Source organism: Manis pentadactyla, chromosome 15 (assembly GCF_030020395.1).
Source record: "Manis pentadactyla isolate mManPen7 chromosome 15, mManPen7.hap1, whole genome shotgun sequence".
NCBI lineage: Eukaryota > Metazoa > Chordata > Mammalia > Pholidota > Manidae > Manis > Manis pentadactyla.
The window spans coordinates 7,506,209-7,650,387 of record NC_080033.1 but is presented as its reverse complement, the minus strand read 5'-3'; the positions used below and the strand labels follow the sequence as shown (position 1 = coordinate 7,650,387).

The 144,179-nt window shown below is 44.9% G+C and overlaps 1 protein-coding gene, 1 long non-coding RNA gene and 1 other non-coding gene across 4 annotated transcripts; 1 reads left to right on the top strand and 2 right to left on the bottom strand.

Annotated features, from left to right (window-relative positions):
• The first annotated feature begins 38,440 nt into the window (after positions 1-38,440).
• Positions 38,441-94,880, top strand: LOC130681009 (uncharacterized). 2 transcript variants are annotated; one of them, XR_008994046.1, is made up of 4 exons: positions 38,441-38,497; positions 42,105-42,297; positions 48,165-48,299; positions 78,925-79,082. It is a non-coding gene; the product is annotated as an uncharacterized LOC130681009 (long non-coding RNA). The 2 variants fall into 2 exon arrangements; XR_008994045.1 differs by lacking the exons at positions 48,165-48,299; positions 78,925-79,082 and adding an exon at positions 94,592-94,880.
• LOC130681008 (zinc finger protein 541-like) lies at positions 92,455-114,774 on the bottom strand. Its single transcript, XM_057492964.1, has 13 exons — positions 114,322-114,774; positions 110,866-112,693; positions 109,146-109,204; positions 108,707-108,866; positions 107,072-107,396; positions 98,471-98,534; positions 97,739-97,881; positions 97,258-97,361; positions 95,984-96,059; positions 95,345-95,433; positions 93,128-93,271; positions 92,783-92,964; positions 92,455-92,672 (listed from the first exon to the last, which is right to left on the bottom strand). Exons 1-13 carry the CDS (start codon positions 114,549-114,551, stop codon positions 92,501-92,503), a joined length of 3,576 nt encoding a protein of 1,191 aa, XP_057348947.1. The 5' UTR covers positions 114,552-114,774; the 3' UTR covers positions 92,455-92,500.
• Positions 114,775-143,116: 28,342 nt separating this feature from the next.
• LOC130681181 (small nucleolar RNA SNORA15) lies at positions 143,117-143,254 on the bottom strand. The gene has a single exon (XR_008994236.1). It is a non-coding gene; the product is annotated as a small nucleolar RNA SNORA15 (small nucleolar RNA).
• Positions 143,255-144,179: the final 925 nt, after the last annotated feature.

Genomic DNA, 144,179 nt, shown 5'->3' with positions numbered 1-144,179 from the left:
CAGAAGGAACAGCCCTGCTAACTAACACTTAGATTTTATCCTGGAGAAACCCATTTTGGACTTCTGAGCATGAGAACTGTGATGTAAGAAATCTGCACAGGGTTTTGTTGTTTTTAGCCAGTAGCTCTGTGGTAACTTGTTGCAACAGCAACAGGAAGTAAGCGCGCCACTTTCCCTAGGCTGCCCCCTCTCCCTGCGCCGAGAACCCGCAGAGGCCCGAAGGAAACGCAGCTCGCAAGTAGCAGAACTAGGACTCATACCCTCATCTGGCTGATGCCAAAACCTGTTCTCTTTCCACTTGACCACCCAGGGTGTTGAACCCCAATCATTCATTCATTGAACAAATATTTGCTCAACCTCTACCCTGTGCAAACTATAGACATTTTCGAGTCAAAAGACTGGGCCACATACATGTTCCCTGAGTCGATATTGATGAGACGACAAGATTAAACCTAATTCACACAGAACCCAAGAATGGACTAACAGTTACCAAAGGGAAAGGGACTGGGGAAGATGGGTGGGAAGGGAGGGATAAGGGCGGGGACAAAGAAAAGGGGCCTTACGATTAGCATGTGTAATGTGGGGGGGCACGGGGAGGGCTGTGCAACACAGAGAGGACAAGTAGTGACTCTACAGCATCTTACTACGCAGATGGACAGTGACTGTGAAGGGTTATGTGGGGGGGACTTGGTGAAGGGGGGAGCCTAGTAAACATAATGTTCTTCATGTAATTGTAGATTAATGATACCAAAATAAAAAAAATAAAAAAGATTAAACCTAATTCAGATAAAATTTCCTAAACTGATTTAATATAAATGTGCAGTTCTGATGGCACCAAGACCTCTGTCTGGTTTTCATCAAAGGCCAGGATGGGCAATTTTCAGACAGAATATGAACAACCAAACCAGTAATTTTGAAGGAAACTTTAACACAGAACAGAAGACCCCCTTATCCTCAGGGAAAACATTCCAAGCCCCCCAGTGGATACCTGAAACCATGAATAGTAGTGAACCCTATATACACTATGTTCTTTTTCCTATCCACACATATCTGTGATAAAGCTTAATTCATAGAACAGGTGCAGTAGGAGATCGGCAACAACAACTAATAGTAAAATAGAGCAACTGTTACAATAAACTATGATAAAAGTTCTGCGACTGTGCTGTCTCTCGCTCTCTCTCTAAATACCTTGTTGTCCTCTAGGCACCCCTCCTCTTCCTGTGATGATAGGAGGTGATAAAATGCCTGTGTGATGAGGGCAATGCTGTGGGCGCAGCAACACAGTTAGGCTTCTGATGATATGGGGGGAGGATCGTCTGCTTCTGCACCTCAGTTGACTGTGGGTAACTACAGCTCCCCGGATGAGGGGGCACCACTAAATAGGGAAATAATTCGGTCCAGAGCAGGCTGCTTACTCAGTGTGCTTGCCCAAGGGTCTACACTGCTCTGTCGCCTCTGAGGACACTGTTTCCCTTTGACAATAGCACAGCCAGATGGTCTCAGAAGGTCATGCCTCTAGCAAGTCTTTAGGACCAGGCTGGAAATGGGCTGACACTCTCTTAAAGGAGAAGCCACAACATAAGTAACCAAGCGGGGCTCATGCCAGGAGCTTCATGAGGAGGGTCTTGCTGCCAGTCGCACTTAACAAGCTACTCTGAGCATCTGGATTGGGGATGCGCTCAATTTCTGACGAGTGACGTTCCTGACTGTATGTGGTTACTTGGATCTGTGCCTGACACAGGACGCTTTCCGTTTTTCAGAGTCCTTGCATGTTTTTCGTCATCTCTTCTGAACAGTGAGGGGAGCAGCCTGAGATGGGCCACGGATCTCGGGAAGGAAAGCAGAAATTAACCTTCAGAGAGGGTTCAAAGGCTGCTACTCAGTCACTGGATTCTGTTCACGGTGGGTGGGGCACTTCCCTGGGTCACTCAGATCACTCTGAAGGCAAAGCCACAGGAGGGAAGGCCAGAAGCAACAGAGGGGGCAGCCTGAGGCTGCCCTCCTCATCTGTGGGCCCGCGGTCCCCCCCGAACGGCTAAGCACACATCATTTTGACAGGAAGCTCAGAGCCTCGGGTGAGCAGGAACCCTCAGCATGCTGGAGGACTTGGCATAAGTCATTCAAGTTCAGCAGAAAAGAGACAACTGTCTGCAAATCACTATGGGAGAATATTTTGCTAAGAATCAAACTATGGTTGATCATGAAAGTCACCAACATCTACCCAGCTGTTCAAGAAGCCTGGTTAGCCCTTTTCCAACATGCTACACGTTTCCATATCCAGTGACCCGTTCCTTTATTCATTCACCAACACATATGTAGTGAGGGCCTACTTGGTTCAAGGTACTGAATCAGGCACTAGTGATGCAACAGAGAAAAAGACAGATTTTCTTCATTCAGTGAGAAGCCCTGTAAGTCAAAGGTGGTCATATGAATCGAATAATCACGTGGATCACTTTGCCAAGTGCTGTGAAAGGGAGACACAAGCCAACGTGTGTGCATATGATAGGGAACTGACCTGAGATAGAGGTGGGGACAAAATCAGGGAAGGCTTCACTGTGGAAGTGGCATTTGCACTCCCATCTCAGGATGAACAGTAGGCAAACTGCACAAGAGTGGAAGTGGAGGCGCTGGTGGGCATTCATATGAAGTAGAGGTGGGGAGCGGGGTAGGCAGGCCTGCATATAAAGAATTCCAGCCAGTAGACACCTCTTATATGCTGGTCTCGCTCTATCACTGCTCTCATATTTCTCTCCCTGTCTCCTCTACTGCTGCTTTTCTTATGGCCCTGGGGTCTCTCACTCAGATTACAGCAGCCAATTAACTGGCATCCTGTGCGGCATCCTGTCTCTTCAGTCCGCTCTTATTTGCAGCCAGACTGATTTCCCTACATACCAATCTGCTCTGTTTCTCCCTTGCTTATAATCGACAGACTCCCTTGTTGTTGTCAGGATAGAGTTCAGTCTCCCTAACTCCTTGGTATGAATGACCCTCATCTCTCTCTCTCTCTCTCTGTCTCTCTCTCTCTCTCTGTCTCTCTCTGTGGCCACTTCTCTCTGTTCCTCTTATGTCAGCGATACAGAAGGACTTGCAGCTTCCATAGGTGTGCGGCCAACATGGCTGCCCATCGGGCTCTGTATAATCCTTCTGTAGACAGAGTTGTTGCTAGTGAGCAGCTATGTTTTTAAGCCCCTGAACCTAGCTGGGGCCCACACACCCGAGCTTGAGCCTGTGGGGTGGGTCAGAGGCTGTGTGAAGCACGTTGCTTCCAAGGCAGCCCCTCCTTGTGAGGTCCCCCACGCTCTCTCTCTCCCCAGTTTCCTGGCAGATGCAGGCTTGACCTGGGAGCACACGTTAGAGAAGGCAGAGCTCCCACCCACCCAGGACCTTCAAAAATGCATTTTTCATGCTCCGGCCTGCACCTGCCCCACTGCCATTTAGACTTTTATGAGAGCAAGGGGGAAAAAAGGCCCTTCTACTAGTAAGATCCCAGGGACTGCCTGGTACAGCAGCCGGCGGGCCCTTTACTCCACCCGCAGGGCATCTGGCTTTCTGCGCCTGCAGGCTGTACCCACCTTCTCCCTCTGCTCTCCTAGGGCAACGCCGAATGCACAGGCCCTGGAGTCAGACAGTCTATGTTCAAAGTGCACCTCCTCAGGCAAGCTACTCAACTTCTCAGTTTCCTCACTCAAACAACGAGAATGGTACCAACACATTTATTCGTCAGAGGGTTTCTATGCAATGTTAAGTGAGCTATTTCTTCGGAGGCACTAACCATAGGACCAGACCTAAAGGAAGCATTCACTGTATCATTCTTGATTTTAATGGTTGATGTGCCCTCCCTGCCCTCCCCGCCACACACGAGCCCCTCCATCGGAGCAGCTGGTCTTACTCTTTCTGTGCCTTTTCTTTGCTACATAATAAATGCAGTAAACAAAGCTGAATCAAAAAGCTGTTGCAAGCCATTTTTCCATGTTTTAGAAAGTTATTTGCTGAGCTAAGGAGCAACTGTCATTGAGTTAATCCCAGAAAAGAAAGGTCATTCCTAGTGGTCTTATAAATGTCAGTGTATCGAGCGGTCCTCCGCGCTCTCGCTCACGCCAGCCAGCACTCTGAGTGATTGTCCCAGAGTTTCTGTCTGCGTCCGGTGAGGGTTGTTAGATGCGGCCCCCCTACCACGGGCCACCCACCGCCCCCTGCATCATTCCGAGGTTCAGCTACGCTCAGTCTGTATCTCGGAAAGCATTATTCCTTTGGCTCTCCGTACAGCCCCCCTCTCCGCACTGGAGAGCGTATGACAGCAAAGGGCTCAGTCGTGAACTCCCAAGACAGACTCTCTGGGCTGAACCCCAGCCCCACCTTCCCAGCCACTCTAAGACTCAGTTTCCTCACCTGTAAAGTGGGGTGGTAGCAGGGCTGGCTTAGGTGGCATTTGTGAACTCGAAGCAGTGTCTGGCACACGGTGAACCCAGTGAAGTTTGGCTACTGCGATTTCCCAGGTTAAGAGGGTCAGTGTTGTTTCCCAGGCTGCAGTATGAATTAACAGGAGGGATCAAATTTGAACCCACATATCCACAGCCAGGAACTCCCAGTCCAGTGCTCTTGGCACCACAACACAGCAGTGCCCCCAGAAACATCTGCGTCTCCCCCCATTTCTTCTGCCTGCCCCTCTCCTGGACTCACAGATAAGGGAGATTTCACTGCAGCAAGACCTCCCGGTCCCCAGGGGCCTGCAATGATATGAAGCAGAACCTCTGAAAATGTATAGAGAGTGAAGTGGCTCTGTCCTACCTTCATGAATAATTGAAGGTATGTGGACCCACTGCGTGTCAGCATCAGCAGGAAGGGCCGTGGCCTGGGGCTCATGGACAGCTGAGCACCTTCATTCTCCATGGGATGACCCTGAGAAACAGGCCCTCACCTTCCTAAATGTCAAAGATGCTTCAGAGGCAGGGAGCAAGGCCCACCCCCCTGCTTCTGACAACCTTTGGCGCTGGCCGCCAGTGCCCGGACTCCTCACGAGTGGGCCAGATGGCTTAGGGGAGGAAAAAATACATCGGGAAACACTTCTTCCAAACTATGTCTATGTAAAAGCTTCATTTGATCTTTCTTCTAGTTGCTTTTTACTTCTTTACAGTAAATCATGACTGGGTCAGAGCAACTCTATCATAAAATCATAAAGGTTAACTCTAGACCCTGAAACAGGATTTGTTTATTCAGTATTAGATTAATAAATATGTCAGTTCATGAGGAAATATGAGGATGGAGTCCAGTAGTTCCCGTATACTGTCTAAGAAGTAAATACTATCACATCCCCATTTTAATAGAGGAAACTGAGATACAGAGATGTTAAGTAACTTGCTCCAGGTCACACAGCGATAAAGAGGAAGATCTTGGTGTGGGAATCGGGTCTCTGAGTGCAGAGCCCCTGCTTTTTAAGTGTGGGATGTGCTGACAAGTGGGCAGTGCAGAAACGGGGCCCTGCTTCTGCTTAGAGTGAGCCGGGCTGGATCCCACTGTGGACTGACCCGGGATGGATCCCACTGTGGACTGACCTGGGATGGATCCCACTGCGGATTGAGCCGGGATGGATCCCACTGCGGACGGAGCCGGGATGGATCCCACCCCATGGTTTTGTTGGTGAGCTTTCTTCCCCAGGAACTGAGGACAACCTGGGGTTGCCCAGGAGCTAAGGGGTCCTCGGGAGGAGGGGAGGGTCTTCCTCTGACACAGCCAGCTCCTCAAGGCGTCAGGCAGTTCAGCGCAGAAGCTGCCCCTGGTGTTGCCTGGCTGGCTGAAATTCAGTCCCAGGCTACCACGAAGGCAGGATGGGGTGATCTCCTCGTCCCTGGGTCCTGCGCATGAGCCCAGTTCCCGGCACATCGCCATTACTTGAAATATATTTGTAGAGGGAAGAAAGGAAGAAAGGGAAAGGAGAAGGAAATGGGCCAGAGAGGCAGCATTTGAGTTACGGAGACAGTGTAGAACCTAAGGGCCCAGGTTAGAGTGGAGCTGGCTTTCATCCCAGTGTCTCTGGTTTCCCAGCGAGACCTCAGACAGGTACTGTGACTTCCTTGGACCTTGTTTCTTCATCTATAAAGTGGGTATAATACTTACTTCACAGGTTTTTATGGTGTTTTAAAGGAGGATTATGTAATACGCTTAGCCTGCTTTCTGGCACATGAAAAATTCAAACGTCAGCTGCCACTATTACTGTTGTTGTTACCATCACATTATTACGGTTGTCTGATTGGGAAATATTACTCATTTAGAGCCAGAAGCAAGAGAGCAGCAAATAGGACAGTGAACCGACAGCGGGTGGTTGAACCTGGAGCAAGGGGCTCTCTCCCCGACAGCGGCTGCTCAGTGTTCTCGGGTCCTCGCTGTCATACACGCCCCTTCCCAAACAGCATTTTCCCTAAATACATAAGATGTAATTAGACTTTAAGGAAAATTTAGCTCCATTGTTCCAGCCCTTGGACACATGCCAAGAACTCCACACACAGGGACCAGTCCTTACTGAGTTTATATGACCCTGGGGACCCATCCACTTCCCCAGGGACGCACCTGAAAGACCACAGTTGCTTTTCAGAATATTATTGCCCTTATTAACATGAAAAATCAGTTCAGCCGGAGAAGAGTGAGATGCATAGGAAGAGGCAGCCACGTCTGTTGTCACGTACACCAAGCTGTGAGCCACGGCCCTGGGACCCCGGCTCCCAGGCTGGCCACTGGCACTCATTGTGTCCAGCCTGCAGCTAGCTCCAGGATGAGTGATGGCCATCATTCACCCCAGTTCCCAATGTGCTTGGGCTCCTCAGCTGTGTGACAGCACATGAGATGAGCCACGAACCCCACCATTCCCTCAAACAGCCGGGGTCTTCTCCCACCCTGCCCCCGTCCTTCCTTGCCCCACCCCAACAGTCGAAACACCCCCCCGTCTCTGTCTCCCATCTCTCTGCCTAGCTCTCCTGTCTCTCTGTTTCTCTCTTCTCTTCTTTTTTCTCCCTCCTTCTCTTTCTTTTCTCTTTTTTTCCTTTCTTTCTCATCTTCCTTTCTTTCCTACATTTCTTTTTCTCATTTTCTCCTTCCTTCTCTCTCTCTTTCCCCTCCCTCCCCATCTGTCTGTTTTTCTTCCTTTCAGCATCTGCAGTAGTTCCCCATGCATGGGGGATGCATTCCAAGACCCACAGCGGATGCCTGAAACCACACTATATACTATGTACTGAACCCCATATACACTATGTTTTTTCCTATGTATACACATATCTATGACAATGTTTAATTTATAAATCAGGTACAGTAAGAGAATGAACAACAATAAGTAGAAATAAAACAGTGATTATAAAAACATACTGTAGTAAAAGTTATGTGAATGTGGTTTCTGTCCCTGTTTCGCAAGATAACTTATGGTACTGTACTTACCCTTCTTGTGATGACGTGAGATGAAAAAATGCCTACATGATGAGATGAAGTGACGGAATGATGGAGGCGTTGTGTCACAGAGTTTTAGGCTACTCTTGACCTTCTGATGTCACATCAGAAAGAGGACCATTGGCTCTCGGACCATGGTTGTCCACAGGGAACTGAAACTGCAGAAAGAGAAACCACAGCTCAGGGGGAACTGTGGTATCTAGTACGAGCCCTGGGCATCCCCGTGTGAGTCTGGGTTTTCCGCAGTGGCACACGCAGGCCTGATCCCACCCTGCTGAACGAAGCCTGCAGCCGCGTGGGAATGATCCCCGTTTCCAGAGGTGCAGGAATCACCAGCAGCATCGGTGGCAGGTGCTCCACGGAGGAAGGGAGGGTGCTGGGCCCGTAGAACATGGGACCTGAGTACCTGTCTAGTGGGTCAGAGAGGACTGTACTTAGGAACGAAACTTAGAAGTGGTATCTAAGGATGAGGATTGGATGGGGAGTTGAAAAGAGAAAGTTCCAAGAACGGGCAACAATGTGGAATCTGGACACATTGAAGGAACTGCCCAAAGTACAGCAAGAGAGAAGAACAGAGAAACAAGGAACAGTGAGTGACCGGCAGGTCAGTGACACAGAGCAGCTCCGGGGACAGTTTTATCCTTCTCTGTATCCCAAGAGCCATGTGGAGCCATCAGAAGGGTTTGAGCAGAGGTTTAACTCATGGCTGACCTGTTTATAAGGTCCCGCATTGCTGGAGGAGGAAGAGACTGGAGTGGCCCGTGAAGAAGCAGGGAGACTTAGAGGCGGCTGGGTTCCAGAGCATCTCCTCTCATCAGAGCAGGTTAGAGGAAGGGCTGTATGCAGAGCCACAGGCACCTGGACTCCATCCTTTGTTCTGATAGCCTCACGGAATAACCCTAGACAAGCCCCTCTCCATCCTCGTGCCTCAGGCAGATGCAGTATTTCTTCTATAAGACAAGGTAGACCAGATGTTTCTTCTGTAAAATGGAATAGACCCAATACTTCTTCAGGAGAATGAGGTAGCCCCATGTTGACGGTCCTGGGCTTCCTTTGATGCTCCCAGTCTTTCCCTCCTACTTGAAGACTTCCTTACTTAACACTCCCCTCACCAGCACTGCTCTCAAACCTCTGCCTCCACCATGATCTCCCTGTTTAAATTTGTAGAGTCAGATAAAGAGTTAACAACAGCTGATCAGGATTCAGGCTTTGGAGTAGACTTCCCGAAATCGAATCCTGGTTTCTGTGACTGAGGACTTAGCTGTGCTTTCGTTTCTGCATGTATAATACAGTTACTATGTACACCTCACAGTAATGGGAGGCTTGGATGAATCTATGTGGGTAAAACATTTAAATAATGCCTGAATAAAAACTGTTCCCTGGTGAACCTGTGATGGATGCTGTGGTGTGCCATCCAGAAGACCCTTCAGGACGGAGGTGCTCTTTCCCTAGCTGGCAGGTGTATTGGCTTCTGAAGACTCAGGATTGGAGCCCTTTCCAGTGAGCCCTCAGGCCAAGGTTTCTGCCCCTTGCTGGGCAGCCCATGTCTAATCCCCAATGGATGCAGAGCTACAGAAGCCTAGTGCCCATGCTTCAGCAGGGACAGCTCTGGAGGGTAGCGCAGGTTTGCAGCTCCTCGTGGCGCTGGCTAGAGCATCTGTTGCAACTGCACCACAGCTCAACTTTTCTCTCGGGGCAATCCTGTTCCCTTCACTCCTTTGCAGCCGCTGTTCCCAAGTGTATCCTCCACTGCACGTCTGGCACACAGATCTCCAGGGTCCTCTCCCAGGCACCTTGGCCTGCGGCAATCATTGTGATGACCTTCGTGGTTATCGGGCATCCTATCTGTAGCCCATGCAAAACTGCTGCCTACCTGGTGCATTGGTCAAAGCTCCCCAATGATGACCTTCATTTAGACCTCGCTTCCCATCCCTAGGCTCACTTAGTTCAGGAAGCTTATCTTCTCCTTTCTGAGAATCCCCCCTGCTGTCTCGAGCTCTGCTGAGGGCCCAGAACAGCTAATTAAATGCTGATGGGTTGAGTAAGTCGGTGGGCAGGGGGCTGGTGAATACTTGTTTCCTCCTGAATTCTTTGGGCTCCTCTCAGTGTTAAGAAACCGAGGATCTAGGCCAGCCAAAACATCAGAGTAACTTTGCAACATGGCCCTGAGCTGGGCAAACTGGACCTGGGCTTTAGCCCCTTTGGTGGGAGTTGCTGGCAGCGTCAAGGAGAGAGAAGTGAAGTTATCCTGGGCTCAGCTTAAAGAAGAGAAGCTCAAGTAAAAGATTCAAGGTGTGTTTCTCTCTATTTGGGCAACTTACCTAACCTCTCAGGCCTATGGTGTCCTCATCTCCACACTGAGGATTGAAGTACTGAGGTGAAGTTTCAGTGAGTTAATTCAAACAGAGCAGTTTCCTCTTTGGGGTCCCCGGACCCTCAGCACCACCTGGGAACCCGTTAGAAGTTCTTGGGCCCTTACTCAGACCTACTATAGAATCAGAAACTGGTGGAGAGCCAACAATCTGTATTTAACAAGCCCACTGGACCTCATTTAAGTCACTGATAAGCCCATAAGTTGTTAATGACCCAGATGAGGAAACTTGAGACTTGAAGGTATTAATAAATATACCCCCAAAACATCTAGTTAGTAAAAGAAAACAAACAAGCCCCCTGCGCGACTCCAGTGCACGCTTGAGTTTGAGAACCAGTGATACAGAGAACTTAGGACAGATGCTGACGAGGAATTAGACATCACTGTCATTGTGTGACAGTGTTTTGTGATGGGTAATGCATGCTAAATATACAGGTAAGGAATAAATTAATGTTCGTTTCCTCATTATTCATTATGACCCTGCATTAGTACAGGCTGATTCTTGGTTAGTATGGCATCGAAGTTTAGAGTCTTTGACGTCAGATCAACCCATACTGGCCTCCCAGATTCAACAGCTTATTGGATCTTAACCAAACTGCTCAATCTCTCCAAGCCCCAGGGTCCTTGTGTGTGAGACTGACATAGCAGTGCCGCCCCTTACAGCTGTTGTGCGGTTAAGGAGATGACAGACAGAACCCTTAGCACAATGCTTGCGCCAAGTGAGCACGCAGTAAATGGCGCCTGTGACTGCTCGAGTCATGCCCTACCTCGGAGATAACAGTAATGGAAAAATGACCTTGTTCACGTCTTAGTGTTTGCTAATAAAAGCTGATGTGTAACCCAGCTTATTGGGTGGGGAGGAGGGTGAGCAGGGAAGCCTTGTGAAATGGCACCCATTGTGTCCCACTGGAATGAATGGCTATTTCAAAATCTCTCAGTGCCAAACCTGTGAATTCTTCCACTTCTGAGCTTTTCCGATGCCTGGCCTCTCGGGCTGCTTGCCCAGCAGGCTGAAGGGCTGACTGCTCGCTGGAGCATGGACGTATTAGTTAGAGAGTGCCAGGAACACATTTTTGTGTAAAATGACAAGAAAAACAACCCACAGGAGTAGCTGGACACTAAGGACATTATTTATCCTCCTCGGTTTCATTTATTATTTCGGGTGCATAAAATCTGCCTGGCATTCATGTCTGTGTTCCTCGGCCGGGGCGGGCTTTCCACTTGGCACGCTAGGAGCACATATACACCCAGGTTGCTTCCTCCCTTGTAGAGGGCAGTGGTTGGGGCTCTGGCCAGGCAGACAAAGGCTCAAATTCTGGCCCTGCTATTTACTGATCATATAACCTGAAGCACATTTCTTATCATTCTCGAGTCTCTTTTGTAAAATGAGGAAACTATTTTAACGTGTATCAAGTAGTCAGTACAGGGTGTAGCATGCAAATCCTACTTAGCTGTTTTTAATTGTACTATTGGAAATGACGTTTTAGACTATCCCTCATGGATTTAAGGGAGCGGACACTCAGATTAAATTTTTACGTTTGCAGCTGCACTGTTTTGATTTCCCCTCCATTTTCAGGTTCAACTGGAGTTACAGTAACTCCATTCTCAAACCTGAGGCCAACTACACAGATGAAAAAGTTAGCCCTTAAACCAAATGCCCTGTATACAACCGTACATTTTTTGAGAGCATTTCTAAGTGATCGTATGTAACTGGTGTCAGGCAGGAGCACCCATTTCTACTCCCTCCTCGCTGACCTGTTACACATGACAGATCGTCACAGCCACAGACGGTGTGGTCTTGGAGGAGCGGAGGGGTAAACTGCTTCCTGTTCGCTCCCATGTCCAGGGAGCGTGCCAGGGGTTGATGTCCAGGCCTGTGCCAGGGGTTCAGACTGTGTCAGGGGCAGAGGAATGCTGGTGCATCAGAGAGCCGGCAGGAAGTGGCATCAAGCTGCCGCTCTGTCTCCTGGATGACCTTTGCAAGCAGGGACACCATGGTTCTGGCAGGGAGAGGAAGGCAGAGGGCTTCCTGGGATCGGAAGAGGCCAGAGGCTGCTTCCTCTGGAAATCACAGTCCTGAGCTCAGTGTGGGGTTGTGATGTGATGTCAAAGAGTTTCAACTTCCGTAAGGACAGGTTCAGACTCCGTTTTCCCTGAAGGGCATAGTGACATCCAAGATGGTATGAAGTCGGGGAAGCTACCAACAGCTCCAAGAGCAGGCTTGTTGCTCTTTCCCAAGAGGAAACTGAAGCTTCCTGGGATCAAATGCACCTGCGGTCCAGCTGAAATCGAGCCGTATGTGGGTGCCCACTCGGCTTGGCCCTGAGGAGACAAAGATGGCCAAGGACACAGTCCGTGCGATGGGAGGATGCCTAGTTCTCGGTAGGAGTCAGATAAGTAACTGACTTATAACTGAGAATATGTGAAGCAGAGTGTGAAGTCCACACTATTAGAAGCAATGAAAATAATTTGGGGGAAAGAATGATGAATTCTTTATGGGGAGCGATAGTCTGTCAGCAGAATTCTTATGGATAAGCAAGAGTTTTCTAGGTTGCCAAGAAAAACGTGCAGCAGCCCAAGGAGAGCATGGGGCTGCGGGGACGGGTTAGGTGATGGCAGGGCGAGAGGTGGGCGCGGGTAAGGCACGCGGACCCCGGCCCACCTGGGAGGCCGGCTGAACCACCCTCCCCTCTCCCTCCTCCAGCTCCGCTCACTGAATTTTAATCATAACTCTTTGAAAGGATAAGCTGATGGATGAATGAGACCCAAGGTAATACCTAGTAGCAATTAAGTTGTTTTCATTGTCAAATGACAATTTTTCAAATTTTGTGGATTTTATGAATATTATATATGTGTAAAATGAAGCATGGGAATTGGTTTTTGCTTAATTTTTCTACAAGTGTGATGCCAAGTGCCTTGCACTCATTCTTTCTATACGCTCACAACAACCCTGTGAGGTATATACTGTTATCATCACCCCATGGTGAGACTGAGGAAACTGAGGCTTGCTGAGGGGAAGGCCGTTATCCACAGCTGCATAGTTGGCCAAGACGGAGGGCTTCCACCCCCAGAGGGGTCTTCCTCAAAGCCTGTCTTAAACCGCTAAGGCAGGTCAGGAAGCGTGGAGGGAGACAGCAGGGAGAGGCCCAACCCATCCGCTCATCGCTTCTGCCTGCTCTCCTGTTTTTGGAGCGTCAGAGTGGCCTTGGTGCAAGCTGCCTTTTTTGATGGCCTGTAGTGTCATCTTGGCTTCTGAGAAGCTGGCTGAGCAGCAGGAGGGCAGGGGGAAAGCCGTAGGGTGGGCAAGGTGGTGGGTATGCCCCACGCTGGCTGAGAGGGGTGGGCATGTTACCCCTCTACTTCCTGCCTCTAACAGAAGGTCAGGCCCAGGACGGCTGCCAGATAAGCAGACGTGGATTTTATCTGTCAATTCTTACTTCCCAGGGACTCCCAAGATCTCCCACAAAAAGGTGTAACCCTTCTGGGGGATCACTTACATTAGTGGGGCTGAAATCCTGGATTGAAGGTGATTAGGAGATGCATCCCATCAGGCATGCATTAAGGACGGCAAGTACCTTAAGCCTCAAGGAAAGTGAGGCCCTGCTCTCTAGAATCCCTGTGATGAGAAACAGGCTACAAGTTCAACACCAAGACCAGGACTACCATTGCCAGGGCCAGGCGCCTGCTGCTCAGGGTTATTTCTCAGCCATAGCATGGAGAGATGACAGGAGCTTGAAGTCTGGTGCTATGGAGGGGGACAGTGGAAGACGGCCTTCCTCTGCCATAAAGTAGATGAGGCTGGTGATGGGCCCTATTCATTCACCCAGCAGGCACTTACTATGTGCCAGGCAGCATGCTAGGTGTCTATAATGCAGTGGCAAATAAAGGAGATAGGCATATAGCCAAATAATCAGTATAGGTTCATATGTCCATATATTTGTATATGTATAAATAATATATGTACACACATGCATATGTATATGTGTATATATTATATATGCATATGGAAAGGATCAACATGCTATCATAGAGAATAAACAGGGAGAAAGATGCACTGGGTGGGTGACATTTAAGCGGAGACAAGGAGGCAGTTCTGTGAAAAGCAAGAAAGCCCATTGCAGGCTGTGAAAGAGCAAACACCCCGAGCAGGGACTGCCGATGGCATGGAGGCACTGGAAGAGGACTGTCCTCCTTGTCTCATCACAGAGCGGGCTTGCTGAGATCTAGCCTGTTACTGAGATAGCCAGGCTTTGGGGCTGACACCCTGGATGCCCACCCCTACCCTCACCCCGAGGCCAGTGCACAGGCCCAGTCCCTGCCTGCAGATTCCTTCAGCTCTCTGCCCAAGGTCGTTTCTGGTTTGCAGCTTGGCCCTTGCTTGGGGCAGGCTGGAAACGTGCAGGAGTTAGAACGCCCAGGAGCACCTGTCAACAGGTGAGGGATGGGAGTCGGGGGAAGCCACCGGCTGCGGGGGAAGAACTGGGAAGTGTGGTCTGCGTGATCTCTCAGGGGGTCCCCACCAGAGCTGAGCTCCGCTGGGCACAGGGTAACACATTTTATAGGCTCTCCTCCCTTGCCTGTCTCACTACCACTGCTTTGCCTTACTTGCAGGATCAAGTCCCACATAAACCACCTGCACACAAATCTTCATCTTAGGGTCTGCTTTTGGGGAAACCAAAACCCTTTGAACAAGTCATTCGTGATCAGCCAAAGGTGAACTCAATCACCTTTCCCCACCATCTCCTCTCTGCCAACCCTTTCAGCTCCAGCCATGCCTGTCTGTCATCTCCCCTTGCGGCCACATACTTTGCAACCTGACAGCCTTTGCTAGATTCCCTTATTTTTCTGCCTGGCAACTCCTATTCATCATTTCAATGCTACTTTCCCTTGGTAGCCTTCCCTGCTTTCTCATCTCTACATGTTTGACATTGTTTTACTGATAAACAATGACTTCACCAGACTTCATCCACCCACCCACCCATCCACCCACCCACCCATCCATCCATCCATCCACCCATCCATCTAACAGATACGTGTTAACTACCTTCTCCATATGCCAGGCCCTAGCAAGCTACAGTCACCCACATCCAGGTCTTCTCATCCAGACGGATCTTCTCAAGGTCACAGTGGGTCTTAGACGTGTCTGTGCTTCCAGCACACAGAGCAGAGTCCCGGAAGGAGTTGGTGTTTGCCAATCGTTTGGTCAGTTTAAATTGATGAACTTCACCTGTTCCAGGCAGACAGCATCTGTGTAATGATAATGAGGTTCTTAATTACATACAGGAGAGTACATTTATTACGTATGTGGAATTAATAAATGAGTATGTTATCATCAAAATGTGAACTACAGGTAGACACAATTCCATTACTTAAAGTAGTTTGCAAGCCATTAAGTTAGTGGCCGTGTTTGATTTCCCAAATCCAAAAAGTATTCTTCAAAGCAGAAACAGACGGTCCTCCGCAGGCTCTACTTTATCACTCTTGGACGAGTCCGGAATTCCTGCTTTGCTCCCCACATCTTCTCTTTACAACCGTAGTAAGCCATCTGACCTCACACTGGTGGGGGGGCCATATAAAATATAGGATACAATCCTATCTACTGGTAAGACTGTAAAGAAATAATCAGGGAGTTAGTCAAGCAGGGAGCCAATCTGTGTTCAAACACTGAGCATCTGCAGTTTGTTCAACAATGTGCCAGACACAAAGTACCCAGTAGGAGATAAAATGGATTTAGGCACTGCCTTCTGAAGCTTACAAAGATACAAAAGTACAAAGATGTTCACTGAAATATGGCTTATGATAGTACAGCAGTATGATTTTCTAGAAGGAATTGGTTAAAAGGAATTATAGTATATCCACACAATAGAATATTCCCCAGCCATTCTAAATGATGATGTTTAAGAATTTTTCATGATCCGCACAAATGCTCACGATATAAGCTTAGAAAGAAAAAAAAATCAAGGATATACTCAGTGTGATTCCAATTCTCTGAACAACGAAATATTGATATATTCATGTTGGAAAACTGCTGGGAGAAAATAAGCCAAGTTACAGAGGGTCCTTGTCTATGAGATGTGGCATTACTTTTTGACAGTTTTCTGTATTTTCCAACTTCACTCTTTACAGTGGGCATGAACATGTGTTGCTTTCATAATAATACTTTTTAAAAGAGCTCAGTAGAGATCAGAATAGATCCTTCCCCTGCAAAATGTGGCATTTCATTCTCTCATGTATCAGGAGAGTTTGCTAATATGCTCAGTTTGCGCCGTGCTTGGGGGAATAATAGCTTCCGTCCTGACAGGAGCCCTTTGGGAATGAGGAAGCGGCAGGACACTCTGGAACTGTGAGCGGCTCACCTTTAGCTCTTGTGTTAATTATGACCTATAAATACGTAGGGGCCAAAAGCAGTGGGCATGGGGGAGGAGGAAGGCAGACAAAAGCCAAGCCACCCACCCCTCCCTCTGCCCCCCACGCTCCTGACACATAAACCTATGGTCCCCCAGCTGGGTGGCCTTAATACTGTTCCAGCGTGTTCCTCAAAAGCTTGGCAATAACTGACCCGTGGGTACCCTTGACTTTTGCTATAACTGAGGAGACACATCCTGCCTGCCCGTGGGGACATGAGAGAGCTCTAGAATGCATGGTAGCAGGCAACACACCTTGCTGTGAGTAACGGGAGAAGCTTGTTGTCTAAGGAAGGTCACCTATTTACTGGGCCATGCAAGAAATTTATCTTGTGCATACGTGAGAAGAGAGCCCGGTCAGGCCACTAAGGAGTTCCAAAATCAACTGGCAAAGCCAAGGGATGACTGTGGTTGTGTGTAGCAGTGTAATCCTCCCTGCTTTTTTAGTGTTATTCCGGTCCTTTTGATCTATTCAGCCGCTACTCCAAAGCTCTGTCATATGAAAGCAGGCTGCAAACACAGGAACAACTAGTGCCACTCATGCTTGGGTAGCGGGAGGTGCTCTCACCCTGCCACATTTAAGAGGATTTTCCCTCGACCTGCCATTGCCCACTGGACATAGGTCCATTTGCCAGAAAGAGGAGTTGAAGGGGTTCAACATGGTCAGGCTGGGAAAAAGATTTGGGATGCAGAGCAACTATAAGGGGTACGGGACCCATGAGCCTATTGTTTTGTGTGCTATGCCTCCTAGGAGCAAACTCTACAGGGAGGCCGTACATAGCACAATACAAATAAGACCTTCGACACAATTAGAGTTTCCCCACAAAACAGAATGAGCCGACTTGGGAGGCAATTAGTTGGCCATCTCCGTCTCATCAGCTTTTGTCCTGGAACTATGCCGGGGGGAGCCGAGTCAGGCCTCCTCCCCCAGGCAGGAGGTTGGAGGGTGTGACCCATGGAATGCTTTTAGGTGTCGCGTCTCCGCATTGATGCTTCCCAAGCTCCTCCTGTGTCTCCCTTCTCGTCCCAACAGGTGTGGCTGCCTGGTTGGGGATCTTGTGGGAGACACAGAAGAGAACTTGAAGTCCTTCATCATTAGTATTTGCTGGTACCAGGCAGGGTGCTCAGCCCTTTTAGCGTCACGTGCTTTCCTCCCACCTTGAGGAGGGCACCATGACCACGTGTGTGTGACAGCTGACATTCTGAATGCTCACCTGACTTGCCCAATCCAGATGCCAGTCAGTGCGGTCGGGGTACACCTCAGGTAACCCATGTTCAGAACCTGCCGCTTAGTATTCCTAGAGCCTAGCACCATGTGTGGCTCCAAGTGAATGTGCACAGGGCACACTGGTTAATGTGTGTGGCACGTAAGGTTTCTCTGAATGGAACAATGAACATGCAATTTATGGGACAGTGAAAAGGATACCATGAAAGGAATGGGGTGTTGACTCCTGAGATGTGTCATTGAAGAAAGAAATGCAAAGAGATTTTCATCCATTCTATCCCACATTTCATGAACAACTTCTCTATGCCTGGTGGTACGCAGCAGCAGGGGGCGGGGGTACTCAGATAAAGAGGTGATTAAAGACAGCATTAGCCCTGGTGCTGTCACTGTTTAAGTAGAGGAGGTGACTTGATAAATGGTATTAACAGTGAAATAATTGTACACTTGTTACATTTACAAGGCAATTCTGTTTACTTTAAAGTTAGTTGTTCCTATGAAATGTCAGGACGAAGCTTTGGGCGGTGAGCTGCTCTTTAAAGACAGCAGGTCTGAGGAGGGAGCCGTAGACAAGGTCGGGGGACAGGACTAAGGATCGCATGGGAAGCCCCAGCTGGAGGCCTGGCCGCTGCCCTTCCCTCCCCTCCAGGGCCGAATAGCAGCGTGCTCCCACCTGGGAGCACTGGATGCCACCTTCCGGCTGTGAGGGGCTCGGCCCCGCCCGGTTTGGAACATCCTTGGAGGATTTGCAGTCACAGAGTCCGGGCGTCTGGTCTCTGAGGGCTGGCAGGGGACAGCAGCGCTTTGAGAGCTCCACCGTTCCATGCCCAGGGCGGGTGCTTGCCGGTGAAGGTGTTGATCATACGGGGGACACCAACACCAAGGTCAGGCTCGTGGTCCTGTCGAGAGGCCTGGCTGATAAAGCGCCTTCAACTAACAGGGACACTCAGAAAAAGGCAAAAAGGTTTGAAACCTGGAACCAGGGCCCGTCCTTCCTGCCGGGAACTGTCACATGTTGGTTTCACAAACCCCTGTGCTTAGGGAGCAGGCAGTGTCCAGACGGGGAGAGGCAGGAGCAGGGAAGCCTGCACATACTCCCTACGTCCCCACTGTGTGCTCATCCTGTGCAGAGCTTTCTCCATATGGGTCAACTTCACACTCATGACAATCCTGTCGGGCAGGTGGTATTATCCCAAAGTTAGAGGTGAGGCTGTCAGTTCAGAATAAATGGACCACAGCCCCTGAAGGGATGCATGAACCAAGATCCAGGGACCCAAATCCTAGCCTAATGGACGCCTATGCCTTTGCTCTCATCTCTGGCCACCCTGTGAATTCCTTTCCTTGCTTATTATTAGGATGGCTACACCTTCACAGGTAGGGTGACCCGGTGTGCTGCGGTCACTTCCAGGTTCTGCCTGTTGAGTGGGCAAAGTTACTAAAGGCATCCCCCTCTACTCACACAGTTTCCCAATGTAGACAATAGATTGTATGATTTACCTAACAAGTATTTGGTGGAAATGATGTTCTAAACTGTGGGCACAAATTGTAGTGTGGCTGGAAATGTGGATCTGGCGTCCCACTGTGCAAATGTAATCATCCAGGAAATGTATCCAGATGCACCGCATGGAAGGCAGCCAGCCTGGAAGTGGCTCTTCCCCACCAGGATCGAGAGCCCTGTGAAGGAGTCTTTGCCCTCCGGTGGGCTGGACTGGCTCCCTCTCTGGGATTCCAGCCGCACGGTTGATGGGTGGAAGTCTGTGGGCTATGGGTTGTCCTGTGGCCACCCACGGTCTCCAACAGCTGGGAAGTGGTACTGATGAGAGACCCGTGACTCGTTATGACCCCAAGAGGGTTGGTTAGTGGAGCTGCCCTGTGCATTGGGGTAAGCTGTACGTTGCACAAAACTGCCCAAGCCCTGGGGCAAGAGACGGATGCACTTCCATATTCTTTTAGGAGCAGGTCAGTCAGATGCAGCCGCAAGGGGACAGCAGGAAAGGCTCAGGAAAACCAAGCGTGTGATGCTCACAGCTCCTGGAGACAGGAGGCCCAACATGCGCAGGGCCCTGGGGGAAAGTCAGTAGGGCGGTCAGGCGGCTGAAGACAGGTACTGGAGAGGCACTTAGGCCATGGCCTTTCCTGGGGTTTCTGCAGAAGGCAGCAGGGCAGGGCAGAGCAGGGTGGGGAGCTTAGGACTGGCCAGCATGAGTATTTCAGAAGGGTTTGGGCTATAGGGGTGGTCTCTGCTTGCCTGGTGTCTGGCCCTGGGTTAATGAAGGCAGAGGAATACCGCTTCCTGCCCGGTATGGACTAGATAGAGGAGGTCTGGCTCTGGATTCGGTTTGTTAGCATATCAAAGACATGATCCTAGTGGAGCCCTTTGTTATTTCTAGGAATTGGCTTGCCCAGGGAGAGACAGCCTCTCCCCAGACAGAAAGGATTTTTAAGATGGCAAAACACCATATAATACAAAGAAAAATTTAAAAATTTATAATAGAGATGGCTACACTCCAGTTGCCAGGGCTCACAGCTGTGCCAGCCAGGAGGTAGGTGGCTGGGGAGGGTGGCCATAAATCAAACCCTTCCACCCAGCTCCCTGTCCTGTAGTTGGCAATCCTAAATCTCAGAGGGCCTGAGAAAATAAGCTGCTTAGCCTGGAACCCCAGTAGGCTGAAGATCTTAGCATCGCATGTGCACTGTCTAGTGTAAGAGCGGAAGGGCCCTGACCGTTACTGAGCATCTTCTCTGTGCCTGGCATGTACTCTCGTCCATACTAACCAGCACTTGGCACAGTCAGCCCATTTGCCATTGTATAGATGAGACCACTGAGGCTCAGAGAGAGATGACCTATCTTCCCAAAGTCACACAGCCTGTCAGTGGTATAGCAAGGTGTCAAATTCTGGTTTGCCTGATTCAGAAGGTGCTCAACGTCACTAATCATCCAGGAAATGCAAATCAAAATCACCTTACGCCTATTAGGATGGCCATGATTTAAAAAGAAAGTGTTGGTGAGGATGTGGAGAAAAGAGAACCCTTATGTACTATTGTTGAGAATGTACAACCATTATGGAAAACAGTAGGAGGTGCCTCGCCTCCAAGAACTAAATGCCGTATGATCCAGCACCCTACTTCTGGGTATCCATCCAGAAGAGTTCAAATAAGAACACGGAGGAGATGCGGATGCTCCTAAGTTCACTGCAGCACTGTTTACAATAGCAAAGACATAGGAACCACTTAAATGTCCATCAGCAGATGAATGGATGAACAGAACAAAACTGGTACAGAAATACAGTGGGCTGTCATTCAGCCTGAAAAAAGAAGGAAGTTCTGCCCTGCCCTTTGCTGCCACATGGGTGAACCTGGAGGGCATTATATGAACTGAAATAAGCCAGACACAGAAAACACATCTTACATGATCCTACTTACACCAGGAATCTAAAATGTTCAAACTCATACAGGGAAAGTAGGATGATGGTCACCAGGGGCTGCGAGGAGATGGAATCGGCCACGTGCTGGTCAAGGGCACATGGTTTCCATTGTAGGAGATGAGTAAGTCCTACAGACTCTGCACCCCAGGCTTTAGTTAGCACTGCTGCACTGACTGCTGAAACATTTGTGAAGTGGGTCGATTGTATGTTAAATGCTATCACAAAACGGGGGGAAGGAGGACATTTAGAGGTGATGGTGGTTCAGTTGATAGTACTGTTTGCAGTGATGGGAGTATACTTATCTTTAGATTCATGAAGATGTACATATTACATATATACAGCTTTTTCCTCTATTAATCACACTCAGTTTCCTTGGGGCCCCTCTTCTCTTCCCACGTGCTGAGCTGCCGCGTGTCTGGCTCTGAGAGATGCGGTGCTCCAGCTCTTCCCGTTCGGATGAGCAACTCAAGGTGCGATGGGCTGAAATGGCAGCAGTCCGACCTCCCTCCTGAGCCATCCCTTCTCTACCCAGCACACATCCCTGGTCCCAGCCCTCGATCACCCTCTGACCTCAGGGGTCCTCTTTGACCACTTTGCTCTTTGTTCCCCAAGCTTTTGTCTTTTCTGCTGTTTCCTCCACTCAACACAGTAACTGAGGTCTTTGCAGTGGGCCCAATACTTTGGATACAGAAGGGAATAAGATGTGGTTCCCCCTTAAGGAACTGAATGCCTAGGGGGAGATACAAAAGGAAGAGGTTTTTAAACAGAGGAGTGGGAGAGGAAGAGAAAGAAGAGGGGAAGAGAAAAGGGGGGAGACGAGAGTCACAGCACAGAGATGAAGGTGGCTGAGAAATGCTGCGTGTGAGTTTGGGGGCAAAGCTGGAGATAGTAAGTCTTCTGAGGATCTCCAGGAAGGCTTCCCGGAAGAGGTGGCATTGGGGAGCAACGGGGAAGAAAGCCCTGGTGACTCACACTACGTGTTGCCTCCTTTGTCCCACACCTGCCCTTGTGAAGTAGACATCATCCCCGATTAAAGAAGAGGAATCTGAAGCTCAGCCGGGTTGGGTGGCAGCTCCAGGACTCGGTCAAGGATGGGAACCAGGAGCGTCAGCTGGCTCTGCAACCTCTGATGGGCCGCATCCCCATTGGCCAGTTTTGGGGGTCAAGAACAAAGAACTTAGCTTACTGACAAGGAGGCTTGGGTTTAAATCCCATCACTTTGGGTTGCTAAGTACTTAACCTTTCTGAGTCTGTTCCAGTTACTGGGAATTAGCAGGATGACCTTGAGTAAGTTCATCTCATCTTTCTGGGTCTACACTTCTGATGGGAATACTTCCTGGGTCTACATCTTCTTGATGGGAATACAATGGCGGGAGTGCTTGACAAAGAGTAACTAGGCAGTAAGAGATGGCTCCCCTTCCTTCTCTCCTGTTAGCCTCCAGACCCCTTCTGGTCCCGCATTATGGGGCAGTGGCTAAGGTGCTGAACTTGAAGCATCTAGAGCTTCAGACCTGACCATAGGGAGAGTGGGGGTGGGTGTTTCCTCTTCCTGCATCTCTGACTCCCAGAAGACTGTGTTAGTCATGCCCTGATCTGCAGGATCCCACATACTTAACCACGGGCTATGATGTCGACCTCAACTAGGACAACAGGATTGTCACAATGCCATTATCAACCAAATTAGAGGAAGGAAAACTGTACAGAGTGCTGGATCTCAGCATGAGCCACACATTAAAATTACTCAGGGAACTTGCAAAATACATACTAATAATCAGGCCCTACCGTGGTTTTAAATAAAACACCTGATGTTAAGGTATTCTGAGCATCATGGGGCTTTAGCGCCTAAATCACGTGGAGTAGAGTGGTGCCATTAAGGGTGATCTATATCAGTGGTTCTCACTCTGAGCTGCATGAGAATCTTCTGGAAGGCTTGTTAAAACTTGGCTTTCTAAGCCCCACCTGCAGAGTTGCTGACTCTGTAGGTCTGGGCTGGGGCCTGAGAATCTGCCTTTCTAACACTTCTCCAGATTGGATGCTGCTGGTTCTGGCTCTGCATACTGAGAAGCACTGATCTGTATAGTAAATAAAAGAAAAAAATATAGAACGTAGTATCTACTAAGACTTACGCAAAAATGCATCTACACCCCTCAAGCTTCTTGCTGTTGAAATTCTTAGTACATGTATGTTATAGGGAGTGTCCTCTGTAGTGACAATCAAGATAAAGAAAAGCTGACTGATTCTTAGTGTACTAGGTGAGAACATAGAATATTCTCTCTGCCTTTGATGGGGGGATCACATAGATCAGCCCACACAGTGGGATTTGAATTCCCTCTCCTTATAACAATTGAGTCAACTGAATTGTTGAGCAGGTAGATGACAGCATCGATCTAAAAATATATAACTTGTCCCAGAGTATTTCTAAACCTGCGTCTAAATCTCAACGTGGAAATGTGGATTGTCATACAAAAAGCAAAGGGCTCAAGTACCCAATGCACTAGATTTTGTAATAACATTCAGGGATCTTTCCTAGTCCCTGTGCCTCTATGCGGGGAAGCAGATGAAAAAGCATACAGAAAATTCTTTAGGAGAAAATAAAAAGTCTTACCTCATCATGCCCACCAGTTCATACATTTATACATTCACAAGTTCATTTTGCTAATTCTTTTCCATTCTTTCACTCTGGGAATGGTCTGTGGTTTCCGTGAGCTGTTTAAAAGTGAAGATAACTTTTGGAAGACAGGAACATAATTCTATTTTAAAAGTCATCTCGGAAATGGTCAAGTTAGCAATAGAAAGTTCCATTTTTCCCTAAACTTAGGGTAATGAGTCAACTTTCACTCTCTGGGAGGCTTCTTCAAGCAGCTTTGGCCTCGCCTGGCTGAAGAACCCGCCATTGTGACCGAGAAATCAGAGAGCTGGAGAGAGCACAGAGATCAAGTCCAAGTTCCCATCATCCAGCCTCCCCCTACATATCCACACACTTGAGTGCATGCCTCTCATTTTCTGCACATTTCAAAAACTGTACTGCACCCGTGTGGTCTTATCCTGGTCATTCAGTGTCGGGATTGGTGTCCTCACCCCTCTGGTTTGTATATATCACTGTGCCCTGAATTGTATACTTGCTTTATTAGTATCTGTTGCCTCTGTTAGAATGCAAGCTCCTATATGACAGGGACAATATATAACTTGTCTACATTTATCTTTCCTGCACCTCTTGTAATGTCTAATCTACTAGAGGCACTCATTAAATAGCCCTATATTGATGGAATGAATGACTCAATGAAGTAACAGAGATTCCAAGGATGACTGGGAATTAGCCAGGAGACATGATAGGGAAAAGGATTCCAGGCAGGGGAAACTGCATGTGGAAGGGTCCTGTGGTAGGAGAGGAAAGTGTGTTTCCCTATGGTCAAAGCTAGAGTTGCTGTAGAGAAAGAGAAACAAGGCTGAGCCTTTTAAGCCATCCATTCTTTGTCTGTCAGTTGAGCTTCTGATACTGAATCCTGAATGCATTGACAGGATCAGCTATTCTGAATTCTTATTTAGGAGGTAACTAGAATTCCAATCAGGCTCAGCCTTAATTCCAGGGCAGTTACAGCTTAAAAGCTACCATTTATTGAGTACGTAGTATGTACCAGGCAGTGCACTAGGCCTTTTGTATAGCTGCATTTTTTTCCTCTAATTATCTGTCTCCTGTGCTTAGCTTTTCTGGAATAGCATCTTGCTTTGAACTGCCAGTCTGTCGATAAGAGTCAGATTTCAGGGACCCAAAACAGCTGTCCTGTAACTACTGTCCCTGTTTCTCACTGTCTGTGTGCTGCTTGAGAGGCCCCAACAGCCCTGGAACTTGGACTGAGCTGGCTGAAATCTCTTCACTTGGATGAACCTGAGACAAAGCTGTCTTGTCTCAGATCAGTGAAGCCTTCCAGACTGATACCAAGGACCCATGGTTTTCTCAGAGACTTCAGTTCAAAGTCAGCAACTTGAATGCTTAGCTGGATGGGTAAGACAGCTACTAGCAGAGTGGCCTTGGGACCGGGGAAACCTGAGTTGGATGCCCAGCTTTATTACTTCCAAGCCCCAGAGCCTTGGACAAGTTGCTTCCCTCCTCTGAGTTCGCATTTTCAGGTGTAAAAGGAACAAATCGTATTTACTCTAAGAGTGTTTTAAGGATTTAATGAAGCAATTTAGCACAGTACCTGGCCCGTGGTGAGACAAAAGGACCACAGCCTCTCTTCTTGCCGTGCTGGTAGCCACAGGGAAGCGAAGCCCAGGCCTGCTGCAGAATGCTCACATTCTACAGAGGGAGAGGAAAATCAGTTGCAAGTACGTGCAGATCTCCATTTGCTGGGCTTGCTGGAGGATGGGTCACCTTGTTCATTTCATGTTTTAGGTCCGCAGGTAAATTGCAAATCCTTTTTATTGAAAATTCATTCTGTCTTCCACAAATGTTTATTGAGTCTGCACAATTTGCTAGGCATGGGGGAGAAGCAGGGATATATTAGATGGTGATCCTGTACTCACCTTGGGAGTTGGAATAGGGAGAGTAAAGATTTTCTACAAATGGTGAGGGAAAGCACTTTTTTGCTTAAATACAGAACGTTAAGCATTATTTACTTACAAAAATCATTAAGGATCTTGCAAGGGCCTCTCATTGCCTGAGTGAATTAATAGAGAACTAAAAGGGGAGCAGCTGCTGCAAACAGATATGTACCGAACTTGTGTTTTCCTCCTGTTTTTATATAGCAATATAAATTATATATTATATGCATAACACTTGTCTATGCTAATTACAAGAATTACATATTATATATGCATATATAACAATTTTATTGGTATACCAATATATAAGTGAAATATAATATGCTATTCTGAATTGTATATGCATTTGTTTATATACACTAATTATACTAAATATGCATTTGTTTATATACACTAATTATACATTTACATATAATTATACATTGTTCTAATGATATATGATTTATATGATATATAGTATGTGCATATATTTTATAATAATATAGATATAAAAATAACCCAGTTATTTATATCATGTTATTTCACTACCACATGTATCTTTCTCTTTAAAATGGAAATGGTAAAGTTCTGCTTAGGTCAGATACTACGTATGTTACATAAATCCATGCTTTATTCCCACTCTGTAATACGAATGAACATGCAAATCTGCAAAATGATAAGGGGGATTGCCCCATTATATTCCACTCTCCGAGTTTCTCAAGCATCCATTCAGCAAGTTTCACCAAACTCCTGTTATGTGCCGGGCTCTGCCCTGGGCACTGGGGTGTGGAGCCAGATGAGGCCTTGGCCGTGACCTCGTGGGGCTCACAGATGGGGGCAGTTGGCCACCTCAGAAGGCTGTGGGGCTGCTGTCCTGGAGGAAGGAGCCACAGACCCACAGATCCACAAAAGCAGCCAAGTGACTTTGCCTGGGACACTGGGAAGGATTTCTAAAACAGGAGATGTCTACAGGGAAGTGGGAAGGACGTGAAGAAGAGAGTGGAATACGGGCCTGCTGTGGAGGGGAAAGGCACGGAGAAAACCAGCGCTGATGCTCACGCAGTGGGACACATTCAGGAGGGGGGACTGCAGATGTGCTCCTGCTGATAGGATAAAACACCAAGAAAAGTAGCAGCTGTATTCATAGCGGTCCTGATGGCAAATACTGAGCATCTACTGCCGTCAGCCCCTGGATGCATTAGATCCACGATCCCGCCACGATCTTAGAATACATTTGGAATTACACGCCGCATAGTGAGACAAGTGCCCAGAGGATCTGCTCTGTCACTCGAGGCCACTTGGCTGTGAGCACAGAGCTCAGCTGACCAAGGTCTGCTCTATCTTACCCTGGTGGCCTTGGGCCAGGTGCCTGACTCTGCAAACCTCAGCTCCTTCCTCAGGAAACTAGAGCTAACGGCTTGTTCTGCGGGTGCCACGGAAAGAGGGCCGCACAGGGCTAGGGTCATGGCGTATCAGTCAGCAGTGGCTCAAGTTCTGTGATACCGGCAAAGTGAACTCAGGGTAAAGAGGCCCACAGGGCTAGATCTGGAGGGCTAGTCTGGGAACAAATGAAGGGTGTGCACTTCATTCTGAGAGCCATGACAGGGATCCTTTGAAACAAGCAGTGAAACGCTCAGTGTTGTATTAAGGAGCCTCACTGTGCCCGCAGTGTGAAGTGCACAGGGACATAGCCAGGCCCGTTTGAAGGGCACTGTCCTGAGCCAGGGGAGGAAGTTTGACCTTCAGATTGAGAGGTGACAGAGATGCCGAGAGGGAACAACACACTAGCTAGCTGGATGTGGGAGGACAAAGACAGAGGGGTCAGGGTGACCGCCAGGTTCCCGGCTTTAGGGTGACCAGTGTGGTTCCACCCACTGAAGCAGGAAATACAGTAAGAGTCCCCTCAGTTCACTGTTGAAGTCCTAACCCCCAGTACCTCGGAATGCCACCTTATTTGGAGGTAGGGCCTTCACAGAGGTAATCGAGTTAAAATGAGGTCATTAGGGGGGCCCTGATTCAGTAGCCTGGTGTCCTCATAGGAAAGGAAATTTGGACACAGGCTGGTGTAGAGGGAAGACCACGGGAAGAGCCCCAGGGAGAAAATGGTCTGTGAAGCCAAGAAGCCGCATCGGCCCCCACCTTCACAGCCACCGGAAGGAAACAGCACTGCTGACATCTTGGCTTTACACTCCCAGCCTCCAGAACCATGGACAGTACCTTTCTGTTGTTTAAACCACCCAGTCTGTGAAGTAATGTGCCGATAGCCATGAGTTTCATTTTGGATGAGTGTTGTTTTTGGATAGGCTTGCCGACAGATACCCAAATGGTAGTTCAATACACAACTACCTGGCCTCCATGTGGGGGGCTTGGCACTGGAGATGGACTAAGGTGTGTCATCATTTCTGACACTCCAGCATCTACAGCAGTGTGACTGTACACAATAGGAGTTTGAAAACTAGTCCGGTGGATAAAGGTTATATTTCCTTAAAACAGAGGGCAGGACGGACTACACAGATACTGGCACTGGTTCTAATCTCCCATCCCAGTACTAACAAGGTTAGCTCAAGCCCTGTTGAATTTCAGAGGATTGCTGCGTTGATGCTGGTATTTATACCCACTAGGAAGGATAGTCCCTTCTTTATTCTCCATAATCAGGGGATAGAAATATTAAGCAAATATCAAAGCTATTCTTAGAACAGAGAACTATAGCCTCTCTGGAGTCTTAGGTTCATGCCATGTTCTGAAATGTTGACCTCCAAGTGAGCCTGTCAGTAACATGTCTATTTTAGGCAGCAACTTAAAAGTCTGCTTATCTTAAAATGTCAAAGTATGCAGACAGTACAGCCTAACAGAAAATGGCAACAACCAGAAGTCAGGGGACCTTGTTTGAATCTCAGATCTGCCTCTGAAGACCTGGGTCACCTTAACCTTTCTGAGTCCCCTTTTCCTCAGCTATAAAACAGTGATGGGAAGGGGGCAACTGGATAATCTTCCAGCTCTGAGATTCTGTGACTCTTTCAGCATTGCCTTTAATTGCTGATTTAATTGTGACTGTGGGGAAGAGACGTTTCCAGAAATTGACCTGCCAACCTGATTTAGTCCACCAACGTGAAGACATGTACATAAGGTGATAGGCAGAAGTTAATGCCCCAGCTGACTTTGGCAGAATAATTTCCCTCCTTAATAATTTCTGCCTCCTTAAGATAGTAAATGGAACACTGGAAAGACATAGTACATGCTTTGGGAATGCAGCTTAATTATCAGCAAATTGGGTCTAACAAGGTTTCTGAATGCACATGATCACAGGATTTTGTCCAATGATGTAAATTTGTGACCATGTTGAAAAAGGATATGGAAAAACCACCCATTCCTAACTGCATCTGTGATGTCTCTTAGACCATTTAACATTTAAACCTCATCCATTGGCATTTCCTTTGTATCTGGACATGTAAATGGGCATCTCAGCCCTGGCTATGATAACCCACCAGAGGGTACAGATGATTAAGATTTATAGAGTACCTATGAAATGCCACGTTTTGTGTCAAGTGCTTGACCTGTGTTACATATGCCTCCTGTAACCCCTGTAGCAGAGGCTGTCAGCCATACCGTATCTTCTCTTTACTTAGCCCAGCCTGCTGAAGGTTGCTTACTTAGGGCTTCTGTCCAGCTGCGGAAGCTTTCTTGGCCCATGAGGATGAGCCAGATGTGCACAAGAATGACTGCCACAGAAGCAACGCTCAACCTATATCGGATGGACATCTGGTGGATAAATACTCCAGCTTCCTCACCACTTGGTTGGGATAACAGGTGTATTCTGCCCTTGCTCATGGAGTTCCCCAGAGGGATTGAGTTGTAGGAACCCCTGGTGGATATGGACTTGATAAAAAGCCTATAATGGCTGCCTTCTATTTCTATCTTGGTATCCTGGCATTTCCTGCAATCATATTCCAAATAAAGCACTCTCAGATCCTTGCCTCAGGGTCTGTTTCTCAGGGACCCAAACTAAGATATTCCCTTAGGCCCCCCTAAGGAGGAGGTACCTTTATTGCTAATTTATAGATGAGGAACCAAGGCTCAGTGTGGTTACATGAGTTGTTATCTTGGTGCTCGGTTTCGCTGGCTCACACTCACTTTCCTCTACACTAGTGTTTGCAACTGAGGGAGATTTTTGTCTCCCAGGGGATGTTTTGAAATGTCTGGAGACATTTTTGCTTGTCACAAACTGCGGGTTGTTACTGGCTCCTGGTAGGTGGAGGCTAGGATGCTGCTAGACATCAATGCACAGTTCAGCTCCTACAACAAAGACTAATTGAGCTACAAAAGGTGAAGAGTGGCAAAGGTTGAGAAATCCCGCTCTCCACCCAGCAAGTCTGGTGGTCGGGTGGTAGCACTCCTGTGTGACTTCCCTATTGTGTTTCACTTCCAGGGCCAGGCTGTGGCTCAGCTGTGCTCCACTATCCCCAACGTGACTATCTTTGGAACGGCTTCCACTTTCAGGCATGAAGCCATCAAAGACTCTGTGACCCACCTCTGTGACAGAAATGCAGACTATGTGCAAGAAGTGAAAAGGCAAGGGTTTGCTCCCGGGTGGTCCTTGCTCTTTCCTCTCCTACAGAGCAGTAGCACCCATTTAGAGGGGGGACAACAACAATAATAATAGTAATAACAGGAAACATATATGTTGGGGGCCTGGCATTCCTAGCTCTGTGATGAACACTTCGCATGTATTAGCTCATGTACTTCTCTCAAAAGATAGACCTTTGCCTGCCTGAAAAACCCTGTTATCCCTGTTTTGGAGAGGATAAAACCAAGGGACAGAGCAGTCCAATAACTCACGAAGCTAGATTATGACCGCTGCTATAACACTACCTTAGCACAGACAGGCTTATTTCTAGTCATTCACATAACAACCCAGGGAAATGTAGATTCCAACCTGGCTGTGACTGAGAGCCACCAAGGGACCAAACTAGTGACCCAACCAGCTTTGGGTTTTGAACAGTCACTGGTGGTGTGTAGAGAAGGAATGGGAGGTGGGAAGGGCTGCAGGCCGGGAGAACAGGCGGCTGGCTGCTGTCGGGGGCTAGCAGAGGGGGACCCTGGTTTAAACCCAATCCCTATTCCACCTGGGATCCCAAAGCCATCGATCACGGCCACGTGTATGTCAACACAGGGAATCAGATGGAAAACCCAGCTACCGCCCCGCTTTCGGGTGATCTGTGTCTGCCACCCGGCTGCTGCTCAGAGCATGAGGCTGACTCTCGGGTTCTGCTTCACTCGGGGCCCCTGAGGGAATTCGGAGATGTCCCAGAGCCACTGTTTGCTTATTTTCATTTTCCAGCCCTGAGCTGTAAGGTGTGAGGGAATTAAGTTGTCCACCGAGCATCATAATAAAGAAACGACTCTCTCCAAATCACACAATAAGATGAAAACTTAAAGGACTAGAGGATGTGGTTGTTTGAGGTGATAGATTCAGAGCAGATTAGGGGACGCTTGGGACATTTCTTGGAGAATTTTCTGATGGTCTATATTTTCAGATCTGCCTTTAAATTTGAAGGTAGATATTTGCAAAAAATTTAAGGTTGCCCCAGTACTGACTGTGGGATGTGAAAAGAGAGCTTTGAAGCTAGATATTACAAGTTCACCAGCCGTGTCTCAGATGTCTGGAGATTGCAGGCATATTTTCAGGTCTTCCAGGGTAGACCTTTGCCTGCCTTCCGAGCCCTCGGGCAGCCTGCATCTCGTAGCTGCAGTGTGGAGGATCCAGAAGGAGCCCAGTGCCGCTGGAGGTGGGAGCATGTGCGAAGCAGTGAGAGGGGACAGTGAGAGGCGGCTGCTCTTCTGAAAAAGTGACCATTCATAAGCAGGACACTCCTGTCCTCCCATTGTCCATGCAGCGCCTCCATCCCCTGTTCCTCCTGTCCTTGGTCTGCTGCCTCTAGCCTTTCAATCCATGATGAATGCTGATGTCAGAAAAGCAAAGGGTAACAGCATCTGAGACCCACCTCACCACCACCTTCTTTCAAATGTGGCTTCCAAAAGCTCCTGTGCGTCTAAGCAGAGACCCTGGGATTGGACCAAAAATGACTGGGAAGCTGCAAATATGTTTATGCCCTCTGTCGCACTAATCCTTCCCTCAGGAAAGAATCCAAAAGGAGATCAAAGCAACAGGCACACGTTGCCCATTGCAGAGCTCAGCACGGCTTCTGCATCCCTGTAGTGCTGAGCAGAAGCTGACAGGGTGAATTGTAGCACTGTCTGTAATAGCAAAAATTCAGAACCAGCCCCCATTATCAACAAAAGGGAAACAGTTCAGTAGATTATGCTACACCCACACAGTTGAGTTTTATGATTGATAAATGATAATTATGAAGACTCTGTCAGAAAATGAAAAAAATGCCCCTGGTAGCATATTGAGTGAAAAGGCAGAGTGCCAAATTCTAGCTACACTGTGATCACAGCTTTGTATAAATTCTTGGTACATAAGGACATAAAATGAAAGGAGAGGGGGAAAGATCCAGCCACTAGTATGCAGTGGGAGTGGAATACAGAGTGAGTCTTCTTTATTTTTTGATCACAGATATTGTTACACTATCTTGGGTGTGATAAACTAGAAAAAAACAATTACCATACCATTTCTTGAGAGGAAAATTCTTTTATAAGCCAGTCAGTTGGTAAGGTTCTTCTGAACATGTTCTCGGCCTTGACTCAGGCACAGTAAAGGGGAAATGTTTATAATATGGACCCAACCTTGACATCACGTGGCCCTTCTCTGGGAAGGAGGGGTGACTGTGCTTGAAACCAAGCAGAAGAGTTCGAAGCCTTGAATCATGTGCATCTTCACACTGTAAGGTCTTTAAACATAAAGAGGAGAGCCACACCAGAGAGAGTGCCAAGGCATTTTCCGATGGGACTGTTTGCAGAAGGTAGAGGGAGAAGGGGGCAAACCCCAGGCCAGGTAGGTGGGCAGGGGCCAGGTGGGTGGCAGTGCCAGGCCTTGCTAGCCTGGCCTCTCATTCTGCTGAGCACCATGTGTAGGGCATTGCATGTGCACCTCAGACAGTCCTACAAGGTGCACATTCCTCACTGTACCTACAAAGAAACTGAGAATCAGTGGAAATTAATGAATGCCTGATCACCTGGAGAGAACAAAGAGAAGGTGAACCAGAAAGGATTTTCAAGAGGGGGGCAGGGCCAGGTACGTGTGGGGCCGTCAACAGTCAACAAATACTAAGGAGAGCCAGGCACCATGCTCAGCACCCTTTGAAAAGCCTGTTGTATGGGGGGTGCTATGTTCAGTCATCTGTGAGAAGCCTACTGTGTGCCGGGAACTGTGCTGGATGCTCTGAAATCGCCTCACTCCCTGTTGCGAGCTTGGAAGTGATGGTTAAAGCTATGGCACAGATGAGTTCTCAGAGAAAAGGGAATCGAAATAGAGGAATGGAGTGGAGTGGAGTGGACACTCCCAAATATTGGTGGGGGGTGCTGAGAAATGAGGATGACCCCGTGCTTCTGATGAGCTACCTAGCTCTGCTTGTGGTTTTCATGACTATCCCATTCAAAGAACTGCTAAGGTGTCCCTCAGTGTGAGTGTGGTTGAGGGAGGCCCCACCCCAAGGCTCCTTACGGGGCCTGGAGCATTTCAAATGGACCAGCCAGTCCCATTCAGTGTGAGCATTGATTGGCCTTGTGCTGACTGAGTGGGGGTGGACCACTTCAATTTCCCACCTCCTACCTGAGACCTGAGGGGCATTTCTAACCTCCAAGGAAGCTAAGAGATCAAGCATCCTCATCCTTCAAAAGGATGCAATGACAGGAGGCAGGCAAGGAGCAAATTGGTGGCTTATTTCACAAGCCCTGTTCATGTTCAAAGGGTATCTTACCTGATTCAGCTCTAAAAGTGCTGGCAAAGCATATCTCTTGGCATCTCTATTTGAAATAATATGGACTAGCTCAGGATAAATATTTTATTTATTTATTTATTTATTTATTTATTTTTTAGGATAAATATTTTAAAAGATGAAATTTAAGTCAGAATTCTTCAAAGACTGAATTAAACAGACTGCTGTTTGCTAGAGCAATGCTTCCATAATTACACTGGCTTGAACATTCCTGAAGTGGTAAGTTCAGAATAGTGGAAGGGCCACCCACTTTGGAGTTAACCTAGACCGAGGTTTGAATTTCAGGCGTACCAGTTACACAGGCCTGGGCAACGCGCTGCATCTGAGAACCTCCATTTCTTCTTCAAAAAATTGTTAAAACGCCTGCCTCACAGACTTGTTGTGAGGACTAATTATGAAATGCCTGGGGTGCAGCAGAACTCAGAAAATGTGTTTCCTTTGAAGGAAACATACATATAGAGACCGAACACCAGTCTTCAAATGCTTTCTTCATTCCCTTGCATCCATTCACTTTTCATTCATTTACTCCTTCATTCATCCAATCAGTTACTATGCCAGCAAGATAAAGGCTGAAGATACTACAGTAAGCAGCATAAACATGGCCCCTAGGTCATGGGACTTACATTTTGGTGGAAGAGACAGTCCATAAATAAGTAAACAAGTAAGTAGAGTGATTACAGCCATGATAGATAATAACTACAACTCATGATAGATATGAGTATAGATGCTGAAGCATAAAGGAAGCTAAAAGAGATACTTTGGAGGTGGGGGCTGCCACTTCAGGTGGGGTTGTTAGTTACAACTTGTCTGGGGAAGTCACACATGAGTGAGACCTGAAAGGGGAAAAAAAATCAGCTCTTAAGGAAAACTGGGGAAAAGCTGTTCAGGCAGAGACTATAGCACATGCGAAGGCCCTGAGGTAGAAAGGTTTTAGGGCTAACTAGAAAGTCAAAATGCCTTGAGCAGTTAGTGGGAAGTGAGGATGGGGAAGTGGACAGGAGCTTACAAGTTACCCTGGCTGTGGCCTGCCCTGCATTGCTACAGAACCAGAGTCCACAGGATAGCTACCAAGACCAGGTAAGCAGCTAATGGAGGTGGTATGATGGGCAGTTTGTGCAAGAAAATGTGGACTCACAAGTAGAATGTAGATATGAGGAGCACCAGGCGAGGAGTGGGCAGGTAGGATGGGCAGGTCCTTTGGGGGTGCCCTGGAAAGTGTGCACAGCCTAGAATTTGGGAGGCTTCTCCTGAGCACAGGTGGGCATCCTGCAGGCTAGGAGAGAAGTCTTAGGGAAATGGAGTTCAGAGAGAAGACTTGATGGTCTAGGAGGGCTGCTTAGTAGAAGCAGAGCAAGGTCCTATTTCCATAGGAGTAAACAGACTTGGCATAAAAATGGCCTGGTAGAAATTAGGAGAACAGGAGTATAGTTACTCAGCCCATGATTAAAGGTGGAGACCCAGTCACTGGTTGTGAAGTACCAGACTATAACCCACCACCAAAGGCTGTGTACTGCACCTCCCACCTCTTTGGCCTAACCTGGCAGCAAGCTCCCTCTCATTTTCTTTACTCCAGCCAAACTGACTGCTTCCCAGTCTTCCTGCTCATCAGCATCCTCCCACCAAAGGGCCTTTACACATATGTTCCTCCTTCCTGGAACACTATTCCTGCCATCCTACCTGGACAAATCCTCTACTTTCCACTTCCCCAGGGATCCCTTCTATGGCAGGCCTTATAAGGCAAATTCTAGATTTACACAGTCTCATAGTGTATTTATGGCACTAGACGCCTTTCAATTTCAATGTGTAATTATTGGTTAATGTCTGCCAAACGTAAGTTCCAAAAGGGGAGAAATCAAGTCTGTGTGGGCTCACCACTATATCCTCCAGTGCCTAGTGAAGTGCCAGTGGTAAATATTTAGTGAAAAAATTAAATATTAATTTTAAAAAAGCTAGTTTGCATGCTAGTTTGGCTCCTGAGTAACTGGCTTAGACCAGTTGTTGTCAAGTGTGGAGCCAGAATCAACAGCATCAGCTTCTCTTGGAAACGTACTAGAAATGCAAATCCTTTGGCCTCGCACAGGATCAACTCAATCAGAAGCTAGGGAGAGCGGGGAAGGGAGAGCAAATTGCAGTCAGTGTTTTAGTGATCCCCCCATGAGATTCCAGTGCACACTTATGTTTGAGATCCACTGGCCCAATTCCCTAGTTCTGAATTTACAGGTGGGACTTGAAAGGACGCACAGGCAGATAAGAGCTCTAGTAGGTAGAAGCTAAGCTGATCATTTCTGATGGGCCTTTGTACCGGGCTGGATTTCAGACTTGACTTGAGGACTTCTATTTATTTTGCTGAATAGAAGTTTGCAAGTTAAATTAACATGCCTTTTAGCTTCACTGAGGAGGGAGATGGAGAGCAATGAAAAGTTGGGCCCTACTAAATCAGGAGCCCCATGAAGACAGGGAACTTGTTGGTTATGTTTGCTGCTCTCTCTTCAGCACCTTGGACAGAGCCTGGCTCTGGTTCCCCGAACATGCCTGTGGAGTTGACTTATGGTGTGATGGTTATGTGGCTGGCAGTAGGCCAAGCATTTCATTTGTCACCTCATTTCATTCTTGACAAAGCAACTTGCTCGTTCCACTTCACAAAGGCGGAAACGAAGGCTCTGAAGTTGAGTGAAATGGCTAGACAGCAATTCAAACTGACTGACGCCCAAGCTTGTTCTCTCAACCGGAGGCTGATTCCTAATTATCAGCCACCAGCCAGATTCTGAGCCATCTCCAACCCTGAGAAATTATTATAGTTGTACCCGGGAGGGTAAATCTACTTCTTGGACTCTGGCCCTCTTTATTGCAATTCTGAGAGCTCTCACTGTGATTCTGGGAGTGAACGACAGGACACAAGGAGGGAAAGGGAATGACAGTTTGGACCCTGACAGGTAACAGAATTTTTCTTTGTGTTCACACCATCTAGAATTTCTGCTGAAGGAGTGGACGTTGTTTTGGATTGCCTCTGTGGGGACAACACTGGGAAAGGTCTCAGCCTTCTCAAACCACTGGGAACCTACATTCTATATGGCAAGTGCTCAAGAGAAGCAGGGGACATGGCCAGTGACAGGGGACACTGCACGTGTGCTTACAGATGAAGGCTCTGGAAAATGAAATATGTTGATATGTTGTGATAATGAGATTGGGGGATTTAATTTTTACATGTTTTCTATAATATGACTATTGCTGTTATTTTCAATTATTAGAGTAACATATGTGCCTACTGCCCTATTACCCCCATGAATACTCCTCATTCTAAACAGGATAGAGCAAGGCCAAGCCAGTATAGTTACTGAGCTGGGACTTGACTACAGAAGGTGCTGATGGGAAATATTAGTGGCTTCAAAGGAGGTTCAAAATGAAGGAATGAAGGACTCACAGTTGGATGGGGAGGAGCGGCTGAGATACGAGGATTTTCAGGGAGGTTCTTTAGTCCTGGAGATGAAGGTGCAAAGTGCAGACCCTCCTCCCTTTGACCTACTCCTGTATGTCTCAGTCAAGAAAGAAGCCCTGGATGGTGGGCGTGCACATCTGCTTTTGCAGCCACTTACATGCTCTTGGATTTAGGGGGCTTATGAAAGGTTTTCTCTGGCAGAATGAGGTTCCAGAGCTTCCTCTCCCTCTTCTCTTCTGTCACACGCATGCACACATTAGTCGTCATCATGTAAAAAAAAGCATATCTGAAGCAAGATGTCACATTCTAAAGCTGAATGATACTAAGATTATATGATGTTTCAGATTTTTGGCACCTCTGTCCCCTGCAGGTACAATAGAAAATTAAGCCTTAGCTCTGTACAACTCAGGAAAAAAATACTCATTTCCTTGCTATAAGCTGAGAAGCTTACAAAAGGTATTTGAGAAGTACAGATGGTCCAGCATCTTTTTGTCATCATCTTTATGGCAGGTAGAAGGAATAAGCTTCCCACTGCTGAAATGTTCTGGGATTCTCAATAGTGGCCACACATTTCATAGTCTTTGCAGGTGGATACATAATTTTAAAATCACTGCTATTGCTAAAAGAATCTATAAATGTCAAGGCACAATGTAGGGATGGATACCGGATGTGGCTAACATGTGAGTCAAATGCAGATGGATAATTGATTCATCCTTACTTATTTACCAGTTATCATATCGGCAGAATACAACTAGATCATCTCATAAGTACCTAATAGATTACAATCATTCTTGATTGCTAAGTAATCAAAGTCTGGTACCGTAATGTTTGGTGGCAGTTACCCCATAAAAGCAGGAGGAGCAATTAACTAACTTTTTAACACAGGCCAAATAATTAAGTTTAAGACATTGTATTTTCACTAAATAACAGTTCTCTGAGAAGGACTTGCTCCCAATCTTTAGGGAAAGGCAGGAAACTCCTTGAAAGGGCACCAATATGGTATCTGATGTGTTAAAAGCTCTCTCATCCCTCTCACCTCCAGGAATCCCACGAAGGGGTCTTTTCTCTTTGTAAAAGCACCTTAGGGATCTTTCCCAACTCTACCTTTCATCTGCCTTCTGAACACTGTTGTTTCCATTAGCAAATCTGTTTCTCACACATTTGCTTCAAGTGGTTTTCACCTTTATGCCTAGACCTCTTTGGAACTAGTATGTTGGTTACACCATTTCCTTGGCTTCTGAACCTGTTTCACCCTCACCTACTCTTCTGTACCCTATTTTTTCCATCCATCTAAATTCTAGCTCAGCCCTACCTCTCATATCACGCAAGTACCCAGTTCCAGTCAGAGTCCAACCTCCTCACTTCTCAAGGAATCAAATTCAAATCATAAAGGAGAATCACGCAGGGATTCACTTCTTAGTCTTGAAGAACAGAACCAACCATTTCAGCAACTCATCATTTTATTATGACCTACATCACCTACAGTTTTGCAACATACCTGTTTCCAAAGTAATGACATGATCACCTTGAGAAATATCACCTCCCCTTTGAGCCAGTGACACTTGGCTAAAATTAAGTCAACTGGATGCCGCCCATCCATTTCCCTTTTTCTTCCAAGGCTGGATTACATTTATTTTCAAGTTCTTGACCAAAGAACTGCCATTCTTCCATGTGTAGCAAAAGATACTGATTTTCATTAGCAATAGCTTGACTTGGGAATCTTTCATTTGCAGGTTCATCCAATTTGGTGACTGGAGAGACCAAGAGCTTCTTTAGCTTTGCAAAATCAGTAAGTATCTGCGCACGTCGACCGTGCTCTGGTCATGCAGTGATTTGCATGTTGTGAGCTCTCCCATCCAAGGATTTGACCCGATGAACTAAATCATGTTTGTCCCTCATCTACACCATCCATTTTCAGTAAAACCCGCATTCCTTCCCTTCTCACTACACATGGGCAAGACTGTATATACACTTGGGTTGCTTTTGTCTAAATGAAGCACAGAGATTGTCAGATAAACTCAAGAAAGCTTCCTTTTCATTTTAACAGAGATGACTTAAGTGTTGGTGTTTTTAATCATTGGTCAAAAATAAACTTAGTATTGGTGCATTTTATGTGCTCCCTGGAAAGACTGACCATTTGGTTTGGCTACTTTCTGCCCAGGTTTCTGGGGATACTTGAAATTTCTCTTTATCTCCATACTTCTGAAGTGGAGATACAAATGGGATCTTACAATTTTAGCTACCTCTTGGGGTGATTTTTGGGCAAAAGCAAGTTTGTGAATCCCTAGTGTAAATAATCATGCTTTGAACACAGTGGTTATGTTGTCTGCAATGAGAGGTAACATCTCTGGGCATTCACCCCACTAGGAACCTACTCAGATCTACATTCCCACCGAGAGCAACACTTGCTAGAATTAAACCAGTTGGGGCTTGAACTTCAGTTCTTACCCCCACCCCCACAACAGGGGATCGCTGCTTCTCATAAGAGCTTGCTTTTGTCTTGTCTCCTCTCAGCCTCCTAAAGCAGCCAGCGCGACACTGATTGATTCACTTGCTTCACAAGCATCTTCTGAGCACCTACTGTTTGTGGCATGTGCCAGACACCAGGGTATGACAGTCAATGAAATGGGTACATTTTAGACCCCCTGTAACTTATATCTAATGAGGGAAACAAACGGAAATAAGTAGAACATATTAATAAGACGAATATAAATAGTCATAAAACCTCTGCAAGGGATAGAAATGGGCTCTGAAATAGTGAACAACAGGATGGAGGCATTGTGAATAGGGTGGCCAGGGAAGGCCATAGGAATGGGTATGGAATTTATTCTTAGGGTGTCCATATGCCCCCTCATTGCCAACACTGACTGCCAAAAGCATCACCCCCCAGGCATTCCCTGATTCTGGAATGATTAGTGCTCCCTACCCTGTGACAAGAATTAGAGGACCTGCCTTTGCATTTGAACTTTGAAGTTCAGGTCAAGGATCAGCCCAAGTACAGAATCTGCAAGGGAGCAAGAACAGAATCTAAGGAAGGATGCCGTCAGGAGCGTGTTCCCTGCCATCAGGAGCGTGTTCCCTGGAGACGGGCTTTGCGCCGCTCACAGCTGTTTCATTGCTGTGGCTGTGATTAACGTGATGCTGACAGCCTGCTGTGGGTAACCAGATTGGTCCCTATTTAAATACAGTTGTAAGAAGTGTTTTCCCTTCCTCCCCTAAATGCACAGTCACAACACACAGTGTTAATGAAGTAATTGCAGCGTGCCCAGGTTCCATGAGGGCGCTCACGGAACAGCCAGGAAGGAGGCTGAGGTTCTCCGGGCTGAAGAGGGAGTCCCGGTTTCCAGGATGCTTTATGTATACTTGGAGGTCAAGAGTGAACAGTGTTGCCTTTCAGAGGCCTGGTCCGTTTATTGGCTGGTCAGTTAGAAGCCAACTGAAGATAGGGCATGCCAAGGAGTGGAATGGTGACTTTGCTCTGGAAGGTTCTAGAAAGGTACTTCCTTTTATCCATTGGAAAAAGGCTTAGAGATTAAAGACATATTTGGCATCACACAGGAATGTCTCCCTTAACCATGTTCCACCTTAAAACTTGTAGAGCTTGTTAAACTCTTTGTCAAACATGCCACTTGCTTTTAGACCATAGTGATGGTGATAATAACAGGTGAAGTTAATGTTTAGAGAGATTCTGACTCCAAATTCAGAGCTCTTACTCACAAAATCAAAACATTTCTTCCAACTTAAGATGATAATATAACAATTTTATTTTGAGAGAGAACCTACTCTATGTCAGACACTGTTCTAAATACTCTGCATGTATTAACACATTTATTCCTCATGACAACCCCATGAGGTACAGAAGGGAAACTGTGCACAGAAAGGATACCTTATTTGCCTAAAGTTGCACAGCTAGTAAGTAGCAGAACTGGGATTTCAAAACCAGGCATTCAGCTCTTGAACTCACTTAACCACAACTGGGCAGCAATCATGGGTTCAGCAAGCATTCCTTTCACGAGCATTGATTGCAGACACCCTGTGAATCAAGTTATTAACCATTTCCCTACCTTTGCTTTTGCATAAGCCATTCATGGCCAAATCCATGTCTCCCCAGCCTCCAGGCTGTGGGGAAATGTACACTGGTAAAGAATTTGTGCATGAAACTTACTCCTGTTTTCAACCTTTCTCACACATATTTTGCTAACGATACAATTTTCCCACTTAAAAATATGTCAAGATCTTTTACTTTTGTGAGCCTCCCAATCCTGGGAAATAGCAAGATACAAATAAAGTAAAAATGTAAATATTATAAATATTCACAAATGACCATCACATTCCTCTTTGCCTTCTACATTAAGCTGATACTAACCATTTCACCTCTTAGAACCCTCTAGAAACTGGAACTTTGAATTCCTAAATTCTAACCTGCACCCAAGGAAATGCATTAAATCAGAACAAAGCAGTTAAATAACCATTTCTGTAGTTTGTTAATGGATTACCTACTTACTTTCTTGTGGGAGATGAGAGACTAGAAAGAGCAGCCATCTTTGCTACTTAAGTGTGTCCCACCTAGCACTTTGGGGCTAGTGACATTTGGGGCTGGATAATTCTTTGTGTGAGGGGCTTTCCTGTGCCTGTAGGATGTTTAGGAGCATCTCTGGCTTCTACCCACTAGATGCCATTGATTTTCCCTCCGGGCATCTCAGCAAAAGAAGGCCCCCAACATTACCATATGTCCCATGGGGGGTCCAAAGTCCCCCAGGTGAGAAGCACTGATACGAGGGCCTGGTGGCCCTGCCGTGCTGCTCCCTCTTCCCTTACCCTGCCTCACTCTGCTTCATCTGACGGACTCCTACCCACCTTTGCAGGCTTGCCACCACTCCCTGCTAGAAAACCCGCTCCTGTAGTCAGAAGCGTCACTCCCACCGAGTCGCCGCCACACTCTGGAACTTCTCTGCCACTCTACTCCCTTCACCGACCCTGTCACCACCACCACCACCATTCACTAAGCCTAACGCTTTACACTCAATCCTCCCAGGACACCTCGGAGGCAATATCCTGCCACCGTATGCAGCTGAGAAAAATGAATCACAGCCAGTAAAACGGAGCGTGCTGTCGAGCCAGCATTCAGCCCTACAGCTGATGGTGACACTCATCATATGCCTTCATGTTCCAGTGACATAAGGCCTCGTAGTTGTTCCCACCTAGATTCTTCTCATAAGCATCACCGTGCGCTCACAATAGTGCCTGGCCAAATGGATGCTTAGGAAGATGCATCAGCAGTTAGAGCTGCCACGTGGCCAGCGGGAACCTGGTCCCTGCAGCCCTGTTCACCCTGCAGTGCAACAAACCCGGCCTGGCCTCGAGTCCTTGTAACGTGGCACCCTCTCTCCTTCCAGGGGTGGCAGGTTGAGAAAGTGAACCCCATCAAGCGGTACGAAGAGAACAGTCATCGCGGGGTTTTCCCTTGTAAATGTGCTCTTCAAACAGGGCCGTGCAGGCCTCATTCGAGGAGTGGTGGACAAGCTCATCGGGCTCTACAACCAGAAGAAGACCAAGCCCGTGGTGGATTCCATGTGGGCCCTGGAGGAGGTGAGCGTGGCATTTTTCCCCAGCAAATAATCTCTTCTTTTCCATCTAGGCAGACCTGGGCAGCCAGATACAGTCTTTTAGCAAATGACTATTCTCCAGGTTTGTCTGTTTTAAATGAGAGTCCTAAGAGTCCCTGTCCTATAGGAGAGTGGATGTAAGGAACACCTTAAGGTCTGTGATGGTTCTCCAGCCATGCGCCTCAATATACCATTTTTGCCTTGAACCCTTCCCAAGCGGGCCAGCAAATTCTAGTGGGTGTGTCCAATACAATTCACTTCGGCTACACGGGAGTGTGAACATTGCTACAGAGCCGTTTCGGTCACCTTGTGGGTATATGAGATCCAGGTCAGGGCCGACAGTGGCTCATGGCTGGAACCGGTCTAAACCCAGATGCTCGGCGCCTCTGTGCGGCCTCGCTGGCCAGCTGCCCCACGGGCACTGTAATTATGAATGAATCGCCGGATCTAGTATTGCACTGAGTCTTTTTGTATCTGCCAGGAGTTCTTGTATTTGAAAGCATTTCTCGATCACAAAAAAATCAAGAACCCCTAATGGAACCTTGAAGGACAGCGAAGCGGGAACTGGATGTATTACTGGTTTCCGGCACCACAGGAGCAGCCAGGGTCTAGAAAGCCCTTCAGGACAAAGGACACTTTGAGCTCTTGGGAAGCCAGTCACGGCAGCCCTGCGAGGAGGAAATGAAGGGCTGGGGCGTAGGTTTCAAGAGGCGTTTCCTTAAGAAATCTTCTTGTGTCAGGATTTCATGATGTCAGCTTCAGGGAGCCAGGATGCCCCTGGGAAGTACTTTAAAATACGTGGAATATCCTTTTTGTTTGCTTGGCTGGTTTCTGCATTCTGTGCGGTGAGCACCTTACAGTACAAGTGCTTTTTTGTACTTCTGGGAGGCAGGGACACCTTTGAAAAAGCTGAGGAACTTCTGTGCAGCGGATGGTCGGTATTGTCCTGTCAAGAAAGCTGGGGCTGTTTGCCTAAACAGCAGGATTGCCAAAGTCCAAAAGCTTCAATACATACAGAAATCACCCCCAAATGTTGTGGGGTCACCCTGTAACCTATTAGGACTGGTCCTGCATCTATGGGCCCAGAGTACGCCTGTATCTATGCCTGAGACTGCGGTGTCATGGTCTTTAAAAAACCCAACCATCGAAAACCTTTGTTTATTATGATAAAAGAAACACACGCTCCTTGTAGGGAAGTCCTAAATTAACCAAGAACACAGGGAGAAAATGAACTGCAAGCCCACATTCCAGAGATGGTCAACATTGTGAACATTTTGGTTTGCTTTCTTAGGGTCTCTTTTTCTATTGCAGATGCTCACCGGGATCAGGTCATTGCTAAACTGAATCACATAATCACGCATTCCCTCTGCTGAGTAATTTCCAAGATGGGTAGCCTATTGTAATGCTCTTCTTGAAAATGCTGATTTAATGAGTCAGATATCCATATCGTATTCACTGTGGTACCTCAGTGGTGTAGAGACAGGCTGGACTGCATGGTTACCGGGTTCTAAGTGGTCAGGGAAAAGGGAACACGGAATAGTCAAGACCAAGGCTGAGAGATTAATGCGGCTCTGGGGCAGATGGGGAGGCTTATCCTTAAACCCTGTGTTAAAAAGGACCCAACAGACCTGGTAATATTTAAGTGAGGGGTTGAAATCCAAGAGGGGTCCAGTTGGGCTAGTGGGTCCTTCTTCTAGTATTTGAAATCATTCCCTGGTCATGGAGGTAATTGAGTATCAGCAAATACGTGTTGACTAACTTCTGTGTGCCTAGACTGCGCAGGTGCTGGGGTACAGCGGTGAACAGAGGGTCACCTGGCCTGGGTTCGTGGGGCTTACATTCAGAAGGCTGCAAGGGGCAGCAAATACTGATGAGAACAAAAATAAGCAGGGTATTTGCCAATTGTAGTAAGTTCCTGGAAGGAATTAAATAAGGGAATATGTTGGCAAGTAAGGGGAGGGGCAGGCAGTTTGCAATCTCCTTTTCATTATTACCCCCCAGGGAGACAGACTTCCCCCCCTAATCAAACCCCTCTATGAAACAGAAGTATGCCATCTGTGTATATCTATCACTCTACCTACATATCATCCATCTATGTCTTGTATATATATCTTTATATATCTGCTTGCAGATTTATTTATAAGATTTTTTCCATCCTCCAAGAACCAGTCTTTACCCGTTTGAGGGGGTGTCATTCCCACTGAGAATGCATGCGGTACAGTGACTTTAGACTTTACAGAACAGCAGGTGTCACTGAGCTGGGACATGAAAGAGGCAAAACACTGGAAAAAGAGCGTCGAGGCAGAGAGACGCTCAAGAGCAAAGGGACGAGGAGAGAGAGATCTTGGTGGAGGCGAGGGACAGTGACGTGGCCCCTTCCCAGGGATTACTGTGAGCAAAGGAAGGAGTGGTGCGCAGAGCCTCCGGGTCAGCAGAGGCCAGACAGACGTCTAAGTTCCCATGAGAGGCTGCTGCAGGGTCAGCGGTGCCACATGGTGGTCCCAAGGGTGTCACCCTCCAGGGAAGCAGCAGAAATTGTCAGGCATGGTTCCAGGCTCCAGCTGCAGAAGTCCAATGTCCAGATTTCAATCCAGATGGGAGGGGGCACTAAACTAAGCTCAGCTCTGAGTAGAGGGGGACCTGGCCAGCTGCAGCTGAGACACGTAAGGCAGCCAAGGGCACGTCAGTGTGGCTCAGCTGAGGACGCAGACCAGAGGTTCTCAGGACCCACAGAGACCAGGGATGGGGCAGCTACAGCCGGCAGCCGTGGCTGACTGAGTAAGGGGTCAGATGCAAGCGAGTCCGGGGACTTCATTGCAAACACTTCCCCAGTTCACCCACTTCCTTTCATCTCTGCTCATGGCAGTGTAGCCGGAGCTGGACGCCCCCCTCCTGCCTGACCCCACAGGGCACTCTCTGCCCAGCTGCCCTAGTGGGCTCATCACCGCCTCGCCCAGGTCGCCTCCACCCTGATTAAATCCTCCCACAGCCTAACACTGCCCTGAAACGGCGTCTACATGCCTTTCCCTGCCTGGTGCAGCCCTGCCCAGTCTTAACTCCCGCCCTCTCACCGGCCTCACTCCCCCCACCTCACCTCCACTATCCCAGCTTCTGTGGCACGCGTCTCTGTTCCTGGCACCCACCCAAGGCTTTCCTGTCTTGGGCTTTTGAACCTGTTGCTTCCTCTAGTTTACACACTCCTCTAGAGTGTCACAGAGCTGCTTGCTTCTCATGCATGTCTCAGCTTCCATGCCACCAATAGAGAGAGGCCCCCCCAAGGCCCCTCCTGAAGGTAGCATCCCCTACAGCCACGTCTGCCCGGGTCATTTGCTCTCCCTTTACCCTGCCGGATATTCTTCATTGCATTATCACTGGTTGAAATGATCTCGTTCATCTGTTGGTTGACTTGGTTAGATTCTGTCTCCCTTCCAGGGGAATGTAAGACCTAAATGAAGAAAGCCCTTGAATGTGCTGCTCGAGATCCCAGTACTTGGTACAGAATAGCTGCTCATTAAACAGGCATACTTGATTAAGTAGGTGAATACAGGAAGATATGACCACTTTAATATTTTCTGCTTGACAGTCAAGTGTTTGTTGAATGAATGAACCAGCTATACTAAAACAAGGTATTACTACTTTAGACAACTTGGGCACAACTCACATTGTGGCTGACTAATCCTTTCTCTGCATGGTAGTATGTTTAGTGGCATCTCTGTACTTTACCTGTGAGAAGCCTAGAGCATCTCCACCATCAGCTGTGACAATATAAGGTATGTCTAGACATTATCAAATGCCACCCTACTTGGAATGGGGGTGGCGGTGAGGGGGAAAACCTCCCCTAGTTGAGAACTAGTGGTTTAAAAGAAGCCATATGGGTTAAGACAGTCACCAGGAAAACAAAGGAATCCTAGGTCCCACAGCAGGCGAGTCAATCCACAGGGCAGAGACAGACAACTGTTGCCTGTTTGCCAACACGAACGTCCACAGCCACTCTTCGGTAACACCCACCAACTTCCTGAGGGTTCTTTTCTGAAATATTTACAGGCCTCTGTTCAGAACTGCAGTTGGGCCAAACTCAGCTATCTGCCAGGCCCACACAGCTCTTCTGGGCTTGGAGAGCTTGAGCATGTTTATAACTTGTGACCCTCAGAAGGAGGAGTATAATGTTCCCTCCCCCTACCCTTTGGTGAACGATTTCACCAACTGCTTTTCAGGCCAGTTCTATAATTTCATCTACAGAATATAAAGCCTATAGAGATTAAAAGAAAACTTTCCTGGGCTCTCTGAGCCCTCCAACTAGAAGATTTAATAATATCAGAGATATAAAAAGATATATATCTTTTTAGCCATCTGTCCTGACTTTATTGTAAATTTAATACATGAAGCAGAGCGGATATGCCCCAGACCCAGATTTGCTACCAGATATTAAATGTGCAACTGTACTTTAAGATGGAAAAAAGTTAATCTCTCCAAACAGTTCAGAAGTGAGAAAGGGACAAAAAAATACTTATATTTGTCAACCAAGCAGCAGTGACATTATTGAGCACCTGCTGTTTGCTGTACTATTTTAGGATGTCAAGTCTACAGAAGGAATAGGCTTTGTTTCCTGACCCTGGAGTTTATGATCTAGTTTCGGAGCAGCACTAAGACCTATGAAACAATGAGAAGCTTAGCGTTCAGTCATGGGGTGTTTTCAGGTGCCACCGGATTTGAAAATGACAAAGAATGATATTAAGTGAGAGTGAATGTCCAGAGGCGGTTTCAAGCATAAGGTGGGACTTTGTTGAGATTGGAAGGATACAGAGTCAGAGTGAAAAAAATAAAACGAGGTATTACAAGCAGGAGGGACACTGCGAACCAAATCCCCGAAGTCGGAGCGAGTCTGGGGTGGGTTAGGGCTGACAGGAGTGACCTAACAAAGCAGAGGCGACTGGCTGAGCGGGAGAGGAAATAGGCTGGTTCTGGTCAATGGAGTCGTTTCTTGGAGGGCTTTGCTGCCAAGCACAGGAGTCTGAGTTGATATTGTGGGTGAGGGAGGGGGGCTGAGCATTCACCATGTGATCTTTCCATTCCCAGAAGCCCATCCTGGTCCCAAGCATGATACTGGGAAGGCCCACAGCTGGGCTGTGTGGCCATGGCCTCCGATTCAGTGTCTTTTCCCACCGGCCATTGAATAGTATGCAGAGGGCCCTGTTCTGAGTGGAAATGGGCTTCCTAAGTTCATTTGTTGAGGCCCCAACCCTCAGGACCTCAGAATGTGATTGTGTTTAGAGAGAAGGCCTTTAAAGAAGTTAAAATGAGGCCTGTGGGTGCCCCTGATTTAATCTGAGTGGTGTCCCTCTAAAAAAGAGGAGAATTAGGATGTACAGACACTACTGATGCACAGGGGAAAATCCATGTGAGGACTCATGAAAAAATGGCCACCTGCAGGCACAGGAGATGCCCCGGAATGGAACCAGCCCTGCTGACCCTTGGCCTTGGCCTTCTGGCCTGGAGACTGTGAGGAAGTTGACTTCTGCTGTTTGAGCCTCCTGGTCTGGGAGCTTTCATTATGGTAGCCTCAGCAAACTGCTACAGGGTTGCATGGAGAGCTTGGTGATCTAATAAAATAATGAACAATGATCATATATTAATAAAACAATTATAATTAATAATACAATAATTGATATAATTTATTATAAAACAATATCTTCTATTAAAGGCATTATCTACAGTGTTCTATAACATTATTTACATAAACATCTATGATTGAGCTCTGTGATATGCATGGCACTAGCCACATGTGGCTATTTAAATTTTAGTGAATTAAGATTAAGTCAAATTAAAAATCCAATTCCCTAATTCTATCAGGCATGTTTCAAAGGCCAGTAGCCACACGTGGCCAGAGGTTCCCCTGTGGGACCACGCAGACATGCAAGACGCTCTCATCTGGGCAGGAGTCTCCTGAAGCTGGTCGGTGAGACGATGTCATCCTTCTGTTTGAAGGTAAGAAAAAGTTCGCCTCCCAGCAACCTGGCACGATTCGCCTTTTACTAAACTATGTTACCCACGCCCTTCCCTGTGGATCTCTCCTTACCTGGACCGTTGTGAACACCACTATCCAAATGCACTCACTTATTTGATGTAAGTGCCCCTAATTCCTCATTATGTGACCCCTGCATTTTTATCTTCATGTTAATAGTCATGGTTTAATTATATGGGTATCTTTCATCGTATGCCATCGCAAAACTTATACACAGAGATAGGTCTGCTTAAAAGAATAAATGAAGGAAAAATCATGTGATGCTGAGCTTGCCAGGCACCCTTATCTGTGTCAGAGCAAAAGGTTGACTTGATAAAAGGAAAATTAATGTTGAACACCAGCAGCAGAGAAGGTGGAATGACCCAAGAGGCGAGGCTGAGTGGGGGTGTGATTGTCAGTTTCAAAAAGGCTGCAGGCTTCAACTCCAGCGCCAGCCTGGGAAGTCTGGAGAGGATGAAGCCAAGCATCTGAAACCGATGCCCAAACTCGAACTCAGAGAAAGACTTAAGAAGAAACCGTGGACATTCCACTTAACTATGGCAGGTGGCAACTGGCTGGCATACACCTCCTTTAAAGGTTTAGACACTCCTTGGAGGCACACCTGGGTGTGGGGAGAGTAATTTAAAAGCATCGCTTCAAAGCAGGCAATGTGTGGTGCCCCTGTGCACATCAGTTTGGAGCACGGACTTGGGGCAGCGGGTCTGGCCAGGGGGCCACGGGACACATTTAGGCACGGGAGGTAAGCCCCAGACAGAAGTGGGGGCAGTGGAATAAGAGAGAAGAGGGGTATCTGAGTCACTAGAAACAAAAGCCAAAGGAGAAGCAAGAGTCAGAGATGACGGTGGTCTTTTAACCCGGGAGGCCGGGAGAGGGGGTGCCGGCACTACCAGTTTAGTCAGCAGCGGCAAGGGCGGAAGCTGCTGTGCAAAAACTGATACGCTTAGACGTGAGTTTGACTTGAAGTGATGGTAGAACGTGCAGGTAGGGCTGTCCACAGGCGATTCGAGCCCACGGTCACGTGGAGATGAGAGGAGAGGGCTGGGTGCTTGTTCCTACCGCCACTGCTAGAGGATTTACTATGGCCCCTCAAGATGGCCACATCCTAATCCTTGAGGTCTTTCAGTGTGTTGCCTTATATGGCAAAAGGGACCTTGCACATGTGGTCGAAGGTTTCATGATAAGATTGCCCTAGATATTTTGGGTGGGCCTGATACAATCCCAAGAGTCTTCATCAGCAGGAGGCAGGCGAGCCAGAGGCAGAGAAGGGGATGCAGCACAGGAGACAGAGCAACGGCGATGGGACGCGGGGCCACTAGCCAGAGAACGCAGGCGGCTGACGGAAGCGGGAATGGGCTTCTCCTCTAAAGTCTCCATAAGGAACCTGTCCTGCCGACACCTGACTTGAACGCAGAGACCCATTTCAGGCTTCTGACCTGCAGAACTGTAAGACAGTCCGTTTGTGTTGTGTTAAGCCACCGAGTTTGTGGTCCTATGTTACAGCAACAATTGGAAATTAATATGTCATCCAACCAGCACATTCTTGCAAAGGCTGGGCTTTAAAATCCACTTCACAAGTGAGAACACCAGGGCTTGCACTCCAGGAGCAGCCAGGGTGGTGAAGGTGAAGAGCCAGACAATTCCAGTCGCAGAGAGACAGGGGAGAGAGCTGAGTGCATGTGACCTCGGCGTGCACCAAGCCCGGGCAAGGGCCTGGAGGCTGGGGGGAGAGGGGTTGGCATATCCAAGCACAGAAGAAGCTGCATCCAGCCAAGCATAAAGGGGAGGGGAGGGCAGCAAGGCTGGGCCTTGAGGGCAGGGGGGAGGAAACTGGGCAGGCAGATGCTCCCACTAGCTGCCCGACTGCACCGTCATCCCCCCAGCCATGCCGGGCCGTTGCGGTTCTTCCAACACCGGAGTCTCTGCTGCCTCCTGGCCTTTATTCATGCACTTCTCTCAACCTCTCACGCCCTGCCCCGTCCCTGTCCTCCTGCAAAATTCCCGCTTACCGTTCAGGACTCAGCAATGGTGCTGGCTCTTCTGCAGAAACATCCCCGATATCCCCCAAACTTGCTAAGGCCCCAACCCGGGTCAGAAATTCCAGCTTTTGGGTCCCACGGGCTTGCTCCCCTCGTGGACAGTTACCTATGGCAGATGGAGAGAATAATGGTATCTCCCAGCAGTTCCTAAGCGAAGGAATCTGATGACTTTAGGCACAAAAGGTGTCTGACCTAATGCTCGACAGACAGTGCGTGCTTGCCGGCTCTTCTGCTTACAGCACATTGCAAGTGTGTGCCCCAGAGTTGAGATATTTGGGGCGAGGGACTCTTAGGCAAGACCCCAAGCAAGGAGAACACAGAAGGGCTGTGCAGAAGCTTTCCGGGGCCTCGGGGCCGGCGTTTCTGTCAGCCTGGTGCAGCTTCTGCCCTGCAGGCCCTCACCAGACCCTCTCGCCTTCACCGGAGACCCCTGCGTGTTGCAGAACTGGGTGCCTTCCAGCGCAGCGCTCCTTGCTGGAGGTCTGGAGCTCATCTCCAAATACATTTCTGTTAAGAAAAAACTGGTCGCTCTTGCCTTCAAGCCTGTCATTTGGCTGAAAATACATGGCAGAACTGGATTTCCTTGTGAGCCAAGGACAAAGTCGATGGAGGCTGTTCTTGGCTGTGTTTCTAAAAGACCCAGGCAAGATTCTGCTGCTTCCTTAGGTTGGAAATGCCTGCTCGCTTCTGTTTGCCGCCCAAAGTGATGGAGGAACCGCATCCCATGTCTTAGTTGCTAGGTGGCACCTGGACTGTTTTCAGGTATTTTCTGAGGCACCTGTGAATGTGTTCATCTTGGATTCTGACTGTTTTATATTCGCTAGACCAGACAAGAGGGATACTGTGCTGCAGACCAAGGTCATTTGACTGCTAGAACATAAGGGATGCAGGAACAAAGGTCACGTCCAGGCAGGCGAACGTGCGGTGGATGCTGCCTAAACTTCCACCTTCGGGAACCCACCCTCCTCCCTCTTTACTTGCCCTCCCCCCGAGGATGTGGCTCCTGCCACGTCCCCTGCCATTACCAAAGATTGCATGGTTATTGTGCGATTGAGTCCATGTGTACTGAACTCCTGTAAACTGTCAAGCACTCTGCAAAATGGGGCATATCATAAAAAGCAGGAGCAACTCGAATCAAATGCGACAATCATTTGAACAGGAGAACAACACAGAGGGCTTCTTAACCTCTCACCTGCTGGCTGCTTGGCCTCTAACCCCTCACTTCTCTGAGCCTTCCTTTCCCCGCCTATAGATAGAACTGACCCTCTCTCCCAGAGCAGCTGTGTATTAGTTTCCGAGGGCTGCCATAGAAAGTGCCGCCAAGGCTCCATCTGAGGGTTGAGGGAGAATCTTCCAGGCCTCTCCCTGAGTTTCTGGTGGCTTGCTGGCAAGCATTGGTGTCCCTCTGCTTATAGAAGTGTCACCCCCTTCTCTGCCTTCCGTTTCGCAGGGGTTCCCTCTGCGTGTCTGCCTCCGCATTTCCCCTGATACGTCGTACTGGATTAAGGTCCACCCTACTCCAGTGGACCTCATCTTAACTAATTACATCGTCAACAATGCTGTTTCCAAATAAGCTCACATTGTGAGGTTTGGGGGTTAGGACCTCAGGGCAGGGTGGGTGGCTGGGTGAGGCACACTTCAAACCAGAGGATCAACAAGAGAACAGTATGCTGTGAACTGTAAAGGGCTGAAGACTCAAAGTCTGGCACAGGGTTGAAAGGGCAGCCTCCAGAATGGGTTCAAATCCTCCTTCCTCCACCTCCTTTCCTCCTGTACAGCTGTGAGTTCTTGGGTCACTCCACTTCTTTTCTAGGCTTTGCTTTCTTCTTCTGTTGAAGGGGGTTAATGGCAGTGCCTACTCTACGGAGTTGTGCAAATGTCATGAGAAGATGCCGGCGAGGTCTCGGGCGCGCCCTGTATGCCGTAAAAGTCAGCCTGTGTGACCGTCTCAGGAGGGTTGGGATGGTGGGCCCTGCCTTTCTCTCTTGCAGTTGAGCCTCCCAGGGCTGCTTTCCTCCCTGATCTGCCACTGTCATGATGCCAGCAGGCTTACTGGTGCTCTCGCCTTATGCTTTTGTTAATTCCCAAAGGCATTTGTGGGAGTTGCGTTACGGAACAGAAGCTCTGAGCAGCACAAATGATAACCACATGCTGGTGTGTGGATCCTCGGGTCCTCCAACCACCTCGTGTCTGATTCTTAAACTGGTAGCTTGTTTCGGGATGCGCTGCCAGGGAAGTGCCAGGCTCTGGTTAGTCATTTAGTCGGTTCTGAGCAGCTGCCTGTGGAGCCCTGGAGAAGTGCCAAAGTAACAATAGTGGCTACAGTTTGATGTTCTGTACCAGGCACTGTCCTTAGCATTTTATAGACATTGTTTCATCAGACTCACAGCAGTCCTGCATCCTGCAGGGTTTATTTCCCCATTTTACAGATGAGGAGATTGAGGCTTGGAGAGAGAGTGAAGCGGCCTGGATGAGGTCACACAGCCAAGAAGCGATGGAGTCAAAACTTGACCCTCAGTCTGGCTCCTTCCCAGAGACATGCTCATCACCAGGGCCTCACACCCCTGGGACAGGGCTGACTCTGCCGCGGTCCCAGCACCCTGCCGGCCCCCTCTCCCCAGTTGGAGGCGCCCTGGTTGAGGGAAAGAGACTGGTTTCCAAGAGCCTGGCTCATCAGTGCCCACCTGCAGGGTGACTTTGATTGCACGTAACTTTGAATTGCAAACCTTAGTTTTCTGCATCTGTGAAATGGGGCTGATAACCCTTGTTCTCCCTGCCAGTTTTAAAGCCTGTTGCAAAGCCATGTGTAAGCTGCAAACTCCATGCTGTCTAGAAATGCCACCAAGTGGGCGCCTAATACAACTTCCTATGTTTCTTCCCTTCCGCTTCTCTTCCTAAACAGGCGTCATTTGCAGTTTCTCTAGCACACTCACACACAGTATCACTCAGTGAGTTTGCTCACCCAGTATCAGCTGGGTGAGGATGGGAATACGGTGATTAAGCCATGTGATGCTCACCTCAGCCCTCCGGGACTAGTGTAGTTACATCCAAGTTTCAGATGGAAAGACTGAGGCCAGGAGAGCTGATAAGACTCCACGTGGCAGCACAGATTCCCCGACTCCAAGGTCAGTCCTTGAGCCATTCCGCCTCCCTCTCTGTCTTGCCCCACTGGCTATAAAGTAGGCAGTAGCTGGGCTAATTTCACTACACTTTTATTTGTTGGCATGTGGGCATACTCCACATGACCACTTTCACTATCCCAGCCACTGAATGCGAGGATGTGCTGGGAAGTCTAAAGGTGACAATTCAAAGAGGCTACCCATCCATATACCTTCTGTTTGCACAGCATTCTACTTACCTCATGGGCATTGAGCCCCACAGTAAACCCACAGAGGCAGGCCAGGACAGGTGGCACTATACCCATTGTACAGATCTTTAAAAAGAAGGACTGAGGTGATTTGTACGAGGTAGTAGGACCAGGAACCCAAGCCAGGCTGCCTTTCCCGGGGCTCACGCGGCATCTGGTGAGTACGTGTGCAGCACGTCTATGTGCTCCTGGCCTATGTGTTTACCTCATGTCTTTCTTGCAGTCAAGAGAATAAATTATATAAACATCATGTAGCCACAATATCTGACATTTGGAAAATAGAAACAAAGAAAAGAGATCACCTATAATTGTGCCAACCTAAACAGTTAATATTTTAATGTACCCCATTCCTAGCTTTATTCTTACACATTTTACACACACACACACACACACACACACACACACTTGTAATTGTGAGTACCCCAGGCCTGCTCATGAGCTTACGTGAGCAAATTAGGAGTATGTTACGATCCTTGAGTGAGGAGGGACATGATGTCATGACAAAATGGAGCAAGTATTTGCTTTGGATCATTGTGGGGTGGGGCTGCAACCCAGAGGCGTTTTGGAGCGGAGGCACTCAGTCCATAACACTTCTTAAATTCCCTAGAGACTTAGAGCAGTTCTTGACTTTTTAACTAGTATACAAATTTTGGGTAAAGAAGTGTGCTTTCAATATTGTTTGGGCTGCACAGGAATTCCATCCTTGACCCATTTTTTATTTAAGAAAATACTCTTTTCCATTTCCATGTGGTTGGATGCAATCCTTTTTCCTTCACTTGGAAACCAACTTGCACTGATTGGGCACCTCCTATTTACCAAGCCCAGAAGTAGGCCCTGGAGAGGCAGAAGGCGGTGCACTATGAAGGAGGGCCAGCGAGGGGTGCCGCAGACTTGGAAGTGGGTGATCGGCACTAGTGCTGCTGGCTCACTAGCGGGAGAGGCTCCTGGGAAATGCTGGTGGCAGACAGGAGGAACCCAGCTCTGCTGGAATAGTTACGTGGCTGCAGACCCCCATAAATCACCCTCTGTCTGTTGGGGGGCTGGGCTTTATGTTTACAAGTTGCTGACGACTTGTAAAGAGAGTCGAATGCTTAGGGGCTCTGAATCTTGAAATAACTTACATGTGACTGAAAAGGGGAACGTGACATTAAGTGTGTTGGCATGGAGAAAGGAAGAAAATAATCTTGAAGAAAGAAAATAATTTGAGGCAGAGTCAAGACAGCACAAGAACAGCTGAGAGGCGATGCCTGACGTTGCCCTCACTGTCCTTCTCTCCTTGCCAAGGCTCTAACTGTATTTCTTAATCAAGCTGTATTTCTTCAGGTCTTCCCTGGAGGAAGCTTCTAAGAGCACACATGGGCTGGTCCCTGCTACCCCAGCCGAGATCATTTCTCTGTTCAGATCAATTTTATGTTGTTTTCCTGCTACGATTTTGTAGAATCCTCTGTTGCTCTATTATTTAAAACTTGATTTTGTTTGCCCTGTTTTCTATGTTGGCAGGCTTCCCCGCATCATCATTCTCTGTTTATATCATTAGATGCAGTTTAGGTTTGTTGTGTTACTGGATCTTCCCTCAGTGTTTTGTGAGTATGACTTAGCCCCTCTCCTAGGTCTGTGCTTCCCCGAACGTGGTCATAAGCTTATGAGAGGCCTGCGGTGCTGAGAAGCATGCCTTTGAAAACCCATTCATTAATAATAGCCTGCTTTGCTCACTGCCATTGCAAGCATGTTCTTGGAGCCAGGAGGCAGGGCCCGACACGGCCAGGTTGCACCTGCACGAAGTTGGTCCTAGCAGCAGTAGCTAGAGTGTGAAGAGGACCCAGAAGATTTAAAGTGCTGTACAAGAGGTGTCTGAAGTAATGGAGAAAAGTTTCTTTAGTGGCATAAGACACAAAGACTGGTGAGGTGGTACATCCTGCCGATGGTGTGCTGATAAATGTCTCAACAACTGGCCCTGGAAAAGAAAGCCCTGGTATGTTGCATTTTCCAATTGCTGTGGTGTAAATACCCCCCACTGTGGCCAATATCCAGTCACCAGTGTGACATCAGTCGATGCACGGCTGGGAAGAGATGCGGTCAGCTGTGGAAGCTAGCTCCCCTCTCTGCATTCCCTGGCCCCAAGTTCCACAGGCTTGCTGATGATATGATCACTTGGAGGGTGGATTCTGCCAGGCATAAAGCTCAGCTTTGCTAGTCTCCTGTGTGGAAAAACTACTCTCTGGTGTGGCTGTATGTTGCCCACCTGGTACAATATAACTGCAAGAAACAATCTCAGAACATTCCAGAATTTTAATATGAGACTGTATTTTTTAAAATCAATAGCCAGGCTTCAGGCCTGCCTTGGGTCTCTTTCTGCACAATGCTCTAAGCTTCCTTTAAGCTCTCATTCCCTGGACCCTCATCCCCCAGCTCATGTCCCTCCCATGCGCTTCCCAGCACCCTGTACTTGCAACACTGAGATCTATTGTCGTGTCATTGTCCATATTCCCCAGCAAATGGTAAGCTTCCTAAGGGCAAGGACAGACATTGTGTTTAGTTTTATATTCCAGGCATTTAATTTACTAGCGCAGTGCCCAAAACCTCATGAATAATGATTCTCTTCTCGACCTCAAGGAGTAGTGCCAAGAGGTGTTTGCCCCGAGCTGAGCAGTTTGGGTCTATCACGAGCAGAAGCAGCAAGTAGCTGCCTTTCCTTCTCACTATCACTGATGAGAGAGAAGGCCTTTAGTCACTGCTTAGTGCCTGATGAGACATAATGGTAATAAAAGCAGAGAGGAGCAAGGGAAGATTGGAATAACTGCTCCGACACCAGTAGAAAACCCATCACAGGGTTCTCTGTGATGAACTGTCAGTCACCCAGATCATAGGCGCTCCTGGAGTTCAGAAAAAGCCAGAGGACGTGCAGAAACTGCAGAAGGGCAGGTGCTCATCATCTGCTAGTGATGATCCTTCAGTGGCTCAAAACAAGAAAAGGAGATTAGGATTGAGAGAGAAGAAAGGGAAACAGGAAGATGTGGGCGAAGGATGCTAACAATAATACAAAACATGCATGGAGCACGTACTGTGAGCCGAGCTCATCCCTAAATATTTTATATGCTCCACATTTAATTCTCACGATAACCAAAGGAAATAGTTTATATTTTTTATCCTCATTCCACATGAAAGACCATGAGGCACAGAGGAGCAAAGGAACTTGCTCAAGGTCACACAGTAAGGCATGTAAAATAAGATGCTTATTTTTAAAGGTTTTTTTTTTTTCTGAGAGGGCATCTCTTATATTTATTGATCAGATGGTTGTTAACAAAAATAAAATTCTGTATAGGGGACTCAATGCTCAATGCACAATCATTAATCCACCCCAAGCCTAATTCTCATCAGTCTCCAATCTTCTGAAGCATAACAAACAAGTTCTTACATGGTGAACAAATTCTTACATAGTGAATAAGTTCTTTACATGGTGAACAGTACAAGGGCAGTCATCACAGAAACTTTCGGTTTTGATCACGCATTATGAACTATAAACAGGTCAAAAATGAATATTCGTTTGATTTTTATACTTGATTTATATGTGAATCCCACATTTCTCCCTTATTATTATTATTATTATTAATAAAATGCTGAAGTGGTAGGTAGATGCAAGATAAAGGTAGAAAACATAGTTTAGTGCTGTAAGAGAGCAAATGTAGATGATCAGGTGTGTGCCTGTAGACTAAGTGTTAATCCAAGCTAGACAAGGGCAACAAAACATCCACGGATGCAGAAGATTTCTCTCAAAACATCGGGGGAGAGGTTCTAAGCCTCACCTCTGTTGATCCCCAATTTCTCACCTGATGGCCCCCCTGCGACTGTGCCTGTCTTAGGTTGTTCCTCCCTTGAGGAATCTTACCCGTCTCTGGCTAACCAGTCATCTTCCGGGGCCATACAGGGAAATGTAAAGTTGGTAAGTGAGAGAGAAGCCATATTGTTTGAAAAGGTTAGCTTTTTACTTCTTTGCAGATTTATGCCCTGTGGCTTCTATGCCCAGCATTTCTCTTGAGGTGTCTTTATCACTTGGAAGAATTATGATACTCATTAAGTTCGATTTGAGGCACGATTTCTATTTAAGGGTTGTAGTTAGGAAGGAAGAAGAAAAGCTATAGAGGTAGCAGATGGAAGAAAACATGGGAAGATTGATTATTTCTTTGACATATCTTCTTGTAGAGTAACTTCAGCATGTATAGGTTTTAAGCTACTACTTAAATTGCGTGCACACATTAACATAATAGGAATACAGTTACATAACCAAAGCAGATCTATAGTTACCAGCCATCTCCAGTGAAACCAAGAAAACCAGTTAGGCACCTTAGGCATTTGTGAAAATTTATCTATGATATGATGGATATTGTCCAACTGAACTTGAACAGTCTGAGAGAAATCAGTCAAATTAAAACAACCCATTCCTGGGGACTCTTCACATCCCATATGTTCTTTTAACAGTTGATAGTCTGTAGTTGTAAGATTTTGGAGCGCTGCAACTTGCACTTCTCCTAATTCTTGGTTGAGTTCCAACAGTATAGATCCAGTCAAATTTGTTATTTTACTGTATGCACAGGCCAGCTTAGATATCTCCTTCTTCATTCCAATGGCAAGTCCAGGAACCGGTGGGATGAATGCAGCTACAACTGCAGCATCGCCTGGATCTTTGTTGAGGTTTTTTGATGATCATCTTCTGGTATGACTCTTCCAGAGAGTGCTGATGTTGAAAGTTCTTCTTCATATCGTATCTTAGTTCATTTTCTGGGTAGCCAAATTAGGCTTTGATCCTCTGTATAAACACAAACAGACGCTTTGCCCACACTTTGATATGTCCTTTATACCATTGTGTAGAACTCATTGGAGGTCACCACACAGGAAATGCTTTTTTTTTTTCTTTTAAGATAAAGGAATATTATCAGAAAAGTGTACCTCCATAGCCAATCATCTGACACCCTTTAAGTGATCAAAATTAAGGATATTTAAAGCATGCATTAATCTTGATTTACAGTTAGATTTATCCTATCAGGGAGTAATCCCCCTTTTCTTTCTTTCTTTCTTTTTTTTGTTATCTTTAATCTACACTTACATGAAGAATATTATGTTTACTAGGCCCTCCCCTATACCAGGTCCCCCCTATAAACCCCTTTACAGTCACTATCCATCAGCATAGCAAAATGTTGTAGAATCACTACTTGTCTTCTCTGTGTTGTACAGCCCTCCCCTTTCTCCCACCCCCCATGCATGCTAATCTTAATACCCCCCTTCTTTTTACCCCCCCTTATCCCTCCCTACCCACCCATCCTTCCCAGTCCCTTTCCCTTTGGTACCTCTTATTCCATTCTTGGGTTCTGTGATTACGCTGCTGTTTTGTTCCTTCAGTTTTTCCTTTGTTCTTATATTCCACAGATGAGTGAAATCATTTGGCACTAGTCTTTCTCTGCCTGGCTTATTTCACTGAGCATAATACCTTCTAGCCCCATCCATGTTATTGCAAATAGTAAGATTTGCCCTCTTCTTATGGCTGAGTAGTATTCCATTGTGTATATGTACCACATCTTCTTTAACCATTCATCTACTGACGGACATTTAGATTGCTTCAAATTCTTGGTTATTGTAAATAGTGCTGTGATAAACATAGGGGTGCATCTGTCTTTCTCAAACTTCATTGCTTCGTTCTTAGGGTAAATTCCTAGGAGTGGAATTCCTGGGTCAAATGGTAAGTCTGTTTTAAGCATTTTGATGAACCTCCATACTGCTTTCCACAATGGTTGAACTAATTTCCATTCCCACCAGCAGTGTAGGAGGGTTCCCCTTTTTCCACACCCTCACCAACATTTGTTGTTGTTTGTCTTTTGGATGGCAGCCATCCTTACTGGTATGAGATGATACCTCATTGTAGTTTTAATTTGCATTTCTCTGATAATTAGTAATGTGGAGCATCTTTTCATGTGTCTGTTGGCCATCTGTATTTCTTTTTTGGAGAACCATCTGTTCAGTTCCTCTGCCCATTTTTTAATTGGATTATTTGTTTTTGTTTGTTGAGGCGTGTGAGCTCTTTATATATTTTGGACGTCAAGTCTTTATTGGATCTGTCATTCACAAATATGTTCTCCCATACTGTAGGGTTCCTTTTTGTTCTATTGATGGTGTCTTTTGCTGTACAGAAGCTTTTCCGCTTAATATAGTCCCACTTGTTCATTTTTGCTGTTCTTTCCCTTGCCCGGGGAGATATGTTCAAGAAGAGGTCACTCATGTTTATGTCTAAGAGGTTCTTGCCTGTGTTTTTTTCTAAGAGTTTAATGGTTCCATGACTTACATTCAGGTTTTTGATCCATTGTGAATTTAATTTTGTATATTGGGTTAGACAATGGTCCAGTTTCATTCTCCTACATGTAGCTGTCCAGTTTTGCCAGCACCATCTGTTGAAGAGACTGTCATTTCACCACTGTATGTCCATGTCTCCTTTATCAAATATTAATGGACCATATATGTTTGGGTTAATGTCTGGAGTCTCTAGTCTGTTCCACTGGTCTGTGGCTCTGTTCTTGTGCCAGTACCAAAGTGTCTTGATTACTATGGCTTTGTAGTAGAGCTTGAAGTTGGGGAGTGAGATCCCCCCTACTTTATTCTTCTTTCTCAGGATTGCTTTGGCTATTTGGGGTCTTTGGTGTTTCCATATGAATTTTTGAATTATTTGTTCCAGTTCATTGAAGAATGTTGCTGGTAATTTGATAGGGATTGCATCAAATCTGTATATTGCTTTGGGCAGGATGGCCATTTTGACGATATTAATTTTTCCTAGCCACGAGCATGGGATGAGTTTCCATTTGTTAGTGTCCCCTTTAATTTCTCTTCAGAGTGACTTGTAGTTTTCAGAGTATAGGTCATTAACTTCTTTGGTTAGATTTATTCCTAGGTATTTTATTCTTTTTGATGCAATTGTGAATGGAATTGTTTTCCTGATTTCTCTTTCTATTGGTTCATTGTTAGTGTATAGGAAAGCTACAGATTTCTGTGTGTTAATTTTGTATCCTGCAACTGCTGTATTCCAATATCAGTTCTAGTAGTTTTGGGGTGGAGTCTTTAGGGTTTTTTATGTACAATATCATGTCATCTGCAAATAGTGACAGTTTAAGTTCTTCTTTACCAATCTGGATTCCTTGTATTTCTTTGTTTTGTCTGATTGCCGTGGCTAGGACCTCCAGTACTATGTTAAATAGCAGTGGAGAGAGTGGGCATCCCTGTCTAGTTCCCGATCTCAGAGGAAAAGCTTTCAGCTTCTCACTGTTCAGTATAATGTTGGCTGTGGGTTTATGATATATGGCCTTTATTATGTTGAGGTACTTGCCCTCTATTCCCATTTTGCTGAGAGTTTTTATCATGAATGGATGTTGAATTTTGTCTGATGCTTTTTCAGCATCTATGGAGATGATCATGTGGTGTTTGTCTTTCTTTTTGTTGATGTGGTGGATGATGTTGATGGATTTTCAAATGTTGTACCATCCTTGCATCCCTGGGATGAATCCCACTTGGTCATGGTGTATGATTCTTTTGATATACTTTTGAATTTGGTTTGCTAATATTTTATTAAGTATTTTTGCATCTACATTCATCAGGGATATTGGTCTGTAATTTTCTTTTTTGGTGGGGTCTTTGCCTGGTTTTGGTATTAGGGTGATGTTGGCTTCATAGAATGAGTTTGGGAGTATTACCTCCTCTTCTATTTTTTGGAAAACTTTAAGGAGAATGGGTATTATGTCTTCTCTGTGTGTCTGATAAAATTCTGAGGTAAATCTGTCCAGCCCGGGGGTTTTGTTCTTGGGTAGTTTTTTTATTACTGTTTCAATTTCTTTGCTTGTAATTGGTTTGTTTAACTTTTGTGTTTCTTTTTGGGTCAGTCTTGGAAGGTTGTATTTTTCTAGGAAGTTGTCCATTTCTTCTAGGTTTTCCAGCTTGTGGGCATATAGGTTTTCATAGTAGTCTCTAATAATTCTTTGTATTTCTGTGGAGTCTGTCGTGATTTTTCCGTTCTCATTTGTGATTCTGTTGATTTGTGTTGATTCTCTTTTTCTCTAAAAGTTTGGCTAGGGGCTTATCTATTTTGTTTATTTTCTCAAAGAACAAGCTCTTGGTTTCATTTATTTTTGCTATTGTTTTATTCTTCTCAACTTTGTTTATTTCTTCTCTGATTTTTATTATGTCCCTCCTTCTGCTGACATTAGGCCTCATTTGTTCTTCTTTTTCCAATTTCGATAATTGTGATGTTAGACTATTAATTTGTGATTGTTCTTGTTTCTTCAAGTGCGCCTGGATCGCTATATACTTTCCTCTTAAGACTGCTTTCGCTGCATCCCACAGAAGTTGGGGCTTTGTGTTATTGTTGTCATTTGTTTCTGTATATTCCTTGATCTCTACTTTAATTTGTTCGTTGATCCATTGATTATTTAGGAGCATGTTGTTAAGCCTACATGTGTTTGTGAGCCTTTTTGTTTTCTTTGTAGAATTTATTTCTAGTTTTATACCTTTGTGGTCTGAAAAGTTGGTTGGTAGAATTTTAATATTTTGGATTTTGCTGAGGCTCTTTTTGTGGGCTAGTATGTGGTCTATTCTGGAGAATGTTCCATGTGCACTTGAGGAGAATGTACATCCTGTTGCTTTTGGTTGTAGAGTTCTATAGATGTCTATTAGGTCCATCTGCTCTAGTGTGTTGTTCAGTGCTTCTGTGTCCTTACTTATTTTCTCCCCGGTGGATCTATCCTTAGGGGTTAGTGGTGTGTTGAAGTCTCCTAAAATGAATGCATTGCAGTCTATTTCCCCATTTGGTTCTGTTAGTATTTGTTTCACAAATGCTGTTGCTCCTGTGTTGGGTGCATATATATTTAGAATGGTTATATCCTCTTGTTGGACTGAGCCCTTTATCATTATGTAGTGTCCTTCTTTATCTCTTGTTACTTTCTTTGTTTTGAAGTCTATTTTGTTTGATATTAGTAGTGCAACCCCTGCTTTCTTCTCGCTGTTGTTTGTTTGAAATATGTTTTTCCACCCCTTGACTTTTAGTCTGTACATGTCTTTGGGTTTGAGGTGAGTTTCTTGTAAGCAGCATATAGATGGGTCTTGCTTTTTTATCCATTCTATTACTCTGTGTCTTTTGATTGGTGCATTCAGTCCATTTACATTTAGGGTGACTATTGAAAGATATGTACTTACTGCCATTGCAGGCTTTAAATTCGTGGTTACCAAAGGTTCAAGGTTAGCCTCTTTAGTATCTTACTGCCTAACTTAGCTCACTTATTGAGCTGTTATATACACTGTCTGGAGATTCTTTTCTACTCTCCCTTCTTATTCCTCCTCCTCGATTCTTCATATGTTGGATGTTTTGTGTTGTGCTCTTTCTAGGAGTGCTCCCTTCTAGAGCAGTCCCTGTAAGATGTCCTGTAGAGGTGGATTGTGGGAAGCAAATTCCCTCAGCTTTTGTTTGTCTGGGAATTGTTTAATCCCACCGTCATATTTGAATGATAGTCATGCTGGATACAGTATCCTTGGTTCAAGGCCCTTCTGTTTCATTGCATTAAATATATCATGCCATTCTCTTCTGGCCTGTAGGGTTTCTGTCGAGAAGTCTGACATTAGCCTGATGGGTTTTCCTTTATAGGTGACCTTTTTCTCTCTAGCTGCCTTTAAAACTCTTTCCTTGTCCTTGATCTTTGCCATTTTAATTATTATGTGTCTTGGTGTTGTCCTCCTTGGATCCTTTCTGTTGGGGGTTCTGTGTATTTCCGTGGTCTGTTTGATTATTTCCTCCCCCAGTTTGGGGAAGTTTTCAGCAATTATTTCTTCCAAGATACTTTCCATCCCTTTTCCTCTCTCTTCTTCTTCTGGGACCCCTATAATATGGATATTGTTCCTTTTGGATTGGTCACACATTTCTCTTAATATTGTTTCATTCCTGGAGATCCTTTTATCTCTCTCTATGTCAGCTTCTATGCGTTCCTGTTCTCTGGTTTCAATTCCATCAATGGCCTCTTGCATTCTATCCATTCTGCTTATAAACCCTTCCAGAGTTTGTTTCATTTCTGCGATCTCCTTTCTGGCATCTGTGATCTCCCTCCGGACTTCATCCCATTTCTCTTGCATATTTCTCTGCATCTCTGTCAGCATGTTTATGATTCTTATTTTGAATTCTTTTTCAGGAAGACTGGTTGGGTCTGTCTCCTTCTCTGGTGTTGTCTCTGTGATCTTTGTCTGCCTGTAGCTTTGCCTTTTCATGGTGATAGGAATAGTCTGCAGAACTGGGACGAGTGACGGCTGGAAGGACTTCCTTTCTTGTTGGTTTGTGGCCCTCCTCTCCTGGGAGAACAGCGGCCTCTAGTGGCTTGTGCTGGGCAGCTGCGCACAGCCAGGGCTTCTGCTTCCTGCCCGGCTGCTATGGAGTTAATCTCCGCTGTTGCTGTGGGCGTGGCCTGGCTCGGGCCGCTGCTCCAAAGTGGTGGAGTTGCGTTGGAGGGGGAGTGGCTGGGAGGGTATTTATCTCCATAAGGGGCCTCCCTGCTCCCTGCAGACCAGGGGATTAGGGTGCCCAGAGATCGCCGGATTCCCTACCTCTGGATTAAGTGTCCCACCCTGCCCCTTTAAAACTTCCAAAAAGCACCCGCCAAAACAAAACGAGTACAAAAAAATAAAAAATTTAAAATTTAAAAAATATTAAAAAAGAATAAAAATAAATAAATAAGTAATGGCTGCTCATTTTTCTTTATTCTCTGGCGCCAGCCTCAGGCATCTGCTCACCGGTCTTGCTGCCCTGTTTCCCTAGTATTGGGGTCCCTATCCCTTTAAGACTTCCAAAAAGCGCTCACCGAAACAAAACAGAAAAAAAAAAAGAATGGCCACTCGCTTTTCTTTTGTCCTCTAGCGCCAGGCCTCCAGTACCCGCTCACTGTTCTTGCTGCCCTGTTTTCCTAGTATCCAGGGCCCCGCGCACGCACTGTGTTTGCGCTCTGGTCCGGGTGGCTGGGGCTGTGTGTTCAGCAGTCCTGGGCTCCCTCCCGCTCTGCCTATTCTTCTCCTGCTGGGAGCTTGGGGGAGGGGCACTCAGGTCCCACGGGACCAGAGCTTGTATCTTACCCTCTTCACAAGGCTCTGGGTTCTCGCAGGTGTGGATGTGGTCTGGATGTTGTCCTGTGTCCTCTGGTCTTTATTCTAGGAAGAGTTGTTTTTGTTATATGTTCATAGCTTTATGTGGTTTTGGGAGATTTCCGCTGCTCTACTCACACCGCCATCTTGGCTCCACCAGGAAATTTTTTTTACTACTGATTCATTTTTATTACTAGTAATGAGTCCATTCAGATATTCTATTTTTTCCTGGTTCAGTCCTGAAATATTGTATGTTTCTGGGTATTTATCCATTTCTACTAGGTTTTCTAGTTTGTTGGCATATAATTTTTCAGAATAATCTGTTACAGATGTTGTGGTGTCAATTGTAACTTCTATTTCATTTCTGATATCATTTATGAGTCCCCTTTCTTTTTTTCTTGATAAGTCTAGCTAAAGGTTTAATCATTTTGTTTATCTTTTCAAAGAAATAACCCTTAGTTTCATTGACCTGCTGTATATATATATTTATAGTCTCTATTTCATTTATTTCCAGTCTGATATTTCTTATTTTCTTCTTCCTCTTAACTTGGGGCATTTTGTTCTTTTTTTCTACCTCTTTTAGGTGTAGGGTTACATTGTTCACTTGAGATAGGCCTGTAATGGTATAAACTTCTTTCTTAGAACTGGTTTTGCTTTATCCCAAAGATTTTGAATTGTTGTCTTTCTATGTTCATTATTTTCCAAGTATTTCTTTTTATTCCCTCTTTTGATTTCTTCATTGATCCATTGGTTGTTTAGTAGCATCTTTTTAGTTCCCATGTGTGTGTGATTTTCCCAGTTCTTTTCTTTGTAATTGATTTCCAGTTTTATACCATTGTGGTCAGAAAAGTTGTTTGGTATGGTTTCAGTCTTAAATTTTGAAACTTTTTTGTGGCTTAGCGTGATCTATCCTGGAAAATGTTCCATGTGCACTTCAAAAGGATATGTACTCTGCAGTTTATGGGATATAATGTTTTGTATACATCTATTAAGCTCATTTGTTCTAATGTGTCATTTTAAGCCACCCTTTACTTATTGATTTTCTTCTAAATGATCTTGCCATTACTGTAAATGGGTGTAAAGCTCTCCTACTGTTATTGTTACTATCAATTTCTCTTTTTACACATGTGAATATTTGCCTCATATATTTAGGTGCTCCTCTGCTGGGTGTGTAGATATTTACAATTGTTATGTCTTCTTTCTAGATTGAGCCCTTAGTCATTATATAATGTCCTTTTTGTCTCATTATAGTCCTGTTTTAAAGTCTGTTTTGTTCTATGTAAGTACTGTTACTCCAGCTTTATTTTAATTTCTATTTGCATAGAATATCTTTTTGCATCCCTTTAATGTCAGTCTGTGTGTTTTTAGGTATGAAGTGTGTATTTTGTAGACAGCAAGTTGAGGGTCCTGTTCTTCTATCCATTCAATCACCCTGTGTCTTTTGATTGGAGCATTTAGTCCATTTACATTGAAAGTGATTTTTGATAGACTTTTACTATTTTGTTAAATGTTTTATGGTTGTTTTGCCAATCTTCTCTAATCCATTCTTCTTCTTCTCTTTTCCTTTGTGTGTGATAACTTTCTTTAGTGTTATCGGTAGATTCCTTTTCTTTCTTTTTTTATTTATCTATTGTAGGCTTCTGGTTTGACACAGGGCTTATCTATGACATCTTATGTATATAATAGTCTGTTAAGTTGATGGTAACTTAGATTGGAACACATTCTAACATCAGTCCCCTTTTACTTTGCCTCCTCCACATTTTACGTATATGACATCTTCTTTTGTTCCTTTTTATTTAGTGATTCCGTTGACTAATTTTTAGAAGTGACTGATTTACTACTATTGTCTTTTATCTGCACACTAGCTTTTAAGTGATTGATCTACAGCCTTTGCTATGTGTTTGCTTTTGCCAGTGACATATTTTTATTAATATGCATGGGAAACATAAATGATGTTCTCACCCTGCTCCTTCTGCACTGTCAGTATGGGTGTGGAACATACACAAGATCACTCAGTCTGCTGCAGTCTACACCAGCTACATGAGGGGCAATGTAAACAGTGGTACTCACCCTGCTCCCACCTGCACTGTCAATATGGGTTTAGGACAGAAACAGTATCACTCGTGCTGCTTCAGTCTGCACCAGCAATATGGGGAGGAAATGTAAACACTGGTACTCACCCTGCCCCTTCTGCAGTAACAATGTGTGGAGGAACATAAATGAGGGTGTGCACTAGCACCTGTAGTCCCAGAGCAAGTTCTAGCAGGTCCCCCGGTGTTTGGTGGGTGCTTTAGTTCTAAAAACGGTTTCTTACATTGATGGTATGGTTGTTCTTTGACCCACAAACTGTGGCTTTTATTCCATTCCCCAGAGAAGGTTATTCTGTGCTCCAGTCCCTCAGCGATATCCTTTCCTAACACAGAGCTGGGCTGGAGGTGGGGCTTCCTCTGCTACGATGTCTCCATCTCACCTGGATTTTTTATGTGGTCTTTTTTTATTCTCTTATTGTGCACTAGGTGTTCATTCAGGCCTCTTTCCTTCCTTAGGATAAATTACTCTGTGTATAAGTGTGAAATGGTGTGTATGTGGGATGAGGTGGGTTCAGACTTTTTCTACACCACTGGGTAGGATCAGTCCCCAAGTGTTTTCATTTGTATGCATTTTTATTTTGAAATTTGGGGGCAAGTATGATTTTACTATAATTTTTCAAGTTCATTAGAATCATAAGTTTTATTACCTTAATTATGTTAGAAGAATCATGACCTATTTCTGATGAAAATCTTGATTTCTTTTTCATGTCAGAAAAGCTTTGTATACTTCAATTTATTCTGTGTTCTTTTTCAATGACCATATTTTTTAAGCTTTTATTGTATTTCTAATTTTCCTGTAATCTAGATTATTGTTTATTGAGGCACTCAAAAAGGTTGTGTTTCCCCACATATTAGGAGTTAATCTTGCATAACCCCTGGCCAATAGCCAGTTTCCTTGGCAACCATAGACCTAAAATAGGGGTCAGCATACTATGGTCTGCAGGTAAAATCAAATGTACCACTTACTTTTGTAAATAAAGTTTTATTTAAATACAGCCATGCTCGTTTGATGTTTCGCTTAAGCTAGGCCTGATCTAACATTATTTCTAAATGTGACCATGTCTATCTAGATCCTATTTGACATTAGAAATTACCCAAATTCTTGAAAGAAAAGTTATTAAAAGTTATTGATAACCAAAAAGAATATCTAGCACATTTTGTCACATAAGTCTATAAAGATAGGACCAAATATAAGTTCAGAAGACACTAAAGGCTTTTCTCTGTGACTTATTTCACTACACTTTGGAAAAGAATTTGGAATGGTCAATAATAGTGTAGTTGTGAAACCCATTTACTTAATATTGGATTGAAAGACTCATTTGTTGCTGAGTAGCTCAGAAAAACTTCAAGTATAGACTATTGAGGAAAATCTGGCAAAACAAATTATCTGTATTTTGCTTAAACAAATTATGCTTAAACAACTCAGATAGACCAGAGTTCAGCAAACTTTTTTTCTGTAAAGGGACAGATAATAAATATTTTCACCTTTGCAGCCCATATAGTCTGTATGTTACTCAACTCAGCTGTTGCAGCACAAAAGCAGCCATAGATAATATGGAAATGAACAAGCATGGCTGTGTTCCAATAAACTTTATTTACAAAAACAGGCACTTTTCCATAGTTTACTGACCCCCTTGTATGAACTGAAGTATGAACATCTACAGGCTTCTGTACCCAAGGTATCAACGGTATGTATGATTTAAATATGATTACAGCTCTTTGATTGATTGATCGATCAAACATCTGTTTTTGAGGTTCTGCGTCAGGAAATGTGTCCAAACTCAAACCTTCCTATAAGTAGTTCTAGAGGCAAAAGCTTGCGTCCTGAAGCATTATCCAAATTAAAGTACATCCTCAGAGGAGGCATTGGAGATACGGCTTTTAGATCCCAAATGTATAACAGATGACGTGATGACTATAAAACCTGTGTTCTGATTTTTCTTCTGGAAGTTTGAATGTACGTGTCCCAGAATCTGTGCTCAGATCCATTCTAATAAATAAGCTCACTGCCTCCTTCTCCTTTACTCTTATCTGATGTTTACTTAGCTTGGGTTGTGGTTAGCTTGTTAGCTTTTATGTCTTAACAGAAATATGAACACGTACTCATATTCAGATGTAACAAAATTTCTGTGTGTTATCTTGAAATGCACCATTGCTAATAACTCTGTCAAGTTCACATAGTTGATAGTCCTTACTGAGTCAAGAAAAAAGCTAGCAATTGAGCTTTGAGAATTCACTAAACCTTTGGATTTAGCTGATATGCTTTGAGAAACTTCTCCCATTGTAGTTGTTTTTGCGCTTTAATCTCTCTGTTCTAATTGTGAATGTAAGCAGTCTGAGAGAAAGCTCTATTAGGGGTCAAAATGAGAGGATGAATCGCTTTCATGTTCATTCAATACCCCTTATCAATAACAATAGTAAACAAAGAGGTTCCCATATTTAGGTAGTCAAAAACAAAATTTTCTACTTGGGAATGTGGATAAAATTTTCTCTTTTTTGAAGATAACTCTGTGGTTGTGTTTATTTGAGTATGTATTCTTTGTGCTTTCCATGGTCATCATTATCTTCCTGACAAAAAGAGCCCCATCCCTGTTTATTCCTGTGTTGCACCTTATTGATTTGCTGTCCTTAGACAGTATTTGTATGTATAGATTACAAACTCTCAATTCATCATAGTGTCTTGGGCTTATAGCTTTAATATTTTAAAGATAATCCTTGTTTGCAGCAGTGGGTGAGACGAGGAGTTATAAAGATGAGCTACTGGGTTGAAGCCAGCCATCTAAATGTTTATCTGTCTTGCTCATTGTGCACAGAGGTCAGGGTCAATGTTAAAAGAAAAAAAAATGATGTCTTCTCTGGTGAAAAAGGAGCTTAGTGCCTTCCAGAATTTCCTGTCAGGTATACATAAAAACAGAATCAACTCAAGAAACGTGGGGAAAAAAAATCACAGTAATGTCTGTCCTTTTACAAATGACCTGTTTATGCTTTGGTGTTCTCTTGTTTATATTCTTTGTATTTCATCTTATTTCTGAATCCTTGATATAAAAACAGCCACCATTAAAATAAAATATTGCCCGGCCCACAGAGGGAGGTGGGCTTTAGTCTCCACTTGGGAAACGAGGTATGTGAAGGCAGATATTCGGTTTTCCCTTCTCAGGCGCACCCAGTAGGCGCATAAAATACAAACTTTGGAGGGGGCGGAAGATGGCGGCGTGAGTAGAGCAGCGGAAATCTCCTCCCAAAACAACATATATCTATGAAAATATAACAAAGACAACCCTTCCTAGAATAAAGACCAGAGGACACAGGACAATATCCAGACCACATCCGCACCTGAGAGAACCCAGCGCCTCACGAAGTGGGTGAGATACAAGCCCCGGCCCCGCGGGAGCCGAGCGCCCCTCCCCCCAGCTCCCGGCGGGAGAAGAGCAGGCAGAGCGGGAGGGAGACGGAGCCCAGGGCTGCCGAACACCCAGCCCCAGCCATCCGGGCCAGAGTGCAGGGCCCTCGATACTGGGAAAACAGGGCAGCAAGAACAGTGAGCAGGCACTGGAGGCTGGGCGACAGAGGACATAAGAAAAGCGATCGACCATTTTTTTTTTTTTTGCTTTTTTTCTGCTTTGTTTTGGCGAGCGCTTTTTGGAAGTCTTAAAGGGACAGGGACCCCAATATTAGGGAAACAGGGCAGAAAGACCGGTGAGCAGAGGCCTGAGGCTGGCACCGGAGAATAAAGAAAAACGAACGACCACCTTTTTTTTAATTAAAAATTTTTTTTCTTGTTTTTTTTTGTGGTCGTTGTTTTGTTTTGGCGGGTGCTTTTTGGAAGTCTTAAAGGGGCAGGGCGGGTCACTTAATCCAGAGGTAGGGAACCCGGGATCTCAGGGCACCCTAACCCCTGGGCTGCAGGGAGCAGGGAGGCCCCTTACGGAGATAAATAGCCTCCCAGCAACTCCTGCTCCAACGCGACTCCACCATTTTGGAGTAGTTGCCCGAGCCAGGCCACGCCCAGAGCAACAGCGGAGATTAACTCCATAACAGCCGGGCAGGAAGCAGAAACCCTGTCTGCGCGCAGCTGCGCAGCACAAGCCACTAGAGGCCGCTGTTCTCCCAGGAGAGGAGGGCCACAAACCACCAAGAAAGGAAGTCCTTCCAGCCGTCACTCGTCCCAGTTCTGCAGACTATTCCTATCACCATGAAAAGGCAAAGCTACAGGCAGACAAAGATCACAGAGACAACACCAGAGAAGGAGACAGACCTAACCAGTCTTCCTGACAAAGAATTCAAAATAAGAATCATAAACATGCTGACAGAGATGCAGAGAAATACGCAAGAAAAATGGGATGAAGTCCGGAAAGAGATCACAGATGCCAGAAAGGAGATCGCAGAAATGAAACAAACTCTGGAAGGGTTTATAAGCAGAATGGATAGAATGCAAGAGGCCATTGATGGAATTGAAATCAGAGAACAGGAACGCATAGAAGCTGACATAGAGAGAGACAAAAGGATCTCCAGGAATGAAACAATATTAAGAGAACTGTGTGACCAATCTAAAAGGAGCAATATCCGTATTATAGGGGTCCCAGAAGAAGAAGAGAGAGGCAAAGAGATGGAAAGTATCTTAGAAGAAATAATTGCTGAAAACTTCCCCACACTGGGGGAGGAAGTAATCAAACAGACCACGGAAATACACAGAACCCCCAACAGAAAGGATCCAAGAAGGGCAACACCAAGACACATAATAATTAAAATGGCAAAGATCAAGGACAAGGAAAGAGTGTTAAAGGCAGCTAGAGAGAAAAAGGTCACCTATAAAGGGAAACCCATCAGGCTAACTTCAGATTTCTCAACAGAAACCCTACAGGCCAGAAGAGAATGGCATGATATATTTAATACAATGAAACAGAAGGGCCTTGAACCAAGGATACTGTATCCAGCACGACTATCATTCAAATATGACGGTGGGATTAAACAATTCCCAGACAAACAAAAGCTGAGGGAATTTGCTTTCCACAAACCACCTCTACAGAACATCTTACAGGGACTGCTCTAGATGGGAGCACTCCTAGAAAGAGCACAGCACAAAACACCCAACATATGAAGAATCGAGGAGGAGGAACAAGAAGGGAGAGAAGAAAAGAATCTCCAGACAGTGTATATAACAGCTCAATAAGCGAGCTAAGTTAGGCAGTAAGATACTAAAGAGGCTAACCTTGAACCTTTGGTAACCACGAATTTAAAGCCTGCAATGGCAATAAGTACATATCTTTCAATAGTCACCCTAAATGTTAATGGGTTGAATGCACCAATCAAAAGACACAGAGTAACAGAATGGATAAAAAAGCAAAACCCATCTATATGCTGCTTACAAGAAACTCACCTCAAACCCAAAGACATGTACAGACTAAAAGTCAAGGGATGGAAAAACATATTTCAAGCAAACAACAGTGAGAAGAAAGCAGGGGTTGCAGTACTAATATCAGACAAAATAGACTTCAAAACAAAGAAAGTAACAAGAGATAAAGAAGGACACTACATAATGATAAAGGGCTCAGTCAAACAAGAGGATATAACCATTCTAAATATATATGCACCCAACACAGGAGCACCAGCATATGTGAAACAAATACTAACAGAACTAAAGGGGGATATAGACTGCAATGCATTCATTCTAGGAGACTTCAACACACCACTCACCCCAAAGGATAGATCCACTGGGCAGAAAATAAGTAAGGACACGGAAGCACTGAACAACACAGTAGAGCAGATGGACCTAATAGACATCTATAGAACTCTACATCCAAAAGCAGCGGGATAGACATTCTTCTCAAGTGCACATGGAACATTCTCCAGAATAGACCACATACTAGGCCACAAAAAGAGCCTCAGAAAATTCCAAAAGATTGAAATCCTACCAACCAACTTTTCAGACCACAAAGGCATAAAACTAGAAATAAACTGTACAAAGAAAGCAAAGAGGCTCACGAACACATGGAGGCTTAACAACACGCTCCTAAATAATCAATGGATCAATGACCAAATCAAAATGGAGATCCAGCAATATATGGAAACAAATGACAACAACAACACTAAGCCCCAACTTCTGTGGGACACAGCAAAAGCAGTCTTAAGAGGAAAGTATATAGCAATCCAAGCATATTTAAAAAAGGAAGAGCAATCCCAAATGAATGGTCTAATGTCACAATTATCGAAATTGGAAAAAGAAGAACAGATGAGGCCTAAGGTCAGCAGAAGGAGGGACATAATAAAGATCAGAGAAGAAATAAATAAAATTGAGAAGAATAAAACAATAGCAAAAATCAATGAAACCAAGAGCTGGTTCTTCGAGAAAATAAACAAAATAGATAAGCCTCTAGCCAGACTTATTAAGAAGAAAAGAGAATCAACACAAATCAACAGAATCAACACAAATCAACAGTATCAGAAACGAGAAAGGAAAAATCACGACGGACCCCACGGAAATGCAAAGAATTATTGGAGAATACTATGAAAACCTATATGCTAACAAGCTGGGAAACCTAGGAGAAATGGACAACTTCCTAGAAAAATATAACCTTCCAAGATTGACCCAGGAAGAAACAGAAAATCTAAACAGACCAATTACCAGCAACGAAATTGAAGAGGTAATCAAAAAACTACCCAAGAACAAAACCCCCGGGCCAGATGGATTTACCTCGGAATTTTATCAGACATACAGGGAAGACATAATACCCATTCTCCTTAAAGTTTTCCAAAAAATAGAGGAGGAGGGGATACTCCCAAACTCATTCTATGAAGCTAACATCACCCTAATACCAAAACCAGGCAAAGACCCCACCAAAAAAGAAAACTACAGACCAATATCCCTGATGAACGTAGATGCAAAAATACTCAACAAAATATTAGCAAACCGAATTCAAAAATACATCAAAAGGATCATACACCATGACCAAGTGGGATTCATTCCAGGGATGCAAGGATGGTACAACATTCGAAAGTCCATCAACATCATCCACCACATCAACAAAAAGAAAGACAAAAACCACATGATCATCTCCATAGATGCTGAAAAAGCATTTGACAAAGTTCAACATCCATTCATGTTAAAAACTCTCAGCAAAATGGGAATAGAGGGCAAGTACCTCAACATAATAAAGGCCATCTATGATAAACCCACAGCCAACATTATATTGAACAGCGAGAAGCTGAAAGCATTTCCTCTGAGATCGGGAACTAGACAGGGATGCCCACTCTCTCCACTGTTATTTAACATAGTACTGGAGGTCCTAGCCACGGCAATCAGACAAAATAAAGAAATACAAGGAATCCAGATTGGTAAAGAAGAAGTTAAACTGTCACTATTTGCAGATGACATGATACTGTACATAAAAAACCCTAAAGACTCCACCCCAAAATTACTAGAACTGATATCGGAATACAGCAAAGTTGCAGGATACAAAATCAACACACAGAAATCTGTGGCTTTCCTATATACTAACAATGAACCAACAGAGAGAGAAATCAGGAAAACAACTCCATTCACAATTGCATCAAAAAAAATAAAATACCTAGGAATAAACCTAACCAAAGAAGTGAAAGACTTATACTCTGAAAACTACAAGTCACTCTTAAGAGAAATTAAAGGGGACACTAACAGATGGAAACTCATCCCATGCTCGTGGCTAGGAAGAATTAATATCGTTAAAATGGCCATCCTGCCCAAAGCAATATACAGATTTGATGCAATCCCTATGAAACTACCAGCAACATTCTTCAATGAACTGGAACAAATAATTCAAAAATTCATATGGAACCACCAAAGACCCCGAATAGCCAAAGCAATCCTGAGAAAGAAGAATAAAGTAGGGGGGATCTCACTCCCCAACTTCAAGCTCTACTATAAAGCCATAGTAATCAAGACAATTTGGTACTGGCACAAGAGCAGAGCCACAGACCAATGGAACAGACTGGAGAATCCAGATATTAACCCAGACATATATGGTCAATTAATATTTGATAAAGGAGCCATGGACATACAATGGGGAAATGACAGTCTCTTCAACAGGTGGTGCTGGCAAAACTGGACAGCTACATGTAGGAGAATGAAACTGGACCATTGTCTAACCCCATATACAAAAGTAAACTCAAAATGGATCAAAGACCTGAATGTAAGCCATGAAACCATTAAACTCTTGGAAGAAAACATAGGCGAAAACCTCTTAGACATAAACATGAGTGACCTCTTCTTGAACATATCTCCCCGGGCAAGGAAAACAACAGCAAAAATGAGTAAGTGGGACTATATTAAGCTGAAAAGCTTCTGTACAGCAAAAGACACCATCAATAGAACAAGAAGGATACCTACAGTATGGGAGAATATATTTGAAAATGACACATCCAATAAAGGCTTGACGTCCAGAATATATAAGGAGCTCTCACGCCTCAACAAACAAAAAACAAATAACCCAATTAAAAAATGGGCAGAGGAACTGAACAGACAGTTCTCCAAAAAAGAAATACAGATGGCCAACAGACACATGAAAAGATGCTCCACATCGCTAATTATCAGAGAAATGCAAATTAAAACTACAATGAGGTATCACCTCACACCAGTAAGGATGGCTGCCATCCAAAAGACAAACAACAACAAATGTTGGCGAGGCTGTGGAGAAAGGGGAACCCTCCTACACTGCTGGTGGGAATGTAAGTTAGTTCAACCATTGTGGAAAGCAGTATGGAGGTACATCAAAATGCTCAAAACAGACTTACCATTTGACCCAGGAATTGCACTCCTAGGAATTTACCCTAAGAACGCAGCAATCAAGTTTGAGAAAGACAGATGCACCCCTATGTTTATCGCAGCACTATTTACAATAGCCAAGAATTGGAAGCAACCTAAATGTCCATCAATAGATGAATGGATAAAGAAGATGTGGTACATATACACAATGGAATACTACTCAGCTATAAGAAAAGGGCAAATCCAATCATTTGCAGCAACATGGATGGAGCTGGAGGGTATTATGCTCAGTGAAACAAGCCAAGCGGAGAAAGAGAAATACCAAATGATTTCACTTATCTGTGGAATATAAGAACAAAGGAAAAACTGAAGGAACAAAACAGCAGCAGAATCACAGAACTCAAGAATGGACTAACAGGTACCAAAGGGAAAGGGACTGGGGAGGATGGGTGGGTAGGGAGGGATAAGGGGGGGAGAAGTAGGGGGTATTAAGATTAACATGCATGGGGGGTAGGAGAAAAGGGAGGGCTGTACAACACAGAGAAGGCAAGTAGTGATTCTACAACATTTTGCTATGCTGATGGACAGTGACTGTAAAGGGGTTTATAGGGGAGACCTGGTATAGGGGAGAGCCTAGTAAACATAATATTCGTCATGTAAGTGTAGATTAGTGATAGCAAAAAAAAAAAAAAAGGGCAGTTCCTGTGTGGTAACCTCCAACGAGTTCTACACAAGGGTATAAAGGGCATATAAAAGTGTAGGCAAAGGGTCTGTTTGTGTTTATACAGAGGATCAAAGCCTAATTGGGCTACCCCGAAAATGAACTAAGATACGATATGAAAAAGAACTTCCAACATCTGCACTCTCTGGAAGACTCATGCCAGAAGATGATCATCAAAAAACCCCAACAAAGATCCACGCACTGCTACAGCTGTAGATGCACTCATCCCACCAGTTCCTGGACTTGCCATGGGAATGAGGAAGGAGATATCTAAGCTGGCCTGTGCATACAGTAAAACAACAAAATTGGACTGGATCTATACTGTTGGAACTCAACCAAGAATTTGGAGAAGTGCAAATTGTAGCGCTCCAAAGTCTTACAACTAAAAACTATTTACTGTTAAAAGAACATATGGCATGTGAACAGTCCCCAGGAATGGGTTGTTTTAATTTGTCTGATTTCTCTCAGACTGTTCTAGTTCAGTTGGACAATATCCACTATATCATAGATAAGTTTTCACAAATGCCTAAGGTGCCTAACTGGTTTTCTTGGTTTCACTGCAGATGGCTGGTAATTACAGATATGCTTTGGTTATGTAACTATACTCCTATTATGTTAAGGTGTGTGTGCAATTTAAGTAGTAGCTTAAAACCTATACATGCTGAAGTTACTCTACAAGAAGATATATCAAAGAAATAATCAATCTTCCCATGTTTTCTTCCGCCTGCTACTTCTATAGCTTTTCTTCTTCCTTCCTAATTACAACCCTTAAATAGAATTCGTGCCTCATATCAAATTTACCGAGTATCATAATTCTTCCAAGTGGTAAAGATACCTCAAGACAAATGCTGGGCATAGAAGCCACAGGGCATAAATATGCAAAGAAGTAAAAAGCTAACTTTTTCAAACAATAAGGCTTCTCTCTCACTTACCAACTTCACATTTCCCTGTATGGCCCCGGAAGATGACTGGTTAGCCAGAGACGGGTAAGATTCCTCAAGGGAGGAACAACCTAAGACAGGCACAGTCGCAGGGGGGCCATCAGGTGAGAAATTGGGGATCAACAGAGGTGAGGCTTAGAACCTCACCCCCCCGTTCTGAGAGAAATCTTCTGCATACGTGGATGTTTTATTGCCCTGGTCTAGCTTGGATTAACACACAGTCTACAGGCACACACCTGATCATCTACATGTGCTCTCTTACAACACTAAACTATGTTTTCTACCTTTATCTTGTATCTACCTACCACTTCAGCATTTTATTAAAAATAATAATAATAAAGAGAGAAATGTGGTATCCACATATAAATCAAGTATAAAAACCAAATGAGTATTCATATTTGAACTGACTGTTTATAGTTCATAATGCATGAGCAAAACCGAAAGTTTCTATGATGACTGCCCTTGTACTGTTCACTATGTAACTTATTCATTATGTAAGAATTTGTTCTACATGTAAAAACTTGTTTGTTATGCCTCAGAAGATTGGAGACTGACAAAAATTAGGCTTGGGGTGGAATAATGATTGTGCATTGAGAATTGACTCCCCTATACAGAATTTTATTGTCGTTAACAACCATTTGATCAATAAATATGAGAGATGCCCTCACAAAAAAAAAAAAAAAAAGGACAGACTTCCAATGGTAAAATAAATTAGTAACCGGGATGTAATGTAGAGCATAAGGAATATAGTCAAGATATTGTAACAGCCTGATAGGGTGATAGCTGGAACCTAGAATTATGTATATAAATGTTCTACCACTGTGTTGTACACTTGAAACTCATGTAATGTAATACTGTGTGTCAACTACCCTTCAATAAAAAATAATTATTAAAAAAAAAAAAAAAATTAAAATTTTAGTGGTTTTGTAACCTTTCTTTTCACAAGTAAACTCAAAGCAAAAATCCCCTATAACCAAAAAAGGAAAAGCAAAGTTCCCTTTATTGTACTTGAAAATAAATTACACAATTACAGTTTATTGCTTTGAAAAGTAAAGGAAATGCTAAATTCATTGGAAATAACATATGTAGCCACATTCTAAGTGTCATTTCTTACAGGGGCAGAAATTTAGTTATTATAGATGCCACATGAATCAGTAATTAAAATTTGGTTAAGGAAAACCCTCAGAATGCTTGTAACCAGGCTCATGTAATACTGCAGAGCACCTTCTAACCGCACAGCTTACATTCGGGTTAATTGTGGCCCAGACGTTGCCTTAGCTGCTCTGCTGTGAAGCTGACACCCACAGAAAGCATTTCATGGCTCAAGATTAAGTGTTACTTAATATTCACCATAGATTTAAAACTACTCAATACAGGTTAATTAAATGTTTCTGGAGTATAGTAAGCTTCATTGTCATCAAAAAGAATTTTCCTTTTATATGAGATAAATTTTAATGTAATTAGTAATGTTGTTTTAATCCAAAAACATCAGTTAGTTAAGCCTAAAATTATAGAAATATTACTTAGGAGATATGTGTGCTTTTTAAAAAGAAAGAAAATCAGTGAAATGTTGGAAATAAAGATCGGACTGTGAAGAAAGTATAGAAAGACTTACTGCAGTTGTTGGACCTAAAGGCTGTACCTGGACGATTACACGCTGATAACAGAAAGGATGCCGAGGATTTTCCTAGGTGTGGAGTGAAAGATGCCTTTACTAAAAGTGAGTATGCCTTTATAGTAGAAACGAAGCGCTTGACTACATTTGTTTTGCTTGTGTTTCAACATTTTGGGAATTTTAAAACTGGAAAGAATATTAGACCCATTTAGTTGACAGAAGATGCATCTCAGGTTAAGTGGCATGTAAGAGTTAAGAGCCATCATCCAATGGAGGGATATCAGTTAATACTTTTTTGACTTCACCCCAGCCCTGTGGACTTTGTCATTATTTTAAGAAGACTTATCTAAATACTTAGTAAGTTATTACTGTTTATTGGAGAAATGTGTGTGTTTGTGCAGCAGAGTTGGAAGGACCTTACTCAGCTCTCCTAGAGACAGAACTCCTTCCATTCAATCATGAATGAACTGTTCATGCCAAAGAATATATGTTATGCATATGTAAATTAAAAGCAAAATGCAAAAGAGAATGCTACCGCCCCAAACTTCATTGTTTGAAATACAAATAGGCAGCTATTTGAGTATAGCCCTTGAGACTGTTTTGATTTCCATTCCAATAATTCAATAGCTTTACAATGTTGTGTAGACCACAGGGTGTCACAGCTCACTTCCTGTAGTAGGTGCATGTGAATCAAAGCACATATGAGCGGAAAGGTGTCTGAGAGAAGGAAAATTCTGATGAGGTGGTCAGTGTGACACAGCTTGGAGTTATTTCACAATAAGTTAACTTGCAACAGGAAAAAAAACAATCATTGGTAGTTGATATAAAGAAAAATGTTTAAATTTGAAAGTAGTACAATGACTAATTTCCACAGTAACATGATTTTTTATTTTATTTATACATCACCAGTGGAGCTTCTGTAACTCTCCAGATTAAGTATAGTATGCGATCTTATTTAGTTTCTTCTATGTGTAATCTTTGACCTTCTAAGAGAAATCTTGTGTTAATAGACTTGTACTTTAACATATTTTATTGCTTACTATAACAGCCAGTGTTTGCATAATTGCAATTTGTTGCTTATTTCATATATATACACATACATACATACATGCACAGGCTTCCTTAATCTTTTCAGTGAATAACAACAGCTTCCTTTATCTTTACTAATCAGGACTAAATCTCTCCTATGGGATTAATGGAAAAGAATCGTTAGTGAAATTTTTTGTCTCTCTCACTGCTATTTAGGGGCTGTTGTACTTTCTTACAATGTCCTGGTTGACAAAATTATAGAACATAGGCAGACTGAACAAGACCTTAATAAATGGCCTCAGGTACTGACAAGTACAGTATCCTACCCTGACCACACCACAGAGTTTAGTAGTTAAACCTGACTCTGTAAGAACTGCGTAAACCTTTATCCTTCATGGAAAATGCATTAAAAGAATTTTTACACACTTGTTCTCTCAAAATTTCTCTAAATTGCTGAGTTTATTCTCTGCGTTAAGCAGCAAGTAAATTGATTATAGGACTTCCCTGATAAATTTAGATTTATTCAATTAATGCAAAGCAGAGAATGAATAAAAAGTTCTTTCAATTACTGCATTTTTTAATATTGCAGTATACAATTATTATAGTTTATTAATATTACTAGAATTTTAGGGTGCTTGATGGATCTCTGGTTAGAGAAGTTACTGGATATATTAATGGTTAGGCCACTGGTTGTTTCAAAACTATGCATTGACAATATTAGAGCGTGTCAGTTTCGGCTATGTAGAATTGTGTTCGCTTGCAGCTCTGTCGCTAAGACGTGGTTGGCCTCAAATCTCTGGTAAGCTATTATTGGCACATTGCAAGGAGGGGGAGTTTGCTGGGTAATTGCATTATTGGTTCCAGTTGTTCATTATTCCTTGTGTCCATGGCCTTTACCGTGTATTTCCATGTCTGTGCATCATAGCTGGATCAGACTTCCTACACCTTAATTTTTGGTTTGTACATACACAGTGGTCATAAATGAGCAAAAGCTAGTTCTGAGTCAAGACCTCAAAGACCTTTTCTTTGTGTTTTCTGTTGTGCGTTTGTGCCTCGGCCGTTGTCAAAAAGAAAAAAAAAATGGAAAAGGAGGAAAAAAAAAAGAAAAAGAAACAAGTTTGGGTCAATTTGCGTCTTAGGAAGACGAGCTTGTTAAGCAGAGATGGTGCCCCAGCCCAGGCTGGCTTAGATTAGCTCACATACCCCTGTCCACCCTCATGCCAATCAATGGTTACTAGAGCAAGCCCCACCCAGGGTTAATGGTGCAGCCAGGGGGATCCAGCCCTAGTGAACAAATCTTCAGCCAAAATACAGCTCTGTGACAATAATCATGATGACCTAAAAATATAAACTGTCTATTCTGCCCATCTCTCTATAAATCCATTTATTAATAAATAAATATTAATAAATAAATATCTACCAATCCTTCTATCTATACGGACTATAAGTAAGATTCACTAGCACACGTTGTTGTATCCCTAAAGCTTGGACATTACACATAACTTTGTATGCAATATTTACATGTTGGTCGGAATGTGGCACCATAAAAATAATTTTCCAGTTTTGGAGAAGCAAAAGCAACTATAATCCCCAGACTAACAAATAAGTCTAAATATTTCAAAAGCAGCTGGAATTAAGCAGAATTGGAATGGAAAGAAGTAAAGAAATTTGGACAGAGATTTCAGTAGTGGGGATGTATTTTTGTTAGTGCTTTCTGAGATATCTTGCAATGGCCAAAAGTACTAAAAGAATTTACAAATGGGAAGGGAATACCTCAAGATGCACAAATATACCCTCACTTGCAATAGCATGTTGAAGCGCCACAGGAGAGAGCGTGGCAGCGGAGGCCAAGAGACCCAATCTAGTTTAAAAAAGAAAGAGTTCAACAAGAATGACAAGGCCTAGGCGAACCCGGAAGTGTACGTGTATCATGTATACCTGAGAGAAAGGGTCATGAAATGAATGAGCCTCTATCTGTTGAATCCTGTTATCTTTATATTCTACCAGTTAAAGCTAATCAAGATGGCAGTTTCCAGTGGTTTGACACAATACATGGCCATATTTCCATTCTTCAATCAGGAAGACTCATTCAGTATGATAAATACTAAAAAGGAATTAACACAGAATGGAAAGACACCAGAAGAAAAACAAGAAATAGAGCAGAAAAGATTTACCAGCTGATTAAGAATAATGACCTTGTGTTGGATATCTGTTATTTGTTCTTCCTGATACATGCTTCTCTCTTCTCTAATTTGCTAGGTACACATGGAGGGTGGTCTTTGAGAACTTCTCAGCAGCTCTCTCTTGCTCCTTCTCGTTGATTGGCCAGTGGGCTGGTGGGAGTGCTGGCAGGAGGTCGAAAGGCAGGAGAAGATTAAGTTCAGGACATTTGTTCCCCAGCTTTCTCCCAGCCAGGATGCTGGTATGCTGTGTTCCTCCACTAAAGGTACAGCAGTAGATGTGTTGCTGCTTCCTCTGGGCTCCAGCAATCCCCTCTTTTCAGGTCTAGATGGCATAATGCGTTTTCCACTCTTGTCAGCCTTAGGTGCTTCGCCATCTATCTACTTGCTGTAATAATCTGTTTATTAGAGTCTCCTCATTTGCGTGGCCCCAGCTGAGTGGTCACCTGTTTCTTTCTGGGATTTGGATTACTCCAGCCACAAGGCAGAACAATAAGAATCCAGGAAGGACATAGAAAGAAATCTTTGGGAAGCAAGGCCAAAGTATAAAGTCTATTTTGAAGGAAAATGGAATTAAGCTAGCCTCGGAATTCTTTAAATTTGTATACCAGAAAATAGAGCAGCAAAGTTATAATATACTCAGAAGAAAGTGATACTATGGATTTCATATACAGTAAAAATACTCCTCAACTGTAAAACCTGAACATACATAAAGACTTGAAAAAATGTTTTTCCTCAAGAGTACTTCTTAAGTAAACTACAAGAACTTAACTATGGGAAATCTCAAGAGACTATGTACAAGATGAGATTGTAAGCACTAAATATATGAAACTGTGGAATAAGGTTTTAAGATATATTTCAGTTATAAGGTGATAGAAAAAAATGTAAAAGTGATACACCTCACTATGCCTAAGTGATTAAGTTAAAGGAAAATGTGAGAGAAAAAAAGACAGAAAGTAGAATAAGTTCACTAATTACCTCATCCAAAGTATCTGGAAATAAATAGCTAACATTGGCAATGCAAAGCTAAGTAATAAAAATAAAGCTATTTTCTAAAACCAGATGTAGCTAAGAGGTAAGAGACAAAGCAGTAGAGAAAATACAGTAATAATTTTCATGATATAGAATTAATAAAAGACTAATACTTTTAAATTAAGATATTGTCATAAAGATGCTACTACAACAAAATGCAAACTTTCCTAAATATGAAAAATCTCCATAAAAAAAGAATTTAAGCAAACACACAGCTTAAAAATCAATATAATTTTTTAAAAGTAAATGTAACATGATGCAATATGAAACCATAATTGGAATAGCAAGTAAGTTTGAATGGGCTAAAATCAATGGGAAACTAATTTCACATTACTTTACAAAGAAAAATCTGACATGAAAAATTCTCCTAAAACATAATTAAAATCTGTACAAGAAAACATACTTTAATGAATAAAAGAAATTCTGCAGCTGTACCAAAAAAAGTAAAAATAAAGTTAAGAAAAACAGGATTATATAATAATAAATAAATATTTAGAATATGAAAGAAGAAACAGAATCAAACAATAGTTAATTTCAGTTTTTTCACTCAGAGATCAACTGAAAAAATAATAGTACGGAACAAAATGACTTAATGCAGTGCTAACTGGTTCTTATATGCATATAATTTACTATGTATAGATTAATGTATTTGTGTATCTGTATATATCTTGTGTAAATATAAAATTTTATATACATAGTATATATAAATATACAATATGCATATTATATAAAACTTCTCTAAAATTGATGTTATAATTTCTTTTAGAGCACAATAAAAATTGATCATATATTAGATCAAAGATAAAATTTTAATATCAAGAGAATATAGAAACTATACTGTGACCATAGATAAATAAAAATGACAGTAGTATAACCAGAAAATAAAATTTCATGCTAACTGTAAATTTTAATACTATATTTTTTAATAAGTCATGGTTCATGGAGCAAATGTAAAATAATGTAATAGGAAATCTAAAAAATAGATATAATTAATTTAAGAACACTGTATTTAAGAATTTATGGGATATCGCTAAAGGAACACTTGGGAGAAAATAAATACTCCTCAATACCTAGAGCACTATACAGAAAATAATCATAAATATTTAACATTGACGTGAAAACATAGAAATGTAAAGAACAATTTTAAAATTATTTAAAATACTGAAACAGAGTTCAGTGGGTATGAGGAAAGAAGTAAAGCAAGTCAGTTAAGGAGAGAATCAGTAGAGTGCTGTGTGTATTAGAGGAACAGAAAGGAAGCGCATGAGACTGTGGCAGTGAACAGAAAGGAGATCAGAAAACAGGAGGTCTGAGAACTAATAGGAGGTGCAGACCATGCAGGGTCTTGCAGGTAATAAGAGTCAATTTGGCTGTTGTATTTAGAGTAGGTTTCAGGCAAATAGAAAGGGAACCCAGATCAAAAGTTACTGCAGCAGTCCGGGTGAGAAATGGTGGCTTTTACCAATGTCGGTTGGCAAATGGAGATGGTGAGCCGCAGTTGACTTCCGGATACATTTGGAAATGGAGCCAATAGGGTTCGTTGTTGGAACCCGTATGAGAAAGGGGAAAGGGCAAAGGTGACGTCATTTGCCTGAACGTGTAGAATGGAGCTGTCAGTGACTGAGATGAAGAAAGTCAGAGAGAGAACTGTGGAAAGAGAGGCCTCCCGACCTCATTGTTAAACAGCTTCATTTTGAGATGCCAGTTTTTTATCCTAGTGCAGATGTCAATTAGGTGATGAAATATGCGGGTCTAGAATTAAGCAGAGAGGCCTAATCTATACACAGAAACTAGGGAATTACTAGCCCACATGGAAAATGCAATAAGTAAGAGGGAAATAGTGTAAAGTACATACCTGTTGAGTTAAAAAAAAAAAAAATCAGGTGGGGAAGGGATATATAACCATGTTTACTTCTTTATGAACACAATTTTTTATAAATATACCTAATAAATCTACATATGGAAATCCATATAACTGCCATTCATTTGATGAGATGGAACTGGGAATGTGTGAGGGCAGGGTTTGCAGGTAGATAATGATTATATATCTTTTAATAATTTAACAGAAATTTAGACATGTGATTGAAGGTAATATTGTTTAAATAATTAAATACAAATTAAAGAAATGTATTTATATGAATATTTATATAAATATAAACATATAATAAAATTGAATATGAATTAAAATACAAAGTATTACAACCAAAAATGATAAAATAAAGCATGCGGTGAACTACTACTTTTGTTATAAATCTATCTTGATTTTATTTCCCTAAAATTGCTTTATATGTAGTAAATCAAGCATCATTTACTATAAATTCATAGTTTAAAGTCACTTCAAAAGCTTCTTGATTTATAATACATTTAATGAGATCACGGTAAGAGATATTTCGTAATGGTGTTTATTCAGCTCTTGATCATAAAAAAACCAAACTTTCTTTAAAAAAAAGAAATTTTCAACTCAGGTAAATGATTTTGGATGCAACTGAGTCCTTCTGCTCAAAATGTCATCAGAAATGTTTTTCTTTCCCCTGGCTCTGCTTTTGTTTTTTGTTTGTTTGTTTGTTTTTCTTGTCTCAGGTAAGCTCTTTCCTTTTTGTATGTACATATTGGTGAAATGGCTTCTATCATCATCAGGTTTCCATGGTTCTTATTGGCTGTGAACCCAAAAGGAATCTTTTCTATATAATTCTGGCAAATTTGCTAGAGAGGAGTCGACTACCTAACCCTGAGTCAGTGTTTGTGTTCAGAAATATAGTGTATGCTGATTCAAAACCGAGAATTCTGTGCAAAGGATTGAGAGTAGGCGAGCCACTGTTCCCCAAGAAAATAAAATGCAAGACAAAAAAAGTTGATGATCGCTATTACTACCTTTTTATGATGCAAAGCCTACAAGCACACATCCTAGTAAAGCGATAGAGATAATTCCTTGGTGGCAGAGTAGAATGTTCAGTTTTCAATTGCTCCCATTTTTTTTCAGACATCCATATCTAAAATGAAAGAAATGATGAATTTTCTTTTGTCAAGGCCATCACATGCCTAGCTCATGATTTATTTTTTCTCTGCCAACCTAATAGATAGGAATAGAAGTTCATGAGCAAGGGAACTGTGACCACCATGAAATTTAAAAGTGATTATTCTGCGAAATCTGAATACTATGCAGGGACGAGGTGCAGAGAACACAAACAGGGCTTTGTACAAAGAATGTATAGTAGGAAATCCTGGTTCAAGATTATTATACATAGAAATGGACATAAATAACTTTTCTGTTCTCCCTGGAAGAAAGATTTAACTACACGTTACCAATTTAAATGTGTTCACATAACCTTCTCAAGTGAAATGAAACTGCTTGAATTTCAAACAGCCAAAGGCAAATGCTTCTATTTGCAACAATCATAATAAGTAAACATCTTCCAGTGGAGCCATACTTTAAAGGTAGACTCATATATTCCTTTTGTAATGGATACTGCTTCTTTAAGTAGCAGAAAACAGCTTTAGAGGATAATACTTGTCTGTATTATCAGGAAATGACTGTCAATCTATCCCAGATCTGTTACTCTGTATTTAGTCCCTTATAAGATAGTACCTTCAGTGAGAATTCTATTTATCTCAAGCCAGAGTGTCAAATCCCTGATGGATAAGAAAGGAATGGTATCTGAGAAAGATATGGACAGATGGATAGATAGGAAAGGAAGGAAAAGGAAAAGGAAAGAAGGAAAAGGAGCTTGATGCCAGGAAATTTATGATATGGACTCCCTGTCAATCGATAGTATTTGTCTTAGTTAATGTCTTAAAACAGTCAATTAAGTGATAATTTCCTTTTATTGCTTCATTAGATGATATCAAACCATTATGGGAGCACGTACTGGGTAACAGAACGTATCACATCTTTGAAGTACTTGTCTTTGTCCCCAGTGTCTTTGGGACATGGAGCTGACTGTGAGGGATTAGCTACTAATTTCATTAATCCGAAACTATCACTGCAGCCTTACATGTGTGTCTTTATTAATCTCTCATTAGATTGCTGAGTAAACAACAGTTAAAAGTATCAAAAGATTCTCAATTTATTTTGACCCCAAACATGCATGTACTTTTCTTGTGTTGGTTAATCCATCTGTTAAATTTTTCTCCCCATACTTACAAAGTAAACTTTGAGGATGTCCTATATATATATATGTTTAAAAAAAATGCCATCAAGTATCAGGCTAAATGCAAATTTGCTGTAAAGGAAAAGTCAGTTTATTTTTTATTAAGGATCACTGCTTCATCGGAAAAAAATCTTTACCTAATCATTGGTTTGTCATTCAATGATGACAAGTTCTCTGGGTTTCTGGTTTAATTCCTGTAACATTATCAAAGCTGAGATTTTAAGAGCTCAGTATCCACACAGTATTGCTCTGCAAGATGTCATTTCAAAAATAAAATGTCTTTTTGACCACCTTGTTTAATGAAGGGATATTCATGCAATTGGAAGTAGAAAGAACAGAATACTGCTCAGGAAATAAATAATATAAATGCCTACAAACATATCTCTTTGATCATAAATTGATAAAGGAAATATATTTGGTGAATGCAAGAGAATACTTAATGACTGAAAGAAATCGGAGCTAGGAAATATCACATAATTAACAAAAAATATGATTATGGAGGATGTGGTAAGAGTTATTCTATAGAAAAATGAGAATGGGCTTGGACGTAAAAAACATGTTTAGAACCTTTATGCCACTTTACTATCTGCATTATTGGGGGACATTTACTAATCTGAATCTCTGACTCCGTGACTGAAAATGGAATGAAAGGATACAAGAGGCTCCTTTAAGAGTTAAATATAATAATAAAATAAACAAAATGCTAAGCGCAGTGTCTGGGCATTGTATTAGCTTAATAAGAGTTTATTCTCTTCCCCTACAGAAAAAAAAAAAAAAGAAACAAGCAAATAACATGAAGAGTATAGCAAATGGAAAAGCTTTCAAGTTTCAGTTTTTTAAATTATTATTATTATTTTTCTGAGGCACACATCTTAGTGTACAGCTCGATGAATTTTGACACATACATATACACTCATGTAATAATCATCCTCATCAAGATATCAGACATCCTAATTTTTATTCCTGCTTGACCTATTTCTCCTGTCTCTCTACCTGCCACCCTTATGGCAGCCAACAGTCTCTTCTCTGTGTCTATAAGTCTATTTCTGTTTTAATTTTTATATTCAACATATAACGGGGATCCTACGGTATTTGTCTTTCTTTGCTTGACTTACTTCACTTAGCATGATAGCCTCCAGGAATGATACCCTCTAGGACTAATTGGTTGTCCCAAAAGGCAAGATTTCATTCTTATGGCTGAATAGTATTCCATTGTATATATGTATCTAGTCTTTTTTAGCTATTCATATATCAATTGATGAACTTCTAAGTAATATTGGATACTGGTTCTAGTTTGAATAATCATTATTATCAATGCCTTTTGTGACTTTATTCATTAAGAGAATTCTATATTAATTATCTGAACTATTACCACTTTTGGGGGGATTATAGAAATAGCTTTACTCTAGAAAACTGAAGATTTTGATCCTAGTTACAATTTTTTCAGCAATCAGTTTATTATTTTCTCTGGTCTTGGTTTCTTAGTGTATAAATAAAAAAAAATGTAACCCTTCTAGTTGTGAAATTCTGATGTTTTCTATAAGCAAGTCTTAAAGCTGACTTCTAAAATTAATTTTAGAGGGCTTTAAGTTCCTTCTACACTCTGTCACTATTATTTACACTAATTATAAAAAATGCTGGCCCAATAACTTAACAAACATGGTATTAAGCAAACTTTTCTTTCAGAGGTGTGAATCTTTTCACATGTGTCTATGAGTCAGTCCTCATGATTGGAGCTTGTGTAGAAGATACACTACAGAGATAAATATTTCAACTCTCTTTGACCCCTTAGCAAAATAAATGAGAGCAATAAAGTTCACCCCTTCAAGTCTTGCTTTGTTATCAAATATTCCCCAAATCATTAAGCCAATAAAAGTGATATAGTCTTTCAGGGGAAAAACAACAGCAAAAATATTTTGTGGGTTTTTTCCCCTCAGGCATTTTAAGAAAACTTCAATACTAGATGTATGAATGAAATTACTTCTAAAAATTACAAAATTCTACCAGCTCAGAAATATGTGGCTACCTTTAGCAAGAAGTTAGACCACTACCCTAAAAAAATAGTATTAAGCCATTTCATAGTTTTCTTCCCCTCACTATAAACTGAGAAGAAATGTTGACCTCTTCTCTCATGTTTAGTTAAATTCAATTAGATCCATATATGAAAAAAATAAAAGATTAGGTGGTTCCGGGAGTCAACACTTCCTCTCATCAAGTGTGAGGAGACATTGATTAAGAGCCTTCGTCACACTGTTTAGTGTGCATATACACAATGGAATACTATTCAGCCATAAGAAAGAAACCAATCCCAACATTTTTGCAACAATGTAAATGGAGCTAGAGAGTATTATGCTCAGGAAATAAGTCAGGCAGAGAAAGACAAATACCAAATGATTCCCCTCATTTGTGGAGTATAACAAGCAAAACTGAAGGAACAATATGAGTGTATATCAATAATACCTTAATAAAAAAAAGGAAAAAAGCCTATGATCATGTTAAGAGATTGGGTTTACATGGATCTACATCTAAAACAAATAAGCTACAGATGTTACCCAACCTGCTGTGACCATAAACGAGTGATCCTAAAGTGAAAAAAATCCATTTTAAGCTCATTTGTTCGCCGCTCCTTTCATTCATTAACCCATTCATTCATTCATTCCAGTCCTCTTCAACTAGGCTGTTCCTTGAGTATAAAGATTCTGTTTGATGAATACTCTGCCGCTGATACCCACATCAATCTTAGATACCCAGCAGATGGTCAGAACATGTTTTTTTTAATGCAGCACGGTAAACAACACCTCAAAATTTTGACCCCTTGCCTCTAAGGAATAGGGAAAAAAGTTCACTTTAACCTTTTGACTTCTTTTTGCCCTTCACCCAAAACTGGGTCACCTGGTGATATCTCATTGCTGATGCAGGGAAAGTGGCTTTGGGGGGCAGGTGGGAGGAGAAACTGAGTTCCTACCCTACCAGACTGTGTGCTCCGTTCCAGCCCTTGACAATGTATTCGGTCTCTGTAACTCTTAAATACTTGTGCCTCTGCGGCTTTCTTCATAAGCCTAAGATTCAGCTTTAAATAGACACTTTTTCCATGTGGCAAAAGTAAAAGAACTTTGGGTATTTTCGCCTAAAAATAGCAGCTTGCTCTTCATTAAGTGGCAGTCTACTGCCTGCTCCTGCATTCAGTCCTTTCCCTGGCGACATGTAATATAACAAAGGAAGAGGCCGGTGGTCACAAGCCAGGACATTGCAGGGCTCATTAATTACTTGGAAAATGGTGCCTGGGTTGCAGCCAGAATCCCAAACAAAGAAGGGAAATAGCTCCTATTCTCCTATTGACAAGTTGATGGGTGAGGTAAGAATGAAAATCATCCGGATAAGAAAAGGAGGGAAGAAATCAAATGGAAGCAGTAGTTTTGTTCAAGACCAAATATACCATTAAGACATATTCCCAAACTCCAGGGCTTTGATTCATCTCAGTTGGGACCATGGAATATCACGATCTGCTCCTGGCCATGAGGTGAACTCGTTCTCTCTAATACAGGCACTGGGGACACCAGTTTAGGGAAAGCGTTGAGTGTGTGGGAGCCTGGGCCAGCGGTCATGGTGTGTATACAAATGGGTTACCCAGAGGCTTCCAAACTGATCTGGTCCTCAGGGCACTATACTGTAAATACACAAAGTGTTAAATAAATACTCTTTCCCTAGGAAACAGAATCCATAACTTTGGCAAGGCTAGGAATCCTAAACCATCTTAGCAAATGTGTCATAATTAAATGGGAATAGTTTCAAGCAGGAGGAGTCCGTTAAGACAAATGTGGATTTCTAAATGTTGATCTTAAAAGAGATGATTGAAGAAAAATACACTCAGTGGGTTCAACAAGTGATCTTGGTGTGATTTTTTTTTTTTTTTAGCAATGTTCACGAAACTTAACATGTGACTTCGAATTCTGAGCTCTGCAAAATACATAGGGAGGTCTGATCATGGAGTACTGTGCTGAAATGAGGCCGTCAGTAATTCATTTCCCAGGTCTGCTTTAAACGGTTCCCAGGAATGAATGGCCACACTGTTCCTGGGCTATAAAGACTGTTGCATTAGGAAGAAAGGAAAATGAAGCACACACACACACACACACACACATACACACGTACACTGTTGCCACTGCCACCACTGCCAACTTGCCAACTCCACTAGCACTACAAAACCCCTATAGAAAGAAGATTCTGTGGCTGTTTCACTGCCTATAAACAATACAAAAAGAACTTATTTATTGAAAGAAATAGATACTTCTGGAGTTTGTAGGCAATCTCACGGGCAAGCCATGTCCTCTGGGAGGAGGTCACCAGAACTGCCCACTAACAGTCAGATGTTTAACGTCCCCGACAAGGGAAAGCAAAACGAAAATTCAAGTCGCCCTGTAGTCATGCCGAGAGAAGTGCGGCCCAGTCAGGATGCAGGCATTAAAGGAGAAATAAGCTTGGGGTGGGTTGGTTGATTTTGTTTGGGGTGGGGTGCATATGGAAGAGATGAGAAATAAAATGGCACTATTTCTAGGAAGAGACATGACTAAGTTAAGTAATGGGAGAGGAAGGAGGAAACATACTCAGTTTGCACGGTTGATGTCTGCTCAGCCCGGAGAAGTTGAAGGCTAAGTTGTAAATTGGCTGAGCAGGTTCACGTGTAAAAGGAGCTGCCCTTTTCATTTTACTGAAACAAGTGAGTGAGGCTTTGAAACTCATGTGTGCCTGTGGAGTAAACCATCCAATAGTTCTTAAATAACCTCCGCGGTTGTGATGGAAGGCTGGGTCTGAGATATAACCAAAAGGATCACTGGAGAAACAGACTAGGAAGCCTAACTGTGACACGTGACCCTGGGACACACTTGGAAGAGCAGGAAAAATCAGATGCAGCGTAAATGGTGTGTGTATGGAAACCATGCTGCGCGCTGCTCCGTCACGGTGCCCATCGGTCTAAGGTGGACAAGCTGAGCTGGTCAGGGGTCGGGGGGTGGGGGTGGAGGCAGAGGGATGCCCTGAACACCTCGGGGAGGCTAAAGGGAGAGGTGATGGCCCGAGGTCCTCATCACGATGATACGCTGCCTGGCCCCGGTTCACGGCCCAAATCACCACTGCAAGGGGTCCATGTCAGGCCCCGTCTCCCCTTCCTCCTCCTTCTCCTCCTCTTGCAGCTTAAGGGCCTTCGCTGGCCTCTCCTCCCCGTCAGTTCTTTCCACGGGGTCCTGAAGCCGGTGCCGCTTCATGTGGGCATTTCGACTCTTTATCTTGTCAAACACCCTGCAGAGTCAGCAGAGGACATGGGTCAGAGCAGGGGGAACGTGGGCTGAGGGCCACGGGGACAGAGGGCAGGCTGTGCGGGTGCATCCGGGGACAGGGCTGGTGCCCACCTCTCACACTCCCCACAGGGAAAAGCGCCTTGGCCCTGGACGCGCTCCAGAGGCTCAGGGGTCCGCTTGGGAGCAGCACTTGGGCTGGCGGTGATGACGGATTCTCCCCTGCCACTCTCCGTCGCTGTCTTCAACTCAGCGGTTGGATGGTGGTTGGGTCTCTTCTTAGGGTTGCAAGTGGCCTGCAGAAGGGGCAGAAATGACATCAGGGTGCCCACCTTCCACCCTTCTGAGGGTGATGCTTTCCTCTGTAGGGGCCCCTTCCCCACCCCGACCTGGGTGGTCAGTAGGTCTTCAGACCAGCACTGAACTCCAGTGAGACCCCCTTGCCCCAGAATCCCCTACCTTTGCTTCTGTTGGGTCTGCCTCGGCCAGCTTTCTTTTGACCCTCTTTTTCAGTCCTGGGGCCCGAGAAGAGGTAGTAAACCTGACCCTCTTTTTCCAGGTGTAGTAGTACTCAACACACTGGGCCACGGTCTTTGTCTGGACCTGGTGAAAGAAAACAGCAGCGGGCTTTGGGCACTGCCTCACACGCCCCCTCGCCATGGGGCTAGGCACTTTCTGAAAGCTCTCCTGGAATGTCTCTCCCCTTGGGCTTGGCACGCCCCTGGGCTACAAGAAGCACAGAAGCACAGAGTCCTGCTCAGGGTAAAGCCACCGTAGCCAGCACCGTCCAAGCTCTGCACGCTCTCTGAGCCCCACGTCAATCCCGGGAGGCCTTCCCTACGGGAAGGTGTACACGAGGGCTCCCTACACAGGTGCTCACTGTGACGTCAGGACTAATGGCTATGCATTTACCAGCTGGGACTCCCTGCAGCAGGATGCCCTCATCAGCAGGTACCACAAAGCCTTTGCAACAGCCAGGCAGAGCCCTACAGCACACAGATAAGGGGCCCATGAGAGGAGGGGTTTTCAGGGCACAGTTGGATCCTTGGGCATTCAGACTCCAACATGTGCTCTCCCCCCACTAAGAATGGACCCCATTAATAATAACTTCTGTAAAAACAAAGCAGAACAGGAAAGTTTAATTGCTCTAGGAAAGCTATTTCTCAGGAAAATTAAATTGGCCATTTAAGATGTGGGGCTCACTTCAGAAAATACTTTCTCCATGTGAAATTTTTTCAGCTCTGTATATCTTCAAAGACTAGGAGCCAGAGTAGTAAATCCTCTGCCTAAGAAATATCACTACATTAGAAGAAAAAAAAAGAACTTGGACTTCTGCTTCCAAACAAGATGGAGCAGCAGGAGCTACACTGAGCTTCCCACTGAAAACAATGAGAAGAAACAGTCAAAATGTCTGAAATGATGTTTGGTGAGACGCTAGGCAAGCCAAAAACAAGTCTTTCTGAGAGACAGAAAATAAGCCCCCACTGTCCCTACACACTACACCCTGAGAGAGTTTCCAGGCCATTGTCTGGGGAGAGGGGTCCGGGCAGAACCCGGTGGGCTTCCTGAGCTGAGATGGGAGGGGGGGTTCTGGGAGAACAAGGCGGTGAGAGTTCACAGGACAAGGCAGGACAGGGAAGAGAGCTGCACAGACGAAACTTCCACAGATCTGGGGGGCGCTCCCCTCGAGCGTTCAGCAATGTGCTGACCAGCATGTGCGTATGAGGTGACCCAAAACTGGGTAAAGAACCACCTGGAAGAAGTAGATGAAAAGGCACTTTCTTGAAAAAGTTCAGTGTACACCTATCATGTGAGCCACTCATTCCTTTCCTAAGTATTTACCACCTGCCCCGCCACCAACACTACTTGGTCATGTAGAGATTTGAATGTGAATGTTCACAGCAGCTTTTTTTATAATTGCAGATACCTGGAAACCACGCAGATGTCCCTCAGTAGGTGAATGATTAAACGAACTGTGTTACATCCACACAATGGAATACTCCTCAGCAAGAAAAAGGGTCCACACAGTAACATGGATGGACCTCAAAATAGTGATGCTGAGTGTAAGAAGCCACACAAGGCAGACAAGCAGTGCACATGCTGCAGGATTGATAGAAAACACTGGAAAATGCAAACTAACTTATAGTGACAGAAAGAAGATAAGGAGGTGATTAGGGACAGGGGTGGTAGGAAAAACGGATTTATCACGGGGGTAGGAGGAACCTTTTGGGGGTGATGAATGTGTTTCTTATCTTGATCATGGTGATGGTTTTGCGGGTATAAACATCAAATCTTACATCTTGGTTACGTGCAGTTTTGTGTGTATCAAGTTAAAAGAACAAAAAACATCAGCAGACATTAAGTGTAGTATGCTCGCATCCTTTTCTAAATACATGTGTATGTGCATGTAAGATCTGTACGGGCAAATGCCTGAGGTGCCCAACCAAAGTCAGAGGTCATCATTCAGAAGTAGGATGACGGGGATGGGTGTGGAGGACTTTGAGCACGTGATGGCATTTCTGTACTCTCTGGAGTTGTTCACATCAGTGGCTTTATAAACTACAAGCAGTTTACAGTGTGAACAGCGTGTCACCCAGATAGGCCCTCCAGCTCTAGCTCCTCTCAGCGGTGAGAGATGAGTCCTTGTCTACACCAGCCCACCCACGTACACCTTACCATCTGGTGTATCAAGGAAAAGTTGTTCTTATGAGCCTGGAATGCCTTATTAAACAGCTCCTTCTCTGTGGGGGTCCAGACGTCTGAACCTATCGGAGTAACAGGAGGGAGAAGGACAGTTCTGCGGCCACAGCCATGACTGAAATGCAGCCTGCCCTTTTTAAAGCTGTCATTACCGAGTACCAATGATGTGCCAAGAATTCTGTTTTATCTCATACAATCCTTAGAAAAACCTTAGCAGGTTGGGATCAGTACTATCCCCACTTTACAGATGCAATAACAAGGCTTCCATTGGTTAACAGACTTGCCAACGGGAGGCAGGGACCCCCAGTTGCCTGACTCCCAGGCTGGGGTGCTCAGCCACTGCATCTGAGCCCGCCTTCACCTCTCCCTGGCCAGGGGACCCCTTTCCTGGCTGGGCACAGACGGTGAGGGAACCCCTGGAAGGGGGAAGGGAGGACCCAGCCAGGAGAGAGAGGCACCCCCTGAGGTCCCCTGGAGAGGAAATACCCTTCTGGAAAGGCAGGAGAAGGAGGGCCCCAAGAGCACGCCCAGGGGCACAAGCAGAGCCTGCCACCGAGACCGACTGGCTTTGGTTACTAGCCGGGCACACCCACCCCCGCAGCCTCGCTCCAGTACCTGCGTAGTGATAGTTGGCGAGAGGGTGAGTCGGCGGCTTCTGGGGTCCGCTCAGTAGGAGGGTCTCTAGGGCCACCTGGAGCAGGAAGGAAAGCAGGCTACTTTCTGAGGGAGGGAAGATGAGGTGGAGGCCTGCCTTCATCCCTTCATTCATTTGAAAAGCACTGACAGGCCCCCCTAAAGCCTCCCACGCTCCACGGCTACTCAGTGCGTGGTGGGGCCGTGGACTGGCCGCGGCCTGTGAACTGCAGTGGACATGCCGGCTCCGTCACTACGCATACTGCTGAGTGCAGCTGGGGTTTTTCTCAGTAGGGTTTTCTTGATGAAGGAAGCAGTGTGCAGATTTATTCCGGCACCAGCTCCTTCCTTCGTCAAGGACTGGCATTTGGAGGAGCCCTGCCTGTGCCACGCCCCATTGTATTTTCTTCATAGCACTAACCACTAACAATTTTTGAAAACAGATTTCCCTTTGACTGTCCTAAAATTAAAATGTAAGCCCCACAGAGAAGGATTTTGTCCCGCTCACCAGTGTAAACCCGATCGGAACTGGCCGTGGAACCTGCAGGGCCCAGCACAGAATGAAAATGCAGGCCCCTTTTAGAAAATTTGTTAATTTCAAAAATGGTGGAGGCAGAGCATTAGACCGAGTGGGGCCCCAAAGCGAGCCGTGCCCCAGGGCCACGACACTCATGAGGGCCAACAAACATGTGCTGGTTCCTTGGCTGAGCACCTGCTCTGCGCCGCCCACTGCCTTGCAACCTGAGGAAAAGTACAGTTGCCAACACTGACTCCTGGGGCCCTAACTCAGGTGACTTGACCTCCCTTCCCACTACTCAGAGTGGGACTTTTTATTTTCTAAACTTCAGAATGGTCAAGCGGGTCCTTGGAGGAAGCAGATATTTTTGTTGCATCAGGGGTTTTCGTACATGGGTTTTTAATTAAAAAGATAAAGCTCCATCAATAAACCAGATCATTACAGGACCTGAGTCAGTCTACTCGGCTCCAATCCCCATGCCCCTGCGATCTCGGAGGAACCTGGTGCTCTGCTGCTGCTCCAGGTAAATAAATGACTAACTGAGCCCCATCTACACACTTGCCCTACAACTGACAAGGACATCAACCCCACAGCCACTGGGGAAAAGGATGGGTGGCCTTTCTCAGTTTTCATGAGCCGCAAAGCCCACAGATGGCACGTTACATGCACCAGATCCCCAGCCTCAGCAGGGCAGGGTCTTCCCAGGGACCCACCAATCCCGCCCATGCCTCTAGCTCACCGGGACGTCACCCTGGGCTTCGTGCAGGCAGTGCAGAGCGAGCTCCAGGTTGGTGCCCCCTCCTGGCATCGTGCTGGAGCAGGCCAAGTTGCAGAGTTCAGTCACTGTTCCCAGCAAACGTCCCCAGCCAAGCGTGAGAGATGGGAGACACAGGGAGTCAGTGAATATCGGGGAGGACATGTCCCCAAAAGCACAGGGAGGGGCTCCTTGTCCCTGTCTCCCTCACAGATCCCTGAAAAGCAGGCGAAGGGAAGGACGGGGTGGAAGGGCAGGAACCCTGCTCCTGGCACCTGCTCAGGATGGCCTGGCTGGTTACTGCATGAGGAGAATGAGGGGCGGGAGGAGAAGTCCTGGTCCCACAGCCTGCTACCCCACCCAGGGATACTGCTTCTTGGTCCAGGTGAGACCTGGGAGGAGGAACTCCTTGGAGATGAGGGAAGGGGGGTTACTCTTGGGAATTTGGCCCCCATGTCTCAGCCACCTCTATCCAGTGTTTCTGGATTGCTTGTAATATCGTCCCATGGCTTCCAGACGAGAGAAGCTCCATCTTCATCGGTCTCAGCAGGAGGGCGCTCCAGGAGCTCCGGGATCTCAGCCTGAAACTCGCCTCCTATCCTGATGTGTCTGAAATGAGGCCACACACGAGACATACACATGTGACTAAGATGGGAAATAAGACGGAGATGTGTGACGTGCCCTGCTCTCAGGCCACAACCCTGCTCTGTGGAAACCTGTCATCTCCCAGATGCATCTGCTGAGTATTCGTCACCCCGGACAGACATGGACAAGTGTTCTAGATACCGTCCAGCTACACTCTCTTCCTCCAATTTTCTTTACCACCAGGCTTCTCCCTCAAGGGCCCCTCTTGGGGTCCAGGACAGGGGAGGTGTATGCTGATGCCTGGCATGCTTCTAAACCCATCGCCACATCTCCCTAGTCACATTCCATGGATACTCAAGCCTCACATGTGCTATCACCAGTTCTACCTATATCCCCAGGGTCCTGGGCATTTGTCTCCGTGGGCCCAACTATGGGATGCCCAGAAAGAAGGAACATTGGAGGAACTTCCTACATACACCCCGAGAAATCTACCACTTCTCTCCCAGAGAGAAGCTAACACCCCTGTGAGGAAGGAGCTCTGAGGGCACACAAGGAGGGTAAGAATATCCCCACTTTGGTAGGACCCCCAGGATCTAAGTCTGTTCCAACTCACGGTTCAGTGCTGAGCTCCGTGTCATCCTCGAATGCGCAGATGCCAGAAGCGTCATTCACTAGATCTAGAAAACATGCAACAGAAAGCTTCAAGACCACGGACTGGAAGGGATGCAGGGGCCCCTTCTGCCTGCCTTTGTAGAGCAGCTGAAAGCAGGGTTTCCAAGCTTGCAAGGTCGGGAGCTCCCTCAGAACACTAACAATAGAACTACCGTATGATCCAGCAACCCCCCGTGTGGGAATTGACCCAGAAGGACAGAAATCGGGGTCTCAAAGAGACACCTGCACTCCCATGGTCACTGCAACGTGATTCACAATAGCTAAGATGTTGAAACTCCCAAAATGCCCATTGACATATGAATGGGTAAAGAATATGTGGTTTATACATACAATGAATCCTATTTAGCATTGAAAATAGGACATTTTGCAATATGCAACAACATGGATGAACCCTTGAGAACATTAAATGAAATAAGCCAGTCACAGAAAGAGAAATACTGCATGAATGCACTTAAGATGTAGTATCATCTAAAATAGTCAAATCCATATAAAAAGAGAGGAATGGTGATGTCCAGGTTTAGGGTTGTGGGAAATGGGGTGTTACTAACCAAGGAATGTATAGTCTCAGTTAAGCAAGATGAATAAACTCTAGAGATCTGCTGTATGGCACTGCCAACAATACTATATTGAACACTTAAAAGATTCGTTAGAGGGTAGGTCTTATGTTCACTCTTCTTGTCACAACAATAATTGTTAAAAAGATCATGTGGAAGAGGACTAGGACTTCTGAAAATACAAAGAGTAAAGAAAAAAAAAATACAGAGAGAAAAATAAATGAATGAAGGAAAACGAAGAGCCACAGACAAATGTGGGACATCAATAAGTGCAGCAACACATGCAATGGGAATACAAGGAGGAGTGGAGAAAGGAACAGAAAAATATTTAAAGTATTTAATGGCAGAAAATGTGCAAAATGTGACCAAAAAACAGTACATACATCCAAGAAACTCTATAAACTCCAAGTAGCATAAACACAAAGAGCTCTCCATCTGGGCACATCATAGGCAAAATACTGAAAGCCAAAGATAAAGAGCTTGAAAACAAAAAGAGAAAAATAACGTGATATACACGTACACTCCAGTAAGATTAACAGCTGACTTCTCATCGGACATGACAGCAGTTGGAAGGCAGTGGGACAACATGATCTCATTGCTGGAAGTAAAAACTCAACCAAGAATCTTATATCCGGCAAATTACCTTTCACAAATGAAGGTGGAAAAAGACATCCTTAGGTAAATAAAAACTGAGGAAACTTGTTGCTAGCAGACGTATCTTACAAGGAACATTAAAGGGAGAGAATTATTCAGCCATGAAAAGAAATGAAGTTCTGATATACACAACATGGGTGAAACCCTAAGTTTTCATGCTAACTGGAAGAAAACACAAAGAAGCACACATTGTATGATTCCCACTTATATGAAATGTCTAGAAGAGCCAAGTCTACAGGACAGAAAGTAGATTTTTGGTTACCTACAGCTGGGGACAGGGTCGAGAGGGGAGGGACAAGTGACTACTGAGTACAGGGCTCCCTTGGACATGATGAAAATATCCAAAAATTGATGGTAGCAATGGTTGCACACACAGCTCAGTGAAATACCAACTAACAATGTATAGTTTATTTTAAGGGGATGAATTGTATGACATGTGAATTACACATCCACAATGAAAATAAATACTACAGGAAGTTCTTCAGACTGAAAGAGAATATGACATGAGATGGTAATCTGAATCCAAACAAAGAAACAAAAAACACTGCTAAAGGTACTTATATAGGTAATTATAAACCTCAGTCTAAATGCATACTTTTTCTCTTTTCTTAATTGAACTAAAAAGTAATTGCATAAAACACTACTGTTACAGGCCTGTAATTTACAAACATATATATGACAACAACAGCACAAGAAAGGGGAGATGCATTGGAGTAAAGAAATAGCACTGCATACAGTAACTCAAATCCACAGGAATAAATGAAGAGATGAGAAATGGGAACTAAAAATGTTATATAACAAACTGTATAAATAATGCTTGCATCCGCTGATTCTCTCAGTTTTTGTTACATAAAACAAAATTGTATAATATAAGAATTGATGTTTTGCTGGGTTTATATACACACACACTCACATAAACATACATATATAAAGTACATATATGAATAATAAGAGCAAGAGGGTTCGGAGAAATAGAGCTGTATAGTATTAATGTTTCCGTATTTCACTGTAAGTGACGGGAGGGACAGGGAGGAAGGCAGAAACCCTACTCCTGGAACCTGCTCAGGATGACCTGGATGGTTACTGCATGAGAAGAATGGGGGGCGGGAGGAGAAGTCCCGGTCCCACAGCCTGCTACCCCACCCAGGGATACTGCTTCTTGGTCCAGGTGAGACCTGGGAGGAGGAACTCCTTGGAGATGAGGGAAGGGGGGGTAACCTTGGGAATTTGGCCCCCATGTCTCAGCCACCTCTATCTGGTGTTTCTGGAACGCCCGTCACATCGTCCGATGGCTTCCAGACCAGTGAAGCCCCAGGTTCAATGGTCTCGGCTGTAGGGCGCTCCTGGAGCTCCGGAATCTCGGCTTGAAACTTCTTTCCTCTCCTGATGCGTCTGAAATGAGGCCACACACGAGACATACACATGTGACTAAGGACGGAGATGTGTGACGTGCCCTGCTCTCAGGCCACAACCCTGCTCTGTGGAAACGTCTGTCATCTCCCAGATGCATCTGCTGAGTATTCGTCACCCCGGACAGACATGGACAAGTGTTCTAGATACCGTCCAGCTACACTCCCTTCCTCCAATTTTCCTTATCACTAGGTTTCTCCCTCAGGTTCCCCTCTAGGGGTCCAGGACAGGGGAGGTGTATGCTGATGCCTGGCATGCTTCTACACCCATGGCCACATCCCTCTAGTCACATTCCATGGATACTCAAGCCTCACATGTGCCTTCACCAATTCTACCTATATCCCCGGGTCCTGTGCATTTGTCCCCGTGGGCCCAACTATGGGATGCCCAGACAGAATGAATATTGGAGGAACTTCCCACATACACCCAGAGAAATCTACCACTTCTCTCCCAGAGAGGAGCTAACGCCCCTGTGAGGAAGGAGCTCTGAGGGCACACAAGGAGGGTAAGAATATCCCCACTTTGGTAGGACCCCCAGGTTCTAAGTCTGTTCAAACTCACATTCGAATGTGGGGCTTGGTGTCATCCGTGATAACATGGTTGCCAGAAGAGTCATCCAGTTGATCTAGAAAACACGCAACAGAAAGCTTCAAGAACACTGACTGGAAGGGATGCAGGGGCCCCTTCTACCTGCTTTTGTAGAGCAGCTGAAAGCAGGGTTTCCAAGCTTGCAATTACGGGAGCGCCGTCAGAACACTAACAACAGAACTACCATTTGATCCAGCAACCCCACTTGTGGGTATTGACCCAAAAGGACTAAAATCGGGCTCTCAACGAGACACCTGCACTCCCATGTTCACTGCAACGTGATTCACAATAGCTAAGATGTGGAAACAACCAAGATGCCCATCGACATATGAATGGGTAAAAAATATGTGGTTTATACATACAATGGAATCCTATTTAGCCTTGAAAAAAGGAAATTTTGCAATATGCAACAACATGGATGAACCCCTTGAGAACATTAAATGAAATAAGCCAGTCACAGAAAGAGAAATACTGCATGAATACACTTAACATGTAGTATCTAAAGTAGTCAAATCCATATAACCAAAGGGTGGAATGGTGGTGGCCAGGGTTAGGGTCGTGGGAAATGGGGAGTTACTAAACAAGGTGTATAAAGTCTCAATTAAGGAAGATGAATAAACTCTAGAGATCTTCTGTGCGGCACTGCCAACAATAATATATTGAACACTTAAAACATCTGTTAGACATTACGTCTTACGTTAACTCTTCTAGCCACAACAAAAATTGTTAAAAAGATCATGTGGAAGAGGAATAGGAGTTCTAGAAAGACAAATTGTAAATCAACAAAGGAACAGGTAAAAATTATTTTTAAAGCAGTTAAAGTCTCCAGAAGTTATCCTGAAGGTATACAGCATTTTAAGAAATATTCATTCAGGACAACTGAGTAAATGTCAGTAGGAATAGTGAGTTTGTGGCACCTGAGCCATGACTTGCTCCCTTACCTACCAACCCCATGCACTGTGTATCAGAAGCTCTACTTGGAGGGCTCTACTCCAGGGAGGTGCAGCCAGGGACACAGGGGGTCCCTCTCCTCCCAGCTCTCATGCCTAAAGAGCTAAAGGAAGGTAAAATGAAAAATGCTCAACAAAGAGAGAAAACTATTAAGAGGTAGAAATTGTTTTTTTAAAGAAACAAATGGAAATCTTGGAGTTAAGATCCATAACCAAAATGCAGATTGGAGCTGGCAGAGGTAACCAGCAGCCAACTTAAAGCGAGATCCATGGAAATTATGAATTTTGAAGAACAGAGAGAAAAATAAATGAATGAAGGAAAACGAACAGCCACAGACAAATGTGGGGCATCAATAAGTGTAGCAACATGTGTAATGGGAATACAAGGAGGAGTGGAGAAAGGAACAGAAAAATATTTAAAGTATTTAATAGCAGAAAATGCCCAAAATGTGACCAAAAAACAATACATACATCCAAGAAACTCTATAAATTCCAAATAGCATAAACACAAAGGGCTCTCCATCTGGGCACATCATAGGCAAAATACTGAAAGCCAAAGATAAAGATTTTGAAGGCAAAAAGAGAAAAATAACATGATATACATGTACACTCCAGTAAGATTAACAGCTGACTTCTCATCGGACATGATACCAGTTGGAAGGCAGTGGGGACAACATGTTCTCATTGCTGGAAGTAAAAACTCAACCAAGAATCTTATATCCATCAAATTACCTTTCACAAATTAAGGTGAAAACAGACATCCTTAGGTAAATAAAAACTGAGGAAACTTGTTTCTAGCAGACATGTCTTACAAGGAACATTAAAGGGAGAGAATTATTCAGCCATGTAAAGATATGAAGTTCTGATATACACACAACATGGGTGAAACCCTAAGTTTTCATGCTAACTGGAAGAAAACACAAGGAATCACACATTGTATGATTCTCACTAATAGGAAATGTCCAGAAGAGCCGAGACTACAAGACAGAAAGTAGATTCGTGGTTACCTATGGCTGGGGACAGGGCTCCCTTGGGACATGATGAAAATATCCAAAAATTGATGGTAGCAATGGTGGCACAGCTCTGTGAATATACCAACCACCACCCTATTGTGTATTTTAAGGGGATGAATTGTATGACATGTGAATTACACCTCCACAATGTAAATAAATACTACAGGAAGTTCTTCAGACTGAAAAAGAAAATGACATGAGATAGTAATCTGAATCCAAACAAACAAAAAACACTGGTAAATGTACTTCTATAGGTAATTATAAAAGTCAGTATAATTGCATATTTTTTCTCTTTTCTTAATTGACTTATAAAGTAATTGCATAAAACACTACTGTTAGAGGCCTGTAATTTATAAACATATATACGACAACAACAGCACAACAAAGGGGAGACGCATTGGAGTAAAGAAATAACACTCCATACAGTAACTCAAATCCACAGGAATAAATGAAGAGATGAGAAATGGTAACTAAAAATGTTATATAACAAACTGTATAAAGAATGCTTGCTTTCTTTTATTCTCTCAGTTTTGGTTCCAAAATACAAATTCGCATAATGTAAGAATTAATGTATTGCTGGGTTTATACACCCACACACATACATATATAATGTACATATATAAATAATAAAAGCCAAATGGTTAGGAGAGATTGAGCTCCATAGGAGTAGTGTCTCTGTATTTCACTGTAAGTTATTATACATCTGAAGAGATTCTGATGACATTAAGATGTAAATTTACATTGTAGAGGAACCACTAAGGAAGGATTAAGAAAAACATGAAAAGCTAAAGGAATTAAAATGTTACAATAGAAAATACTTAATACATAAGTAAGCCAGAATAGAGGAACATAAGGAGAAAAAGGCAAGGTACATTCAGAAAAGGAAATGCATAAAGGCAAATGTAAACCTCCCTATATCAATGTAACATTAAATGACACAAGACTGAATAAACCAATCAAAATGCAGAGTTTTCACATTAGATAAAAAATGTATGATCCAACTAATATTATCTATAGGAAACATGGTTTATTTTAAAAAAACACAAGCACTTTGAAAATACAAGGTCAGAAAATATATACCAAGTAAACAACCTTAAAAGAGGCAGAATGGTACTGTTAGGCTAATTACACTTTAAAACAAAAAACATAGAGATTATGATAAAATTATTGCAGTGATGATAAATAACATTGTAGTCATATCATGAGAAAAACAATCACTCCATCAGGATGTTATGACAATTATAAGCATACATGCACCTAAAAACAGAGTCCAAAAATACATGAAGGAGAAACTGACACAACTGAGTATGAAATACACAATTCAAAACAATAGTTGGAGATTTCAGTACTTGCAGTAATGGATCGGACAACCACACAGAATGAAACAAGACATAGGTGCATTTTTGGTGCGTTCCACCCAACATCAGTAGAATATATTCTTCTCAAGTGCACATGGGACATTCTTCAGGACAGAACATATTGTAGCTCATAAAACATGTCTCAATAAATTTGAAAGGACCAACTTAATACAAAGCATGTTCTCTGACTGCAGTAGAATTACATTAGAAATCAATAAAAGGAGACAATTTGGAAAATTCACAAATATGTGGAAATAAAACAACACACTCCTCAATAATCAGTGTATTTAAGAAGAAATCAAAAGAGAAATTAGGAAATATTTTGAGATAAAGGAAAGAAGAACATAACATACTAAAACTTATGGAATGTGGCTAATGCAATGCTCCAAGGGAACTTATAGCTGTAACTGTCTGTATCAAAAAAGAAGAAAAATCTAAAATCACTATGGTCAGTTGATTTCCACAAAGGTGCCACACCAGCTCAATGGGGGAAAGAATAATCTCTTTAACAAGCGGTGCTGCAACAACTGATACCCCCACGCAAAAGAATGAATTTAGACTCCTATCTCACATAATATAGAAAAGGTAAGTTAAAATTGATCCAAGACCTAAATGTAAAAGTTAAGATCATAAAGCTCTTAGAAGAAAAAGGAGTAAAAGTCAGCATAATTGCATATTTATTTTCTTTTCTTAAGTGACTTAAAGTGACTTTTGGTCAGGCAAAACTGTAGATACAACACCAAAAGCACAAGTGACAAAAAATAAAATCTCTTGTACCACAAATGCCATAAATAAAATGAAAATACAAGACATGATACAGGAGAGAATTCCCAAATCATATATCTAATAAGGGACTTGCATACAGAATATAAAGGGAGCTCTTACAACTCAGTAATACAAAGATAATAACTCGATTTTACAAAGGGGCAAAGGATCTGAATAGACATTTCTGAGAAAATACACAAATGGACAATAAGCACATGGGAAGATATCAACATCATTAGCCATTGGAGAAATACACATCAAAACCACAATGAGATATCTTATGCCCACTAGGAGAGTTATAATTGAAAAAGGTAAGGATCGTTGACAAGGATGTGGAAAATTGGAACTTGCGTGCCATGTGCATGGAAATTTATTCCCATGGCTCAGCCATTTTGGAAAACAGTCTGGCAGTTCTTTCAACTGTTAAACATAGTTACCAGTGACCCAGCAATTCCACTCCTAGGCATAAGCTCAAGAGAAATGAAAGCCTTTGTCCAACAAAAACTTGTATGTGAATGTTCATAACAGCATTATTCACAACCATTAAAAGATGGAAACAGCCCAAATACCCATCAGCTATAAATGGATAAAATGTTGTGTAGCCACACAACGGAATATTATTCAGCTATAAAAAGGATTGAAGCACTGTATATGCTGTACCATGGATGAACTTTGAGAACATTATGCTAAATGAACAAACTAAACACCAAATGTCGCATACTGTATGATTCCAATTACATGCAATGTCCAGAGTAGGTGCGTCCATGATGATTAGAGATGATTAGTGGTTGCTCAGGGCTGGGGAGACGGGGGCAGTAGGGGGTGTATGACTGCTAATGGAAACAGTGCTGCTTCTGGGGTGATGAAATTGCTCTAAAATTACATAGTGCGATGGATGCACAACTCTGAATTTACTAAAACACATTGTATACTTTAATGGGTGATTCATATGGTATGTGAATTATGTGCCAATAAAGCTGCTAACAAAATTTTTCAAAAGGACAGGCAGAAGGGTGGTCAGGCTAAATGGCCTCTATATTTCCCTTCTGCCTGTAAAATTCTCAGCACCTAGAAGGCTGCTGGTTCCACATGGTCCTGGGATACCTCTGAGCAGCCATGGGACCCCCAGACCAGACACAGCCACAGGCCAGAGAAAACGCCTGGACCAAATGCTACACGTTGAGGTGGATCTGGCCCATCGCAGGCCTGCCGTGTGATGGTCAGAGATGACGGGCCCCAGCCTCACTCACCAAGCTTGCTGCTGATGAGTTTGTCAGGACCAGCCTGAGTGGACATGGAACAGAGAGTGCTGGAATCCAGCCCAGACCCCTCCCGGATGGGGCTTAGCACCAGGGGCGGTGTATCGGGAGAACGCGGGCACAGTCCCTGCAGGGAGTGGTCCCCCAGGAGCACTGGAGACTGCAGGCAGCTCTGGTGGCCTTCTTCAGGGCCCAGCCGCCCAGAGGCAGAAGGGTTGGGAGGCAGGAACGATGCCTTGGGTCGGGGGCACTTTCTCCGCTTTCTGGGCTGGCTGGTCTCCTCCCCATCTCTCTCCTCCTGGTCTCCGTCCTGTCCCTGGAGAAGAGAATTCAAAGCCACAGGGGGGTGACTTGGGGCCACATGTGCACAGCTCAGTCTTCAAGGGGGTGCGAGTACCGGCAAGGGCACTGCCCACAGAGACAGAGGGAAACATAACACCCAACACCCCTGTCCGAGCCGGGCTCAGCAAGGGAGCCGAGCATGGCCACCACGCCCGATCCAGACCCCGGATTCTCGGCCTGGATGGATGATGCTGGAAGCTTCCTCATGTGCCCACCCCCCCAGGGAGAGGCCCTGATACACAGGGTTTTGGAGATGTATGAGGCCAGCGTCAAGTTGGTAAAAAGACTGGCACTTAGAGATGGGGCCGGAGATGCAGTGCACCAGCATGACAAAATGAAAAATGACAGCAGCTCCGTGAGATGGATAAACGGATCTATGAACCCTGTTGCCCTGCCTGGAGGGGGCTTCTCCAGGTGGGACCCTCCAGTACGGGCTGCAATGGCTGATCCCGTGAACTTAACCACCTCCACACAATCTCCCCTTTTTCTGCCAATCTTACTGCTCCTCATCCCCCAAGTCTCAGCTCTGACCCCCTCCTCCAGGAAGTCCTCCTTGACCTCCTCAGGCAGGGTCTCTGGTGTCCCCTCAGTCCCTCTGCTCCCCCTCCGAGCCCAGCCCAGTCTGAGTCCTCACTGCCTGGCATGTGTTCATCTACTCGCATGGACTGGGAGCCCCAGGAGGCCAGGCTGGGGTCATCCCTGTCACCACGGTGTCCCCAGCACTGCCCCCACAGGGCCGGCCCAGAAGGTGAATGAATGAATGAATGTGCAAGCCAAGCTGTTCTGGAGAGATTTTTTGTGGCGTCTGGTTTGGGCTTTGCCTATGACTTCCACTGGCAGGTTGTGCAGGAAGCAGTGGGAAGAAAGAGGACCAACCAGCACCCACCTTGGCTGTGCGCCCCGGGGGCCAGCTCACTGGGCCCAGAGGCATCCCCAGAGGAGCTGTGCTCATGCCATCTGGGGGCTTCACGGCTCCTGGGGGGCTCTGTGCCTCCACCTCCACCCTCAGCGCCTGACTCAGAGGCTTGAAAAACTCTGTGCCCGACACCTAAACACAGGAAGAGATGGCAGCGTAAGAGGAACCGTAGGCAGGCGGCAGAGGGGATGCTCCAGGCTCAAGCACCGGCCTGCCCCCCAGAGAAGCGCAGCCTGACCCCTGGTCCCTGCCCAGGCTTCCCCGGGGGGCGCCTCCATCCTGAGACCATGACACCCAGCCACAGACTCCCTCCCCAAAAGCCTGTGAGCGCCCTGCGAGCACAGAACCTACTGTGCACGCCCCTTCACCTGCTGGTCCTGGTTCGCTCGAGGTGGCTGCCACTGGTCGTTGAGAAAACACATATGGCTGATTAGCCCCTCCTCTGTATAAAACATCTGGCTGCAATTCTTGCAGACATACGCGCTCCTTGACTCTGCCCAGTCTGCAGGGCCTCCATTTTGCTGGTTACTGTGGAGAGACACGGCACGGGGGAAGAACGGGAGAAGGGGACTCCACCCCTGTATTCTCTGTTTTTTTCTTTTTTTTCTTTTATGTCTAATCCACTGACAACTCTCGATGAATCCCCAGAAACGGAGACGATACCCCCTTCCTTCGTGGCCTGGCATGTACCTCTTCAGGGCTGAAGCATCCAGAACTCACTGGCCCAAGGCCAGCACATAAAAGCCCCCAGAGGACTCCTGAGAGGTTGAGCCCCCAGGCCCGGCAGGGAGGGGTTTCTGAACTTACCGTCCGCCTGCCGTGCTCTCCTCCTTCACTGGATCGGGGAGCTGGTAGGTATTTCCATCCTGAAGATGAAAATACATCTGAACCAACATATCAAAAATGAGGCATATGCAAGGACTAAAACTACAAGGTGCCGAGAAGAAAACACAGGTGTGACTCCGTGACCTTGGATTAGGCCATGCTTTCTTGGATGACACAGAGAACAAACTGGACTTACCAAAACTTAAAACTTCCCTGCATCAAGGGACACCATCAATAAAGTAAGAACCCACAGAATGGGAGAAAGTCATTACACGTTATACATCTCATAAGGGCCTTGTATGTACAATACGTAAAGAACTCTTACAGCCTAACAAAAGTCAAATAACCCGGTTCAAAAATGGGCAAAGGATATGAACAGACACCAAACCGGAGAAGACATGAATGGCCGATAAGCACATGAAAAGATGCTCAGCACCATCAGCCATTAGAGCCTCGTGAGTCAGACCATGATGAGGCAGAACCTCACACCCACTAGAATGGCTATGGTAAAAAAAAAAAAATTGGACAATAGCAAGTGCTGATGAGGCTGTGGAGTAATCGGAGCCCTCGTACACTGAGGATGGGGATGTGAAATGGTGCAACTGCTTTGGAAAAGCCTGGCAGCTTCTCAGATGGTTAAGCACAGAGCTACCCCATGAACTGATAATCCCACCCCTAGGTCATTCCCAAGAGAAATGAAAATGTATGTCCCCACAAAAACTTGTATGAATGCTCACAGAAGCACTATTCACGATGGCCAAGAAGTGGAAACAACCCAAATGGCCATCAACTGATAAATAAACAAAATGCGATGTATCCACACAATGGAGTATTATTCATACATAAAAAGAAGCGAAGCGTGGCATATGCTACAACATGAATGGACTTTGAAAACATTATGCTGAGTGGAAGAAGGCAGACATTAAAGGCCACAGTGTATGATTTCAATTATATGAAGTGTCCAGAGTAGGCAAATCCATAGAGACAGGGGTAGATTCATGGTGCCAGGGGCTGGGAGGTTAGGGGGAGACCTGGGGGGACGACTAAGGGTGCGGGGTTAATTTCTGGGTTGATGAAAAATGTTGTGGAAAAAGTGGTAATGGTGCACAACCTTTGTTAGTACTACTAAAGATCACCAGATGGTGTGATTTAAAATGGTCAATTAGATGGCATATGAATATTAAAGCTGCTTAAAAACGAAGAGGATACAGCTGTCGGGTGCTAGACCTGAGCACGTTGCAAAGAGAAGCGGCTGACCGCCTGGCGCCCAAGTTCTCGTGGCCACCACCTGGGAAGGAACCAGGCTAATGCTGCACAAGTGCTGACACATGTGGGCACCCCTGCCCCACAGCCAGAGATGGCATCTCATGCAGGAATACTGAGGGGGAAGGAACTCTACCATTATATCCTCTGAAGAGTTTGAGGGGCAAACCCAGAACGAAGAGAAGGGCAAGAGGAAAGCAGGCAGAAAAAACTCAGTGAGGAAAGGTGACACGGGGCATCCCAGCGACTTTGCAAAGCCTTCATCCTGGCTTTTTTGCGGGGAAGGTTGGTGGGGGTCCATGATGTCTCTAAACCTTCACTTCCCCTCTGTAAAACTGGGTCTGAGGACTCACGGGCACTAAATAAAATGTCTGGACACTCAGAAATTCGGAAACAAGTGATGAGTGAGTCTCTCATCTCACAGCATAAAGTCAGGTACCTGGATCCTGTTGGATATCGTCAGCTTGGACTTTGAGTCCTGCGGGGTGTCCACTGAAGGCCCGGCCGATGAGAAGGAGGCCATGGCCACCTGGCTGGGAGAGGCCTCACAGCGCGTATTCATTTTCACCTTCTCCTTCTGGAAGTCCAAGAAACATTGGGCCCACATGTTGCCAGAGAAGAGCCTGTGGCCTCTGCCCTGGGAGCAGGCCGGGCCCTTTGCACCTTTCATGGCCCCCAAGGCCAGGCCATTCTCCACCTGGGCCTGCTTCCCTGGGAGCTGGGCTCTGGCAGGATTGTCCCCACTTAGCTGGGTCTGCTGTGGGCCCCCTGTGGGGAGAATGTCCCGCAGGTCTAAGGGCCCTTTCGTGGATCTCAGCTGCTTGGCCAGAGAGGAGACATCTGCATTCCCAGGGGGTTCCCATGGTACAGGGGCCACTTTTGGTCCTCCCTTCGTGTCCCGTCTATTGCTGCCGGGCAAGGCCTCTCTGGGGAAGGCGGGCGTGGTTTTTCTCTTGTGGGGCGGGGATCCCTCTGGCTCTGGGTTTGCAGGGCCCGGATGGAAGGAGTCAACTGTGGGTGCCAGTGGTGGGGGCTGGTGTGTCCGCGGCCCCTGCAGTGGCTTCAGCGCAGCCTGCTTGCCCTCAGGCACAGTTTGCTGGGAGGAGGCCACAGCCACCTGGGAGCCAGAGATGAACACCTGGGACTTGGTGATCATCTGGAGCACCTGCATCTGCCCTTGACTCACCAGACACTCCTGCGACTTCAGGAACAACTGCCCGGAGAGCGGCGTTGTGTTGTCAGACGACAGCCCACTCGGCTTCAGGGCCTCCTGGAGGCCGGGATCCTCCATGTGCTGCCGTGAGCAGGAGTCGCTGTCAGAATCGCTCTTCTTGGAAGCCCTGGTGTCCCCTTCCTCGCCGGCATATCCAGCGCCATCGGAGGCCTCCCCAGGTGCCTTCAGGAGTGTTGGGGGGAGGGGCAGTGCATCCTCCAGACTGGGGCCACCGCTGGGCGAGGGCTCCCCCGTCAGGGAGGTGCTGCTGGGCCTGGGCCCAGACTCGGAGCCCTCCTGAGGGGACACGGAAGTGGGCTTCTGGATGGCAAACACATCGTTCCCTTCGCTCTCGGGGCAGCCTGGCAGGTTCTGGAGCCACTGGAAGTCGTGGTTTGAAGGCTCAGCACTGGCAGGCGCTGCCTGGCCTTGGAACAGAGGCAGGCCGGCCGGCAGGGTCCCACCCTCCTGCCCGCTCCCCAGGGTGGGCGGTAGTTGGGGCGGCTGCTCCGAATCAGCTGGGTGTGGACCACCATCCTCTGCTACCCTGGAGTGAATGGCTGTGAACCCAGTGGCGGGCTCCTTCCACAGGGGGTGACACTCCTCAGGAACATCAGTGCCCAGGGTCCCTGGGGCCGCTGGGGTGCAGGGGTAGGGCCCCAGTGAGGGTGGGGAGGGACAGGCTGTGTTTTTCCCTTCCCCGTCATCTGAGGGCCCGGCCAGGACCGGGCCGGAAGAGGAGATCTCCTGGTGGACCAGGCTGCTTACAATAGAGCGCAGGGGCTCTCGGTTGGGCAAAAGGGGGCCTGGGGACCTGGCTTCTGGAGGCACCAGGGACCGCAGGCCATCCGCAGCAGGCTGGCCGGCCACCTCGTGGGCAGGAGAGGAGTCCCCACAGGCTTCTTCCTCAGGGGGGGCCTCCTTCAGGACGCACAAGCCGTGCCGGACCTCGTAGTGCCGGCGCAGGGAGCGGTCATCACAGTAGCTCTTGCTGCAGCCCTGCTCCCTGCACGCAAAGGGCTTGGTCTTCTGGTGGGTGAGCAAGTGCCTAGTCCTGGAGTCACACACGAGAAGGGAGTCAGAGGTCACTGGGGCTCAGCCTCCCACTGCAGGGTCCTGAGCCTGACTCCCCCAACAGTGCTCACAAGGGGCAGTGGAGCTCAGAACCACAGTTCAGAACCTGCACTCAGCCCCCGGCTACAGTCAAAGCATCTGGAAGGGGCGCCCCTCTCCCTCACCGTTAAGCATACCCCTTATCTGAGAGAAAAATCAACAGAAGCCAGGCCAGAGTTCCCCAGAATGGGTTCCCCAGGAACACCAGCCCTCCTGAGTGGCTCCCCGAGGACGTGGGCTCCACTGGCAAGTCAGTCCCAACAGAGCACCGTGTGCTTCTTGGAGGTTCACGGGAGCAAATGTAACAGCCACATAGCAGGTAGATAGATAGAGGGTCATCTGCTTAACCTGCCATGTCTCTGAAACATAGTTGCCCACAGAACTGTTTTTTGAAATAGTTCCTCTTAGTGCCCTCAAGAACCAATTTTGCAGAATACATTTGAGGAAAAGCTCATTTGGGGAGCATCCTGCCTTTAACAAAGGAGTCTTTCCCCTATCATAGAATTCCTATAAGGAGACAGCTGCCTGAAAACCCCCACAGGAAAAAATACAATTTACAGATGCCCAAACAGAACATTTTAGAAAACAGTCAAATGTGCCTCCTATAAAATAAAGGAATACAAATATGTCCTATGTTTATGTCATACTTACATCTACATTAATAACATAAACAGATGAGTAAATACCCTCTGCGTTCCCAGCAGCCCTACTCTGGACAGTCCTAACAATGCGGCACATGGGGCATGCTGATAAATGACAGAGCCCTTCTCCAAAGGGCGGCCCTGGCCTCCAGTTGAGGAGAGTGGCAGAGACCCAATCTCCAGCTTCCCTGTTAATCGGTCTGTGACATGAGCAAATCGCTGCCTTTCCCTGGCGGGGGGGTGCTTGGCGAGAGGATGAGTGGGAAGGCGGGTCAGTCAAAGCCCTCTGGGAAGGCCAGGAGCATATAAAATGCAAAGGACTGCCGACTCCCACTTGCCAGTCTCTTGGTTTGAGGAAGTCTGTCTGTCCTTCCTCACTAGCAAGAAAAGCTTATCATTTACCAGACATTAGGAACAAAAGGAATTCTGCTCCAGACTCCTTATGGGCTTTCTTTTAAAATCAAGAGTTAAAAAAAAAAAAAAATCAGGAGTTAAAAGAGAGAGACAAGAGTTAATGTGCTATTGCCCCATTCTAGGCACAGGGATTTTGGAATCTCTCATGCCCTGTGGAGTCCTGGTACATGTTCCTCAAATAAACACGGGCTGGTTCTCCTCAGGCACCTATCACTGTCTCCAAATATTTCTCTTTAAAGTTAACCCGATTCCCTCCATGACAAAATTGCCTCGGGATGTCCCGTCTGCAAATCAAGGCAATGATTTTCTCATTGGTGTGACTTTGGGAGCTCGCAAGGGTGACCTGTTCAGGGCAGTGGCAGACCTGTCCCCAGACACAGAGTCCTCGTCTAAGCACGGGTCACAGGGACCCAACACCGTCAGGCTCATCTGGGAGGTGATGAGAATGACCTAGGAACACGCCCCCTCCTCCCCAGGCCCCTGCACAGATGTTGGTGACCAGACTCCTACATACAGGTGGTCCTTGCGCTTAAAGGCCTTGCTGCAGATTCCGCAAACGTGTTTCCGATCCTGGCTGTGCGTCAGGTAGTGCTTGTTAAGAGAGCTGGCGCGGCTGAACACCTTCCCGCAGAGGCTACAATCCAGAAGCAGCTTCTGAGGTGAAGTGTGATGCTGCTCTTCTTTCCCTGCGCTCCCGGAGGTGGCCCTGCCTCCTTCGTCACCATCTCTAGGCACCTGAAGCATGGCCAGCCTCAGGTCTAAACAAACAGAAGGAGAAAGCCCACGTTAGAGACACCTGGGGACATGGAAGAGCTCGGCTAAAGCGCTCCCCGACTCTTAGAACCACAGTAGACGCGGGAAGAGAGACCCAGGAACCCTTTCTCCATCTCCAGTACCTTAATTCACAGAGAAAACAAGACGTAGACCGGGTAGTGGGGAGAGAAAGGACCCTGGTCTGGCCACACTGCAGTACAGTACCCAGTCAGAGGCTCAACTGTGGTCAGTTGTGGCCTGGAAGGATTCTAAGAACCAGGTTGCCGTGGCTGCAGGGGCCTTATGACATCATGGCCCTCTCACAAGGGCAATCCAGAAATACATCATCCAAAACTTACAGAACTATAAATCCTTTCTCCCAGCCACTTTTACCTTTGGGTTTTTAAAGGAAATAATGTACACTTATATGAGGAATTAACTGCAGGGGAATTACCCGCAGCATTGCCTTTCCTGTTAGAACAGCCTGCTACCTGTTCAGAGAGCATGTAGGTGACACCATCATGGTTTAAATGGTCTAGGACATAAGCACTTAAGGTAAAACTGTGGAAAACTATCTGATGACATGAAAGGACATTCATGCATTAATACTAAGAAAAGAGCAGCCTGTTACAAAACAAAATTATCCTAGTCTTTAAAAAAGAAAAATAAATTTTAATAAGAGAACAGAGAGAATTGAATAGACTGATAGGATTATGAGCCAATTTTATTTTCTTCTTCTTCGGTACTGGAATATGTCTCCATGCTTTCTGTGTCCCTTGGTAAAGTGATAAAAGGTATTTTAACAAGCCATGTCACCTGAGGACCAGACTGGGGGTGTGCAGGTGGCAGAGCGGAGGTCTTCAAATATCCCGAGGGCCAGCTTGTGAAGGAAGGAGCAGATTGCTTCTGTCTTGCAGAGGAATGGCTGTCTGCAGAAGCTCCTGTCTGGGACAGAGATAGCTTGGGGTCCAGGAAGCAAGGGAAACTGACCTCAAATCTCCAGAACCTAAGGCCCTGGGTACCAGGACTCTGCAGGCTCCCTGCTGGGCTCACAGACACTCAGTAACTGTCTCCGGTATGCATGAATCATGGAAGATTTTTCTACCCCTCAGATTGGTCTTCCAGGTGGAGCACACTGCCTCATGAGAGGGCAAGTTCAGAAATCACCCTTTATCTGGGACTCTGCAGAGGTGGGATCCAAGAATCCAACAGGCCAGGTTGTGGGGAGCGGAGGGGGCTCAACTTTAGGAGCCAGAGTGCTCAGCCTCTGAGCCTGAGACCCAGCAGAGAGACGGAGCAGGAAGGAGCCTGGGGTGACTAAGGGATAGGGTTGCAGACTTGTTAAGTGGTCTTTGAATACTTAGAATTAACTTAACACAGGGAATTTCCCGCTCTGATTTATCGCTGGAATACCGGGGTCTGGGTCTGGGAGCAGAGCAAACAGCTTCCTTCCCAGCCCCCAAGGTGGGATGAGGTGTTCTCTGTTTGCTAAAGAGTAAGTTAAGAATCCTACATTTTTAACTTCCTGGGTACTAAAATACAATCTTTAAGATGGAATCTTTCCTGCCTTTTACTATGTTGTTTAAGGCTGGGCCTGCATGCTAAATTAGTTGCCTAGGTTACAGAACTACTTAATTAGGGACCATATAGGTAAACTAGAATGTTTACCTATAGGTAAAGTAAAGATGAATTAAGCTGGGCCTGGAGAAACCTGGACTGGATCACCAACGGAAGAATCAAGCGGCCCTGGGAAGTCTTGGAGTGTTGAGGGTTTATTTTACACCTGCGGGCTCAGAGGGGAGTAATCTCCCAGGTCTGAGCCCTGAACAAAGGCAAGGGGAGCAATACATATCTTTCTGCTTTCGTAGCTGCAACATTTCTGCAACATTTCTACGTGCACAGCAAACGAGCAAGCAAGGGGGAGTAAGTGCCTGGCAGAGCCGGGAGTGAAACTCGGGGGAAGTTAAGGGAGTTTCTGTTGTCTTTGCGAAGAAGAGCAGCAGAAGGGAGCCACCTGGGCCAGACCGCTGTCCTTGCAAGGCGTTCCCTGTCAGGTACACTGCTCCGACTGCCAACATCCCGCCTTGCTTTTTCCGGAGGTCCTCCCCCTACTCTGTCTACACCCACGCTCCCTGTCTCACAAGGACTGGCGATCTGCATCAGCACATGTCTCCGCCCTCCTTGCCAGGTCTCCTCTCTGGAAAAGTCTTTGAACTCAGCGGAGGGTTGAGCTCTGACTCCAGGACGAATGGAGAAGTGCAAATGTGGTTACTGGGGTGTCAGTGTGAAGAACCCCATTCCCCCCAGGTAGACTTTTCGTTTCACATTCTAGTTTGCATGTCCCTCACACACAATGCCAGGGTTTAATTGCATTGCTTAAATTGATTTTAATAGCAGGGAGGTTCCTGGATCCAACCGTGGCCCCACGGTCCTTCCCCCCACCCCCCAAGGTCCTGGTTTCCGGATTGTCAGTTGCTTCAGCTTCACTGGCAGAACTTGCTTCCACCCCGCTGGAAAAAGCTTTTCACTTGAGCTGTTTTCACTGTGAGGAAGAAAACATCTTTCCCAGCGACAATGGTCCTCCCAACTCTGCAACATTGTATCAATAGTCTGAAACATCCAGATAGGTAGGATGCAGACCTTGACGGAAAAAGGAGAAAAAGTTAGTGAACAAGGGACCTGCCAGCAGGGGGCGGGGCTGACCCAGCCCAGCTCAGGGCTCGGCCTCACCCGCCCGCCGTCATGCGCAGTCCGTCCCCGCGCACGCCCCGCCCCCAGGTCGCCCGCCTCTTCCTGCCGCGCGCAGGTCCCCGCAGACCTACAAGCTCCCAGCGTGAGGCGGCGGAGGCCCGGAAGAACGTGAGTCCTCCCGCCCTCCGTCCGCCATACGCGGTACGGGGTCCCTCCGGTCTGTTCCCCGCCCACCACCGTGTCACCTCCGACGTCGCTGCGGCCGCCCACGCGCAGCCCTTGCGGTTCACAGTCCCCGTGAGGCTGGGCCCCGCCCCTGGCCTCTCTTCCACTCCCGTCTCCCGTCGTTTTCCTGCCTGAATCCCTTCCCTGGCGTCTCGGGCCTCCCGCGTCTGGTGACCCTCCACCGGGGGCTGTGCGGCTGCCGAAGCACAGCGCCGGCCGCCCAGCTCCAGGAGGAGGCCCACCGCGCCCGCCGGTCTCCTGCTGGCCCCTCCGGCCGACCGCCGCCCCCAACCGCCTACCCGCGGCCTCGGGCCGGACCCTCTGCCCCCCAGGCCGCCCCTGCGAGGTGCCTCTTCCCCAGAGCGCGGTGCGGGAGGCGAGCCGGGACGCCTGGGACGCCCGGGCTCGAGCCCTGATTCCGCCGACGGTGAACGTGCTCTCCCGGGAGGCCGGCGCCCGGTGCCTCCGCGCCCCTGGGCTCGCGGGCGACGGCGCTCGGAAGAGGCCGGGCCGGAGCGGCGGGGCAGAAGCGGAACGAGTGCGGAGGCCGGGAGGCTGCGGGAGAGCAGGCGCCCGGAGAGGACGGGCGAGCCCGGAAAGGAGCAGGCGGCGGAGCCGGGGAGGCTTAGAGGCCAGCGGGACCTCCGGGTGGAGGTGAGCCCCCGGGGAGGGAGGCCCTTGGGGGGCGGCGGGGAGGCGCTCGAGAGGGAGTCCGGGGAGGGTGCGGGCTGGGAGCCATGGCCGCAGGGCGGCGTGGTGCAGGGCCCGAGAGGACCGGGGCGGCCCGGAGGGCGGAGGAAGGGAGCAGAGCCGCCGGGGGTGCCGGAGAGGGTCGGAGGGCGCGTGACCGCGCGGGAGGGCAGGGGAGTGACTGCGCTGGACAGTGTAAGAGGGCGGGCATGCGGGGAGAGCGGGGACCGTGAGGAAGGCTGGGGAGAAGGGGCAGCAGGAGGGGAACCAGTTGCAGTGTGGGCGGAACAGGGGTGAGAGAAGGCACCGAAGGGAGAGACGGCAGCAAAGGGGAGGGCAACTGAATGAGAAGCAACCCAGCGGAAAAACACAAAATCAAAGAGAAAAAGAAATAGGGAGGTGGATATACAAGATAAAAGATGGTAACACAACATTAGAGAGGCAGGGGTGGAGGCTGACGGAGCGGTGGTGGTGAGGCTCTGGATCCTGTTGATTGCTCAGTGATTCAGTTGTGATACATTGGTGGCTTTAAAAATACATCTAAAATTCGTTTCAGTGGTAGAGATGAGACTGAGAATTGCAAAACTTCTAATAGGCTTGGGCAATTTATATTGTATGTCAGAAAATAGCTTAAATTTGCAACTTTTAGCCTGAGGGCAGTGACCTGACTTGGTCAGTGGTGGGTCACCCCCTTCCGTTTTCCTGGTGTGGGTTAGAGGTTGGGCAAGAGAAGTGTGGAGGAAACGACTGTCACTGTACGGTGCTCTTTTTAAGGGTACAGTAAAATGACTGCTTTGTTTTTTAGTTTCTTTATAATGGAATTTTATATATGTATATATATATATATATATAGACACTTAACATTTAATTCATAATTTGGTAGCTTGAGATAAATGTTAGTTCTTTCATTTTCTACTTCCTTATGATTCTCAAATAAGTTTTGGTGGCCTTTAATGAACTCATGTCATTCTTTTATCAGGATGATATATTCTTACATTTATTTTTAACATCAAAATGACTTAGACTTGAAAAACTAGACGTCATTTCCTTTTTAAACTTGTTTGTGGTTTAAGTCAGGCCTGCAGTCTCTCCCCTGTATCTTCTGTCTTGGACGTGTTCTTTGGTGACCAGTTAATAATTTTAGACTGTTTGATTGGTAGTTCGTAGGGATGTCAGTGATGTTTTAAGAGTCAAAGACTAATTTAACCAGTTTTGTAGTACTCAGTTTTCTTCCGTTTTATGTGATTTATTAACATAGTGAGCTGTGACCTCAGAGTAGTTGTTCCCCTCTGGTCTCTCTTGTCTTTTTTCTGCAGTGTTGAAGATATGCCGGATTGACTTGGAAGCTCTGTGCAACAGAGCCCAACTATGTCTGGTGCAGTAACATTCTCAAAAGAAAAACAAAACCGCACCCATGTGTAAAGCTGAAATGAAAGGGAAGCATGCTCAGAACTTACTTCTACAACTTACTCGTTCAGTGTTGTGCACACCTGTAGTCGCTTTTTCACAATTCTACGTTTTAAAAACATTTCACAATGACTTTCTGGAAAGGAATTAAGTGTTGGTATCAGGGTGAGAACCTGGATGTGTAATCCTGACTCGTGGATGTTCCTTCGGTCAGCAGCCACAAATGGTGGTATGTGCATCCGAAACACACAAAGGACCCCCGCACACAAACACAGGTCTTCTATGCACTCTATTCTCCCATCTTTAAAAGCAAACGTTATTGCACACACTGCAGCAGTGGGGACCCTGGCTGTCCCCACATCCCTCTTCAGGTCACAGACCCGGTCTTGATCACACCCCATGGAGGCCTGACAGACCTCCCTGCAGCCACCCCCAGCCTCAGGAGAGAAGCTCAGCGCCCTGGTGCTCACTGCTGCACACAGATGACATACGTTAAGGCTGGTCCCGTCTCACCTCCTGGAAGGAGAACCTCTGGTCAGGTGACACTATATAAAGGTTTTCACACCGATAGTAACACGTAACTCGTTTCCAGGAAATAATTGTAAAATATTTTAGAAATACAGAATTGCAAAAACATAGCTATGCATGTGCAAAATATTGAAAGAGTCCGTTGTAATCTCTGAGCAGATTTCTTTTTAATTCACCTTTATTGATGCATAGGTTTTTGGTTCAGAGTGTGCAAGGGCTTCCCAGGAAGGCGGGTATCTGAAGAGATGGTGGAGGAACTCACTGGGTGGCCTAAGGAGGTTATTGTCCGCGAGTCCCTCCTGAGCAGTGGGCAGCAGGGGACTGTCCTTTCCACACCGGGAGGCCCCCCCATGTGGTTGTGGCAAAGGAAGGGAATGCGATGATCACTCTAAGCATTAAACGGCATGTTTTCCGCATTCAGGATTGGCTTCTAAGAAAGACTCACGTTCCCTGAGGCCAAAGTCTGGAAAAAGAGGAGGAGGATGGCAGAGAAGGAGCCGGGAATGGCTGTTCCTCAGGTAAAGTCCCTACCCTTTGGGTGACCTTCTGTCTGTCCTTCCTGAAGGGCCCTTCCTGGGTCTCCCTGAGCTCTGACCCTGACGGTATTACCCCTGGTCACTCCACTCACCCCTCAGCACCTCTCATCCCCACTTCGGTTCCATGTCAGCTGACCCAGTGACATGGGGCTTGTGTGGGGGTTGGGGCGTCAGGGTGGGTGGGCAGCAGGGACGCATCCAAGGCTGCACCTGGATACACCGTCAGCTCTCTGTAGCCCGGATGAAAGAGGCTGCAGGGGGAAGCCACATACTAATGTTCATAAATATGTGGTAAGTTGTGGGAAAGGAGACCAAAGAGGGGCAATCTTTTCAGCCTGATTTTTAATATATTTGAAGCTGGACACGTGAGTCACTGGCTCAAAATCTTCATGATTGGGAAACACCATCAGAGATAGAGGGTGTGGGATTCTATCATGCATTTTAAATTATGGCGTCCACCTTTGCAGCACAAATGGCTCCTGGTCGTATGCGTGGTAATGACCTGGCTGAGACTTCGGGTAGTTCAGCACTTTGCACGGTACTCCGGGCCGGGTGCATCCTGGGCCGCTCCACGGGCCTGAAGGAAAGCTTCCATTCTCACTGTTTTATGTGTGCCTTTCATACAGGGCCCTTGTGTTTACTATTCCTGGTTCCTTCAGTGTTTATCTTCAGTTTGTCAAACGTTGTCAACGACTTTTTTCCCATTAACTGAGATGATTGTGTGTTTCTTTTCCCTTCCCTGCTATTAATGGAGCACATTAGCATTGAGTGGTTTTTGTATGTTGAATATTCCTAGCCGTGCAGGAATAATTCCACTTGTGGTCTGTACTGGTTTGAATGTGCTGTTGAGTTTTATTTGCTCGTATGTTAAGGATTTCTGCATCAATGTTCTTCAGAAATACCGGTCTCTACTCTTCTTCCTGTCTCTTTTTCTGGGTTTGGTGTCAGAATCGTGATTCCATACAAGTGTTTCTGAAGATTTATAGCAGGATTCGTGTTTATTCTTCTGTAAGTATTTGGTAGGCTCCTGGGGAAGCCTTCTGGTCCTGGGTGTGTGTTGGAGGTTTCTGAGGACTGCTTGACTCTCTCTCTTTGTAACTGTTCACATTTTCTTTATTACTTGTTGATGTGGTCTGCGAGGTTGTATGGTTCTCTGAATGTACCCATATTTTCTAGGATATGTAATTTCTTGGCATATAATTGTTCATAGTACTTTCTTATAGAATATTTGCAACATTTCTGTGACACCTGTTGCAGTGTTCCCCTTTCATTTCTGATTTACTTGAGGGCTTATCGCCCTCTCTCTCTCTCTCTCTCTCTCTCTGTCTCTCTCTCAGCCTAGCTAAATGTTTGTCAATTTCTAAATCTTACAGGAAACTTGTTCTTGGTCTCTTGATTTTATGTAGTTTTCCTATTCTGTTTCATTTCTCCCTGCTCTGATCTTATTCCTTCTGCTAAATTTTGGTGCAGTTTGTTATTCTTCTGATTTCTTGAGGTATAAAATCCTATTTCTGATTGGAGACCACTCCTTTTCTGAAATGTAAGATTTACCACTGCAGGCATCCTCCTCAGTGCTGCCGCCACTACGTCCCGCGAGTTCGCTGTGTTGTATTTCCATTTTTATCGTGATAGTTTTAAAAATCCATGTGATTTCTTCTTTGACAGAAAATCTAAACTTTCAAGTAATTTCAAGTATACACTGTAGTGTGCCAGCGATATTGTAGATCTCCAGAACTTATTTCTCTTGCATAACTAAAACCTTGTACTTTCTGATTTTTGAATGGCATCTCCCCATTTCCTGCTTCCCCCTCCCCTGGCCAATCATGTTGTACCCTCTGATTCTCTAATTTAGACTATTTTAGATTCCACATACAAGTGTGATTATACAGTATTTCTCTTTCAGTATCTGGCTTGTTTTAATTAGCATAGTTTTCTCTAAGGCTATACATACTGTCAAATAATGACAGGATTTAACTCTTTTGTAGAGGTGAATAGGATTATATTGTACATATATATAGCATTTTCTTTATCCATTCTTGTGTCACTATTCATTTAAGTTTCTATACTGGTCTACTGTGAACAGTCTTTCGGGGAAAATTCATGGAGTATGGTATGTCTTTGAGATCCTGATTTCATTTTCCATGGATATAAACCCAGTACTGGGATTAATGGATCACATGGTAGTTCTGTTTTTAATTTTTTGAGAACCCTCCATTATGTTTTCCATAGTGATCAAACCCATTTCCATTCCCACCAACACTGTGACAGTGTTTCCTTTTGTTCCACATCCTTACCAGTTTTCATTATCATTTGTGTTTTAATAACAGCCATTTTAACAAGTGTGAAATGGTATGTCATCATAGTTTTGATTTGCTTTTCCCTGATGATTAGTGATGTTGTGTAACTTTTCATATACATGTTGACCATTTGTAGGTCTTCTTTGAGAAATGTCTGTTTAGGTCTTTTGCTGATTACTTTTTATTGAGGTGTCACCGATATACAGTCTTATGTTGGCTTCAAATGTACAGTACAGGGGTGCAACAGTTACCCATATTATTATGATTGTTATCTGTCAATGTGGAAAGATGTTCCAGAAACACTGACTGTATTCTCCATGCTGCACTACTGTCCCACGACCAACTTACATTCTGATTGTGAATTACTGTGCCTCTGTATCCCTCTCGCCCTTCCCCCCACCATCCCCAATTCCTCTCCCTTGGTAACCACTAGTCACTTCTCAGTACGTTTGAGTCTAATGCTGTTTTGTTCCTTCTGTTTTGCTTTCTTTTCTTTCCATAAATGACTGAAATCATATGGTGTTTGTTTTCCTCCACCTGGCTTATTTCACTGAGTATAATTCCCTCTAGCTCCATCCATGGTGTTGCAAATGGCAGGATTTCTTTTCTTTTCATGGCCGAATAATATTCCACTGTGTTTATGTCCCACATTTTCTTTATGCACTCATCTACTGATGGACACTTAGGTTGCTTCCATAGCTTGGCTATTGCAAATAGTGCGGCGATAAACATAGGGGTGCATACATCTTTTTTTAAACTTTATTTTGGTATCATTAATCCACAATTACATGAAGAACATTGTTTACTAGGCTCCCCCCTTTGCCAAGTCCCCCGCACAAACCCCATTACAGTCACTGTCCATCAGCATAGTAAGATGCTGTAGAAACACTAACTTGTCTTCTCTGTGCTGCACAGCCCTCCCCGTGCCGCCCCCAACCCCGACTTACACATGCTAATCGTATGCCCCCTTTCTTTTTCCCCACCCTTATCCCTCCCTTCCCACCAATGCTCCCCAGTCCCTTTCCCTTTGGTAACTGTTAGTCCATTCTAGGGTTCTGTGATTCTGAGGCTGTTTTGTTCCTTCAGTTTTTCTTTGTTCTTATACTCCACATATGAGTGAAATCATTTGGTACTTGTCTTTCTCTGTCTGGCTTATTTCACTGAACTTAAGACCCTCTAACTCCATCCATGTTGTTGCAAATGGTAAGATCTTTCTTCTTCTTATGGCTGAATAATACTCCATTGTGTATATGTACCACATCTTCTTTTTCCATCCATCTACTGATGGACACTTAGGTTGCTTCTGTTTCTTGGCTATTGTAAATAGTGCTGCTATAAACATGGGGGCGTATCTGTCTTTTTCAAACTGGGCTACTGTGCTGTTGTTATTTTGATAGGAATTGCATTGACTGCTTTAGGCAGGATGGCCATTTTGACAGCATTAATTCTTCCTATCCATGAGCATGGGATGTGTTTCCATTTATTAGTATCTTCTTTAATTTCTCTCATGAGTGTCTTGTAGTTTGCAGAGTATAGGTCTTTCACTTCGTTAGGTTGATTCCTAGGTATTTTTTTCTTTTTGATGCAATTGGGAATGGAATTGTTTTCCTGATTTCTCTCTCTGTTAGTTCATTGTTAGTGTATGGGAATGCCACAGGTTCTGTGTATTAATTTTGTATCCCACACCTTTGCTGAATTCAGATATTAGATCTATTAGTTTGGGAGTAGGTTCTTTAGGGTTTTTTAAACGTAGAATATCATGTCAAACTGCCCTTTCTTATTTTAAATTTAAATTTAAATTTAAATTATATTTAAATTCTGAACACCCAGCAGCAACTGAAAGGAAAAGAATAACTATATTGTGAATACAGCAGGTAGAGTGGCATCTGGATACCCTAGTGTCTGGGCTCATGAAGACAAAGGGGCCGACAGTGGGGAAGCAGGAACGCAAAAATGGAAGAGAGGATGTAGAAAGATAGAAAGCTGCTCCCCAAGGCAGGGTTCTTTGGGAAGCTCTGTTCTCAGAAGAAGATCTGGATGAATGGTCGGTCCTCTGAATATGTGGGAGTTGATGGTTCCATCTGCACAGGATGAACACCATATCTATCCACTTGGTCATGAGTCCAAAGTACAAAACACAGGAGAGATTATAAAAGCTGTTAGTCGGGGATGTTATTTTGCCAAGCATGCTGGAGCAGTAGCTCAGATCCTTTTCGTTGTGATGTTTGTCTGGCTTCATTCACTGGACACATACATAAAAACAACTCTATTTATAAGCAAGTGCAAAACCCATGGCAGGTCAATAGAGAAGCCAGTGGAGCTGGGAGCTTTAACTTTAAGCTCTGTCCACATGGGGTTTCTGGAACTTGTTGTGATGGCCTGGATGAGGCTCAGGAGACATACGGTGCTGAGGGCATAACCCTGGCCACTCTGAGCACGGAGAAGTCGACCTCCAAAGTCACTGAGGAGATGCCTCCTTGTGTGGAAGAGACTTTTAGAAAGGAGTGCCGAGATATTGGCAAAGGTCAGGAGCCAAATTTGAGGACTTTAACCTGCATCCTCTGAAGTAAGTGATGACATCATAATAAAAGAGAAATTCCCTAAAATTCCAGCGATGGTCTGTGATAAGCAGATAACCTTTATTGCTAAATCCCTGGGGGCCATCCTGCGACTTCCCAGATACCGATAGTCAGAGTTAGAATATGATGGCACTGCAGGGAAATCAGAGATCCATTGATATTCACGATTTTTCATTCACAAACACTCATTAAATATATTTTCTGTTAACAAGTGAGTTCATAAGTTTATAGATTATGCTTCATATATGATGAAAGTAGACTCACTTGTTACTGATTTGTATGTCACAACTGATTGTAACTTCAACTCTCTAAGTATTGTTGTTGTTATTTTACAGATGATGAGACCCTAGGCACAGCATGTAAAAACCGTACCAACTCACATCTCCCTGTGTTGCAGCATTAGAAGCCAAACCTGTGTTTTCTGGCTTCAAAGACAAGCCTCTTAATCACGCTGCTACATACAGAAAGGTAGTTTTTCTCTTCAAGTTCTCAACATCTCTACTTACTTTTGCTCATGTGTTTCTCCGTTTTTAAGTAGTTTTATCTTCATGAAAAATTGTGATTGTGGCCAATTTGTAATTATGTCTCTAAATTTATTTTATAGGCCGATATTACTTATGAATAAATATTTAAAGGTGCAAATAAGATGATACTGCCTTGACTGCCATGAAACCCTTTAGAAAGATTATCCAAGACCAAGTGTTAGGTTTATATGGGCAAGACTGGCTTGATATTCTGATGGGGACAAAAGATGCAATTTTCCTTTTCCAAGGAATAAGTTTGTAATTGCAGCAACAACCAAAATCTGTATATCGTAAAATGATGGGCTGATCTTTGGATTTTGAAACACGTATAAGAGACGAAACACTGTAAAATAGAGGCTAAATTATTATTGATTATATATCATTGATTAATAATGACTGAAACTCTAGAAATAATGTAACAATTATTGAAATAGACTGCATTCAAGAAAAATATTCAAAATAATATACAGAAGGGATGGACATGAATGTATTGAATAAGTTTAAACGGTTGAATCACTGTGCGATTCACCCACCCTGTAAGAATCACAAACATTATTTTTCAGGTTAGTAGAGGTATTGATATAAAACTTCCTTTCATGTGATGATTAATAAATATAACTCAGAAAAAATTTGTATTTATTTTTATAAATCGTGTATATATACAAAATTAATTAATAATATATGTCTAGGTATTTCTGCAGAGAAATGATGTTTGAGAGGCAATGGCTACAATATAAACATCTTTTTTTCCCCTTAAACTGGGCATATTATGTGATTAATAGATGTAGTTATTGTATCTACAGTGAGGGAAAATCTCTGGTCTACGGATTTTGATGAAACTATTGTCCCTCTTGAAATCAGACAATGACTATCTGGGGAGAAGTTTATATGACTGATGGTTTCAGACCAAAAAAATCTTGAGACTTGGCGGTTTGTAGCTTCAAATGTGCCCAGTGATATTTTTCTGTTAAAAATAAACATTTTAATGTCTACTGTAATCTTTACGTTCGCCTAACATTTACTGAGCCCGTGCTCTGTGCCAGGACCCATGAAGGACACTTTCACATTCATGATCTAGTTTACATCCCCAGCAACCTCATAAAAGACATCTTGTTTTCTCCACTTTACCAATGAGGAAACTGGAACTTAGAAGGACTAAGCGTTAAGGCCAAATGAGAAGAACACCAGGGGTCCAAAGCAGGCGTTGTAGAGCTGGTGGGATCCATTTCCTTGAGGGCCTCATCTTCACACATTTTACACCCACTTGTCACTACTCTGTCTGGAGTTGAAGGACCATCTGAGTCCTAGCAAATACCACAGTCAGAATCAAGCCTTCCTTTTGTTTTGCCACAGGCATCTTCATCGGGGCTTATATTCTCCTCCTTGAATTTCCCTTAGGATGAGGTTTTTTGTTTCTCCCAGAAGGCGTACCTGCTCTTCACACAGGTAGGTTCGTAGTAGGGCAGCCCCACTAGCCCAGAGAGTCTGAATTCTACAGTGATCTCCAATGAGGCTTTCAAACTGCATGCCACACAGCCCCCTCCACCTCCTCCCAATGCACACACATTTGCTTTTTTTTTTTTTTTTTTTTTTTAATATTTTTTATTGAAGGGTAGTTGACGCACAGTATTACATTACATTAGTTTCAAGTGTACAACACAGTAGTAGAACATTTATATACATAATTCGAGGTTCCAGCTATCACCCGACCAAGCTGTTACAATATCTTGACTATATTCCTTATGCTATACATTACATCCTGGTTACTTATTTATTTTACCATTGGAAGTCTGTCCTTTTTTTTTTTTTTTTTTTTTGTGAGGGCATCTCTCATATTTATTGATCAAATGGTTGTTAACGACAATAAAATTCTGTATAGGGGAGTCAGTGCTCAATGCACAATCATTAATCCACCCCAAGCCTAATTTTCGTCAGTCTCCAATCTTCTGAGGCATAACAAACAAGTTCTTACATGGAGAACAAATTCTTACATAATGAATAAGTTACATAGTGAACAGTACAAGGGCAGTCATCACAGAAACTTTCGGTTTTGCTCATGCATTATGAACTCTAAACAGTTCAAATATGAATACTCATTTGGTTTTTATACTTGATTTATATGTGGATACCACATTTCTCTCTTTATTATTATTATTTTTAATAAAATGCTGAAGTGGTAGGTAGATACAAGATAAAGGTAGAAAACATAGTTTAGTGTTGTAAGAGAGCAAATGTAGATGATCAGGTGTGTGCCTGTAGACTATGTGTTAATCCAAGCTAGACCAGGGCAATAAAACATCCACGTATGCAGAAGATTTCTCTCAGAACAGGGGGGGTGAGGTTCTAAGCCTCACCTCTGTTGATCCCCAATTTCTCACCTGATGGCCCCCCTGCGACTGTGCCTGTCTTAGGTTGTTCCTCCCTTGAGGAATCTTACCCATCTCTGGCTCACATTTGCTTTTTGAATAGACTATCCATCAAGCTACAGACTTGCTTTAGAAAAAGAAAAAAAAAATCCCTTGTCGAAAGATCAGAACGAACTGCTTTTCACTTATCTATGCTACACCTAGTTCAATCAGCTGGTGGGGGAGCGATTAAACCCACCGTTCCTATGATTCGTCTGAATGATTTTGTGACTGGATTCTCTTCATCCTCCCAGCCAAACTTGCTGAAACTGTTCCGATTGGGGACCTTGTTATAAACTCTGACTCAACATTTTGCGAGTGAAACCTGGGATGCATAACGCAGCTAAGGACGTGCCCTCCTTCCCCTAACAGCCCATTCGGATGTATCTGGCTTCAGATCCTCCACATCCTTCTCGGACTGCAACCAGATGGCTGTGCCTCTGGGACTGCCTCTTCTTAGGAAAGAAACAGCAAAACCAGTTTCACCCTCCCACCCCCTGGAGCCCCACCATCTCTACCCTCAACCTGCCGTGCATAGGAAAGTTGACTTTCTCCTTTTTCTCTGTTAAGATTTTTCTTCCCTTTTCTTATTCTTTTCTCCTTTTGTATGCTTAATGTAGCCAGGCCTGTTGGCTCTTGAATAGAAGCCCAACTTCAGTATAATGAGAAGCACTGTCAAATTCTGTTGAGTCTTTTAGGAAACCCCAAAACTGGACCTTGTGCTAAAGAGAACATCGCAAAAATTTTCTCTCCTCATTTACATCCCCAACTACACGCCTCCTGCTCTCTCTCCCTGAGCTCTTCAAATTCTCCCAGACTCTCCAACCTTGCCCTTGCTGTCTCATCTTTTGCTTCGACCTTTGCTTGCCTTTCACCTCTATCCTTTCATCTTCCAGGGGTTGATGTTTGCTCTCCCCGAAGCACAGTCATCAAGGTCGTTGGTCTTCTCTGTTGTGCTCTGATACCAGTGTACACAAGGCTGCTGCCATGCATGGCTGAGAGATGGTTCTCCTTAGCAAGAAGGAAAGACAGAGGTTGAATCACTCCTGCTTCCTACTTACACCTTCAGTGGAGGGGTCATTGTGAGACCAGTGTGTCCTGTGTTGCAATGGGCACTGCAAAGTGGATTTTAAGACAGGACTTTGTCCCCCCTTCTGAGGTGCTCACTGTCTATGGGGGAGAGAGCCCAGTGGTGATTCCAGTATTGCCTCCTTCTTAGGCTAATTGCATTTAAATGTTAATGAACTAAAATTGGAAGTTCAGTTCCCCGGTCACACAAGCCACATTTCAAGTGTGCGGTAACCGCATATGGCCAGTGGACGCCCCATCGGATGGCGCAGACACAGAACGCTCCCACATTGCAGAATGTTCCAGGGGACAATGCTGCTGTAGTCATCGCTCCATTTTTCCTATTGAAACAACTGTTTTATGAAAAATTATTATTATCAGCAGCAACAATTTAGGATTAGTGTCATGTGATAGCAAAAATGGACCATTCCTCTGAGGGCGCCCTGCCCCTCTGGGTCTCCAGGGAGAAGTCAAGCTAAAACCACTTGGTGCTGTCTGATACGGCCTCTCCCCTCCATGGAGGGGGGCAGGAGGCTGGAGAAGTTAGCAGAATAGGCGCAAAGGGCATCCCCATTCCTAAGGGGTATACTCTCCCATGGAGGCCTCCATCCACGATTCCTGCAAGGTGAGGGAGCCCTCTCTCTGCTAGCCATGACTTTTGTACCACCTCTTGTTGGGGACCAGTGGCATTCCTGAGAGATTCATTTGTTGATCTCTGCATTCCTGGGAAGCAGAGACATCACTGTCATTCTTGTCACCCTGGGTCTGAACCAAGCCCCCGAAACCTTGAAGGATCTGTTGAATGTAAATTGAATTAGATTGAATGTTCTATGTCACCAATCACTGCCAGGCACCTGTTTGAAGTCAGTGACTTGGTGAACACTAACAGGGAGCGTAGAAATTTTAACCTTTTCAGAAACCTTCTCAGGAATAAATATCTATTCCTCTCCCAGGGGAAGCTGAGAGTAAATAAATAACTCCAGCTCCAAACACCAAGGGGTTATTCTTGGCATCAAGGGGACCTTGTTTGGGACCCATCGGTAATAGGCTTTTCTGTTTCTATTGAAAACGGGCTCTTGATATTTAGCTTCTCAGTGTATCTCCTTGGCCATTTTGTTCTGTGTTTGAAATACTACTGATGTGTGTGTTTTGAATAGTAATTTGGACAAAAGATATATTTCCTTTCTCAGAGGAAATAAAACAGATTTGTACACCTGTAGCCCCAGCTGTATGCCAGTCCAGTTGTATGGCTAAAGGGATCTGAGTGGGGCGACAATGGCATGATTTGCTTAAGAAATAAAGTGGTAGATTACAAAAAAACACCAGATGTGTCAGAGAATTTCATATGTGTCCTATAGCTGCAGTGGTCTGTTTTTAATAAAGATAGTGATTGGAGAGGGTAGGAGGGTCATGTGGAGCCCGACACTGAGGGACAATGTCAGGAGAACCCGAGTACCCACAACACGCGCCTTCCCACCTCTCCCGGAGCGCAGGTGGCCTCTCTCTCCTGAGGTCCACCCAGGACAGTTCTGCTGTTCTGAAGGGAGAGATGCCCTTTGAGATTTGCCTAAAAGCTGTCCTGGCCTAGGACAATGAATGTATATGTTTGTCTTCCATAGCAGATTTGTATCAGTCTATTCTCTCAGTTTCAAGGTAACAAAATGAGTCCTTAAACAAACCCAAAAAGAAAAAAAAAAAAATTAATAGCAAGATTTTCTGAGATCAATGCCGATTGTTCTAGGCATTGTCGTGTTTTCAGCTGAGATGAAGAAACAAAAATGAAAACATCTGAGGAAGTGAGGGAATGGCTCAAACATCTGCTTCTCGGCCACACCGTGGATTTGGAGTGGGATGTTTGGGTGAGCACAGGTAGCAGCCACAAGGCTAGGGCAGGACGAGGAAGGGCACACCTGGTGCTGCTCGGCCCAGAGCAGAGCCTCCCTCTGGGCAGGCCCCCAGCCCCCCTGGCAGGGCTGCCCCGGAAGCTGGCCGTGCCGCTCAGCAAGCGGCGGGAATTGTACCCCGCGCTCTGGGATTCGGCCGTGCTCCCCCGTTGTGGCCGGGTCTCCTCTGGCTTCTGGGATCCCGTACTTCCCGCAGACACGTAGGAAGGGCTGAACCACTTTTCTTCATGGATTTCCCCAAGAGTTGCCAATCCTGCGTGTATTATGACCGTTTGTCTGCCTGTACCCTTCTCTTTTTCCTTCGGCTCTGTCGCGTCACTGATGTGTTGATCTGTTCAAGTCATCCATTGCCCTTTCCTCTCGTTCTTTCGGGCCCCAATTTAAAGATACCATTCTTTTTTCCGCTTCTCTGAATTATTTATAAGAACCCGTAAGCCTTTCCTCCTTAAAGACCACCACGCTAAGGGGCTCCGTAAATGTCCGCCATCAGTCACAACTGCTCTGTGCCCACAGGGGATTAAAACTCTGAAAAGGACGATCACACCAGCTCTCTTGTACTGGGTGCTGGGGTCCACCCACCGGGACCCCCTTTGGGGACCCTGGCACTCATTTTCCCCACCACCGGGGAGTGATGGCTGCGGACGGCTGGCTCTGTAGCCCTCCTGAGGAATTGCCCTCAGCTGAAGGCAGCCTCTTTGCTCCAGGTTGCACCTGCTCCCTGGGGGCAGCTCTTGTCCCATGACTGGCTGATGTCAGGGTATAAAGGCCCCGTCCCCTTGCCGCGATTCATGATGAATTCAGGGACCATCAGCTATGGAACTTTCTCTGGATAAAATGAGACCCTTTAACTATGACATCAGTGTTCAACTTCTCCTTCTACCCAGTTCAGCTTCCCTCACACCAAAACGGGCGCTGTTCCCTACAGGACTCTTTGTCAGACCTCCCGCACGCAAATCTCACCTCAGAGTCTGCTTCCCAGGGACCCTGACCTGTGACACCTTGGTGTGATGGTGATAATGAGGACGGTGGTGGCGGTAGCAACGATAGCTTATGCTCCCCGAGACTTACTGTGTGCGAGGCACTCTCTGTTACATGTACTGTCAATGCAATCCACACCAACTCCCCATAGGGTCAATATGTTACTATCCCCTTTTTGAGAGGAGAAAACTAAGGCTTGAGGAGATGGAGCAACCCACCTGAGGAAGAGCCAGAGAGCTAATGCTAAGGATTTAAATTTAACTTTGATGACTGCAGAGAACCATGAGAACAATTCTTTGGGAAAACCTTTCTGGGGTCATTATTTTGACTGCTTGCTTGTCTGTGTAATTGCACACCTCCTGGTGGTGGTGGGGTGAGCACTCTGCCTGCACTTGTACAGAACCACTCATCACTCCGTAATGTAATCAGATTTTGTGATTCTGTTTCCCCATGAGAATTTTAAGTCCCCCTTAACTGTGGATATCGGACACTTAGTATACACTCAGCATATAGTAAGTGCCCACTGAGACAGATGGTCGAGAAGTCTCCTTTTTGTAACTGGGAAAACGGAGTGACAGTCTCACAAGAGGAGAGCAAAGTAATTAGCTAAGAGCACAGTCTCTGCCGTCTCACTTCTTGCTTTCACACCTTGGCTTGTGAATGTCTATGGTCTTGGTTTTGTGGGTAACGTTTATCTCTTAGCATTGTTATGGTTGTTGTACACATTAAATGATAACCATGCTCATAAAACACTTGATGCCATGCCTGCCATATAGTAAGCACCCTATAAATGTTAGCTGTTACTGAATGTTACAATTCCTATCTACAAATAATTCCTTTTGTCCCTATGCCCTATCACCAGAGAAATTAGAGTGGAGGATTCTGGATATCTGCTAGCGTCTTGGGGTCCCTTCTGTCACAAAGCCCTATGTGAGAATCATGGAAAAGGTCCTCTCTTGGATATTTTTCTTTGTGGGATCAGAAAGCTGATTTTGGGCCAATGGAGCAGTATTTTCAACCCTAAAGGCACATGAGAATATGTGCCTGGGCTAAAAGAGACTCCCGGAGCTGGGGCCAGGATGTGTACACCATTATCACCCTGACACGCATCCAGAAAGTGATTGTACTAGAAGAAGCTCAATCAGGCAGCACCCTCTATGGTCAGGAATTACTGCAATAGGGGAAGGGAAATTGACTGCCATTCCCCACAAACAGAGAGGCCTCATGGACTTACTGAGTACTTGTCACACTTGAATTCAGTGTCTTGGAGATGTTTCAGAGAATTGTAAGAGCTCAGGATTTGAAGAAACTTAAAACATGTCACCTAGTCCTGTGTTTTAAATCCCTTCTCTGACATCTTCACAAACACCCTTAGTAACCAGGAAGGTGAGGCCTACCTATAATTTTTATCAGCAATTTGGACATAGAAGTTAATGGCATGATAACCACATTTTCAGAGGACCCAAATCCAGGAGGAGGAGCCAATTTTTTGGATGAAAAAATTAGGATCCAAGAGCAAGCCAAACAAATCGGAATGATGAACCTGATCTAATAAGGCTACATTTAACAAGGGTAAATATAATCCTTTGGACTAGGATCAAGAAGTTCAACTGCTCTAGAGGACAACGAGAGCACTTTTCATTTTCTTATCTATTTAATCATCATCTATTAATTTTTACCTTGCCTCATTCCAAAAAGGACTTGAAATAGCTTAAAAAGAAACGATACAGCAACAGCTCCTCAAGTGTGTCCCCAGATCAGCAGCAGCAGGACCTGAGAACTTATTAGAAATGCAAATTCATGCACCTCACCCAGACCCACTAAGTCAGAAGAACTTGGGGATAGGGGTCCCGCAATCCGTGTTTTAACAAACCTCCTGGAAATTTTGATGCATGATCAAGTTTGAGATCCACCAGAAAAGAGTTTATGATTTAAGAAAATGGAAACTCTGAAGCATTCAGTAAGTTAAGATGAAGTTGAATCTAGAATCACATAGAGAATGAATGCCACAGAGCCCTGCAGCTTCGGAGAGAGAGAGAGAGAGAGAGAGAGAGAGAGTGTGTATGTGTGTGGGAGTTTGGGTGTGTGTGTGTGTGTGTTTTACAGATTTGGATCCGAGTGTGTGTGTGTGTGTGTCTGTGTGTTTTACAAATTTGGATCCGAGCTTCCTAATAGCCAATGGAAAGAAAGAAATTTAATTAGTTTATCCATAGAACTGGGCCTGTAAGACCCCATACAACCAATCTTTGTGCTGAGATTTGAGGAGAAATACTTCTGTCTTTATAAAGAATCAAACATCTATTGTAACAAATGATACACTCAAAGGAAGAAACACGGTGGCTTTCTGAATGCCATTTCTTTGGCTGGCTGTCTCTCAACGGAACCAGTGATGGGGCAAGACGGGATTCCTATTGAGTATGAGTTCAAAATGTGTGCTTCAGCATCAGTAGAGGCTAAGCTGCTGTTCCTCCTACTGTTCTCTGTATAATGGTCTGACAACGTTTGGATTCCCATCGTCAGTACTGGGGATCCTGACAACTTGACGAAGGAAAGAGATGGCAGGAGATCGAAACTCCTTTCCTATGGGCGACCCCTAACCCTCCTTTCACCTGGAGAATGCAATACGGGGGATATTCTCCTTCTCTGCGTGTCTGCTTTGCTAAACTCCTTTGGGCCAATTTTGTCTCAAATTAGAAAATCAGTAAATTATAGCTGGGCTGGTTCTTCTGTCGTCTACTTAGTGGTGTCCTTTAAGAAATCATTTGTGTCTTCTTTGATATACTGAGCACATCCAAAAGCAACGAACAGATCCCAGATCGCTGAGTTGCGGTGACAAGAAGACACAGCAGCCTACCACAGTCTGTAGATAACAGAACGACACCCTACCAGTCAAACACTCAAGCCTGGAAGTCAGGTGAAAAGGGCTTGTGTCACAGTGCAGGAACCTGCTATATGGCCTTGGACTGGTACTTTATTTCCTCTAGGTCTAGCCCTGCTCTTACACAAAATGAAGACTAAAATGGCCCAGACTTTAATACTTAACATGTAGCATCATCATCACAGCAACACATAAAATGAAGACAGCCAGACATTTCTCATGAGATGTTACAAGGCTGACAACCATCACTTAACAGATAACAGGAAATACAGAGGCCAAGGTGAGCTTGCCGTCCTTTAGCTTCTAGACAAGATCTAAGCATCCCGAGTCAGTGTGTTTCCCCAAGACCATCAAGCATCTCTGCCTCTCTGCCTAAGCTTTGATTTGATGCTATTTTAAGCAGAGCGACAGGATAAAGGACCACCAGGTGGTGGCCAGAGTATGAGAGCAGGGGAGGGCTGCAGAGACTCAGCCCGGGTCCCGCTGCTCAACGACGGCAGTACAGGAACTGGAACCCATAAGGCCTGCATCTGTTTCCTTTCTGCACTTTTTCTTAACCTTCTTGCTCCCAAATCTTGAAATTACTGATTTTTAGCAACATTTGATTTCCTTGCATCTGACATTTCATAGTGCATGGGATATACAATAAGCAAGGAGTGTGAAGACCTTGATTCAAATCTCAGCTCCGCCATGTACCTATTATGTTGTCTTTGACAAGTCAGCTTTCTTATCTAAGGCGTCTCAGTATTCACATCTATTGAATGGGAAGAGCAGTAGCTGTACTTCTTGCCTCTCCAGATTATTACAAGGTTGAGGAAGTGTAAACTGTACTCTGTAGTGCAAATGAAAGAAAGAATCAGTTTTCAAAGAGATTGTCCCCACATTTCCCTGCATCTGCTATCACATCCCTCACCTGTCAAGCTTTTCAGGGTCCCTTTCTCAAATCCCTGCCTTCCTTCCTTCAGGATGTTGTATCTCGGGAAATACCCTTTATACCTAGGCTTTCAGTAATAATTTAGTATGAGAGGAAAAACAAAGGCCTTATTTACTGAAATCACACCAATCATCAAGAAAAATAAAATTCCCTAGCAGAACATGGTGTCCAGCACTTTCCAGCACTATTTTCTTTTGCACTGATCCACATAAATATTAGGTAATGTCTGAAGATCACCCACTCTGTAGGTCTGAGTCATCAGGCATAGTCACTACCACCACCCAAAAATTTCTAAATGAACATCAAATTATCCTACAGAATACTGGAAACTATAATTAAGAAGTTGTATAGCTTGATAAGCCCCTGTTTTTTCCTGTTGTGATGGGAAAAAGAAAAGTTCTAAGCAGTTCCAAGTTTAAGTCCATGGCCTCACCATTCACTGTGTGTGTGGCCTTGGACAAATAACTTAGTATCTCTAAACAGTATTATTGGTTTTGTCTGAAAAAACAAAACAAAACATGAGATCAATGATGTCTGTTCAGTAGGTGATTTAGGGTTATTGGTTTAGTATTTGTTTTGGTTTTGTATCTTTCGGTTTCACGAGGCAGAGACCACACACGTCAGCCAAAGAAAGAGGTTCTCTTATCAAGGTGTGTGTGAAATAACAAAGGAGCTCTTGGAAATGAGAGCTCGGGAGGCGTGCCGGGGCCTGGCCCCACCGGGCACAGAGACTGGACCTTCCCGTTCTCAGTAACTCGGCAATGACATTTGTAAAGTCCACCGCGATGCAGGCTGTTGGGTTAAGTCCACCGCTCTGAATGTCTTTTCTTTCAATTCCCTCACCTTCTGACTCTTTCACTTAATGCTTTCTCAGAGCAAAGGTCAGTAGGTCCCTCTAGCTCAATTTTTTATTTTGACATCCTTTCTGATACTAGGCCGTTTTCTTGCTGCATGTTTCCGAATTCATAATTTTGAAAGAACATCCAGTTCTTAGATCAGCTCAATTATTTCATAGTAAGGAGTGGGTCCCTGCTGAGATTATGAATGGCCGCTCCTCCGGTACCGGGCTCGCTGCTGGTGCTGTCAGCTGTCAAAGAGGTAAGTTATAAACATGGGCCCTTGGATGACCCTTTACCAAAGATGGTGGGAAAAGTCCCCACAAAGAGGTCACAGAATGTCTTCTGTTAGCACTTGGGTTCTCGACATGTTTGAATTTGAATCCTAACTTTGACAGGTTCTAAAGACATGACCTTAAGCAACTTACTTAATTTTGCGGAGTCTCAGTTTCCTCATCTGAGAAATGGGTGTAATAGTTCAGGCCTCGTAGGACTATTATTGAGTCTTAAATAACAAAAGCAAAACACTCAGTACAGTTCCTGCCACAAACTGAACCCTCAGTAAATGCCAGCTGTGCCCATCCGTGTCAGGATGAGGTGCGCGGGTCGTGCCATGACACAGGGCAGGGACAACATAAATATACTCCATTAGCAGCTGTTTACCCCCTCTTCCAGCTGAGACAAACAGCACTGACCCATCCCCTGTCCCCTGGGATATACCTGCTTCCTGTTTCCTTCCTGAAGATGGGCGGCTGTCCCCAGGATCCTGACGGGATCGCTGCATGCCTCCCCGAGGAAGGGGATGCTACAGGCTTCTGGGAAGCCAGCCTTAGCCCTTCTCACTGGTGTTGAGTAGCTGCCATCACTGGGCCCACCCCGTGCTGGGTGGAGGGTGATGAGTACCCAGGATGCAGCCTTCTCCAGGGGCTGGCACATTTACAGAACTGTCAAGTCATTGCTCCTGGCCTTTACCCATCGGGGTCTTGGGAAATCATAGGTTCATCACACAAAGACAAACACAGTGAGCTACAATATGCGTGAAATGGTAGGGAGCGTTTGACTTGGGACGTGGAAATTCCTCTCCCTGTTACACCGTGATGCTGCATTTGTTCAGTTGTGTTGGAAAACCGGCTGTGTCACAGAAGCGATGCTTACAGATAGCTGAAGTTTTCCCATTTCAGGCCTGAAACTATTTTTAACCTTTGTGTAATGGGTCTTCCTACGATGTCTCATGCACTCCTGCCTTCTTACCAGAAGATGCCGACGTAAAGGCTAGCATTTGTTGTACGCACACAGGTACCTGGCACCGTGCATAAGTGCGTAACTCTCGTTAATTTTCCAGACAATCCTGTGACCCTAAAAACAAAGGAGGGCCCTTGTAAGTCTACACATACATTTCAGAAGTATGTCCATGACTCTGAGCATCCCTTGGCTGCCTTTTAAAAGAAGTTAGTACTCAATCAGGCAGTACATATTTTTAAGTATTCATGAATATTCCTTTATTCAAGAGATGCTACTTCTGTACCTAGTCTGTTCCTGTGGGCCTGATGTATGCCAGGCACTCTGGGAGCGAGGAAATACGAGGCATGTGGCTGCCTCCAAGGACGCACACGTTAGAGATACTGCAACTGGGACAACGTGTGATGCTTGCCTGATTAGTGGGCCAGAAAACCTTGAGAGGGTGATGACTCTTACACCCACCTTTCAAGGAGTCATCGTCCTCGTCATTATTCACTCCCCGGGGATAAGGCTGCTGAGCACAGACCGGAGGATGTAGGCAGAGTTAGACGATTCAGGCTCCAAAGAGTGCACGAGAGGAATGGGCAGGCCGTGCGTGAGAAGTAGCTCAGCCATCTTGCTCGGAGGAGAAGCTGTGGCCAGGGGCTCCTGGACCCTGGGCCGGACCAAGGACTTTGGTTTCTATGACCTGAGTCTTTCTTTAGACGGTGGCTAATGAAAGCAGGAAGTACATTAAAACTACACTTGGTGGAAAAAGTACACACTCCGTGGGATGTGTTTTGTCATTTGACTAGTGAATAATGTGCCGCGCAGTTTCCAAGAGTAGCTCTAAAAAAAGTAAGAGCCATTGGGAGCATTGATGGCATTATTAAAATCAAGTAGATGGTTTTCCAAGATGATGACTGTAGTATATTTTAATGATAACTATTTCAAAAGTAATATGTTAATAGAAAATAATCTAATTTCTCTTATCCAGAGATAACCAAGAATTTTGAAACCAAACCCCCAGTATTCCCATATCCACGGGTCCACCCCTTTGAGCCCTCTTCGAGTCACCCTCCTCCAGCTGGAAAAAAATGGGGTCTCTTGGATCACAGTCACCACTCTGGGTGCTGTTTATGGCACCCTGGGCTGGGTTAAGTCTGCGTGATGATTGAGGCGTGACACTTGTTTAGAGACTTTTTAGTGGGACTGTTTTCTCTTTCTTGCTTTCTCATAGCCTGGCCGATGGCCATCGTGTCTGGCTGCTTTTCCTGTGTCTCCTTATAACATCTTCCTGGCGTATTTTTCACCCTCTTTTAAGTGCTGGAATGGCTAGTGACCAAGCTAGTCAGTTTGTGTTTTCAAACTAAGAGGAAGCAGGCAGTGAGAGGGGACAAAGGCACTGTCTTTGGAGTTCGTGTAAACTGTGCAACTGCTGTTTGGCCTGCCAGGGGAGCTTTACTTGTCTAGAGAGATTATTGTTCTCCTTTATGGATGGCAACTGGCCAAGTGATTAGGCCCATTTTCCAGAAAGAAAAGACAGTAGAGAGGGATGGGGGAGGAGCAAGGGAGGGAGGGGTCCGGAAGGAGAGAAAAGTCGAGCCAGTGAGTTTTTTGGCATCTTGTTTTGAATTTCTCTCTTTTCACGCTTGTGGTTCACAGTGGTTTAAACTTCCTGGATGTGATGGTGCAACAAGGGAATATCGACAACCCTCCCAAGACTCCCCTGGTGCCGGGGTTCAAGTGCTCCGGGATTGCTGAAGCTCTGGGAGACAGCATGAAAGGATACGAGGTAATATTTTGACTTCTGGCTGAAAGAGTAATATTTATCCAGAATCCATTGAGATTATAAAAGACTATACAACAAATGCTTGAAATAATCTATGATGCATGTTATTGTTTTATTAGCTTTATTAACAATGTTTATAAATGATAGGACTTTCTAAATGTCCCGCACCTCTCTTGTGTACCATCTTGGTTGTTTCCGGCAACCATCTGGTGAAGTAGCCAGAGGAATTCTTTACTCACGTTACATAGCTATTAATAAGAGTATTTAGCCTTGGAGTAACTAAGTGTGCACCCTCCCTCCCCTGGCCCATGCCCATCATTGTCTTATCACATCAGGTTCAAAAATCACTTGCAAAACACAAAAGTTGGGGAGAAATAGCCTCTGTATTTTATGATTCGATTCCTTTACATATATACTTAACGTGATGCATTGAAGTGACCATTTATAACTCATTATTCCAGACATTGGGGACGTACCACTTTGAATGGAGATTTTAAAGCCAGAGGACAGAATTGGCCAATGGGTTGATGACTTCTGGAGTGGCGCAATTGATTCAAAGGGTTATTAAATTACTCTGACTATTTTGTACATGTTCAGAATTTTCCATAATAAAAATTTTTAATTGGTGAAAAGATATATGACCCTTCCTACCATTGTTGTACAAATCGAATAGGATCCAGTCTATAAAAACTGTGGGCAAATCAATTGCACAGAATTGCAGCAGTTCTGAGTGAGAAAAGCCAATAGAAATCAGGTCCAAGAGCTCTTGCTTATAACTAAGTGCTTCCCCAGGGAGCGCTGAGTGGAGCTAGCATTTGAGAATCCACCATAACCAGAAATTGGGCAAGTTATCTTTTTGAACCTCACCACAACCCTACAAGGTTAAGGCTGTTATTACCCGCTCAGAGATGAGGTTCAGGAGGGTTCAGCAAGTAATGAGGTTCAGAAGGTCAGAAAGGAGCTAGTAAGAGTTGGACGTGGATTCAAGTCGCCAGTCTCTTTACTCTTCCTGCAATGCCATGATCTTCATCCCTACTCTCAACCTGCCAATGCTGCCATATTAGATGCCGGGATTAAAACCCTGCAGCGTGCAATGCCAGGGTGCCCTTGGCATTCAATCTAGCCAAGACTAGACTGCTGTCTCAGTCCTCGTGCACCTGAGCTTCAGTATACTCTGGGAATATCTATATGCTCCAAATTCAGTCTGATGAAGGTCTGGAAATCTCATCCCACGCCCTCAGTCTTTTTGTCAGTGGTTTCCAGGTCAAACAGCAGAAAAATGTTAAGAGGAAATAAATGCACTTTTTTTCTTTCCTTTCCTAAGACGTTTACATTTTCTGTCCCCAGGTAAGCAATATAATCAGAGGCAGCACCATCTCCCTGAAAGAGCTGTGTATCAGAAATACTCTGTGTTCTTCACTCCTCCACGTGGTCCCACAGGACCGCGAGCTCCTCCGTTAATCCTGAGCATGGATAAATAACCCATTATTGCAGAACATTAGAGTGGATTAAGGATGCTGTTGGCCTTGGTTTAGAGGGAGGACTTACTATACTTGATCATATCTATTTTCCCTTATCGAGGTTCTTCTGCTGAGTAGCCTGGGTTGCTTATTGTCAACCCCCTCTTCACCCCATTCCCCGCTAATGACTTTCAGCTGCACAAATAAAATACAAGAGGCCATCTACAGGTTTCCAGTCAGTGTGATTTGGAAGAAAATCAATACAATTTTCCTTCTATAGTTTTTACATAAGACCTTCCATCAGGTCGGAGGTGGGATTCTGTGTGCAGAACCCTAAATAGCTCCCTTGGTTTCATCCATTGCAAGGGGGGCTTGAGGTGTTGCCAGGGGTGCAGCAGTAAAAGAAAAATTTGGGCTCAGTCACCCAGAACTCATTTCTGTTTCTTAAAAGAATCAAATAATGAGGTGAAGTTGGATATGTATTTTTTTAAGTTGCCTCCTCCTGGACTCAGCCTGGGGCTGATGCTGTGGCTTAGCCACTTTTGCCATTTTGATAATGAAATGTTAGAGATGGCGCAAAGCTGAACGAGAGAGCTGGTGCGGCAGCTCCGGAGGCAGTCGGCTCCTCTGTGCTGTCACGCATCTTGGGGTTTTCATGATCCTGTGCAGCAGAGGATGTCAGGGTCAGACCTCAGTTATCCTCTGGTCTTAAATATCCTTTAAGATGATATTCCTGACAGTCATCATTTGGTCTTTAACCTTTCCAGGAATTGGGACACTCACTATGCCAGGAGCACAGCCTCTCCTTCCCATCAGTTCTTTCATTAAATAGCTATTCCTTCTGCTTCATGAAATATAGTGGGTCTGTATTTAGCTTTTGATCAGTAAATTGTGAACTCCATGAGATCAGAAACCAAACTGTTCACTTTAAGAGTAACACTGATTGCTCTCTCCTCCTTTTACATGCAACGGTGCGACATGCACTGCATGCATATTATGTTATTTAATCTTCATAAAGACCCTTTCCTAATATTATTCCCATTTTAGAGTTGAGGAAACTGAGATATGAACACTGTAACTAATATTTCCAGACTGGGTAGGATCCCCTTTTGTACATCCTTATATAACTCTGTCTTCTTGGCAGCACTTATCTCAGGTGTCATGAATTAATTATTTTTATTTGGAATCAGCCTGCCTAGATTCAAATCCTGGCCCAGCTACTCTTTAGCTACATGACTTGGAGCATGTGCTGTAATCTCTCTTTGCCTCCTTTTAACTGTCTGTGAAATCTATAGTCATCCATTGGTAAACCGGGACTCTTGTGGGATTCATCTCATAGGAGGCTTCTGTTGTTGTTTGTTGAGTAAGGGTAGAGAGAAATGCTAAGCCAAAAGGAAAATAGAACAGGAGAGTCAATTGTAAAAATATACATAAACTAAAACACACATACAGGAAAGCCATTAATTTATGGAGAACTCACTATGACCACAGCAATTTGAAGATTGCATTTGAAAGTCGTAGCACATGCAATTAACTTCAAATAGCAGAACGGTTCAATTTAACTGGTACTCGGCAGCTCATACTAGCTATTGGTAACAGTTCTTGGGTTTGTATTTCCCTTTAATAGTGATCTGTTAGGAAAATACTTAGCAGACCATCATAACCACTTTAAAGGGAAGACTGTTCTTTCTTTTTGCATGGTGTCTGGCTATCTAAAATACTGATAAAAAATATTCAGCCATGCTTTCAGAGGGGTTCTGTAAGGATTACATGAGTCTGAACATGTGACACCCTTAGACAATGCCTACCATGTAATATGTATCCAAGACGTTAAAATGTTCACTGTTGTTGCTCACACCTGGTGGCATGCTCCTATTTTTGCCCTAACCTGGTTACTCTGGTTCAGTCTCCTGCCCTTAGGTTTACATGGCTCTTCCGATGCACCATGTGTCACGTCCCCTGCAATTAGTAGTAACCCAGTGCTAACCTTTGATGTAAATAATACAGTGAGTGAGCCTGGCAGGGAAGCTCCAAGGGTGGCGGGGGACAGAGGAGAGTAGGTGACTCCTGGCCTTGCCCATGCATGTTGTCTGTTTATGCTCAAGAAGAGGGTAGAGAACCTGGCCTCCATGGCCCCTGAGAAGTTTTCCTAGATGGGCTTCAGCATACCCACCCATGCCTTACAGTTCAGGGCAGGTAAAGGTGTGCATATTTGAGGGTTTCAATGTTTTGTTTTGTTTTTTCTGGGATGGAATCTATACATTTCATCAGATTCTTAAGAGTATTTGAGAAATTCCTCTAAACAGATTAAGAAACCTCCACTGACCTTGTGCTTCCCATGCCCAGATTGGGGACCGTGTCATGGCATTCATCAATTACGATGCCTGGGAAGAGGTGGTCTGCACGCCAGTGGAATTTGTCTACAAGATCCCAGATGTCATGAGCTTCTCTGAGGCTGCTGCATTCCCCATGAACTTGGTCACAGCCTACATGATGCTCTTCGAAGTCGCCAGCCTCCGGGAGGGGACGTGCATGCTCGTGCACTCGGCTGGCGGCGGTGTGGTAAGTTGGTGGTGCCTGTGCGTGTGAGTCGTCTTCCTGGAAGTCGTAGCAGTGAGAGTGGAGCAGCAGCTGCCGATGAGATTCCTGGGTGGCATGTCCGTCAGTAC

Bases quoted from the DNA above. Each gene is read 5' to 3' on its own strand.
- LOC130681008 (XM_057492964.1), bottom strand. From the start codon at position 114,551: ATGCTTCAGGTGCCTAGAGATGGTGACGAAGGAGGCAGGGCCACCTCC. The intron at 97,362-97,738 runs GTGGCTGAGACA...TGCTGGGAACAG, and splicing joins TCCAGAAACACTGGATAGAG to TGACTGAACTCTGCAACTTG. The intron at 92,673-92,782 runs GTGGGCACCAGC...CTGACTCTGCAG, and splicing joins CCCTGTGGGGAGTGTGAGAG to GGTGTTTGACAAGATAAAGA.